This window comes from Staurois parvus, unplaced genomic scaffold (genome assembly GCF_062004578.1).
Source record: "Staurois parvus isolate SC_StPar_1 unplaced genomic scaffold, SC_StPar_1.0 ptg000443l, whole genome shotgun sequence".
In the NCBI taxonomy this organism is placed as follows: domain Eukaryota; kingdom Metazoa; phylum Chordata; class Amphibia; order Anura; family Ranidae; genus Staurois; species Staurois parvus.
The window spans coordinates 1,332-145,510 of NW_028318239.1; the positions used below are offsets into that span (position 1 = coordinate 1,332).

Sequence of the window (144,179 nt, forward strand, 5' to 3'; positions counted from 1 at the left end):
GAATGAAAACAAGAATGAAAAGAAGAATGAGAAGAATGAAAAGAAGAAGAAGAATGAAAAGAAGAGTGAGAAGAAGAATGAAAAGAAGAATGAGAAGGAGAATTAGAAGAATGAAAAGAAGAATGAGAAGAATGAAAAGAAGAATGAAAAGAAGAAGAAGAAGAATGAAAAGAAGAAGAAGAATGAAAAGAAGAATGAAAAGAAGAAGAATCTTTTCATTCTTCTCATTCTTCTTTTCATTCTTCTTTTCATTCTTCTTCTTCTTCTTTTCAGTCTTCTTCTTTTTATTCTTCTTTTCATTCTTCTTCTTCTTCTTTTCATTCTTCTTCTTCTTTTCATTCTTCTTTTCATGCTTCTTCTTCTTCTTTTCATTCTTCTTCTTCTTCTTTTCATTCTTCTTTTCATTCTTCTTCTTCTTCTTTTCATTCTTCTTTTCATTCTTCTCATTCTTCTTTTCATTCTTCTTTTCATTCTTCTTCTCATTCTTCTTTTCATTCTTCTTCTTTTCATTCTTCTTTTCATTCTTCTCATTCTTCTTTTCTTCTTCATGAAAAGAAGAATGAGAAGAAGAATGAAAAGAAGAAGAAGAATGAAAAGAAGAATGAGAAGAAGAATGAAAAGAAGAATGAGAAGAATGAAAAGAAGAATGAAAAGAAGAATGAGAAGAAGAATGAAAAGAAGAATGAGAAGAAGAATGAGAAGAATGAAAAGAAGAATGAGAAGAATGAAAAGAAGAATGAAAAGAAGAAGAAGAATGAAAAGAAGAAGAAGAATGAAAAGAAGAATGAAAAGAAGAAGAAGAAGAATCTTTTCATTCTTCTCATTCTTCTTTTCATTCTTCTTTTCATTTTTCTTCTTCTTCTTTTCATTCTTCTTCTTCTTTTCATTCTTCTTCTTTTCATTCTTCTTCTTCTTTTCATTCTTCTTTTCATTCTTCTTCTTCTTTTCATTCTTCTTCTTCTTTTCATTCTTCTTTTCATTCTTCCTCTTTTTCTTTTCATTCTTCTTCTTCTTTTCATTCTTCTTCTTCTTTTCATTCTTCTTTTCATTCTTCTTCTTCTTTTCATTCTTCTTTTCCTTCTTCTTTTCATTCTTCTCATTCTTCTTTTCATTCTTCTTTTCATTCTTCTTCTCATTCTTCTTTTCATTCTTCTTTTCATTCCTCTTCTTTTTCTTTTCATTCTTCTTCCTCTTCTTTTCATTCTTCTTCTTCTTTTCATTCTTCTTTTCATTCTTCTTCTTTTCATTCTTCTTTTCCTTCTTCTTTTCATTCTTCTCATTCTTCTTTTCATTCTTCTTCTCATTCTTCTTTTCATTCTTCTTCTTCTTCTTTTCATTCTTCTTTTCATTCTTCTCATTCTTCTTTTCTTCTTCATGAAAAGAAGAATGAGAAGAAGAATGAAAAGAAGAATGAGAAGAATGAAAAGAAGAATGAAAAGAAGAATGAAAAGAAGAATGAAAAGAAGAAGAAGAAGAATGAAAAGAAGAAGAAGAAGAAGAAGAAGAATGAAAAGAAGAATGAAAAGAAGAAGAATGAAAAGAAGAATGAGAAGAAGAATGAAAAGAAGAATGAAAAGAAGAAGAAGAATGAAAAGAATGAGAAGAAGAATGAAAAGAAGAATGAGAAGAAGAATAAGAAGAATGAAAAGAAGAATGAGAAGAATGAAAAGAAGAAGAAGAAGAATGAAAAGAAGAAGAAGAAGAATCTTTTCATTCTTCTCATTCTTCTTTTCATTCTTCTTCTTCTTCTTTTCATTCTTCTTCTTCTTTTCATTCTTCTTTTCATTCTTCTTCTTCTTCTTTTCATTCTTCTTTTTCTTCTGAGGATGAGGATGAAGAAGAAGAAGAAGAAGTAGGATGAAAATAAGAAGAATTCCAAGCCGGCAAAAAGTGTATCTGCAGAGCTCCTCTATTTCTGACAGATACATTTTTTGCCGGCTTGGAATTCTTCTTATTTTCATCCTACTTCTTCTTCTTCTTCATCCTCATCCTCTTCTTCTTCTTCTGAGGATGAGGATGTGGATGAAGAAGAAGAAGAAGAAGAAGAAGAAGAAGAAGTAGGATGAAAATAAGAAGAATTCCAAGCCGGCAAAAAGTGTATCTGCAGTGCTCCGCTAAGTGTATCTGCAGAGCTCCGCTATTTCTGACAGTTCTCTGACATTCACTCCATACAGCGGTTGAAACATTGTATCTATTTGTTTCCATAAATGGAAACAAATAGATACAATGTTTCAACCGCTGTATGGATTGAATGTCAGAGAACTGTCAGAAATAGCGGAGCTCTGCAGATACACTTAGCGGAGCTCTGCAGATACACTTTTTGCCTGCTTGGAATTCTTCTTATTTTCATCCTACTTCTTCTTCTTCTTCTTCTTCATCCTCATCCTCATCCTCAGAAGAAGAAGAAGAGGATGAGGATGAAGAAGAGGAAGAAGAAGAAGTAGGATGAAAATAAGAAGAATTCCAAGCCGGCAAAAAGTGTATCTGTCAGAAATAGAGGAGCTCTGCAGATACACTTTTTGCCGGCTTGGAATTCTTCTTATTTTCATCCTACTTCTTCTTCTTCATCCTCATCCTCATCCTCTTCTTCTTCTTCTGAGGATGAGGATGAGGATGAAGAAGAAGAAGAAGAAGTAGGATGAAAATAAGAAGAATTCCAAGCCGGCAAAAAGTGTATCTGCAGAGCTCCGGTAAGTGTATCTGCAGAGCTCCGCTATTTCTGACAGTTCTCTGACGTTCACTCCATACAGCGGTTGAAACATTGTATCTATTTGTTTCCATTTATGGAAACAAATCTGCAGTTCTCCGCTAAGTGTATCTGTACAGTGTTCTGCACTAATATAAAGGCTCTCTGAAGCCTAGAAACCCTTTTTATAAGTTAAATTCGCAGCGAATAAATTCGCATCGAATCAAATTTCTTCCTCAAATTCGGCGAATCAGCCGAATCGAATTTTTGAATAATTCGCTCATCTCTAATTAACATATATTTTTACATACATTTTGTAAATGCATTCCAAAAATATAGATTTGTATTTTTAAAGACATACAGTATATTTGAAATATATTTTTAAAAATATTTTTCATATATTTAGTAAAGAAACGCATTTCAACATGCAGTATGTATGTGTATATATGTGTATATATATATTTAGTTGCTTATTTATTGAAATATATTTTGAAATATATTGAATATGGGCAAAATTGTAGAATTGCAAATATATGGCAATATATTTGGGAAGGATATTTTTAAAATATATTTCAAATACATTTTTCTTCCATGTGCGTCATAAATTATATTCCTTATAATGATCGATTATTTTCCCATTATCTCAAAAGTCACCTTCTCTCCAAACCTGGAAGAAATTATAATCACTATATATGTACGGTTCATTTTGTTCCGAATTGAATTTCAGGCAAAATCTTTGTTATTCAGAAATTCGGATGTATCTCAATGTTTGAATACAACAGTAACAAATTTCAATTAATCAAAAAAAAATGAACAAAATGTATTCATTTCGTTAAATGTTAAAAGCATCCAAATGAAACAAATTATTCAAATTCATTAAATAATAGCTGACAGTGATGGGCCGAACACCCCCCTGTTCGGTTCCCGGTCGAACATTCGAACCTACAGAATGTTTGACTGCGAACTTCGAACATGAACAATGTACGGAGCAGTATGGTACTGCATCTGAGTATGTGGAAAGATACGGCTCAGTTACTAAAATACCGCCTGAGTTCTATGAAGTCATGTGGTATTTTAGTAGTGAAACATTCGTTCATGTTCCAGCTATCAGTGGGGTTCCCCGCTGACAGCTGAATGTAAAAAGAATTGTCGGCATTGCCCGTCAATTAAACATTAAAAAAAAAAAAAGATGACGTGGGGTCTCCCCTCCCATCCATATCAAGCCCTTCGGGTCTGGTATGGATTTTGAGGGGGACGCCCACGTCATTTTTTTTTTCTTCAAATTTTGGTGTGGCGGTCCCCCCCAAAATCCGTACCAGACCCTTATCTGAGCATGCAGCCTGACAGGTCAGGAAGGGGGGGGGCGAGCGAGCATCCCCTCCCGATCCATACCAGGCCACATGTCCTCAACATGGGGGGGTACTTTGGGGCAGGGGGGTCTCTGCTCCAAAGCACCTTGTCCCCATGTTGATGGGGACAAGGGCCTCTTACCCACAACCGTGGCCTGTGGGTGTTGGGGGTCTGTGAGCGGGGGGATTATCGGAATCTGGAAGCCCCCTTTAACAAGGGGGCCCCCAGATCCCGGCCCCCCTCCCTCTACGTGAATGAGTATGTGGTGCATGGTACCGCTACTCATTCACAAAAAAAACTGTAGTGTATAAATGACAGGAGACAGTCTATGACAAGTCCCTTATTAAAAACAAAAATAAAAAATGTCCCCTGAAGCAGATCCAACATCAATCATGATGCCCTCCGCCGCCGCTACCAGAAAACAGAAGAAAAAAACTTGCTCTGCTCGTGACGCTGTCTCCCGCCGTCTGACAGCTGTGCAGCGATGACAGTTCTTAAATACTGCCATGATGTCACATGGGGGGTGGGGTTAACATAAGGGGGGATATGATCTCCATGTATAATACATAAGGGGGGATATGATCTCCATGTATAATACATAAGGGGGATATGATCTCCATGTATAATACATAAGGGGGGATATGATCACCATGTATAATACATAAGGAGGATATAATCTCCATGTATAATTCATAAGGGGGGATATGATCTCCATGTATAATACATAAGGGGGATATGATCTCCATGTATAATACATAAGGAGGATATAATCTCCATGTATAATACATAAGGGGGGATATGATCACCATGTATAATACATAAGGAGGATATAATCTCCATGTATAATGCATAAGGGGGGATATGATCTCCATGTATAAAACATGAGGGGGGATATGATCTCCATGTATAATACATAAAGGGGGATATGATCTCCATGTATAATACATAAGGGGGGATATGATCACCATGTATAATACATAAGGAGGATATAATCTCCATGTATAATGCATAAGGGGGGATATGATCTCCATGTATAATACATAAGGCGGGATATGATCTCCATGTATAATACATAAGGGGGGATATGGTCTCCATGTATAATACATAAGGAGGGGATATGATCTCCATGTATAATACATAAGGGGGGATATGATCTCCATGTATAATACATAAGGGGGGATATGATCTCCATGTATAAATACATAAGGGGGGATATCATCTCCATGTATAATACATAAGGGGGATATGATCTCCATGTATAATACATAAGGGGGATATGATCTCCATGTATGATACATAAGGGGGGATATGATCTCCATGTATAATACATAAGGGGGGGATATGATCACCATGTATAATACATAAGGGGGATATGATCTCCATGTATAATACATAAGGAGGATATAATCTCCATGTATAATACATAGGGGGGATATGATCACCATGTATAATACATAAGGGGGGATATGATCTCCATGTATAAATACATAAGGGGGGATATGATCTCCATGTATAATACATGAGGGGGGATATGATCTCCATGTATAATACATAAAGGGGGATATGATCTCCATGTATAATACATAAGGGGGGATATGATCACCATGTATAATACATAAGGAGGATATAATCTCCATGTATAATGCATAAGGGGGGATATGATCTCCATGTATAATACATAAGGCGGGATATGATCTCCATGTATAATACATAAGGGGGGATATGGTCTCCATGTATAATACATAAGGAGGGGATATGATCTCCATGTATAATACATAAGGGGGGATATGATCTCCATGTATAATACATAAGGGGGGATATGATCTCCATGTATAAATACATAAGGGGGGATATGATCTCCATGTATAATACATAAGGGGGATATGATCTCCATGTATAATACATAAGGGGGATATGATCTCCATGTATAATACATAAGGGGGGATATGATCTCCATGTATAATACATAAGGGGGGGATATGATCACCATGTATAATACATAAGGGGGGATATGATCTCCATGTATAATACATAAAGGGGGATATGATCTCCATGTATAATACATAAGGGGGGATATGATCACCATGTATAATACATAAGGAGGATATAATCTCCATGTATAATGCATAAGGGGGGATATGATCTCCATGTATAATACATAAGGGGGATATGATCTCCATGTATAATACATAAGGGGGATATGATCTCCATGTATAATACATAAGGGGGGATATGATCTCCATGTATAATACATAAGGGGGGATATGATCTCCATGTATAATACATTAGGGGGATATGATCTTCATGTATAATACATAAGGGGGGGAAATGATCTCCACGTATAATACATAAGGGGGGATATGATCTCCATGTATAATACATAAGGGGGATATGTTCTCCATGTATAATACATAAGGGGGGATATGATCTCCATGTATAATACATAAGGGGGATATGATCTCCATGTATAATACATAAGGGGGGATATGATCTTCATGTATAATACATAAGGGGGGATATGATCTCCATGTATAATACATAAGGGGGGATATGATCTTCATGTATAATACATAAGGGGGATATGATCTTCATGTATAATACATAAGGGGGATATGATCCCCATGTATAATACATAAGGGGGGGATATGATCTCCATGTATAAATACATAAGGGGGGATATGATCAAAATGTATAATACATAAGGGGGATATGATCAATATGTATAATACATAAGGGGGATATGATCTCCATGTATAATACATAAGGGGGATATGATCTCCATGTATAATACATAAGGGGGGATATGATCTCTATGTATAAATACATAAGGGGGGATATGATCAATATGTATAATACATAAGGGGGGTATGATTTCCATGTATAATACATAAGGGGGGATATAAATACATCAGTGATTCATATAGTGAACTCGGTGTAGAGTTATTCACCCTGAGGTGATCACAGAGGACAAGGGGGCACTCTTTACATCTGGAGGAAAAGAGATTTAATCACCAAACACGGAAAGGTTTCTTCACAGTAAGAGCTGTGAGAATGTGGAATAGACTCCCTCAAGAGTGGGTTCTGGCCAGCTCAGTGGATTGCTGTAGGAAAGTCCTGGATTCTTTCTTGGATACACAGAATAAAACTGGATATAACATTTATAGGTAAAGTTGATCCAGGGAATATCCGATTGCCTCTCGGGGGATCAGGAAGGAGCAAATTGGATCATGCTTTGCTGGGTTTTTTTTGCCTTCCTCTGGATCAACTGTGGGTGTAGGATTATAACTTTTTTTTTTTATTGGTTAAACTGGATGGACTTTTGTCTTCTTTCATCCAGACTAACTATGTAACTATGTATCTGCGGTCATCCTTGACCCCCCCCCTTTGTTTATTTACTGTCAGTGGGAACTGGACGTGCCAGATTCTGGGAGGCAAGCAACGTGAGTAGAGCTCCTTATATTTCTCCAATTTTTATGTCAGTGATGGCACCGTTCATCGTGATTGATGCTGGATTTACTTTAGGGACTTTTTTTTTAAATAAACGACTTGTCAAAAACTATCTCTGTGTTTATATTTATTTCTAAAAATTGTTTAGTATATGAGTAGGAGTACAATGTACCCCATACACATTCACATGGGGGGGCTGGGATCTGGAGGCCCCCTTGTTGTTAAAGAAGCCTTCCAGATTCCTGACCATCACAGCCACCACACAGGGCGGTGGGTAAGAGACCCTTGTCTTCATCAACATGGGGACAAGGTGCTTGGGGGGGCCCCCCCACCTCAAAGTACCCCACATGTTGAGGGCATGTGACCTGGTATGGTTCAGGAAGTGGGGGCACTTGCTCCTCTACCCCTTTTCCTGACCTGCCAGGGTACATGCTTGGATAAGGGTCTGGTATGGATTTCGGAAGTGACCCCACGCTGGTTTTATTTTTACATTTTAGCGTGGGGTTCCCCTTAAAATCCATACTAGGCTATGCTTGGATAATGGTCTGATATGGATTTCGGAGGGGACCCCACATTGGTTTTATTTTTTAATTGTGGCATGGGGTTCCCCTTTAATCCATACTAGGCCATGCTTGGATAATGGTCTGGTATGGATTTTGGAGGGGACCCCACGCTGTTTTTATTTTTTAATTTTAGCGTGGGGTTACCCTTAAAATCCATACTAGGCCATGCTTGGATAATGGTCTGATATGGATTTCGGAAGGGACCCCACACTGGTTTTATTTTTACATTTTTAATTAATTAACAAATATGTGCGCCTCATATAGGGGGTCTCATTGATTTTGAATCATCTTTTCAGTTTTTGTCTTCTTTTTCTTCCCATGAATCCAAACTATCCACAGAGCGCAAAGATGTTCACCTTGGAGAAATCCCTGTTACTCCTTTTCTTTCTTGGGATCGTCTCCATATCTCTCTGTAAGCAAGAGTAAGTATGAAGAAGATTCTTTAAAGTAAACATTTTGACTTATAAAGCTTAATTCAAAGCGTAAACCAACCTACCAAATAATATTTACGTCTGCTTATTCAGTCCTGGGATTGCACAGCTCTCCCATATGGAAGAAAAATATATTTGAAATATATTTTAAAAATATTCTTCCCAAATATATTGACATATATTTGAAATGCTACAATTTTGGCCATATTCAATATATTTAAAAATAAATTTCAATAAATATTTATACATATATACTGCATGTTGAAATGCGGTTTTATTTGCAGGAGCAATTAGGTTTTTTTTTGCCTTCCTCTGGATTAACCGTGGGTATAGGATTTTATTTATTTTTTTTAACTGGATGGAGTTTTGTCTTTTTCAGCCAGACTAACTATGTAACACACAGGAGGGCGCAAATACCTAGCGCATTACCACCATGTTTTGTTAGGGTTTTGGGGTTGTATTTGATATGTGCAAAGAAAGATCACACAACTACTTATAAGTAAAACATTTTTACAAGTAATGACAGATACAGATAAAGAAAAAGAAAATATAACAAGAATACTTAACTAAAGATGTTGTTTCCCCCACGGGTCCCTCCATAATATATCGTGGTCAATGGTCAGAATAGACACATGCGCTAGGTCGAGACCAATATTTGCAGTCTAGCTGTATGTTATATACTGGACTTGTGTCCAATCAACAACCCACCCCCCCAGGCAAGCAAAAAGGAGAGCTTTGACCTGGCTTGTCCACATAGTCTCATTTGTTTGTTATTTAACCCCTTCACGCCTAAAGTTAAAACAAATCTAAATGCCTAAGCACAATTTTGCAACTTTGATATGTGTTAGTAAAACCGTACATATCATCACAACTACTTTATACATCCAGTTGGATTATACCGTGTTTTTTTTCAGGAAAAATTGGGCTTTCATTTGGTGCTAAATGGTAATGGATAGCTCTTGATTTTTTTTTATTATCAAAGGAAATCTGGCCCAAAATAGTAAAAATTTATTTAGCTGTGTTTCTTGTTACTACCATAAGCTACCACCAAAAAACAACCCAATATAAATTTTCCAGCTCTTGACGATCGCAGCAATACCATATATGTGTATGTTATTTGTTGTCTGTACCCATAGTACAGCCCAGAAGAAAGAATGCACGTTTTGTTTTGTTTTGTTTTTTTCTTACCTAAAAACACACTGATACCAGTTTAATAGTAATAATAAAATAAAATCCTGCCCTTTTACCTTCACCTTTGACCCTGACCTTGACCCAAACACTTACCCTGGTACTGAACTAGATAAAACCTTGATCTAGGTATTTTTTCTTTATCTTTTCTTTTATGTTTAAATATATATTTATCTATTTTTTTTCCTGTTTTTACAAACATTTTTTTTTCCTCTATGCCAGGAGTAGAGAGATACAATGCATCTCTCTCCTCCATTCATAGAGGAAAAAAAAAACAAGGGGGGCGTGCTATACAGTGACTGATCACTGCGATAGCCAAACAGAGGCTGTGTGTTTCTTGTTACTACCATAACCTACCAGCAAAGAACAACCCAAAATAAATTCTCCAACTCTTGATAACTGCAGCGATACCATATATGTGTATGTTATTTGTTTGTACCCGTAGTACAGCGCAGAAACAATAGTGCGCATTTTGTTTTTTTTTTACCTAAAACACACTGACACTAACTGACACTGATACAATTTTTTTTTTAAATCCAGACCTTTGACCCTGACCTTGACCCAAACACTTACCCTGGCCCAAACCTTGATCTAGGTATTTTTCTTTATTTTTTATTTTATTTCTTAATATTTATTTATCTTTTTTTTTTTTTTTTTTTTTACAAACATTTTTTCCCCTCTATGCCTGGAGTTAGAAAGATACAATATCTCTCTCCTCCAATCATAGAGAAAAAAAAAAAACAAGGGAGCCGGGTTGTACAATGACTGATCACTGTGATAGCCAATCAGAGACTATCACAGCGATCATGTGACCTGGAATTGGGAGTCCCAGTCCCCGATCATTAGAATGGGACCCGGGGCTCTCAGTGACACCGCAGTCTTTGTGCCCTCCTGATCCCAGTACTGTGCCCTCCTGATCGCAGTACTGTTCCCTCCTGATCCCAATATTGTGCTCTCTTGATCCCAGTATTGTGCCCTTTTGGACTCCCCCTGTACTGTGCTCTCCTAATCCCAGTATTGTTCCCTCCTGACTCCCCCTGTACTGTGCCCTCCTGATCCCAGTATTGTGCCCCTGACACCCCCTGTACTGTGCTCTCCTGATCCCAGTATTGTGCCCTCCTGATCCCAGTATTGTGCACTCCTGACTCCCCCTGTACTTTGCCCTCCTCACCCCAGTATTGTTCCCTCCTGATCCCTGTATTTTGCTCTCCTGACCCCAGTATTGTGCCCTCCTGACTCCCCCCAGTATTGTGCCCTCCTGACTCCCGTACTGTGCCCTCCTGATCCCAGTATTGTGCCCTCCTGATCCCAGTATTGTGCCCTCCTGACCCCCCTGTACTGTGTTCTTCTGATCCCAGTATTGTGCCCTCCTGTCTCCCCCTGTACTGTGCCCTCCTGACCCCCCTGTATTGTGCCCTCCTGATCCCAGTATTGTGCCCTCCTGTCTACCCCTGGACTGTGCCCTCCTGATCCCAGTATTGTGCCCCCCCCCCCCCCCGACTCCCCCTGTACTGTGCTTTCCTGATCCCAGTATTGTGCTCTCCTGATCCCAGTACTGTGCCCTCCTGACTTCCCCTGTACTGTGCCCTCCTGATCCCAGTACTGTTCCCTCCTGATCCCAATATTGTGCTCTCCTGATCCCAGTATTGTGCCCTCCTAACCCCCCTCCCATATTGTGCCCTCCTGACTCCCCCTGTACTGTGCCCTCCTGATCCCAGTATTGCGCCTTCCTGATCCTAGTATTGTGCCCTCCTGACCCCCCTGTATTGTTTCCTCCTGATCCCAGTATTGTGCCCTCCTCATCCCAGTATTGTGCCCTCCTGAGTCCCCCCCCGTATTGTTCCCTCCTGATCCCAGTATTGTGTCCTACTGACCCCCCCTGTATTGTTCCCTCCTGATCCCAGCATTGTGCCCTCCTGACTCCCCCCCCCGTATTGTTCACTCCTGATCCCAGTATTGTTCCCTCCTGATCCCAGAATTGTGTCCTACTGACCCCTCCCCTGTATTGTTCCCTCCTGATCCCAGCATTGTGCCCTCCTGACCCCCCCTGTATTGTGCCCTTCTGCCTCCCCCCGTGTTAATTACTGTTTGGTTTATAGCATGTTTTCTTATTGTTTAAAATCAATTTTATTGAAAGTACTCAAGTACTAATCAACTATTTATACTTTAATTCTTCAATGTATGTGCGTAAATCGGGACAGGCTGGTAGGGGCCCCAATGCATTACTTTGACCAGGGGCCCATGATGCTATTAAGACAGCCCTGGTATTAGAACATCAAAACATTACAATACGGAAAGGACCACCAGACCAAAAACAAATCAAAGAGTCAAGACAATTGTATGTAAATTGTAAGTGAAACCGTCTGTCCTAGGATGGGTCAGGCGTACTGAAAAATCTTTCTATGCCGAAGTTTCCCAATTAAACGCTGGGATAATATATATGTATATAGCAGGGGAATATGTTGAAAAATAAATGCCATTTCCACTCCCTGAAATTTGTTCTTTTATTATATAAACTCAAAAGCCCCAGTTTGACTTCAATGCCCCTTTGTACATCTGTGATTCTTTCCAAGTAGTAGTTCTGGAAAAAAATGTGGAGGTTTTTCAAATGATTTGACTGAATGATGGCAAGATCAAATGTCCTAGTGAATGATTTTCCACAAGAACGAAATTCTACTGTTGTATGGCCAGCTTTAGTTGTGTCCACTTACTGATTCATGTTTGTGGCATCCCCCCCGTGTAGTATTCCTTTAAGATGTTAATGTGTTCATAGAGTAGTAGTCAATGTGCTCTAAATACACAGATTTTTGTGTAATAATCAATGTTGTTTTATGTAACAATAACTATTTCTTCTCCCAGGAGAGATTCCGATGAAGGTGAAGGGGATGTTATAGAGGAGGAAGTAAAAAGAGGATTCATGGATAAGATGAAGGGTGCTGTCAAGAATATGGCTGTGAATGTGATAGATAAATTACAATGTAAAATTACTGGAATATGTTAAAACGTGAACTGGAAGTCAACTGATGTGGAATATCATTTAGCTAAATGCTGAAAGTCTTATAATAAATAAAAATAATAAATACATTTTTTTCGTCCACTTTATTATTTTGTATGATCAACCTACTTTAGTTGGGGAAAATATAGTTCTCGGAGAACTTTGCATGGAATGTAACCCAGAGGAGATCTGAAATCAATTCCTGATCATATCTCAGGGGTCCCACCGATGTGCTGGGGTATTGTCCCAACCCCAGAAGCAAGAGAAGTGTTTTTTTTTAAGTTATCCCTTTGGTTTTTATTACTGTTTGCATTTTTATGTCTCACTTTAACTTCTGGTTTTGTAACTTTTTGTAAGTGCTCATATTGGGGTATTACATATAAAATTAATAAAATGGTTTTGCGTGCTCTAAAGCGTCCATTCTCAGCCAGGGTTCTGGGGAACCCTGAGATTTTTCTGGAGGTTGTTAGGGGTGCCTTGAAAAAAAGACAATTTCTCCCTGTCAAATAGGTAACCAACGAAGCCAATGATCTTTTAGCTATTTATAAGAGGAGAATTGTATTACAAATTTAAGGAGCATTCTTCCCAGTGTTCATCCCAGGGGCAGACTGACCATTTAGGCACTCGGGCACTGGGTCAATAGGTGGCCCAATGAGATGCTTCTGATAACTTTCATAGGCTTTTTTGGGTGTGGTTTGAGTGTGGGCGAGAACACAGGGGCCCCATGATTTCCTATTGCCCGGGGGCCCCATGAGTTGTCAGTCCACCCCTGTTCATCCCATTAATGTACCATGAGCTGTAAATACGATAATTCTTAGCAGGGGTTCCCTGGGGCTGGTATGGTATTTCAAGGGTTCCTCCATATTAAAAAAGACTGAAAATGGCTGCTCTAATGAATCTGAAGAGACTGGTGTGTTATTGTTGAGTGTACAGTTGTATTGTACCATCAGTGCCTCTCAGCTCAGTTACACATGGTTGTTGTTGTGCGGGATTGCATTGGGTGGCTGTGCTCTTTTGTTCTCTATATTGCAGCAGTTGGGTGACAGAGAACAAGATGGTCAATCTGATTGCATGCAGATTAGCATCAGCGTACAGAAGTTGTTGTAGGCAGTGACAGATCTCATTGCCAGACAGTTTATTAAAACTGATGCAGCTGTGCATAGAAAACAATCAGCTTCCAGATTTGTCAAAGTTTAAAGACCTGGAAGCTGTTTGTTTTTACGAAGTTAGAAGCTGATTGGCTACCATGCATGGCTGCACCAGATTTTGGACTCTCCAGTTTTAGTAAATCAACCCCAGTGTGTGTCTGTGTGTGATTCTAGCTCATAGAATAGCATTGGAAATCTCAGAGGAATGAGGAAATGACCTAAGCTACCAAACACAATTCATTTCCAGGAATTGAGAAATCACTTAAGCTACTAAACAATCATCTGAGGAACGGGAAATCACCCAGGCTAGAGGCTGCCACACAACCAACAGAGTACATCAGATTGGATGCAACATTTACATTTGCCTCCATGTGTCCAACCAGCTAGATTTTGGGTGAGTTTCCTCTTTTGGTGGTTGGTGGTAAGAGACTGTGATTGGGTGTTTGTCCCAACTATAGAAGTAATATTGCTTTGCTTAGATAATCTGTAACTTCTAGTAAGATCAGTGTGTGTGGTCTGTGAATCCTGTGTGCCAGTCTACTTGAGAGCTGAGTGTACTGACCAGAGGTGTCAGGAGTAAGGTTTCCCACAAGCCTGTAATATATGGATGAAGGATGCTTAATGTGATACTAAAGCTTTTTTTTCCTTTTTCTATAAAATAACAAACATGTCATACTTACCTGCTCTGTGAAGTAGTTTTGCACACAGCTACCCTGGTCCTTTTCTTTTCAAGTCCCCTGCCAGCGCTCTTGGCTGCTCTCCCTGGAGCAGTGCCCCCAGGGAAAGCGGCTTGCCCTGGGGGCACCACTGTGTGCTCGCTGTTGAGCCGCTGCTCTATGAGTCCATAAGACACACAGAGTCACGGTTCAGCCCTACCGGCTTGCTCTCTCCACTATGGCTCACTGGCTGGCTGCAATGGGCTCTTGCTGCTGTCTCAGCCAATGAGAAGGGATAGTCCCCAGACAGCTGAGGCTATTGTGAACATCTTTGGTTCAGAGGGGGCTTAGGTAAGGATTGGTGGGGCCGCAGCACACAGAAGGTTTTTTACCTTCATGTATAGAATGTACTTTAACCGCTTGCCCACCGCCCTATAGTAGAACTACTGCTACAGGGCGGCAGGGCTGTGCAAAATTACGTATATATACATGATTTCCATTTTGCGGGTAGGAAGCATGCACGTGCCACCCTACCTGCACCAGTATTGGCGGCTATGGATGTCAATCTTTGGGTCCCATCCGGAGATTCCCCGTCGGCACCGAGCGATCGCCGTGTAAAGCTGACAGGGGAGATACCTGTGTGTAAACAACTCAGGTCTCTCTCCTGCCAGCAAGGACATGCTGCTTTGTATTTCTCTGCACAGCATGTCTCCCTAGTAAAGCACACACAGTAGATAATGTAAAACAGCATACAGCACAGTTAACCCTTTGATCACCCAGTGTCATTAATACAGTGTCAGTGCTTTTTATTAGCCCTGATCACTGTATTGGTGTGACTGGGGATGTCAGTGGCAGTTAGTTCCCACCCAGTGACAGAATCAGGGGCGGACTGACCATTTGGAAACTCGGGCACCGCCCGAGGCCCCAGGTCGGTAGGGGGCCCCATGCGATGCCCCTGGTACCTTTTTCATAAGCTTTTTTGAGTTTGGGCAAGGACACAGGGGCCCAATGATCCCCTATTGCCCGGGGGCCCCATGAGTTGTCAGAATGCCCACCGCAGTCCTGCTATAAGTCGCTGATTGCCGCCATTACTAGTACTAAAAAAAATTACTAGTACTAAAAAAAATAGAAATCCCAGTATCTATACTGCCATTTGTAGACGCTATAACTTTCATGTAAACCAATTAATTTATACGTTTGTTGATTTTTTTTTAGCAAAGACACAAAGCAGAATACATTTTGGCCTAAATTTATGAAGAAATTAGATTTTTTTTACTGGATATGTTTTATAGAAAAAAGTCAAAAATATTGTTTTTGTCAAAATTGTCAGTCTTCTTTTGTTTATAGCGCAAAAAATAAAAAAACGCAGAGGTGATCAAATACCACCGAAAGAAAGCTCTATTTGTGGGAAAGAAAGGACATACCGGTACATTTCATATATGTACAGCGTTGCATGGCTGCGCAATTGTCAGTTAAAGTATCGCAGCGCCATACCGCTAAAAATGGTCTGGTCAGAAAGCGGGGTATATCCTCTGGAGGGAAAGGGATTAAATATTAGCATGTGCACATTGTGTTGTTTACAGTTGCTACCATTGTCCACACTGGGGGAATCTTGAAGTTCTTGTGATAACCTCTGAAGATGAGTGATGGGCAGCAATACCTAGTGCACTGTGCATCAGCCATGTACAGTTGCAAGAAAAAGTATGTGAACCCCTTGGGATTACGTGGAGTTTTGCATGAATTGGGCATAAAATGTGCTCTGAACGGCATCTAAGTCACAACAATAGAAGGACACAGTCTGCTGAACATAATACTACACAAACATTAGATGTTGCCATGGTTTAATTGCACATAACATGTAAACATTCACAGTGCAGGGAGGTAAAAGTATGTGAACCTTTGAACTTAATAACTGGTTGACCCTCCTTTGGCAGCAATAACCTCAACCAAACGTTTCCTGTAGTTGCAGATCAGACCTGCACAACGATCTGGAGTAATTTTGGACCACTCCTCTTCACAAAACTGTTTCAGTGTAGCAATATTCTTGGGATGTCTGGTGTGAATCGCTCTCTTAAGGTCATGCCACAGCATTTCAATCGGGTTGAGGTCAGGACTCTGACTGGGCCACACCAGAAGGCCTATTCTGTGCTGTTCCAGCCATTGTTTTGTTGAATTACTTGTATGCTTTGGGTCATTGTCCTGTTGCATCACCCATCCTCTGCGGAGCTTCAGTTGGCAGACAGATGGTCGTACGTTTTCCTGCATGGCTGTTCACATCTGCACGTTGCGTTAATGTGTTTTTTCTTGCCTGAAAAAGTCATACCAGATCCTTAAATGAGCATGCAGCTTGGCTAGCCAGGAAAGTGAGGGGGTGAGCGTCCAGGCCACATGTCCTCAACATGGGAGGGGGTGCCTTGCTAGATGGGACCCACCTTGGCAAAGCACCCATGTTGTCCTCATGGTGATAAGGGCCTCTTCCCCACAAACCGGGCCAGTGCTTGGGGGGTGTCTGGGGGCAGTGTATTGGAATCTGAAAGTAGACCTGCAGATCCTGCGGATACAACCCCCCCGACCCCAACATGTAGTACCCCTACCAGGGGCAGACTGACCAGTTAGAAACTCGGACACTGCCCGAGGGCCTGGGGTCAGTAGGGGGCCCCATGGGATGCCCCTGGTACCTTTTTCGTAGGCTTTTTTGAGTTTGGGCAAAGACACAGGGGCCCCATGATCCCCTATTGCCCGGGGGCCCCATGAGTTGTCAGTCTGCCCCTGATCCCTACTCATTCACAAAAAAAAAGTAAATTAGAAAATAAAGAAACCAAAACGTTTAACAAGCCCTGCTGAAAATTTATCCCCTTTTCCTGACTAGACCATTTTTTTTGTGATACGGCACTGTGTCACTTTAACTGACAATTGCGCGGTCATGCAACACTTCACTCAAAATAAACTTTATGTCCTTTTCTCCCACAAAGTTTTCTTTTGGTGGCATTTATTCACTTCTGCGGCTCTTACTTTTTGCGTTATAAACAAAAGACAATTATGAAAAAAAAAATATTTTCTACTAATAAACATATGCAAATAAACGTTTAACCACTAGCCTACAGGACACTTATACCCCCTTCCTGCCAAGCCAATTTCCAGCTTTCAGCACTGTCACACTTTGATGACAATTGCGCGGTCATGCAACACTGTACTCATATGATATTTTTATCATTTTTTTGAGACAGATAGAGCTTTCTTTTGGTGGTATTTAATCACCTCTGGGATTTTAATTTTTTCTTAAATAAACCAAAAACCACTGAAAATTTTGAAAAAAAAATGTTTCTTAGTTTTTGTTATACAATTTTGTAAATAAGTGATTTTTCTCCTTCACTGATGTGCGCTAATGAGGCTGCAGTGATGGGCACTGATGAGGAGGCACTGGTAGGTTGCACTGATGGGCATTGACAGGCATCACTGATGGGCACTGAAAGGCAGCACTGATGGGCAGCACTGACTGGCACTGATAGGCAGCAATGACTGGCACTGATAGGCAGCAATGACTGGCAGCACTGATTGGCATTGATAGGTGACATGGAAAGGCAGCTCAGATGGGCACTGATATGTGGCATTGATGTGCACTGGTATGCACTGATTTGTGGCATTGATGTGGCACTGATGGGCACTGGCACGTTGCACTGATGAGCACTGACTGTTGGCACTGATAGACACTGACAGGTGGCACTTCTGGGGCCACACTGGATATCAGGGCACACTGATCATCAGTGCCCTGATGATCAGTGTACATGTCCCCTCCGCGGAAAGCTGAGTACCGGCTCTCCTCTCGAGCTGTCAGCGTGACAGCTCGAGGAGAGAAATGTCGATAACCGGCATTTCCGTGTTTACATGTGATTAGACACAGCTGATCACATGACCGAGCCGACGTCTTCGGTTCTTTCCGTGATCCGCTGTGTCCAAGGGACACAGCACACCGGCGATCACCGCGCTGCGCACTCCCTGAGCCGCGCATGCACGGTGAGAATAGAAGGACGTCATATGACGTCCTATCAGAACGAGAGAACCACCTTGCACCCGTCATTGTACTATATGGCGGGCGGAAGGTGGTTAAAGAAAAAAAAAATCGAATTTACCTAGTTACATAGTTAGTCTGGCTGAAAAAAGACAAAAGTCCATCCAGTTCAACCATAGGAAAAAAAAAAGTTATAATCCTATACCCACAGTTGATCCAGAGGAAGGCAAAATAACCCAGCAAAGCATGATCGAATTTGCTCCTGCTGGGAAAAAATTCCTTCCTGATCCCCCGAGAGGCAATCAGATATTCCCTGGATCAACTTTACCTATAAATGTTATATCCAGTTATATTCTGTGTATCCAAGAAAGAATCCAGGCCTTTCCTACAGCAATCCACTGAGCTGGCCAGAACCAACTATTGAGGGAGTCTATCCCACATTTCTTCATAAATTTAGGCCAAAACGTATTCTGCTACATATTTCTGGTAAAAAAAAGAATCCCAATAATTGTATATTGATTATTTGCACAAATGTTATAGTGTCTACTAACTATGGGACATATACTTCAATTTATTTATTTATTTTTATATTAGTAATAGCGGCGATCAGCGACTTATAGAGGGACTGTGATACACACTGATCACTTATTAATGACACTGATTAGGAAGGAGTTAACATCTAGGGCAGGGGTCCTCAAACTTTTTAAACAGGGGGCTAGTTCACAAACCTTCACACTGTTGGGTGGCCGGACTACAGTTTGAAAAAAATATGAACAAATTCCTAAGTGCAGATATCTTATTTGTAGTGCAAAAACACAATATTCAAAATGCACTGTACTCCGTACCGCACTGGACACCAAATGCACTGTACTCCGTACCGCACTGGACACCAAATGCACTGTACTCCGTACCGCACTGGACACCAAATGCACTGCACACTGTACCAAACTGGACACCAAATGCACTGTACTCCGTACCGCACTGGACACCAAATGCACTGTACTCCGTACCGCACTGGACACCAAATGCACTGCACACTGTACCAAACTGGACACCAAATGCACTGTACCTCACTGGACACCAAATGCACTGTACCTCACTGGACACCAAATGCACTGTACCTCACTGGACACCAAATGCACTGTACTCTGTAACGCACTGGACACCAAATGCACTGTACTCTGTAACGCACTGGACACCAAATGCACTATACTCTGTACCGCACTGGACACCAAATGCACTGCACACTGTACCACACTGGACACTAAATGCACTGCACACTGTACCACACTGGACACCAAATGCACTGTACCTTACTGGACACCAAATGCACTGTACACTACCGCACTGGACACCAAATGCCCTGCACACTGTAACGCACTGGACACAAAATGCACTGTACTCTGTACCACACTGGACACCAAATGCACTGTACACTGTAACGCACTGGACACCAAATGCACTATACTCTGTACCGCACTGGACACCAAATGCACTGCACACTGTATCACACTGGACACCAAATGCACTGCACACTGTACCACACTGGACACCAAATGCACTGTACCTCACTGGACACCAAATGCACTGTACACTACCGCACTGGACACCAAATGCACTGCACACTGTAGCGCACTGGACACAAAATGCACTGTACTCTGTACCACACTGGACACCAAATGCACTGTACACTGTAACACACTGGACACCGCAATGTACTGTACACTGTAACACACTGGACACCAAATGCACTGTACTCTGTAATGCACTGGACAGCACAATGCACTGTATTCTGTAACGCACTGGACACCGCAATGTACGGTACACTAACACACTGTAACGCACTGGACACAGCAATGCACTGTACTCTATAATGCACTGGACACCACAATGCACTGTACTCTGTAATGCACTGGACACCACAATGCACTGTACTCTGTAATGCACTGAGCACCAAATGCACTGAATAAAAGTGGCCACTGCCCCAGTCTATAACTGGCTTTTGCAGCAAGGACAAATGAGCAGGCGACGCATGTGAAAAGATAAAGGGAGAGAAAAAGGTTCCTGGTCAACTTGCCAACAACCTATTCTAACAGTATGCGTTAAAAATGGGTTTAGTTAGCACACATTTGCAAATACATACGTAAACCACAGAGCCACGTCACGGCACCCTAATATTCTGTGGTCCTAACTCTACAAATTCTGAGAGACCCCTTACTAGATGGCACATGTATTTAATGGATAGATCAAGGGCAGGTGGACCTGAGGGAGCCCACCCCTCTTAAAGGCATAGGAGCGCACTGGACACCGCAATACACTGTAACGCACTGAACATTGCAATGCACTGTACACTGTAACACATGGACACCACAATGCACTGTACACTAACGCACTGAACATCACAATGCACTGTACTCTGTAACACACTGAACACCGCAATGCACTGTACTCTGTAATGCACTGGACACCGCAATGCACTGTACTCTGTAATGCACTGGACACCGCAATGCACTGTACTCTGTAACGCACTGTACACCTTAAGGTACTGGACACCGCAATGCACCGTACTCTGTAATGCACTAGACCAGGGGTGGGCAAATTTTTTGACTTGAGGGCCGCAATGGGTTCATATATTGGACCCGGGGGCCGGACCAAGAGTAGATGAATGATGTGTATGTGTCATCCATAGTAAGTATAGTAATATTCCCCCATAGTAAGCATAGTAATTAATCCCCCATATAGTAATTCATCCCCCCTATAGTAATTCATCCCCTCTATAGTAATTCATCCCCCATAGTAATTAATCCCCCATATAGTAATTCATCCCCCATAGTAATTCATCCCCCCTATTAATTCATCCCCCATATTAAGTCCCCAAGTCCCCCCTGTGTCAATTCACTTACCTTTGTTCCGCGCGTTCCTCTCGCCGTGTTCCCACGGCGTTCCGGTGTAGCATGAAAATCTGTCTCCTATGAGGATCTGTCCCCCTCGACGTATCTGCGCATGTGCCAGTTTCAGGCATTAGCAGCTGATCGGCGATCTCCGGCACATGCGCAGATACGTCGAGGGGGACAGATCCTCATAGGAGACAGATTTTCATGCTACACCGGTCTTCAGGGCGGACTGTGAGAGGAGCCTAGCGGGAGCCTAGCTCCGCGGGTCGGATTAAAAGGTCCCGCGGGCCGTAGTTTGCCCATTGCTGCACTAGACACTGCAATGCATTGTACTCTGTAACGCACTGGACACCGCAATGCACTGTACACCTTAAGGTACTGGATACCGCAATGCACTGTACTCTGTAATGCACTAGACACCGCAATGCATTGTACCTGGTGCCTGTTGTGCTCTCCTTCTTTTCTGTTGTTCCTGTGGCTGCAGCAGGTGATATCAGGGACTTCCACTCTGCTGCTCGCTGGGTCCTCGCGGCTGAGGACCCAGTGAGCAGCCTATTTGCCGGTTGTTTTTTTTTCCTGATTTTTTTCCGGCTGGTCTGGATAGATGGATTTGGTGGGCCGTAGTTTGAGGGCCCCTAATCTGGGGCAATCAAAGGGTTAAATGTGTGCCGAGCTATGTGCTTGGTGTGAACTAGATGGCGCTGTTACTACAGTAGCTAAAGGATCGTGTTCCCAGCTTTGCAGACACACCATCCTTCAGTCCCCACCTGTCTGAACAGAGCTTTGCCTTGTTCTGACTCCTGCATGATGATTGGCGAACATCTGTTCATTAGTACTCGCTGATCAGTTTATGTTGTGAGTGTTCACAGAAAAAGCGAGCGTGCGCCCTATGGTGGAAGTGCAAAATCACACAAATATATATATTTTAAATTTTACAGAGGAGGGCCTCCCAGTATCAGTAAAAGTGCTATAGGGCGGTTCTCAAGTGGTTAAAAATCCACTAAAATGTCCCTTTTTGTAAATCCATCGTTGATGACAATGCCTGCCAAACAAAAACCCTGATGCACAGGACCAATCCCGACGGTTCCCGATGACAGCGCTCTGGGGAGGGGTGGAGATGGTGGCGCCCCCGGCCATATTTTGTCAGTAACGTCACCCCTTTATTTACTTGTCATGGATTACTGGTGCTGTTGGTGGTTCCCAGGGATGAGGGGGGTGCAAGTACCTGCTGGTTCCCTATGAAGGAGTCATACAGTACATAGTGCGTGCAGGAAGATGTCATACGGTACATAGTGCGTGCGGGAAGATGTCATACGGTACATAGTGCGTGCGGGAAGATGTCATACGGTACATAGTACGTGCGGGAAGATGTCATACGGTACATAGTGCGTGCGGGAAGATGCCATACGGTACGTAGTGAGAGGGGGAAGATGCCATACAGTACGCAGTGAGAGGGGGAAGATGTCATACAGTACGTAGTGAGAGGGGGAAGATGTCATACAGTACGTAGTGAGAGGGGGAAGATGTCATACAGTACATAGTGAGAGCGGGAAGATGTCATACAGTACACAGTGAATGCGGGAAAATGTCATACAGTACATGAGTACGGGAAGATGTCATACGGTACATAGTGAGCGCGGGAAGATGTCATACGGTACATAGTGAGCGCGGGAAGATGTCATACGGTACATGGTGAGCGCGGGAAGATGTCATACGGTACATGGTGAGCGCGGGAAGATGTCATGCGGTACATGGTGAGCGCGGGAAGATGTCATACGGTACATGGTGAGCGCGGGAAGATGTCATACGGTACATGGTGAGCGCGGGAAGATGTCATACGGTACATGGTGAGCGCGGGAAGATGTCATACGGTACATGGTGAGCGCGGGAAGATGTCATACGGTACATGGTGAGCGCGGGAAGATGCCATACGGTAAATAGTGAGCGCGGGAAGATGCCATACGGTACATAGTGAGCGCGGGAAGATGTCATACGGTACATAGTGAGCGCGGGAAGAAGCCATACGGTACATAATGAGCGCAGAAAGATGTCATACGGTAGTGAGCGCGGGAAGATGTCATACGGTAGTGAGCGCGGGAAGATGTCATACGGTACATAGTGAGCGTGGGAAGATGTCATACGGTACATAGTGAGCGCGGGAAGATGTCATACGGTACATAGTGAGTGCGGGAAGATGTCATACGGTACATAGTGAGCGCGGGAAGATGTCATACGGTACATAGTGAGCGCGGGAAGATGTCATACGGTACATAGTGAGAGCGGGAAGATGTCATACGGTACATAGTGAGCGTGGGAAGATGTCATACGGTACATAGTGAGCGCGGGAAGATGTCATACGGTACATAGTGAGCGCGGGAAGATGTCATACGGTACATAGTGAGCGCGGGAAGATGTCAGTGTTAATGGTGGGAAGTTCGGGTTTTGGTGGGAAGGTGTGAACAGCGGTCAGCTCATCCATGTTGGGCGATGTAGAAGAATTGCGGCTTCTTATGGCCTTCTCCTCCAGTGACCGCGCTCATCTCTATCCATTGTCCAGGGTGGGAGTTGGTATGACTGCTGCGATGACAGCAGAGGAACCTTCATCAGCCTGATGGCCCCACATATCATGGGGGGTTCTGCCAAGTCTTGTCGAGGAAAATGGGCCTGAGCTGAAAAAGCAGAAAGTATAAAATAGAAGAGAATGGTACGAAGGTTGATGGCTGTATTGGTTCCGACACGACCACAAACGTGTCCAATGTCTGCACGACGCATGCACAGAATACTGCAACCTACAATGCATGTGTGACATTTCCATGCCACGCATGCGCAGCGGGCCCTCTAGTAGGCATGCATGACACGTGCAATGGAGCCCTCCAATCCTGTCCCCCTACCAGGCATGGATCCCATTCCCACCTCACAGTGGGAAGCCAAGCACACAGACCCGAGATCTCTCTGCAATGCATGCGCTGTTGGGCCGCCATTTCTGACTGACCCATGTACAGCAGGTCCCTTGAAGCCTCTCTACTAGCACACATGAAATTGTCCTCCGCCATGCATGCTTCCCCCGTGTGCAACAAGAAATTCCCCTGCCATGCATGACAAGTATAAAGTCCTAGCATGTGTCAGCCTTCCATGCATGCGTCACACTCCACTACAATCTAGAAGGCCTTAAACTATTCTGGAAATGGTGTCCTGCCTTCCAGGGCCAGACGCATGCACCGGAAATTCGGTCCGCCTACTGCGAATGCGTCGGATCGGACACCCCCCCACGCATGCGCAGTAAGCGGACCGACTTAACTGATCCTAGCGAACTCCATTTCGTGACGTTACTGTGCATGTGTCCGTCCCTGGTAAGTGCTGTGGTGTTCGACCTGTAGAGAGCAGGGCAGGATAGACCGATTGCAGAGAAACTGAAGATGTTACCCCACCGTCTGTCCTGACCATTCCTGAGAATGGGGGAGGGGCATCATCCAGCGCTGGATTTTCCTTGTAATCACACATATCACCCCCGCTCCGCCCTCTTGTGGTGGTTGGGATGCCCACACACTGATTGTGGACATTCGGATCAATGTGATCCAGCAGCCCTGGTTGTACCATCAGATCAGTTGGAAATTTGTGTCCGACTGCAATGTGTGGATGTACTCCCGTGTTGTCTGTATTGCATGCAGATTAGTAGCAGTGTGTGGAAGTTCTAGGCCATGACAGATCTCATTGCCAGAACGTGAGGTTGAATTACTAAATCTGGAGAGTGCAGAATCTGGGTCAGCTGTACATGGTAGTCAGTCAGCTTCTAACTAACTTTTTCAATTAGGTTTGACAAAAAAAAAAAAAAATAGAAGCTGAATGGCTACCATGTACAGTTGAACCAGATTCTGCACTCTCCAGGTTTACCCACATGGAAGAAAAATATATTTTAAAACTATTCTTCCCAAATAATCAATATATTTCTAAACATATTTAAAAAAAAAAATAAATAAATAAAAATAAATATATATATATATATATATATATATATACATACACGCATAAAGACGCATTTCAACATGCAATGTATATGTGTGTATTACAAAATATATGAAAAATGTTTTTAACCACAAGCCTACCAGGCACTTATACCCCCTTCCTGCCCAGGGCAATTTCCAGCTTTCAGCGCTGTTGCACTTTGAATAACAATTGCGCGGTCATGCAACACTGTACCCATATAAAATTTTTTACTTTTTTTGAGACAGATAGAGCTTTATTTTGGTGGTATTTAATCACCTCTGGGTTTTTTATTTATTCTTAAACCAAAAACCACTGAAAATTAAAAAAAAAAAAGTTTTTGTTATAAAATTTTGTAAATAAGTGATTTTTCTCCTTCACTGATGTGCGCTAATGAGGCTGCAGTGATGGGCACTGATAGGTGGCACTGATGAGGAGGCACTGGTAGGTGGCACTGATGGGCATTGACAGGCATCACTGATGGGCACTGAAAGGCGGCACTGACTGGCACTGATGCGCACTGATTGGCAGCATTGATAGGTGCCACTGACTGGCAGCTCAGATGGGCACTGGCACGTGGCACTGATGCGCACTGAGAGCTGGCACTGATGAGCACTGAGAGCTGGCACTGCTGGGGCTACACTGATCATCAGGGTACACTGACCATCAGTGCTCTGATGATCAGTGTACAAGTCCCCTCCGCGAAATGCCGATTACCGGCTCTCAGCGTGACAGCTCGAGAGGAGAGAAATGGCGATAACCGGCATTTCCCTGTTTACATGTGATCAGCTGTGATTGGACACAGCTGATCACATGACCGAGCCGACATCTTCGGCGTTTTCCGTGGATCGGTGATCCGCTGTGTCCGAGGGACACAGCGCACCGCCGATTGCCGCGCTGCACGCTCCGGGAGCCGCACATGCTCGGTTAGAATGGGAGAACGTTATATAACATCCTCCCAGAGCGAGAGAACCACCTTGCGTCCATTATTTTACTATATGGCGGGCGGCAGGTGGTTAAAATACTTTTCAAATATACTGTATGTCTTTAAAAATACAAATCTACATTTTTGAAATGCATTTACAAATATGTGTACAAATATATGTTAAAATTACTTTTTTATTTGTTAAAAAAAAAATCTGAAGAATTTATTTAACCAGTTGCCACCTGGCCTATAGCCAGATGGCGGCCGGGCGAACAGCATGTCCCTCCGTGTGGATGCACTATGGTGTCCTTCCAGGCATGCTCATTGCGGACATGGCCGATGACAGATCTGTGTACCGGCCCTGTTGCCAGTACCATGTGAACTGCTGTGACCAATCACAGCAGGTCACATGACAGTTGTATACAATGGATGGCTTCCTTTCATGCCATCCATTGGATACTAGTGTGCCTAGCTGTGAATGGTCACAGCGATCACATGCACAAGCTGGGCCAATCACAGCCCAGCTGTGTCATGTTATTAGCTGTGGCCAAATCACAGCTAAGCACAAAAAAAAATCCCTGAATGAATCGATGTCATTCAGGTAAATGCTTGCTTATAGCAAATAAATTCTTTGCTATAAGCAAATTGTGTAAAAAAAAATACTGATCACTTCCCCAAAGTAGTACAATGTTACTATGGTAACATTATACTACTTTGGTCATAGTGAAATATGAAAAAAAAAAAAAACTTAAAAAAGGGGAAAAAATGTAATAAAAAATTAAAAAAAAAATTATTTGTTTTTTTTTCCATACTGTCACCAGTCAGTGTCCCTGATCACCGCCATGCCAGTTATATGATGATGCTGTACTGCACTGGTGACAGGATGTAAAAAAAAAAAAAAAAAAAAAAAAATTTTTTGATTTCTTAATTTCCGAAAAAATTATGACAAAGAAAAATTACAACTTCAAAAAACTCGCCGTGCCTGTTATGAAGTACGTCAGACTGTCTACTCTGCAAAAAGGGGTCATTTGGGGATATCTGTACTGTTCTGACATTTTTACGTCCTCAAGAAATTAGATTGGCCGTCAGTACTTCAGGACTGATCCATATTCAGATCTATACCATATTTTATGTACTCTATAACTTTCCTACAGACTAAATAATAAATACTAATTTGGGTTATTTTCACCAAAGACATGTAGCAGAATACATTTTGGCCTAAATGTATGAAGAACAATTATTTATTTGCAAACTTTTATAACAGAAACAAAGAAAAACGTGTGTTTTTTTCAAAATGTTTGGTCTTTTTTTGTTAATTTAGCAAAAAATAAAAACCCCAGCGGTGATTAAATACCACCAAAAGAAAGCTCCAGTTGTGTGAAGAAAACGATAACATTTTAGTTTGGGTACAGTGTTGTATGACCGCGCAATTGTCAAAGTGTGAGAGCGCTGAAACCTAAAAATTGGCCTGGGCAGGAAGGGGGTAAAAGTGTCCGGTATAGAAGCGGTTAAAGAAAAAATATTTTTAAAAATACTTTTCATATATTTTGTAATATATAAAAAACACATTTCAACATGCAGTATATATATATATATATATATATATACACACAGTGAGGAACAGAAGTATGTAAACACCATGCGATTTTGCACTTAGAAATCATGGAGGGGTCTGAAATTCACATTGTAGGTGCATTCCCACTCAGAGACAGAATTAAAAAAAAAATTCAGGAAATCACATTGTATGTTTTTTAAAGAATTTATTTGCCTTGCACTGCTGAACATAAGTATTTGAACACCTAAGAAACAGCAAGAATTCTGGCTCTCAAAGACCTGTTACTGTGCCTTTAAAAAGTCCACCTCTACTCCACTCAATCTAACTTAGTAGCACCTGTCTGAGCTCTTTAAAGACACCTGTCCACCCCACAGTCAGATGCCAACTACTACCATAGGCAAGACCGAAGAGCTGTCAAAAGACACCAGAGACAAAATTGTGGACCTCCACAAAGCTGAAAAGGGCAATTGCCAAGCAGCTTGGTGAAAATAGATCGACTGTTGGAGCAATTGTTAGAAAATGGAAGAGGCTAAAGACGACTGTCAGTCTCCCTTGGACTGGGGCTCCATGCAAGATCTCACCTTGTGGGGTATCACTGATGATAAGAAAGGTGAGGAATCAGCCCAGAACGACAAGGGAGGAGCTGGTCAATGACATGAAGAGAGCTGGGACAAGGTCACTGTCGGTAGAACACTACGTTGTCATGGTTTCAAATCATGCATTGCACGGAAGGTTCCCCTGCTCAAGTCATCACATGTCCAGGCCCGTCTGAAGTTTGCCAATGACCATCTGGATGATCCAGAGGAGGCATGGGAGAAAGTCATGTGGTCAGATGAGACCAAAGTAGAACTTTTTGGTCTAAACTTCACTGGTCGTGTTTGGAGGAAAAAGAAGGATGAGTTGCATCCCAAGAACACCATCCCTACTGTGAAGCATGGGGGTGGTAACATCATGCTTTGGGGGGTGCTTTTCTGCAAAGGGGACAGGACGACTGCACTGTATTAAGGAGAGGATGAATGGGGCCATTTATTGTGAGATTTTGAGCAACAACCTCCTTCCTTCACTCAGAGCATTGAATATGGGTCATGGCTGGGTCTTCCAACATGACAACGACCCGAAGCACACAGCCAGGATAACCAAGGAGTGGCTCCGTAAGAAGCATATCAAGGTTCTGGAGTGGCCTAGCCAGTCTCCAGACCTAAATCCAATAGAACATCTTTGGAGGGAGCTGAAACTCCGTGTTGCTCAGCGACAGACCCGAAACCTGACAGATCTAGAGGAGATCTGTGTGGAGGAGTGGGCCAAAATCCCTGTTGCAGTGTGTGCAAACCTGGTCAAGAACTACAGGAAACGTTTGACCTCTGTAATTGCAAACAAAGGCTTCTGTACCAAATATTAACACTGATTTTCTCAGGTGTTCAAATACTTATGTTCAGCAGTGCAAGACAAATACATTCTTTAAAAATCATACAATGATTTCCTGAATTTTTTTTTTAATTCTGTCTCTCAGAGTGGGAATGCACTTACAATGTGAATTTCAGACCCCTCCATGATTTCTAAGTGGGAGAACTTGCAAAATCGCAGGGTGTTCAAATACTTCTGTTCCTCAATATATATATATATATATATATATATATATATATATATATATATATTTATTGAATACGGCCAAAATTGTAGCATTTCAAATATATGGCAATATATTTTAGAAGAATATTTTTAAAATATATTTTTCTTCCATGTGGGTAGTAGATCAACTCCAGTGTGTGTGTGTGATGCTAGTTCACAGAATAGCTGGGGGGCATCGCAGAGGAATGATAAAATTACCTAAGCTACCAAACACCCATCCGAGGAAGGAGGAAATCGCCCAGGCTAGAGGCTACAACATAACCAACAGAGTACATCAAATTGGATGCAATATTTACATTTGCCTCCATGTGTCCAACCAGCTAGATTTTGGGTGAGATTCCTCTTTTGGTGGTAAGAGACTGTGATTGGGTGTCTGTCCCAACTATAGAAGTAATACTGCTTTGCTTAGATAATCTGTAACTTAGATCAGTGTGTGTGGTCTATGAATCCTGTGTGCCAGTCTACTTGAGAGCCGAGTGTACTGACCAGAGGTGTCAGGAGTAAGGTTTCCCACAAGCCTGTACACAGAAGGTTTTTTACCTTCATGCTTAGAATGTATGACCGAAAAAAAAAACCTTGAGCTTTTAGAACCACTTTAAATATTAGCATGTGCACGTTGTATTTTTTACAGTTGCTACCATTGTCTACACAGGGGGAACCTTGAAGTTCTTGTGAAAACCTTTGAAGATGAGTGATGGGCAGCAATACCTAGTGCACTGTCCGGCTCCATCGGCCCTGTATTCCCTCAGTAGCAGATCCTGGACATGCTTTGATAGACATTCAATGATAGAATAGGTGGTTGAGAATTTAAAATTTTAACCTGTGGTCACACCCCTCCAGCACATCCTATGTAAGCTATTTCAGTGACCAGACCTGGGTCGGAAGCTCTACTCCAACTTTACTAGAATGAGAGATATTGGAATAAGTTGATTAGAGTGGGTGTTCTAATGTGAATTAAATGTCATTTACACCTCCTTTCGACCTTCCAAAATGTGTATAGTCTTTTAGAGTCTATAGTGGGATATTGTTTGAGAACTTGTTGAAGCTGTCTCTTCTCCACCTTGTGCATGCTGTTGGGTTTCTGCTGTGAACGGTTTAGAAAGCAGTTGTCTTCCTAGCACACAACAGTGCCTACCTGGTAATCGGAACTGAACATAAACTGTAACCTTTCATAGAGAAGATAGGTTTGGGTGAACTGGCCAACCTGTGCTCTGCCAAGACTAGTTCCACAAAACCACTAAACTCTTCCTTTTGGGTGCTTGGTATGCCCCTGGTGTAGAAAGACTATTTTTAATGACTGCAGGTTCCCTGCTCCTTATCAATGATCTTTGACCACCAATATGAGGAGGATCCAATAGAGATCTCACCTATATCAGCACAGGCAATTCTGGGGTAAGTCTGATATCAGGGTCTAATTATAAAGTGTTGTAGTTCTTTATTAGGGTACGGGTACCTGGTACGGAAGTGTAGTCCTTTGTTATAAGTCCTTATGCACACGGGACGTTTTGATAACGATGGTAACGCTCGTTGTGTAAAGTCACAATAAAAACGTGAGTTTTTTAGCTTTTTTGCATTAGTGTAAAAAAAAAGGTCAAAAAACGCTGGTTTGCGGTGTTTTACCGCGTTTTTCAGCATTAGATCATTTTTACAACTAAAAAGCTCCTCTAGAAACCCACTAGTCCTGGTTTTTTTTTTCCAGCCAAAAAACGTTGATTCTAGTCTATGTGTGCATGGACACATAAGATAACATGCTGGGGGGTTTACTAGCTGTAGAAAAAAAAAACTTCAAAAGCCAAAAACAGCCGCTGTAAAAACGTCCCATGTGCAGGAGGACTAAGGATGGTAACATCTCGGGGTCAGGGATTCTTGTCCTATACATGGGAAAATAAGGTTTCCATTGGATCCAGTTCATACAGGTGAGTGGCAACCTGTGCTTCAGTGAAAAGCAAACATCCTACAAAGGTTGATCAAGGAGGTTTGTTTTGCACCCTGCACAGAACTTTTTGTGAAGGTCCCCATACATTAAAGTGTCACTAAATCCACAGCTTAAACAACTATTAATAAATTCTGTAATACATGCTGTTCATACTCACTCAGTATGGGATTTGTTGTCTGTATTCTGCAAAAAAAACCTACTTGATCCTGCTGTTCTCTATGTCCACCGTCTGTTCATGTCCCCAATGCAGCTGGGGATTTTGCAGAGCAGTGTTGGCAGCTACTGTACATGCTCATTTTGTAGCGTGTTTCTGTGCTAAGCATTTCCTTATGACATCTGAGCAGCCCATCTGGCTATAGAGTCACACATGTGGGCAAATACACAGTGACAAATGACAGCTCACTCCCTCCTTCCTCCTCCATGTCCACTAACCAGCTAAACTCAATTATTGATTGACGGAGGCTTCACCTTCCTTGTATTCTAAGATACCCATGTTATTGCCAAAAAATAATAAATATTTGATTTCAAATGTATAGTTGTATGAAAATTTGAATCAGTTTGTAATTTTTATCCTGCATCCCAAAGGCTGTTTTTTTATTTTGAACATGTGACTAGAAGCTCCCCCTGCTTAAGTTTTCCTGCAGACAGGCTTGGAAAGATCTAGGTCATGTGAGAAAAAAGGTACTTTTTTTAAAATAAATTACAGTGCCATCATCTACATACAGAAAGAGAACAGATAATGTAAATTAAACAGTGTGTGTTTGCTAGTAAATCAAAGAAAATAAGTGAGCGCTTTAAAGGACGAGCAGCTGAAACACATAGGACAACCAAAAGATTCCTCACATAAATATAAAAGTAAAGTGCAGCGCTAAAGAAAACAAAAAACAAAAATAAAATAAAAGCACATAAAGTCAATAAAAATAAGTCCGCAAAAATATGAGGGAGGGGGGAAAGGGAAGGCCCTAGGCCAAAAAAAAGTCTCAAAAAAAGAAGGACGACTTCAAATGCCCATATACACTGATCAAAGATGTATATACTGCGGTAGAGATGGAGTTTGAAGATGTAGTCAGGGAACAGAGGTAGATGCAATCCCCGGATCAGTGAAGATCCCCAGATCAAGGAAGCAATCGTTCCACAAGACAGCAAGGAAGCAGTCACAGCTCCACCAAAGAGAAACACCACTCCTTCACTTCATATCAGCGGCATCTAGGAGGAGATACTCCTCATAAAAAGAAAAGCCCATGGTGAGGTACATTTAAAAAGCATTTATTAAATAAAACAGGATGCATCCAGAGAATATGTGAAAATGCACACCGCTAGTGAATAAACATGAAAGAACCGGTTCTTTCCTCTGAGGATGTGCTTGGCACGTAACGCGTAAGGAGGAACCTGCGCACGCCTTGACGCCACGCCGTCGGAGCACTGGGGAGCTCCGGCGGCCACTACATCTGACAGGACGGTTAGTCCTGTTCCGCCTCCATTGCTAGTTTTCATGTTTATTCACTAGCGGTGTGCATTTTCACATATTCTCTGGATGCATCCTGTTTTATTTAATAAATGCTTTTTAAATGTACCTCACCATGGGCTTTTCTTTTTATGAGGAGTATCTCCTCCTAGATGCCGCTGATATGAAGTGAAGGAGTGGTGTTTCTCTTTGGTGGAGCTGTGACTGCTTCCTTGCTGTCTTGTGGAACGATTGCTTCCTTGATCTGGGGATCTTCACTGATCCGGGGATTGCATCTACCTCTGTTCCCTGACTACATCTTCAAACTCCATCTCTACCGCAGTATATACATCTTTGATCAGTGTATATGGGCATTTGAAGTCGTCCTTCTTTTTTTGAGACTTTTTTTGGCCTAGGGCCTTCCCTTTCCCCCCTCCCTCATATTTTTGCGGACTTATTTTTATTGACTTTATGTGCTTTTATTTTATTTTTGTTTTTTGTTTTCTTTAGCGCTGCACTTTACTTTTATAGTGTGTGTTTGCTATCACTTTAACTTCCTTGAATTCCATAATTACTTTGTCCTGTAAGTAGGCACCATGGGATATGTAGTCCTTAGAAACTGAAAGTAAACAGCGGAGTAGAAGATGCATTTCATGCAGGGAATCCAGAAAGTTGTTGAAATAGATGGCCAGCAAACAGGTAGAACACATGTGAAAGGAGATTTACCAAGTAAGCTTATGATGGATTGTAAATAATAACCATTTGTATTGCGATTACAATGACAATGTTGAAAAGCGTGTGCTGTGACCTTAGTTCTCCTTTAAATTATTCATTACTGTCACCAAATGGAAGAGTGGGTTTAATAATAAAATCGGCATTGCCTCCACCTGAAAAATAATCAGTAATCAACTGAAAACAATTGGAATCAGAGAAACTAGTGCAACTGGCATATAACATTAACCATATATATATAGATGCATATCAGTAGGGAAATACTACAAACTTTATTAAAGAGAAGAATAATAATACCTGTTTGCACATTAGATGTATGTACTATCAGCTAAGGGGCCAACAAGAGTCCTGGTGATACTGTGCACAAAAACTGGGGTGTATATACAGTAATTATTAATAAGGATACCCCCCAGATGTATGTTGCAGCAAAGATCAGTTGCATGGGCCTTTGAGGATGATCAAAATGTAGCGTTCATCTTGGTGGAGACCTGAAGATGAAATCTCTGGTGATGGCGATATCCTTCAGCCTTTGTCCAACTAGCCTGGAACATAGTTTCTTGCAATCAGAAACCCGTGCTGTGGCACTCAGAGTCAGTCTATTTACGATGGGTTGCCAATCCCCCATTACTTTTTTTACTGACAAACCAAAAAATTACTGACAGAGAATATTAGGCTCCTGCAGACACTTTCTCCAATTTTCTGCCCATACTTCCATAGGGATGTCAGATAGAAAGCTGGAGAGAGTGTCCATGGAATATGAGTGCGCTGATCAAGGGGTGAGGGTTGGGGTGTTACACCCTAAATACAAGTGCAGCATGTAACCTACACACATACATTACTACATGCCGCATACATACACTCACCAACCACTTTATTAGGTACACCTGTTCACTTGCTTAGTAACACAAATTGCTAATCAGCCAATCACATGGCAGCCGCTCAATGCATTGTGAAGACCACTTGCTGGAGTTCAAAGCGAGCATCAGAATGGGGAAGAAAGGGAATTTAAGTGATTTTGAACGTGGCATGGTTGTTGGTGCCAAAAACGGGCTGGTCTGAGTATTTCAAAAACTGCTGACCTACAGGGATTTTCACTCACAACCATCTTTAGGGATTACAGATAAATATCCATTAAATGGCAGTTGTGTAAATGAAAATGCCTTGTTGATATCAGAGGAGAATGAGCAGACTGGCACCAAGTCTATAGATGTCCACAATTGAAGCAATCCAGGTGACAAGCAGCAATCTCATTCGCAATGTTCATTGATAGTAACCAGTACTGGGACAAGGCCATCCAGCATCCAGGGCAAAAGATGCCAAACTGGTTCTTGCCTTTGCGTCCTGAGCTAAAACTAGCTATGTAATCACAGAGCAGAAAGGAGAGGATTAATTAGACTGACAGGAGCTACATTTAAACTATAATGCAATAAGGAGGTTCACCTACTAATATACTGAAAGGTGACTACTACACACATACAGTAGCACAGACCTAGCTATCTGGCACTGTGCATGTGAGATAATAACAATAGGACAAAGATAAGTCTGTCGCAAGGATTTAGATACACACCCAAGAAGGTATAAGCATCTGCTGGTAAACTAATAGAACATAGGAACACCTGCCTAATAGTCTCTGCTTCTGGTCTGGGTAAAAATTCGGCAGCAGTAGCAGCTCAATGTGACTCATTTCTCGGTCTCTCTCCATTTCCTCCTTCTGGGGTTTCTAAAGTCAGCCTCTAAAGACAGGAAGTGATGTACATAAATGTATCTTCAGGTTAGGGTGTCTCTAAGCGAGACTTTCTAGATGAGATAGCCAGATTGATAAAGAAAGGTGCATTTATTACACTGCAGTGGAGATAATATAGCATAAAAAAGTTTACCACATGTGATATGAACTAAGGTTATACAAAATATATATCTGTCTCTTAAGCTTTAAACTATTACATATATAGATATAGTCCGGGCGTGATCATACAGAAATTCAGGCGTGGTTATACGGTTTTGATCCAATCAGATCTTCATATGCTTAACAGCAAACTCAGAGTTAAGTGCAGGTTAATAGCACATGATCAGTCCAAAATAGACAGTTGCTGGTTCAAACTGGTTTGACCATTAGATGCTTTTCTTATCCTTAAAGGAGGAAGTTGGCATTTTCCAGCTGGCTAGGTTTGCATCTCAGACATACACGTCAAATTACATTTCCTGAGAAGAAAAAAATAGAACTGTAATAAAAACTTATACATATTAGAACATTAATTATCAGATCCCTATATTTCTACTCAAATAATCTCTGTAAACATTAACTGCTTTAAGACTGCCCTACGCAGATATATTGTGGCAGGGCGGCTTTTCTGCACTGGATCCCGTACCTAGTACATGATATCCACTTCCGAACAGGGGGTGTGTGCGAGCGCCCCCCAGCTGTGCTGTCATTCGGCACAGCACAAGCCGATCAGTGGGTCCAGGACAATGATTGATAACTGGGACCTGCTGATTGGCTCATTGAATCACAGAACAGTGCCCGGAGTTGGTAAACAACACTGTACACAGAGTATATATATATTTAGCAGATGCTATAACTTTCATGCAAACCAATTAATATTACTCTTATTGGGATTTTTCTTTTGGTATGGGTAAAAAATACAGCAGCCCCTCAGTGACCCAGTTCTCTGTGTCTCTCTCTCTCCACTTCCTCCTTCTGGGGTTTCTAGAGTCAGCCTCCAGAGACAGGAAGTGATGTATATGAGTTATCACTGTGAACATTAACCACTTGCCGACCAGCCACTGTAGATATACGGTGGCAGGGCGGCACTCACAGGCAAAACCACGTTTTAAAACGCGGTTCTGCAAAACAGGTAGGGGGCGCACGCGAGGCGCGTGCACGCCCTACCTGTCCCGCGGGTGTCATCAGCGGGTCCCAGCCGCCGGGTCACGGCCAGTGATTACCAGCTTTTTGGCCGTGATGAGCTGTGATTACTGACAGATAACACGGCTGCATTGTTTACACACAGCCTTGTTATCTGTCAGTTGCTCAGCTCGTGACAAGCTGCAGAGGGTTTCTCTGCCTCGATCAGCTCCCCCCTCCCTCCCCCCCCTCCAGCACACACCCCCTCCCCCTAGTAAAACACTCCCCTCACACAGTGAACACTAAAAATGTTAACCCCTTCCTCCCCATTGCCATTAGTACAGTTTCAGTGGTTTTTTTTTTCACTGATCACTGTATTGGTGTCACTGGGGATGTCAGTGACCCCAAGTCAGTTCCCCCCCAGTGTCAAAATGTCCGCCACAGTCCCGCAGTCCCGCCATAAGTCGCTCGTCGCCGTCATATGTCGCTGATCGCCACCATTATTAGTATAAATAAAATAAAAAATCCCAGTATCTTTCCCGCCATTTGTAAACGCTATAACTTTCATGTAAACCAATTAATTTACACGTATTGGGATTTTTTTTTAGCAGAGACATGTCGCAGAATGCATTTTGGATGAAATTTGTGCCAAAATTTGATTTTTTAATTTTTTTTACTGGACATGTTTTATAGCAAAAAGTCCAAAATATTGTTGTTTTGTCTCAAAATTGTCAGCCTTTTTTTTTATAGCGCAAAAAATTAAAAACGCACAGGCGATCAAATACCACCGAAAGAAAGCTCAATTTGTGGAAAAAAAAGGATGTAAATTTAATTTGGGTGCAGTGTTGCATGACCGCGCAATCGTCAGTTAAAGTAACGCAGCGCCATAACACAAACCTCTTCTGTAACCGCTTCCTTACCACCCTACAGCAGAAATACTGCTACAGGGCGGCATGGGTACGCAAAATCACATATATATATATACGTAATTCGCGCTCCCGTGGTTTTCACACCCCTCCCAGATAGCGTCATATTGCCCGACAGTACACCAGTCATCACATTTAACCCCTTGATTGCCAGGAGCACGCCCATGTACAATAAACCTCCATTGCTAGTATAGTGTCTGAATGGGTCAATATCTTTGATCAGGTCAGCACTATACCAGCATTCACATTAGTATAGCGTCCGCAAAACCGCAGCGTTAGCGGGATCAGCCCCTGCACCTGCCAACACCTGCGTTAAGCCCCTACGCTTACCCCCCCCTTCTCCCCCAGCAAGTGCAGTGTCAGTAGATCACTGTCACTTGATTCATTGCACACAAAACCGCAGTGTTCCCAGAATCAGGCCTGATCTCTGTTAGCACTTGTCGGTAAATTGATGACTCTCATATGCAGCAGAGTGCCAGTACTAGTGCCGCTCTACCTTTTGGTGAACTGGTGAGTACCAGCGGTCTAGTACATCTTGGTCTTTCACATACCTCCTTGATTTTTGGAGCTGTTTTTCACGGAATATCTGTATGCGTTGATTGTGGATCAAAGCAGTCTATATGCACAACAATTTTATCGCCGCCAACCCAAATTCAAACCTTGCCAGACCATTCGCATGGAAACTCATTACGGTTTTCAAATTTAAATTTTTTTTGGGCCTAACCCTCAACATGGGCATTACTAAAAGAAATGAATTGCGGTTGTATTGGTCCGCAGACCCCATTCATCATATGCCGTGTTCTCTGCTGCCATGGCCAGGCATAGATATGAGAGTATAATGTGTTTTATGCATTTCAGCGACAATACACTCTGTCATCCTCGGGGTAACCCTGAATTTGACCGGCTCCACAAAATTCAGCCCCTCGCAAATCACCTTACCCTAAAGTTTGCAGATGCCTATACTCCCCAGCAAAACATCTGCGTTGATGAGTCCCTTATTATTTTTTCTGGCCGCCTTGCATTCAAACAATTTCTCCCCTGCAAGCGTGCCAGATATGGGGTCAAGAAGTAGAAGACCTGTGAGAGGACAACAGGCTATACTTATAAGTTTTGGATTTACGAGGGAAAAGATAGTCACATGGAGCCCCCCGGATGCCCAGACTACATGGGGAGCAGTTTGGGACTTGGTGTCATCATTTCTCCATACGGGGTACCACTTATACGTGGACAATTTTTATTCAAGCGTGCCACTATTTAGACATTTATTCAATCTTGGAACTGGCACTTGTGGCAAAGTGTGACCTAATGTGTGCCCACCATTAGAAGTGGGTGGATGCAGGGCGGTATATTCTAATGGTGGGCATACCACACACTTTTTCTGGCAGATATTTCTTCTCATTTTTTCATTCAGTCCACAGGCTGCATACAAAAAAAAAAAAAAGAACATAGCATATATACCCAACAAGGACCAGCGACGTACTGGTACATCACTGGATTTGAATGGTTATACCAGGATGATGCCTACAGCTGCAGGCATCATCCTGGTATCGTTTTTTTCAGCCGGTGATCGACTTTCATGTAAAAGCAATCCTAGTGGCTAATTAGCTGCAAGATTGCTTTTACAAGCAGTGGAAGATTATGTCCCCCCTCCCCCGCTGCCTTCCACGGCCTTCTCGGGCAGTTTCGTGCCATCGGGGGAACCTGAGAATGCAGCCAGTGTTTCTGCCAGCTGACCATAGAGCTGATTGGACACCAGAATGATGCCAATCATCTCTATAGTCTAAGAATTCGGAAGCTACAAGCATTTCATCACTTCAGTTTCGCAGGATATAAACAGCGCCATTTGTAAATTGGGAAAGCATCTGATCACACCGATTTTGGTTTGATTAGATAATGTAAGAGCAGAGGAGATATCTAGAGTCTGATAGACTCCAGATTTCTCAAAAAAGAATATGTGACAATGCCCATTGAAGTTATAGGGGTTATTTACATTCCCTGTTATAGCATTAAAAGTGATTAAAAAAAAAAAATGAATGGTACAATGTAAAAATAATTTAAAAAAAATCAAAATAACTATAAAAAAAAAAAAAAATTGCCCCTCCCATGTGTGCACACCTGTGTGCACAAGCCTTGACTCTGTGCCGTTATGTAAACAGAGGTTGAACCATGCATGTGAGGTATTGCCGTGAACGTCAGATCAAGGGCAGTAATTCTAACAGTAGACCTCCTCTGTAAATCTAAAATGGTGGCTTTTAAAGGCTATTAAAGCGCTGCCTATGGATATTAAAAATGTTTGCAGTTTGTCGCCATTGAACGTGGCATGCGCAGTTTTAAAGCATGTCATGTTTGGTATCTATTTACTCGGCATACCATTATCTTTCATGTTTTAACAAATAATTGGCCAATATATTGTGTTTTTGTGCATTAAAAGTAAAAAAAGTGTATTTTTTTTTAAAAATTGCATTTGAAAAATCGCTGCGCGAGTACTATGTGCCATAAAAAATTGTAGTACCCACCATTTTATTCACTAGGGTGCCTGCTTTAAAAAAATATATAATGTTTGGGGGTTTAAATTAATTTCCTAGCAAAAAATACTGATTGTTTTCATGTGAACAAAAAGGCTTGGTCTTCAGGTGTTTAGAAGAGTGAATGAAGTGTGGCATAAACTTCTAATGCTGGGCATAAAACGCCCCCACCCCCCAAAATGACCCCTTTTTGGAAAGTAGTCACCCCAAACTATTTGCTAAGAGGAATGTTGAATCAATAGAAGAATTTATTTTTTTACCACAAGTTTTTGGAAAATGACAAAAATAATTTTTTTTTTTTTTTTTTACACAAAATTGTCACTTAAATTATTTACTGCTCACACATGCCATGGTTATATGTGGAATTACTCCCCAAAATACATTTTGCTACTTCTTCTAAGTATGGGGGTACCACATGTGAGAGACGTTTTGGCAGTCTAGCCAAGTACAGGACCCCAAAATCCAATAAGCACCTTCAGGCTTTTAAAGGGCTTTATTTCCTCATTACACTTCCAGACTACCTATCACAGTTTCGGAGGCCCTGAAATGCCAGGATAGCACCTAACCCCCCCAAATTACCCCTTTTTGGAAAGTAGACACCCCAAGGAATTTGATAAGAGGCATGGTACGTATTTTGCAGATCTCATTTGTTGCCACAAGTTTTTGGAAAATGAAGAAAAAAAACAAAAACATTTTTTTTATATTTCAAAACCTTGTGAGAAAAAATGAGATCTGCAAAATACTCACCATGCCTCTTTTTAAATTCCTTGGGGTGTTTACTTTCCAGAAAGGGGTCATTTGGGGGGGTTTGGGGCTATCCTGGCATGTCAGGGCCTTCGAAACTGTGATAGGTAGTGAGGAAGTGTCCACCGAAAGAAAGCTCTATTTGTGTGAAAAAAAGGACGTAAATTTCGTTTAGGTGCAGCATTGCATGACCGCACAATTATCAGTTGAATTAGTGCAGCGCCAAGTAGCAAAAAGAGGCCTGGTCATTAAGGGGGGTAAATCCTCTGGAGCTCAAGTGGTTAAGCAGCAGAGCCACTTACAGACAGTAGAGGGCAGAAGATCCCTACATAACCACTTACTGGGCACCCTACAGCAGTTTTACAGCTACAGGGCGGCCGGTGTGTGCAAAATCATATATATTTTTTTTTTTTTTAATTGTTTTTATAGTTGATTACATAGAAACCAATCACCAAATCTGCTGCTATAGTTCTATTATTATAGTTTGTACCTCCCAGAACTCATGCAGCTCGCCGAAGAAAAGCAGTGTCTTTTTTTGCCCTCTCACATGCCTGCATGTGCCGCCTCATCTGCCGACAGAAGAGTTCTGTCCACCACTGCAGCTAGAGAAGGTCGCTTACCACACTCCCAGAAAGCAATGTGGGATGTGATGATGTCATCGGTTGCCAGGAGGCGGGCGGATTGCCCGCGGAGCTTCTCAAGTGCTGGTGACATCTGCATGCGTTTTTTACTCAGAAGGCCGGCACCGCTGTAAAGAAGGAAGGAAACATTGCTGGTGGTGAGAAAAATCTATTTTACATAGACTGGGGGATATTTTGCCAATTTTCCTGCGGCACCCCTTGGGAAATCCTTGCGGCACCCTGGTTGAGAAATGCTTCCCTAGACTGCGCTCTCGATTTGGACTACAAAAACACCTTCCTTTCTCCTCATCTCATTATATAAGCTGTGCCATTCAAAGAAGATAGCTTGGAAAGCCAATAACATTGTTTGAGATGATATGGGTTTTAACCATTCTGTATCTAAAACTATTAAAAAAAATGTATTTTTATATTAAGATCCTTCTCCTTATACAGCGATTTAGTAAAATATTGCAGCACTGTTATGTTGATATATTTGGGAAAGTACCTAATCCTGGTTTTACCTTTTTGAACATCTTTTTTCTATTTTAGATTTCATGATGTCAGCCCCTGCATATGAAGATGTACCTCCTTGCTATGAGACTCTAATGAGCAGCACTCCATCCTCTGTCCCAGTGTCCAATGTGCCTGTGGCGTCTTTCTTTCAGAATGTCAGTCCTCCGTCCAACGTCTACTATGTCCCTCCTACAACCCAGACATGGAGTGGACCCACTGTGGCACCACAATGGCATCTGTCCGCCATCGTACCACAAAATATGGACCCATCTTTACCATTTTTCCAAACATTTCTGAAGGGTAAACCAAAGGCTCTGGGAGTAAGTATTAAAGGTGACCGTACAGCAGACAGATAAGTCATACAACAAGGCCAGAAACGTGAGAACCACATCTAAAAAAAAAAAAAAAAAAAAAGTGTATCTGTCCTTTTACAACGGATAATATGATGTATAGGGGAGAGTAGAGATGAAGAACAGGTAGATACAGGACCCACAGCAAACCTGTTTCTCAGTAATAAATGTATTAAAAGAAGTTTGGATTTTTTCTTTCCCCCAAATTATACTTACCTAGGTGGGTGCAACATTGGCCTGATGCTGCATCTATCCCCCGGCAGCTCTAAGGGTGAGAACTCAACGATCACATGACCGCTAATCGCTGAGTTCTCATTGCTGCTCTGAGCAGAGAGCAGCGACTCAGTCACTGCTCTGCTCTGCCCCCCAGAGCTCACTGGAGCACTGGACTGTGGAGAGAGAGGGATCGACTGGCTCAAGGTCTCAGCGGCTCTCAGAGAGGCTGAGCCAGGTTCCGCTCCAGACTCTGTGGTGAATCCAACTCTGGACAGACTAAATATATAGACTCTTGTAGAGAATTTGCAATGGGAGGAGTTTTTATACAAGAGTCTGTCTATGTATTTAGTATTTAAATCTGTTTGTCCTGAGTTGTTTTTTAGCTATGATTAAGGCTTCTTACTGAAACGTGTAGGCTGCTGTATTTGCACACTGTACCCTTTAATCAATAAAGTACATATATCCAAAGGATGAGTCGCTTAAAGCTGAAAATGCTTTAAAAAAAAAAAAAAACAATCCTGCCCGAAGTATACTGACCAGGACCATTGTCCATGACCTTTGACCCTGAACTTGATCCTAACACTAACCCTGGCACTGACGTAGGTCTATCCTGGATCAGCCAATTTTTTCTTATTTGATTTTTTTACATGCACATTTCTTTACATAGCTTCCACTCTACAAAGGATGGAGAGATACAATGTACCTCTCTCTCCTTTCAGTTTACACACGGGTGGGCTGGGCTGCACAGTGACAGATCACTGTGATAGCCAATCAAAGGCTATCACAGTGATCAGGTGACCCGGAACAGGGAGTCCCGGGTCCCGATCATTTGTATGGGACCCGGGGCTCCTGCTGAGAACCTATTTTCTGTGCTGGGAGCATGCTGTGCAGCGCAATCCCAGCAAAAAGACAGATACACATACACTATATGGCCAAAAGTATTGGGCTTGCCCTCCAAATCATTGCATTCAGGTCTTCCAATCACCTCCATGGCCACAGGGGTATAAAATCATCACCTAGGCATGCAGACTGCTTCTACAAACATTTGTGAAAGAATGGGTCGCTCTCAGGAGCTCAGTGAATCCAAGTGTGGTACCGTGATAGGTTGCTACCTGTGCAATAAGTCCATCCGTGACATTTCCTTGCTACTAAATATTTCACAGTCAACTGTTGGTGGCTGAGTTGCTGTTGTTCCCAGTTGCTTCCACTTTATTATAATCCCACCAAGTGGTAGGCCACGTACAATGACAGAGTGGGGTCAGCGCATGCTGAAGCACACAGTGCACAGAAGTCGCCAACTGTCTGCAGAGCTAAAGACCTGCAAACTTCATGTGACCTTCAGATTAGCACAACAAAAGTGCATAGAGAGCTTCATGGAATGGGTTTCCATGGCCGAGCAGCTGCATTCAAGCCTTACATCGCCAGGTGCAATGCAAAGTGTCGGATGACGTGGTGTAAAGCATGCTGCCACTGGACTCTAGAGCAGTGGATATGTGTTCCCTGGAGGGACAAATCACGCTTCTCTGGCAATCTGATGGATATGTCTGGGTTTGGTGGTTGCCAGAAGAACCGTACTTGCCTGACTGCATTGTGCCAAGTGTAAAGTTTGGTGGAGGGGGGATTATGGTTTGGGGTTGTTTTTCAGGGGTTGGGCTTGGCCCCCTAGTTCCAGTGAAGGGAACTCTTAAGGCATCAGCATACCGAGACATTTTGGACAATTTCATACTCCCAACTTTGTGGGAAGAGTTTGGGGATGGCCCTTTCCTGTTCCAACATGACTGCACACCAGTGCACAAAGCAAGGTCCATAAAGATGAGGGAGTTTGGGGTGGAGGAACTTGACTGGCCAGCACAGAGTCCTGACCTCAACCCCATAGAACACCTTTGGGATGAATTAGAGAAGAGACTGCGAGCCAGGCCTTCTCGTCCGAGATCAGTGCCTGACCTCACAAATGTGCTTCTGGAGGAACGGTCAAACCTTCCCATAGACACCATCCTAAACCTTGTGGACAGCCTTCCCAGAAGAGTTGAAGCTGTTAGAGCTGCAAAGGGCGGGGCCAAGTCAATATTGAACCCTATGGACTAAGGCTGGGGGCCATTAAAGTTCATGTGCGTGTAAAGGCAGGCCTCCCAATACTTTTGGCAATATAGTGTAATGCGGCCCATATATATGCGTACTGTTGGCGGGAAGTGGTAACTGACCAGACTAAGCACAAGAGCACAGTGTGGTCAGTTCTCTAGCTATGCTGGGAACTCAGCTTGCTCTCCTCGACTGATCAGTCTTGTCCTGACAACCCCCCCTGTATAGCCATTCATTGGGAAGATCAGTGTGCTGCTTTTTCTCCTCCATCAACTATCTAAGTTCCCTATGCAGCTGAGCATGTGATCACTTATAAAAAAAAAAAAAAGGGGGAAAAATGTATTTATAATTTTTTTAATATACAGTATCTATAAACAAATGTTTTGTCTTTCATTTCCATTTTAAACTGAATGTGTTGTTGGAAGGTGACGTTTTACATATTTTAAAGTGGTCACAATGAATATTTTCTTTCCCAAGTCTCAATGTGTGCCTTGCAAGAACAGTACAGGAGGAATTCCAGAAAATCACATGTGAAACCAATGACCACAGGTGGCAGCATATCAATTAACAGTTTTAAAGGGTGGTAACTCCCATTTTGTGCAAAAAAAATAGCAAATAAAAAAATATTATAATGTATACATTTGTTGAAAAAGCCAGTTTGTAATTTGATATTAAAAATAATTTTTCCTTTTCAACCTGCAGCTCTGTAAAATGCAATTCAATATGGCAACTTGGAGGCATTCTGTATACAAATGTAATTTCCTGCTTGTGTGATTGGCTCACTGATTTTCCCAGAAGTCTGCACTAAGATACAGGTCGGCTTTTGTGCATCCCTTGCAACAAAAATGTCATTTTTTGGTGAGATACTCCCAAAGGGAAATCTCATCTAAAGGGATGCCGACCCTGCCACTTTCCTCAGTAGAGCCCTGCAGGTGCAGCAGCTGATAATTATGAAGTCACTCCCTTTCACGTTCATTTTGTACATACAGACGCAAACAGCTATTTCTTCAGAATTACAAAAGGTAGGAATCTGCAACAAGGTTTGAACATAAGGTGTAAGGCGCCGCTTAAAACTGAACCCAGGGCTGATAAAATGTGTTCGATTATGTCGCCTCAACCAGTGCCTTTCCAGCCAGCTCCCCCCTGCTGACACTTTTTACCCCACCCACTGTGACAAAGCCCTGTGGATGGGGTGAAACGCGTCAGTGATTGTGGCTGGAGAGGCACTGGCTACGGCCACATAATTAACATATTTTACAAGCACTGGGTTCAGTTTAGAGTGGGGTCTTTCGATTAGTTCGAGCTAGACCCTCCCCAATTCTTCTATATTCCCTCAGTCAGTGTTAGCAACTTTCCTAAGCCCTGTCTCTGCAAAGTGTCTCTTTACACTTAAAAAGACTGGAATTAGCTGAAGTAAAATTGTGTTTGATTCAACTACTGTATCTTAATGAAGAGTTAAGCTGCCTGTGGATAATGCCAAGTCAGAAGGTGACCATACTGTCCGGACAGACTAGGTCTAAAGAGGTATGTCAATGAATAAAAGCATCACTTCAAAACAGAGCAATTAGTTCTGATAAAAAGAGACTCAAAAATGTGTCAAGGTTACTTGAAGGATGTGCTGTTTGACTGCACAATGCCATAATACACCATACATTTGCTAGGGATTGGTTTATAAGCAGAGTGAAAAGGCATAGGCTCACACTGGGTGGATAGAAAACAAAGGATTTCACAGCAACACTTACCAGCCAGTCTGCAAAACAACCAATTTGGCCCTGGCACTGGGTAGCTATAAGACTGTACAGTGGTTCTACCAAATGTCACATGAATGACAAATGGTTCTCTGACGTTTGGTATGAAAAAAAATGAGAAAAAGTTCTTTGGGGAACTTGAACTTTACTGGAAAGAATCCCCATCAGGGTTGATTAATCAGCTGGGCAAATCTATTAATTTATCTCTAGCAGACCATTAGATATCAATGGCACTTAGCAGAGTATTGTACAAATGCAGCTGCAAACTAATTAAACCTCGTTCTTTTCTCCTTCAGATTGTGGTCCTTGTGGCAGCCATCCTGGAGATTGGCCTCGGCATTGTGTTGGCCATCACCCACTTAGCTATCACGCTTATAAGTGGAACTCCTTTTTGGGGACCTGTGTTTGTAAGTAACAATTTGTTGTTGGTGTTGTATTCCACTTCCACCAAAACAGCAACGGCCTACAATACCACCTATTGTCCAGTCACAGCTAAGCATCCACCAGTGTAGCAGGGGAGGGTTTGAATCAATTGAGATGATTTTGCTTGTGTCCCCATTGGAGAGTTCTCCCTCCCTGTCCTGGTGACCACTGTCATTTCATCTTTACAGGAACTGGGGTTTAATCTTTCTCAATAGGATCAAAGACAAATAGAATAACCTGAGAAAAACCTTTTCCTATGCTATCCAAAAAGACATTTGGCTGGAGTTCCACTTAAGATGGTCATAAGCGAAAATTTGCCATTTATGCACAACTGTTCCAGCAGATTAAGCCCTTGTTGTGTCATGAGTCCTGATAAAAGCTACCAATCCATGTTGGAAGGCTTTGCTTTTATGTCTCTTACAGTTTGATATCTGTATTGACAAAACCTTGAACAATTGGTGGGTTGGTTGCCGGTGCACAATAGAAGGGTCTGGTGCACAGCTGTCAAACTATGGCCCTCCAGCTGTTGAGAAACTACAAGTCCCATCATGCCTATGCCTTTGGGAGGCATGCTTTTAATGGTCAGCCTTGCAATGCCTCAAGGGCCAGTTTGACACCACTGGTCTAGTGCAACCTCTCAACATCATAACCCTTGAGGAACCCTATAAATAATGTTCAGATCTTATGGAACCCCTGCTAAAACCAATGGGGCTCAGTGGAAAAAATATGTCTTACATTGGTGACCAATGCCATGCCACTGGTCTAGTGCAACCTCTCAACATCATAACCCTTGATGAACCCTATAAATAATGTTCAGATCTTATGGAACCCCTGCTAAAACCAATGGGGCTCAGTGGAAAAAATATGTCTTACATTGGTGACCAATGCCATGCCACTGGTCTAGTGCAACCTCTCAACATCATAACCCTTGATGAACCCTATAAATAATGTTCAGATCTTATGGAACCCCTGCTAAAACCAATGGGGCTCAGTGGAACAAATACATCTTACATTGGTGACCAATGCCGAGCCAATCTGTGGTTTCCAAAGCACGCAAAATCCTTTCTTGTATTAAAAAAAAAAATGGAGGTATAGACTCCAGAGAGAGAGAGAGATATTTTACCCCTTGTGATGTGGGGGATGCTTAGCTCAGTGGTAGAAGGGTTTTTTAGCGCGTTCACACCAGACAGGAACTGAACTTAAGGGCCTGTTAGCCCATTTTTATTAAACAGTAACTGAAAAGTCCTTTGAACACAAGGTTTTCCACGAAGGGGGTTTCAACTTCACTCAAAATAATACACAGTGAAAATGCAGAGCCACCTGGCTCTCTGGTTAGCAGTACCTCTGCTTGGCTTGGTCTCCCAGACCACTGGCTATTCAGGCTCTCTCAGCTTAGGTAACAGCTTCTTGCTGTTCAGGCCCCACATGGCCTCTTGACAGAGTTTTCCCTGTACCTCAGCTTTCTTCCTCCAGAGACTCATGAATTCCCTCCAGCCACTTGGACTCACTGGCCTCTGCAGCTTCCTCAGCCTCCCAGACCCTCTCTGTCTCCCAGACTCTCGTAACTGGCCAGACTTTCCCAGTCCTTGCACCCAGAATCCCCCTCATCAGGGTTATAGTCTCCACCAAGTGCTTCCAGCTCTCCTGACAGGGCTCTGTCTTCAGGCTTGCAGCAATAGCAACTGCTATTCCATCTCCACCACTTATGAGCTATGCTAAGATCTGCCTTATAACAAGTGTGTGCACCTGGACACACACACATACCCCCTGCAGAACTTCTGAAAAATCTGGACACAAGACTAAAGACTCCAGCCCATCCAATACTCTTTGGAGCCTTCAAGCTTACAGCTCCGATCCAGACTTACCAAATCCAGGGAAAGCTTAAAACATAGCTTTCTCTGCTCGCAAAACATTTGCTGGAGCCTCTCAAACTGACTGTTTGAGAGTCCTATGTCCTTTTCAAACCCATTTCCACAGTGAGAGAGACTTGCACTGTCACACCCGGTACAAATCATTAGTAAGACCTCATCTGGAATATGCAGTTCAATGTTGGGCACCAATTCACAAAAAAAAAATTGGGAAACTGGAGAAAGTGCAGAGAAGGGCAACCAAATTGATCAGAGGCATGGAGGAGCTCAACTATGCGGAAAGATTAGAGGAACTGAATTTATTTTATTTATTACAGATACTTATATAGCGCCATCAATTTACGCAGCGCTTTACATATACTGTATATTGTACATTCACATCAGTCCCTAACCCTCAAGGGGCGTACAATCTAAGGTTCCTAATTCACATTCATACATACACATACTAGGGCCAATTTAGACAGGATCCAATTAACCTACCAGCATGTCTTTGGAGTGTGGGAGGAAACTGGAGTTCTGGAAAGAATCCCATACAGAGGACAGGGAGAACATGCAAACTGTAGGCAGATGGTGCTGTGGGTGGGATTCGAACCAATGACCCTAGTACTGCCAACCATACTAACCATTTAGCCACTGTGTTTTCTTTTGAGAAGAGGAGATAAAGGGGGGCGGGGTGGATATGATCACCATGTATAAATACATCAGTGGTCCATATGGGGAACTTGCTGTAGAGATATTCACCTTGAGGTCATCACAGAGAGCAAGGGGGCACTCTTTACGTCTGGAGGAAAAAGAGATTTATTCCCCAAATACGGAGAGACTTCTTCACAATAAGAGCTGTGAAAATGTGGAATAGACTCCCTCAAGAGTTGGTTCTGGCCAGCTCAGTAGATTGCTTTAAAAAAAAGGCCTGGATTCTTTCCTAGATACACAGAATATAACTGGATAGTAACATTTAGAGGGAAAGTTGATCCAGGGAATATCCAAAAGCCACTTGGGAAATCAGGAGGGAATTTTTTTTCCCCTGCTGGAGCAAATTGTACCATGCTTTATTGAGGTTTTTCTGTCTTCTGGATCAACTGTGGTATAGGATGGTGTACATGGAAGTTTTCTATTTGTGTGTGTGTGTTTTTTTTTTTTCTGGTTGAACTGGATGGACTAGTATCTTTTTTTCTTGTTCAAACAATTTTATTAACAATAAATCAGAATGGAACAAACAAAGACATTGCTAATGCACGCTGGACATTGAAGTGGCAATAAGACATAAAAAAGAAAAAATGGATGAGGGTCACAGTACAAATGTCTATACATTACTAGCGGAAACAGGTAGGTAAAAGTTGACAACAAAAGACATTATTGTTCCAGGCAATCAAAGTAATGTCTCCCAAATGCATTACAGAAATAGGGGGAAGTTTGAAGGGGGGTCAGACAGGGGTGGAAGGGGGGGAAGGGGAAGAGGAACAGCAACATTGACTCCATGAGCGTTCAACAAGTTTACGTACTGCGTACAAAGGGCTATTGACAATATCCTTAGCGCATAGTACCCAAATCAGGGTAAAAGGAGTGATTCGTCAAAGTTAGGCAGGAGGAAGCGCTCTACCCAGGGGCTCCATATGCACAAGAATTTAGGAATCGTGTCAAGAATTGTGGCTTCCACCTTTGCATGTATCATGGCTTGTGTTATTCTGGTTTTGACAGCTGCGACACTTAGGGTGGGGGATTTCCAGGATTTCGCTATAACCTGCTTAGCCGCCGTCGTAACTTGCATGATGAGCTTAAATTACGAATTGGAGATGCCAGGGGGGCATTGATTGAGTAGGGCTGTTGTTGGGTCAGGTTGTAGGGTGATAGTGCTAAGTGTAGATATCATGGTGAAAATTTCATCCCAAAAGATTTGGGCTATTGGGCATTCCCACCACATATGGTAATGTGTTCCTGGGTCTGTACAGCCTCTAAACCAGTTGGGCGAGTAATTAGGGGTAAATTTTGCGATTCTCGCCGGGACCAAGTACCAGCGGGTTAAGACTTTATAATTCGTTTCCAAAGCTACAATGTTCTGTGAGGATGATTTCGTGTTGGCCCAAATGCGGTCCCATTCAGACGGGTCGAATTCCTTACTCAAATCCACTTCCCACTTATGGGTTCATAGAGGGGGGGACGTGGTAATCGAAGTAGTGAAGAGTGAATATAAGCAGGAGATAAGCCCACGTCTATGAGGGTCTTTGCAGCACGCTCGTTGAAAGAGAGACATGTTGTCTGGCCGATTGGATATTGTGGTGTAGGGGGCGTAAAAGTGTTGTAGCTGCAAGTATCGGAATATCTCGGAGGTTGGAAGCCTATGCGTTTCCCGCAGCGAGGCAAAGGATTTAAACTTATTCCTCTGTAGAAAATTATGTGTACGGAGTAAATTAGCAGAGGACCAGGCTTTGAATAAACGGGGTGTCTGCCAGGCCGGGGGAAAAACTGGGTTTCGCAGGAATGAGAGCATAGGATTATGTAGTGATTGGAGGAGATAATGGGTTTTCAGTTTGTTCCATCAGGATAGAAAGTGAGAAGTGATGGGGTTGGTTATAGAGCGGCGGTCTATTGGCCTCAACCAGATTAAGTTAGCTGTAGATAAGGGGTCACATTCTATCGATTCAAGCGCAACCTATTGAGGGATTTCAAAAGTTGCATGATATTTAGGTAACTGGGCTAAATGCTCTGCTTGAAAATGTTTGCTGATATCGGGTAGGCCTAGACCTCCACTGAGCTTAGGACGATAGAGGGTGGAGCGAGGTATACGAGGACGAGTATTGCCCCAAACATAGGAAAAGATGTGACGCTGCAGTGTGTGGAGGTAATGAGAGGGGACTGGGACTGGGAGGACTCTAAACAGATATAGAATTTTTGGGAGGATTGACATCTTGATAACTGCTATTCTGCCTAGCCATGCGAGGGGAAGGGAAGACCATTTGGTCAGAAGGGCAGAAAGGTGGTTTAGCATCGGAAGATAATTAGCTGCGTAAAGGTCTGATAGCTTAGGAGTCAGTTTGATTCCCAAGAAAGGGATATGACACTGTGACCATGGGAATGGCAAAATCTGCTTCAAGTGCGTCAACGCTATATGGGGGAGAGAAATGTTGAGAGCTGTTGATTTATTGGGGTTTATTATTAGACCCGAGAGCGCGCCAAACGTCTCGAGAAGCCGGAGTAAGGAAGGAGAGGAAGTCAATGGAGATGTGAGAGAGCAAGACGTCATCCGCAAAGAGACATAATGTATGATGCGTGCCCCCTATTTCGAGTCCCCTAACATCCGGGTTAGCTCTGATTAAGAGGGCCAGGGGCTCTATAGCCAGGGCAAAGAGCAGGGGGGACAGAGAACAGCCCTGTCTCGTGCCTCTGGAAATCGGGAACTGAGCTGACCTGTGCCCCAGATACCTAATTCTGGACGAAGGCTCTCGATACAGCGAGAAGATCCAGGTTAAGAAGTGTGGGCCAAAACCCCAATGATGCAAAATATAGTTGAGGTATGGCCATGAGACTGTATCGAATGCTTTCCGGATATCTAGGGAGAGGAAACAGGCAGGAATATTACGAGACCTGGCTAAGTTTGCTAAGAGAGATGCACGCCTGATGTTATCTCTCACTTGTCTAGTTGGGATAAAGCCCACTTGGTCGTTATGACTTAGAGAGCCAATACATAAGTTAAGACGTGAAGAGAGGATTTTTGCTAACAGTTTGATATCAATGTTAAGGAGAGAGATTGGCCTATAATTGGACCACTGCGTGTCATCAGAATTCGGCTTTGGGATCATTGAAATGTTCGCTTGCACTGTTTCATGGTTGAAGGTTTGGCCAGATAGTAAAGTTTTAAAAGCATTAGTAAGCATGGGTTTGAGGAGATGAGCAAATTTCCTATAATAAGTGGCTGAGAAGCCATCCGGTCCTGGGCGTTTCTGTAACTTTAGATTTTTAATAGCGTCTAAGGTTTCGGCAGGGGAGATGGGTCGCTCAAGCGCCGCTAACTGGCACTCTGAGAGTTTCGGGAAGGAAATGGAAGTTAGAAGGGTATCAGCTTTTGCGGGGTCAAAAGGTGTGGAAGAAGAGTAAAGCTGTGACAAGTGTTTATGGAAAGTCTGTAGAATGTGTTCTGGGTTACTAGTGAGGCTGCCAGAGGAGGTGCGAATCCGGATAGGTTTAGTGAGCTGGTCGAGCCTACGAAGTGAGAGGGCCAGGAATGTATTGGGTTTATTCGCCCTAGTATAATATTTATGTCTAGATCTACGAAGTGAGAGTTCCGCTTGATCTGTGAGAAAGAGATCTAGAGCCAATCTAGATCGCTCCAAGGCTTCACGATTGGTAGGCGTAGGAGCCGCCTGAAAAGTTTGATGGGAACGATCATAGGTTTTCTCCAGTAAAAGACGTTGTTGCCTTTTGGTTTTATTTAAGAAGGATGCTTTGCTAATGCAGAACCCTCGCAATACCGGTTTATGCGCTTCCCATAACAGGAGAGGGGATATATCAGGTGACTGGTTAAGAGTGAAATAGTATTTTAGGGCTGCTTCGATTTCTAAACAGTGAGCTGGGTTTGCAAGCAGGTTATCGTTAATGATCCAAGAGGATTCAGTGGGGGATGGGGCTAACGAGGCCATAGCCGTGAATACGGCGCAATGGTCAGACCAAGGGATTGGAATTATTTCAGAGGCCAGAAGCCGAGGGGAAGAGGCGGTAGTAATGAAAATATGGTCTATCCTGGAGAATGACTGGTGGGGATGAAAATAGGTGTGTTGGCGTTTAGTCAGGTTGAGTTCCCACCATGTGTCTATCAAAGAATAATGTTGTAGTATGGCTTGGAAGGTTTGTTTAGAGGCAGGGACGGGGGATGGTTGAGGAGATTTGTCGAGAAAGGGATATATTACACTGTTAGAGTCTCCTCTAACAATTAAAGTTCCGCGCTTATGGTGGTCTATAACCGAGAGTATGTGGGAGAGGAATGGTAAGGGGTCTTGGTTTGGGGCATAGTATGCAACAATGGCAACATCTACATCTAGGAGTTGCCCTACTAACAGGAGGTAATGACCCTCCGGGTCTTTGACTTTGGTGCATAGCGTGAAAGGTGTTGTGCGGTGGAAGGCAATCAGTACCCCCCTGCGTTTGGTGGCGGCAGAGGCTGTATAGACCTGAGGATATCGAGGACCAAAAAACTTAGGAGTGAAGTTGGGAGTGAAGTGTGTTTCATGTAGACAGACCACGTGAGCTTTAAGTGTAGCAAAGGTTCGGAAAGCCTTATTCCGTTTCTGTGGAATATTGAGACCCTGTACATTCAGGGTGAGGATATTTAACGAGCCCATGGATAAAGTGCATAGTGGTTTGAATAGCATGGCACTCCCACTCGGGATGTAGCCTGACGATTACTGCAGGGGATGAGAGCAATACGGAGTGTGTTGCGCAAAGTCATGGAGTCATGTTGGAAGGAAGGAGGAGGGGTACGGTATGAGAAAGGTAACAGGTGAAAAGGGGTGTAGAAGGCCATTAGTGGCCTAAAAGGTGGGTTCCCAAGGACACCCTGAATCAGGGTGGGCCAGGGAGAAATAGTAGCCCAAGTGTTATTAAATAACCAATAACACAGGGGCTAGGGTGGAGTGTGCAGGTACGCGGACCGCGAGGATGACAGCAATGTGATTAATAAATGGTGGCGAGGTCCCGGTAGAAAAAAAACAGGTACATAAAAAGAACATTCAAGAGAATCAGGGATCCTAGACTCAGACGGCACTAGTAGTGCTGGTGAGACAACATCGGTTTAAGGGTGTGGCATCCCATGTCGCCAAAGCCCAGGCTCCTAAATATAAACTACAATGTAGCCCAGGAGGGGGGTGTAGAACAATCCCCAGGTAGTGGGGCAACCAAAATTTAACAGGTAGAGGGAGAAAGGATAACAACGGTATTAACCGCCATGATAATCAAACGAGTACACCATACGGTGTGTGTGGCAAAAAAAAAAAGGGAAAAAGGAAGAATAAACGTGGGACATTGTTCAGTCCATGGTATCTTGTGAAGATAGGCCCGGAGACGAAAAACGCCCCCGCTTGTGGAAATTGAGTTGACAGTCAGTTGCACGTGCTGGGAAGGACTTCTGCGGCGAGCAGGATGTGGACCTCCGCTTGGCGCTTTCCGAAGGCGTCGCTGGGGGGATGTAGTTGCAGGATCCGTACGGTGTCTAAAAGGTCCTCTGGAGTCTTGCAGGTGTAATCTCGGGACTGGTGTCGGAATCGCATTGCAAAAGGGAAGCTCCACCTATATTGTATAGCGTGTTGTTGAAGTACTTGTAGGTGGGGTTTCATAGCCCTGCGCTTGGAGATAGTTGTAGGGCATAGATCTTGGAATAATTGGTAGGTATGACCTTGGAACTGTAGAGATTCTGCGTTACAGGCAGCTTGTAGGAGTTGCTCCTTGGTACGGAAAAAGTGGAGCTTGGCTATAATATCGCGTGGCGGACCATCCGCGCGTCGTGTTGCTAACGCTCTGTGAACTCTATCCAATTCTAATCTGTCGATTGGGATAGCTAGGGCAAGCTCTTGGAACAGAGCTGTTATCGTTGATTGGACATCATCGATCGTTTCTGGAAGGCCACGGATACGTAGGTTTGAGCGCCGTGCTCGGTTTTCAAAGTCCTCCAGTCGTGTTAATAATGTTGCGTTTTTGTCATGCAGGAAATCAAGGTCGTCCGTATGCGTCTGAAGCGAGGCGTCAAGACCATCTACCCTCTGTTCTAGGTCCGCAGTGCGTTGTCCTAGTTCACGGATTTCCCTAGATAGCGTGGCAGTGATGCGGTCTGAGGTTTGCTTCAAAGCTTTGTGTAGCGTTTTTTCAAAGCGTGATAATAGGTCAGGAGGTGTAAGGTCGGGCGTCAGGGCTTGTGCAGGGACATTGGTTTCAGTGTCAGACTCACCCTCAGACGTGCAGGGATGGCTGGGCTGCGGAACCTGCAGGGCTGCATATGCCCCTGCTGCTTGCTTGCTTCCACGTGTTGGGGCGGTGGCCATCTTTGAGGAGGCCTTTGCCAGGGCCTCTTTAATAGTTTTGGTCGATGGGGGGACCTGGTGCCGGGGTGCCCCTTTGGCCATTGTGCTGCTTGTCAGGGAGGGGGGGCTGTTATACTGATCTCAGCCCCCCCTGCTCTCTTTCTCCTCAGCCTCGGTGAGCAGGCCTGTGCACAGCTCACAGCGGGGGGACAGAGTCCCCTGTCGGATTTCTCCGACTTGTTGCGGAGAATCCGCCGCAGACCAGGGCGGATCAGACCCAGGGATGATTGCCTTGGGGATTGGATCTCCTTAGAGTGTATTGCGGGCCGGGACCCGCTGCTTTGAGGTGCCGTCACCCGACGGGGAAACGGAGCCTCATCGGAACATGTCCGTCCCTCCGGCCGCGCATGCGCACTCCTAGTATCTTTTTTTCAACTAGATTAACTATGACACTATAGCTAAAAAAAATTATTGGTGTCATACCAATTGGTGTGGTACTGGCTCCAGAACTAAGCAGACACCATCAGATGGAAAGTCAATCAGCTCAAGGAACCACAAGCAATCCCTGCAGGAACCCTAGGATTCCAAGGAACTCTGGTTGACATTGGCTGGTCTATGTGGAGTGTTAGTTTCCATTTAAAGGGATTTAAATTCATTTACAGGATTACAGTAAACCTACAATTTCACTAATCAAGGGCAAAGTGACAGATCCTTTTTAAAGCTGACCTCTTCCACTACTGATACTTACCTTTCCTGCTTGATCCCTAGATAGGTAGTACTGTGTAAGCTCATTGTCAGCCTGTTTTGGAGCTTGCATCTGGTTCAAGACCTTTTCCATGTTCCCATGTAACAACTGGAGTTTGGAAGGTGAGGTGCAAGGAACTACATCACAGGAGGAATAGGAGAGGGGCACATGCTAACCCATACCCCTGGGGAATGGGGACTACATGGAAGACAAACGCCGAAAAAGGCCTGAATAGGCAAAGTGTCATGGTTTCTTTAAGGTTGGGGTCTGCATTACCAGGGTTAGTTCAATATTGAAGTTTTTTTTTTTTAGTTTTGGATAGAGTGGAGAGGTATTAGAACACCTGTCAGGTTTTTACTGCTGTATGTTTCCCCATTAAGGAAACTCGCTCACCCTCTCCTGAGAAGATACAATTAAGGGGGGATATAATCAACATGTATAAATACATAGGTGGTCCATATAGTGAACTTGCTGTAGACTTATTTAACTTTAGGTCATCACAGAGGACAAGGGGGCATTCTTTATGTGTAGAGGAAAAGAGAATTAACCTCCACATATGAAAAGGCTTTTTCACAGTAAGAGCTGTGAATATGTGGAATAGACTCCCTCAAGAACTGGTTCTGACCAACTCAGTAGATTACCTTATAAAAAAAAAAAATTGCCTAAATGCACAAAATACTTTAACTGGATAATACCATTTATAATTTATTCAGGGATTACTTGATTGTCATCGGGGGAATCAGGAAGGAAATACATTTTTCCCCCACTAGAGCAAATTGAACCATGGGGGCGGGGTGCCTTCCTCTGAATGACTTGTGGCTATAGGGTTTTGTATATTGAAGTTTACCATTTATTTTTCTATTGCCATTATTTTATTGGTTGAACTGGATGGACTTGTGTCTTTTTCAGCCTAACTCTGTAGGTTTCTATTCATCCCATTTACCGTTATCACCAAGAGTGAAAGTAAAAGTATCCAAATATATGCAAAACATTGAGGTTGTCAAGCATATCTCCACATTCAACTAGAAATAAACAACAGAAAAACAAAATGAAAAGTATGTGTATCATTTATTAATCATACATTAATTTCCCTAAAAACAGTGTATAGGGGTAACTATGATCCTTACTGACTCACATATATAGAAATATTATTTAATATTTAATTATAAAATGGCTTTGTATACTCCATTTTGTCTCATCAGAGATGCTTCTGTCTATAAACTTCGTTTCAAGTTGTTTACTGCAAATGACACAAACACATATCTAGAGTGTAATTGTGCCAGCATGCTTGTGAAACATTTTATAGGGAGTGACCACCATTTTCATCTGTTGCTGTTTGATAAGAAAGCCTATATAAGCGGAGAACATCTCTATGACAGGCGGAACGCAGTGAGGCGAAAGACACTATATTTCCCATATACGTATATGCAATAGAAAATATAATTCAGAACCTTTTCTCATCTACAGGTAATTATTCAAGTTCCCTTTAAAACAGAGGAACCTGAGCAGGAGGTATAGTCCTCTCTATACAACAGGAAGTCCACACGCTATATAATGCTAAATAGGATAAAAATGACCTTCATGGTCAACCATATTACAAATGTGCATGTCTGACTTAGATGTAAAGCTGGTAAACAGGAGATAGTGACCAGCACTGGGACAAGGTCATTTAGTGCCCAGGGTGAACATACCAAGCGGCCCCAAATTTAAAAAAAAAAAAAAAGCAGTAATCCGCATGCTTACCCCCTCCCAGTACAAATCCCCAAGTATCCATGGGGATTGCAGGAGCACTGCTGTGATAGAGGGAGGAGCTAGAGGGAAGAGAGAGCATAGCCTGCACCTCCTCCCAGCTCTCTCCCGATTTAGCTGGTCTCTTCCAGCACTCAGTTTACAGAAGTAGTGTCAGGAATGGACTTGCCAATAATGGTGGGACTCACCTGCCTTGTGGGCTGCAGTACCAGGGCTGGCCAGCGGGTGCTCTCAGCAATCAGAGACTCACCCCTGCAGTCAGCCAAACACCTGAAGCTGATTGCAGGGGTTGCATTTAAGGAATGGCCAGACTCACAGTCAAGGCCTTGGTGTGTGCTTCCATGGGCCCCTGTATCTTGTATTCCTGTTCCTGTCTGACTTGTTGCCGACCCTGCCTGATCCTGACCTCTGCTGACTTTTCCTGCTTGATCCCTGGCTTGTGACCCTGACCATTCTCTGCCTGACCCACTGCACTGCCCGTGAGTTACTGAACCCAGCTTGTGACCCCGACCACTCTCCCGCCTGTTCCTGGTACTCCGTTTGCCCGTTTGCTACTGACCCGGCCTACCTGACGACTCTTGCGTTGTATGTATTGTTATCTGTGGGTGGGTTGGTTTGGTTTGTTTGCACTGTGTTTATGTTTAGTTTTGCACTGCGTTTTGTATTGTTAGTCTTAATAAATTATATTGTTTATACCATATCTGAAGCCTGCGTTTCCCTGTGTCAGTCCACACACCTCTAGTCATACCTGGAGCCCTGACATTACACCAAGGCCCATCCTGACCAGAAGTGGCTGCACAGGGAAGCCATCTTGGCTTATTGTTGCTGGGAAGGATGGATCTTGATGAGGTGGTGTATTTATCTCTGCTAGTGTTTGATGACAAAGACTATGCTTATCAGACTCTGAAGGAGTATACCCGGGATCAACTACTAGAGTGTATAAGGATCGCTCATTGCCTAGTAGATCAGGGCACAGAGTTTTCTGAGGTGCAGCCATTGATCCAGGTTTGTGCTGAGTTGGCTCGGTCCTGTACCCCTGAAAACAGGAATGACTTTTTTCCCCCATTTAGTGTGGATCAAGTGGAATCACTGGTATGGTTATTGGAGGATGATCCAGATTACTTCCATGAGCATTATGCAGCTTGTCCATCACATGTGCTTATGGATTGCATAAACGCAGTGCAGTCTTTGGTCAGACAGGCTATGTGTAAGCTGAGTTTTGTTCAACCAGTACTGCAGACATGGACAGATTTGTTGCACCCAGCCTCAGTCAGCTTGCAACATCATTCCTCTGCTCAAGGCACTCTTCCTGCATCCCCGACAGCACCCCCAGTATACTCTGCTAACTACCACATATCAGTCCCCTGCTCCCACTCGCTGCACCTATCCTTTCTTTAACCCTGTAAAGAAGTCCTCTGTAGCAACTGCTCCCTCCTCTGTTCCATCCTCCAGCTCTTCTTTCTCTTCAGCTGCTCCATTCATTTACAGACCTGCGTTTACTTACAGTGCTCCAGTAACTAAAACGAGAAAAAAGCGAAAATTATTTCCAACCAGTACCATCCTGCCAGTTGACTCAGAGCCCACTATCGTGCCTGGTGACTCGGTGCCCACTGCCTTGCCAGATGACGCGGTGCCCGCTGTCAAGCCAGATGACCTGATGCCTGGTGACCCGATGCCCGCTGTCGTGCCTGATGACTCGGTGCCAACTGTCTTGCCAGATGACTCGGTGCCTGCTGTCGAGCCAGATGACCTGATGCCTGGTGACCCGATGCCCGCTGTTGAGCCAGACGATCCAATGCCTGATGACCCAGTGCCCGCTGTCGTGCCTGGTGACCCGATGCCCGCTGTCGTGCCTGATGACCCGATGCCCGCTGTCGTGCCTGGTGACCCGATGCCCGCTGTCGAGCAAGACGATCCAATGTCTGATGACCCAGTGCCCGCTGTCGTACCTGGTGACCCGATGCCCGCTGTCGAGCCAGATGACCCGGTGCCTGCTGTCGAACCAGATGATCCGGTACCTGATGACCCGGTGCCCGCTGTCGTGCCGGTTGACTCGGAGCTCGCTGTCGTGCCTGGTGACTCGGGGCCCACTGTCGTGCCTGGTGACTCGGGGCCCGCTGTCTTGCCAGATGACTCGGGGCCCGCGGTCTTGCCAGACGACTCGGGGCCCACCTCCCCGCCTGGGGGCCCGGTGCCCGCCGCTCCGCCTGGGGGCCCGGTGCCCACCGCTCCGCCTGGTGGCCCGGTGCCCGCCGCCCCACCTGGTGGCCCGGTGCCCGTCTCTCCGCCTGGGGCCCGTGCCCGCCGCTCCGCCTGGTGGCCCGGTGCCTGCCGCTCCGCCTGGTGATCCGGTGCCCAGCCGATGTGCCTCTGTCTGGTGCCCAGCCAGATGTGCCTCTGTCTGGTGCCCAGCCCGATGTGCCTCTGTCTGGTGCCCAGCCCGATTTGCCAGTCTTTGATATCCCGTCAGTTACCGGACCCAGGCGGTGGAACATTTTGCCCAGCTAGGACTGTTTGGAGCGTCCTGAGGCCGCTCCTTGAGGGGGGGTACTGTCAGGAATGGACTTGCCAATAATGGTGGGACTCACCTGCCTTGTGGGCTGCAGTACCAGGGCTGGCCAGCGGGTGCTCTCAGCAATCAGAGACTCACCCCTGCAGTCAGCCAAACACCTGAAGTTGATTGCAGGGGTTGCATTTAAGGAATGGCCAGACTCACAGTCAAGGCCTTGGTGTGTGCTTCCATGGGCCCCTGTATCTTGTATCCTGTATTCCTGTTCCTGTTCGACTTGTTGCCGACCCTGCCTGATCCTGACCTCTGCTGACTTCTCCTGCTTGATCCCTGGCTTGTGACCCTGACCATTCTCTGCCTGACCCTCTGCACCGCACTGCCCGTGAGTTACTGAACCCAGCTTGTGACCCCGACCACTCTCCCGCCTGTTCCTGGTACTCCGTTTGCCACTGACCCGGCCTACCTGACGACTCTTGCATTGTATGTATTGTTATCTGTGGGTGGGTTGGTTTGGTTTGGTTGCACTGTGTTCATGTTTAGTTTTGCACTGCGTTTTGTATTGTTAGTCTTAATAAATTATATTGTTTATACCATATCTGAAGCCTGCGTTTCCCTGTGTCAGTCCACACACCTCTGGTCATACCTGGAGCCCTGACAAGTAGTGATGCCGCGATCATTACACCATCATAAACAAATGTATACCTTGAGTGAAAAATTATTTTACAAAATACAAAGACTGCCTCTGATGGACTGTAATATGGCGGCCACCATGCATATATTTTGGGGGTTGAGCTCCCTTTGGCGTATGGTTTTACCAGTGTATATAGTCTATGTGTAAGGGACCTCTAGCACTCCACTGGTCCGGTTTCCCCAGAGCGCGGAGTCTAAGTCCCGGAGCACTTGTTCACCAGGGCCCCTGATGGTGGGGATGGACTTGGAGCGCACCGAGACCAGGTCGCGACTACTGGGTACATTCACCAGTGGTAGAGGCGTCCGCCCGAGGCTCCCGCAGGGTAAGAGCCTGATATGAGGAGGTCGGGAGATCCCGACGGGATGGATGAGCAAATGCAGGGTCAAACAAGCCAAGTCGGGAGCCGTGGGGTCGGTGCGGTACAAAGCAGCAGGCAGAGAATAGTCGGGTCACACGCCAGGTCAGCAACAGTAGATCAGATCCAACAGGGGGCATCCAGGAGAGAGGTCAGGCAAGCCAAGGGTCAGAGCAGGAGAGTACAGCACAGTCAGGGACAATCCGGGTCAGCAACAATCAGAATTCAGGTATACACAGGATCAGGAACATAAAAAGACCAAACGGCAACCAGTGACAGCTCAGGGGGATTTAAATACCACGCCCTGCGCTGTCATTGGTGCCAGGCGCGCACCCGTGGATCCTAGTGCGCATGCGCGAGTTCCGTTGCCGCAGCCGGCCCGGACCTAGCGCCCGCATCCCTGTGCAAGGCAGCGCACTGCGCCTGCACCGGGACCAGCGCCGCGGCGATCCCTGACACTATGAGTGTATATAGTCTTCTATGTCACACTGCACCGCTATCTCCGTTGCTCCAGTGACAGCGTCCATTAGGGCGAAACACGGCGGGTGGAGACTTAGCATCATTATGCCCGCCGGGGCACAGGATGCTTTGCTTTTGATGGCTTCTTGTTTTTTAATGTTTGTGAGTATATTTTTTTATTTTATCAATAAATGTTTTTTGCATACTGTACCATGAGCGATTCCTCTTTTTGTGGATTTGATGATTGTCATATACGATCCTGGTTGAATCACAAGTGAGATATCGAGCATTCACAACAGAGGTGTATGGCCACGGGATTCATGGATAATGATCCATCCATCTGGGATTGATTCTTGCTAAAGCGTTGATTGGAAGGTCTGTGCTTCTGTTTATATATGTTAGTGGCAAGCATGGTGAAGACCTGAAGCATACGTCACTTTATTTTTTGTCATTTGCTGCACAGATGAAGCACTGATTTACTTTACACATTTTTTGGTGACTGGAGTTTAATATCATTCTGTTGTTTACACATGCATTTGCACTTCTTGTAAAATAATTTTACACTCACGATATACATTTTTTATGATGATGTTTCATGTCCTTTTGGCACTTTATTGAATTATTTTTGTCATATTTTTATGGTATTTATTAATTTATTATCAGGTATATGAGTTATATTTGATTTTTTTAACAGCACAACACATTAGATTTATTCAATTTGTATTGTGGTGGGAACACTGTACATAGTGAGTGCAGCTGTTAGATTTTCTCACTTGTATATTCAGTTTAATCAGCACACAGAGGGCAGGATATTAGGTTTAGAATTCATTGTGATACACAATTGTCCTGTCCAGTGCTTCTTTTTTTACCACCCAGTATTATGCATATACGTAGGGGCGATGTATTTCTTATGCCAGTTCTAGTTATACACACCTGAGGACAATTCACTAAACTTTCCTGGGTACTTGGCACTTACACTTAGCAGGGGATCCTAGAATTTAGTTGCAAAAATTCATGCACAGAATATCTGGCTTTACAAAGGAGCTGGATTTAAAACGCGTTGCCCAGCATCCTCCCACACCACTCTACAACCCTGGAGAACTTCTATCTTGACAACAGCAGACGGAGAACCAGCAGCTTCAGTGATACCCCTTCCAGAGCTCTCCTTTCCATCCGTCAGCTTTTTGACAGCTCCCTCCACTGGTTCATGTGGCTCTGCCGCAGGCCAATGGATGCTCTGTTCACATATCTTGTAGCCTTCATTCTGGGACCCCAAGCTGAACAAAATGTCACTGTATTTTTTCTAAGAGATTAATTCCTGTACCATCAGCTCTACCTAGTGGCCAAAAGCAACATAGTTTTCCCTTTGAGGTATTTCAGAAAACTAAACTATACATTTTGGCCAGCAGAGGGAGCTGACAGTACAGAGATTTCTCTATAATAATATGGTGACATCTTGTTCAGTTTTCACAAATGCTTCTGACAGAATAATGTGCAGTTAAGTTGGGTTTTTTTTAGTTATCTAAGTCCTTTTTGTTATTATTTATTTTATTTTACTTTATCGCAGTACATCATTGCCGGATCTCTGACAGTTGCAGCTCAGAAAAAACCCAATATCTGCTTGGTGAGTTTTTATTTTTTACATAGCCAGAAAGTTACATTGTTTTTAGGTGTGTATAAATGTTCTCCAAATATTGCGAAAATGATTATGTAGGTGAGCTAGGCTGATTCACCATAAGTGAAAAAAGCCTAAAAAAAATGCAGCCACCATGTCTAATGTTTGCAAAGTGTTAAAGCGGCATTAAACTCAAAACTGAAAATGTAATATATTGCAGCTTACCAAACATTTTAAATAGGGCTGTTTATGGTATTGTTGTATCATTGGTTTATTCTTCCTGCTTTCACTTTTGCAGATCAAAGGCTCTCTGTCCCTGAACATCATTAGCTCCATTTTCAGCATGGTAGCTGTGATCTTAAACATCATCGATTTCTTAACCAATCAGTGCTACAGCAGTTACAGTTACAATTACTATGGTGGGGTTTATTATGACTATGACGCTCAGAGGAGATGCCAACAGCAACTTGTAAGAGTTATTCTTGTGATTATAATATATTTATAAATTTATATGAAGCGTTTTATATATTGTAATTCCTTTACTATAATCACTAAAAATATGTATACCGATTCAAATAATAGTATATATTATACTCCTAAAATGGGCAAGGATACATACATATAATATAAAGTATAAAATAGCAGTCCGATGCTCAGTTTCTTTTCAGTAATGCAGGCCATAGACAGGGCAAAAACCAGCCATTTTTTTTTTAAACTAAAAATCAGTCATTCAATCGGCCGACGTTACCACCAACGGTGAAAAAAAAAAAAAAAAACGGCCAATTTTTGTCCCGTCTACGGCCGGCAAATATAATAGCGGAGTTTCTTCTTCTTCCTCTTCCTCATCTATGGCCTACGTTGGCTACGTATGGCTATGTTCATACCTATGCAGTTTTGCGTTTGATTGGCTTCTGCAGTGTGTTTTGTGTTTTTGATGCATTTTGCATTTTTTTCCCAACTTGGGCAGATTAAAATGCAAAATACACCAAAAACGCACTACATGCTTTTCTACAGATTTCCATTGAAGTCTTTAGAACCAAAAATGCAATGTTTTGCATTTAAACAAGTCCCTAACCCTTTCCAAAAAATACATCGGGTGAAAATGCAGAGATGTGAACCTGTCCCATAGGAAATCATGTTAACTAGACTGCTGTGCATTTCTGCAAAATGCATAGGTATGAACCTAGGCTTACACCATGTAGATCCTGACCCTCAGGGGTTGATTTACTAAAACTGGATAGTGCAAAATCTGGTGCAGCTCTACAAAGAAACCAATTAGCTTCTAGATTTTTCTTTTGTCAAAGCTTAATTGAACAAGCTGAAGTCAGAAGGTGATTGGCTGCCATGTACAGCTGCAGAACACTTTGCACTCTCCAGTTTTAGTAAATCAACCCCTCAGGGTCAATATCCACTATATTGCCAAAAGCATTGGGCCGCCTGCCTTTACATGCACATGAACTTTAATGGCATCCCAGTATTAGTCCGTAGGGTTCAATATTGAGTTGGCCCCGCCCTTTGCAGCTATAACAGCTTCAACTCTTCTGGGAAAGCTGTCCACAAGGTTTAGGATGGTGTCTATGGGAATGTTTGACCATTCTTCCAGAAGCCCATTTGTGAGGTCAGGCACTGATGTCGGATGAGAAGGCCTGGCTTGCAGTCTCCACTCTAATTCAACCCAAAAGGTGTTCTATGGGGTTGAGGTCAGGACTCTGTGCAGGCCAGTCAAGTTCCTCCATCCCAAACTGGCTACTCCATGTCTTTATGGACCTTGCTTTGTGCACTGGTGTGCAGTCATGTTGGAACAGGAAGGGGCCATTCCCAAACTCTTCCCACAAAGTTGGGAGCATGAAATAGTTCCAGTGAAGGGATATCTTAAGGCGTCAGCAAACCAAGACATTTTGGACTAAGGGGCCAAGCCCAACCCCTGAAAAACAACCCCACACCATAATACCAAACTCTACACTTGGCACTATGCAGTCAGGCAAGTACCGTTCTCCTGGTAACTGCCAAACCCAGGCATGTCCATCATTGACAGAGAAGTGTGATTGGTAACTCCAGAGGACACGTCTCCACTGCTCTAGTGTCCAGTGGCGGCGTGCTTGAACTTGGTGATGTAAGGCTTGGCTGTAGATGCTCGGCCATGGAAACCCATTTCATGAAGCTCTCTACTGTATACACTGTTGTTCTGCTAATCTGAAGGCCACATGAAGTTTGGAGGTCTTTAGCTCTTGACTCTGCAGACAGTTGGCGACTTCTGCGTTTTGTGCGCTTCAGCATGCGCTGACCCCACTCATTTTACGTGGCCTACCACTTGGTGGCTGAGTTGCTGTTGTTCCCAGTTGCTTCCACTTTGTTATAATACCACTAACAGTTGAGCGTGGAATATTTAGTAGCCAGGAAATGTCACGGATGGATTTATTGCACAGGTGGCAACCTATCACGGGACCATGCTTGGAGTCACTGAGCTCCTGAGAGCGACCCATTCTTGCAGAAATGTTTGTAGAAGCAGTCTGCATGCCTAGGCGCTTGATTTTATACACTTGCTGCCATGGAGGTGATTGGAACACCCGAATCCAATGATTTGGAGGGCTGGCCGAATACTTTTGGCAATATAGTGTATCATTTTCTCATCCTCTTTCAATAGCCTCCTAATCATAATATATGAAAATAATATGACTAAAATTCTGTGCTGTTGCACATATAATGACTGCAGTGAGTATACACAAAGAATTCCTAGTGCAATAAGTGTACTACGCAGATGCATATCACTCCTATCAACAAACACAAATAAATATATTAAACTAGTTTCCGCATCAATCAAAATAAACAATTGTCATTATTGGTAAGTAGAAAAAAGTGAATAACAATAAATCAAATAAAAGATTAAACGACAGTATTTGAGCAGAGCAACAGTCCTTTCATGATAGTGATTATCCACACTGTCTAGATCTGTGCTCCAAAATCTCCTCCCGATAGACCCAATTAATGCCACCTCCAACACCTCTGTGCTCACAGAACTCACACCTCAGTTTAAACGCATGTATGCCTATTGGTTTACAGCAGTGGTCTCCAAACTTCTGCCCGAGGACCAGGTGTGGCCCTTTGCTTGCTTTTGCCTGGCCCTTGAGGCACTATTCCAACCACTGACTCCAATGATGGGGCACTATTCCTATCACTGACACCAACAATAGAGCATCATCCCTCCCACTGATACCGGTGATGCGGCACTATTCCTCTCACTGACACCAACAATTGGGCATCATCCTTCCCTCTGACACCAATGATGGGACACTATTCCTCCCACTGACACCAACAATAGGGCACAATTCCTCCCACTGACGCCAATGATGGGGCACTGTTCCTTCCACTGACACCAATGATGGGGCACAATTACTCCTCTTACTGACCACATACACTGTCTAATTTTGTAAATCCTTCTGACCATCAAGTTTGAGACATTGTTATCTCCCTCTAATATTAGGGCATTTTCTACTCCCACTGGCCACAATCCGGCCCTCCTAAAGTTTGAAAAAGACAGTAAACTGGCCCTTTCTTTATGAATTTTGGAGACCCCTGATGTACAGCATCAGATCTCCTCCTTCTAGTAGCTCTTTCAATTCTAGTTACCCACATACACTTTCATTGCTCCAGTGGCTGATGGGCCACAGTCCCTTTAAGGCTCACTTTCCAGTAACCAGTCTCTAGGAATCTAACCCAAACAAGGGGAAGAGAAACAGCTTCCAATGGTGTAGTATAAAAGTACTGTTGCATTTTACTAAAAAGGTATTGCACCTACATATTAAAATATCAAATAAATGCCTGTAAAACAAATAAATACAGGCCGGTTTGCGGTTCCATGTGCATGACTTCCAGTCTGCCGTCACCGTGTCACAGTGTCATGGTCACATGACTTCATTAGAGGGCATCAGTTTCCCCTGATGAAGTCATGTAACTGTGACACAATGTTGTAAGTATCCTTTTGTGAATACAGAATTGTAATAATACAGGCCACCCTGTGCTCTTTAAATCACATCTATTGATGCATCTATCCATCGCTCATCACCATACAGCATAGAAAAGAAAGAGAGGAAGCCTCCTATAGGGCAGTATGTTTAATTCAATTAAAAATTTCCAACCACAATAGGAAGCACATTCACATATATTATCTGAGTCACAGACTCATTACCAGCATTTTTAGCAGAAGACTCCTGGCATCAGGCTACAGACATCTCTTGGGTCCACTCTAAGCATTACGCCACTATGCAACGTGGCTTCATCAGGGAAAGAAAACAGTAGTCATATTCAATGTCTGTGCACCCAATACGCAACAAAAAGATTCCATAGATCCCTTCTGGATAAACTCCAACCTCACCTAATATTATGCAGAGATTTCAAAGACGTTATTGATCCTACATTTGACTCCTTTAATACACACAGTAAAAGAACTACTGCTCTCCCTTCCCTTCACTCAGCAGATCTTTAGTCCCTTTCTGTATCATGTAGGCACTGTCAAGGATCACATACATTATATTCCCATACTCAAAAAGCATTCTCTGAAACTGATCTTCTTCCAGTCAACAAATATCTTTCTACAATCTATCAATGATGCCCACATCATATACATCACATGGGCTGACCATATCCTGGTTTCTATCAAACATTTAGTATCTTTAGCAAATAAATCCCAGTCTATTTTGAGGTTAAACATGTCCCTGCTTACTCATCCTTCATACTGGGAGAAGATCAAGTCTGAACCGAATTCTTTCAAATTAAAAAGTGATTCTAAAGGCTTATCCCCCTCCCCAAAAAAAAACAACACAATAATCATGCCTATACTTACCTGCTGTGTGCAGTGGCTTTGCATAGAGCAGCCCGGATCCTCCTCCTTCCCGGTTCCCCCGCAGGCTCTCCTGGCCACTCCTTCCTGTCCAGTGCCCCTATAGCAAGCAGCTAGCTATGGGGGCACCCGCTGCTCTATGTGTCCATTCACGCGGAGGCCCCACCCACTCTCCCTTTTCATTGGCTCACTGGTTGTGACTTGACAGCAGTGGGAGCCAGTGGCTCCTGCTTCTGTCTCAGTCAATGAAAAGAGGGAGCCCCAGGATAGACGAGGCTCCAGTGCACATCGCTGGATCAATAGGGGGCTTAGGTGAGTATTAGGGGGGATGCTGAACACAGGTTTTTTACCTTCATGCATTCTAAACCTTGAGCCTTTAGAACCAACCACTTTAACGTTGGTGCTGTATCAGATGCTGAAAAATTGTGGAATACGCATAAAGCTTTTATTAGAGGGCTGCTTATCAAAAATTGGTGCCCAGGAGAATAAATTCAGGTGAAATATTATTTCCCAACTCCTGAACGATATCAGGATGACTAAATGCCAACCCTAAACCGCAGGATGAGGCAACATTCTGAAAACCCAGATTGCAGTTGAGCTCCCAACGCCATAGAAACTTTGGCTTTTACATGAAGAGACTCCAAACCATCTGATATGTCCAAGGCAACAAACCAGGCACTATCTTAGCCAAACAGTATAAACATAAATTGACACAATCTAGAATTTCGTACCTGCTAGTCTCCCAGAGGATAAAATTGTCAACCCCCAGGATATTGCTAATTGGTTCAGAGACTTCTATTCCATCCTTTATAATCTAAACAATTCTGCTTCTGAACCACACCCCACCACAGATTTCATCCAACAATTTCCAGCATTCATAAGTCTTACAACTGTGGCATCTGATCAATGCAGAGACCTCTAAGACATTTACTGACTCCAAAATTATCCAATCAATTTCATGTTTAGCAATTAACATAATATAATTCCGCAGATTTGCTGTCACCCCACCTCCAGAACACCTTTACCCACTTTGCATCCACTGCTGAGATTCCTAAGGAATCCATAGAGGCACTTATAGTTTCTATTTCCAAGCTTAATGAATCAACTGATAGGCCCATCTCCCTCCTAATCACAGACATAAAAATCTATGCCAAAATTCTAACAACCTGCTGGTCAAAAAACATACTCCTCCTAGTTAACAAAGGCCAAGTAGGTTTTGTAGCTGGTAGACACGCCTCAGATAGAACGAGGAGATATGTGGATTTTATACAGTCTGGTTGCATAGCTTGTCTAATGTCCGACTTGTGATTCCAAAATAGTTCCTTAACCTATAGCAAGGGCATTTTTCAACTTTAGTCAATGCTGCATGGTTTGTTTTTATATACAGATGCTCCATTGGCAGTTTTTCGGTAAAGGTGAACTAATCCTTTAAGCAGAGGCCACACCATTTCTCCAGCTTGAGCATAGTTTGAGTCTTCTCTGAGATGAGCACGATTGGGTTTGTTAAGCTTGTAAGCAGGTTGCCTACTGTATGTGTAATTAGCATCCAGCTGCCCAGGTCAGGGGGAAGGGCTAATGTTGTTGCCGCCTTTTCCCTAGTAGGTTCGCAAGCTTTCACTGGGGTCCAGCTCTTAGAGCACCGCAAAGTTTGAACTTTCTTCTAAGAGACTTCACCTGTGCAAGTAACCTGGGGCAGCCACAGTTAGGTTCAATTAGGAACGGAATGTTATTACATGCTATAGATGTTGTCAGGCATACTACTAAATAACTTGAGACCACAGGGGTATGTGTAACATTGCTACAGCAAAGGTTCAAGAGGAACAGCAACCAGTCGTTGGCGTGGTACCTGGACGGTGACAGGTTCTATGCTAGTGAGGGGGTCGGTGCTTGGACGCCCTTCCTGCCTATCTCCATCGGTCACCGGGAGTGGCCTAGAATTACGGAAATCTAGGCCTGGTCACTTGGTACAGAAAGTGAAGAGTTAAGTGAGAGCACGTATGAGGTCTGCGCTATGTAATCGGCGGGACACCATTCTGTTACTGGTAGTGAGGTAACAGAAGTACGCTAACTAGTGAAGTGGGCAGAGACTCACACCTATCTCTCTGAATGCAACACATATAACAGGGCAAGTGTAGGACATGGGATGAACAAATTTAAGGAGGAACTCTGAATCTCAGGTACTGGTAGGGGCATATCTACCGCGAGCCAAACAAGGCATTTGCCTTTGATGAAATCTTTCAGAGAGGCAGCGCCGCCCACAGGCAGCACATGGGTGCGAGCAACAGGCAGCAGGGCCGCCACCTGGGGTGACAGCCAATACACAAATAGGGGGCCAGGGTGTCCCAATTGGCCGTGGGACCCAACCAGAGCCATGTTTAACATGGGGCAGCTGCTGTCAGAGCAGACTGGCTGCAGAGCAGGGTGGAGTGATGGGAGAATCCCCGTTGTGTGCAGGGAGTGGTCGGGGCCCACTGTAAGGCAGGCTCCGGTCAGGATCTGCAGTGTGTGTCAGGCTGTGCGGAGATTTGTGAGGCCAGGGGTTTCCAGAAGAGGGCTTGTGGAGGAGGAGGAAGAGTGGACAATGTCAGGGTGGAGAAGCCCCCCCCCACTGCTGCCACCGGAGATCCTGGTGGAGATGGGACACAGGCTCAGCTACCGTTCCTGGCACCAGTTCCGGCACCATCTGGAGAAGTCACTGCTGGACAGGTGAGAGCTTGGAATACTGGTGCTTCCTAAGGTGTGTGAGAGCACACAATAAGTGACACTCTCCACTCCTGACACGCTGCCCCCCACCTGGACAAATTTAGATGGGGGGGGTGCCCACTGGGTACTGGACACATGTCACTCATCACCTCCTCACAAGCTGGCCATACATGGGCTGAATTTCAGTTGATTCCTGCTGTATCTACCACAATTTGAGCCATAGATGGCCCTGTCAGCACCATCCAGCTCAGCAAGCTTCAACTGGAAAAACAAAGGAGCTGGGTGGAAAACTGTTGACTAAGCAGTGACTGCATCCTAATCAATCTCATATATATATATATATATACAGTATATATATATATATATATATATATATATATATACACACATACATACATACATACAGTCAAACATCACTAACCTGATCAATCGCTGTTTTTGGTAGAAATTATATTTCTACATGGCAAATAGTTTAATAGCAGGTTTAGTACAGTAATAGAAATCCAACAGTCCCAACAGTCATGACATGAATGCTGCTGATTCTGTGTAATTGAATCACTAATTGAAAGGGGCATGTTCAAAATAATAGCATAGGAAATGCCCTTGAAATGGGTGTTCCAACAAGACAACAACCCCAAACACACCAGTAAATGTGCAACATCTTGGTTCCAGACCAACAAGATTGATGTTATGGAGTGGCCAGCCCAATCCCCGGATCTTAATCCAATAGAAGACTTGTGGGGTGACATCAAAAATGCAGTTTCTGAGGCAAAACCAAGAAATAGAGAAGAACTGTGGAATGTAGTCCAATCATCCTGGGCTGGAATACCTGTTCACAGGTGCCAGAAGTTGGTTGACTCCATGCAACACAGATGTACAGCAGTTCTCAGAAACAGTGCTTATACAACTAAATATTAATTAAATGATTCAAAGGAAAGTAAAATCTTCAAACATTTTTCAGTTTATATAGTGAATGTTTGAGTTTGCAAAGAAGAATACAAACACTGCTATTTTTTTGAACAGTCTAATATTCACTTTTCTTCAATTTTTTTATAGGAACAACACAAATTTGATATATTTTTCTTCATGTTTTGATTTGGAATAGAATGTGTAGTGTTCCCAATGCATTTGTGTGTATGGAAATAAAAGCTATTAGAAGGATTTTGAGCTTTATTCACTTTTTTTCAACACACTGCTATTATTTTGAACACAACTGTATATACACAGTGAGGAACAGAAGTATTTGAACACCCTGCGATTTTGCAAGTTCTCCCACTTAGAAATCATGGAGGGGTCTGAAATTCACATTGTAGGTGCATTCCCACTCTGAGAGACAGAATTAAAAAAAAAAAAAAATAAAAATTCAGGAAATCACATTGTATGATTTTTAAAGAGTTTATTTGTCTTGCACTGCTGAACATAAGTATTTGAACACCTGAGAAAAATCAGTGTTAATATTTGGTACGGAAGCCTTTGTTTGCAATTACAGAGGTCAAACGTTTCCTGTAGTTCTTGACCAGGGTTGCACACACTGCAACAGGGATTTTGGCCCACTCCTCCAAACAGATCTTTAGATCTGTCAGGTTTCGGGGCTGTCGCTGAGCAACACGGAGTTTCAGCTCCCTCCAAAGATGTTCTATTGGATTTAGGTCTGGAGACTGGCTAGGCCACTCCAGAACCTTGATATGCTTCTTACGGAGCCACTCCTTGGTTATCCTGGCTGTGTGCTTCGGGTCGTTGTCATGTTGGAAGACCCAGCCATGACCCATCTTCAATGCTCTGACTGAGGGAAGGAGGTTGTTGCTCAAAATCTCACAATAAATGCCCCCATTCATCCTCTCCTTAATACAGTGCAGTCGCCCTGTCCCCTTTGCAGAAAGGCACCCCCAAAGCATGATGTTACCACCCCCATGCTTCACAGTAGGGATGGTGTTCTTGGGATGCAACTTATCCTTCTTTTTCCTCCAAACACGACGAGTGAAGTTTAGACCAAAAAGTTCTACTTTGGTCTCATCTGACCACATGACTTTCTCCCATGCCTCCTCTGGATCATCCAGATGGTCATTGGCAAACTTCAGACGGGCCTGGACATGTGATGACTTGAGCAGGGGAACCTTCCGTGCAATGCATGATTTGAAACCATGACAGCGTAGTGTTCTACCGACAGTGACCTTTGAAAGTGTGATCCCAGCTCTCTTCATGTCATTGACCAGCCCCTCCCTTGTAGTTCTGGGCTGATTCCTCACCTTTCTTATCATCAGTGATACCCCACGCGGTGAGATCTTGCATGGAGCCCCAGTCTGAGGGAGACTGACAGTCGTCTTTAGCCTCTTCCATTTTCTAACAATTGCTCCAACAGTTGATCTATTTTCACCAAGCTGCTTGGCAATTGCACCGTAGCCCTTTCCAGCCTTGTGGAGGTCCACAATTTTGTCTCTGGTGTCTTTTGACAGCTCTTTGGTCTTGCCCATGGTAGTAGTTGGCATCTGACTGACTGTGGGGTGGACAGGTGTCTTTAAAGAGCTCGGACAGGTGCTACTAAGTTAGATTAATGAGTGGAGTAGAGGTGGACTTTTTAAAGAGCCAGAATTCTTGCTGTTTCTCAGGTGTTCAAATACTTATGTTCAGCAGTACAAGACAAATAAATTCTTTAAAAATCATACAATGTGATTTCCTGATTTTTTTTTTTAAATTCTGTCTCTGAGTGGGAGTGCACTTACAATGTGAATTTCAGACCCCTCCATGATTTCTAAGTGGGAGAACTTAATATGGGGAGCCAGGAATGACCAGCCATACCATCTGTTTCTTCAAAATCAGGAAAATAAAATAGCTTACTTCAGCAAGGTAAATACAAACAATTCATTTTCTGGTATATTGCAAACAAGACTATGGCTCACTCTCGTATACCAATCCCACACCTGGGTCAAAGTTCCCATCTACAGGAATAGCCACAGGAGTTCAGCAAATAGAGACTAAGTTACCAGGAGGAAAGGTAAGATTTTAAGAGTCTATTAGACCACTGATGTCTCATTAAAGAGAACACACAATCTTCAGGCCTAAAATGATTTTTAAACAAAAAACACAAAAACAGCTGTGGTAGTGAAATGGCTAGGGCGACCACAATAAAAACAACAGGGAAAGATACCTGACATCCAGGACACATCCCCAGCATCACGTACAATCCACATACGTAACAAACTAAAAATTCCCTAAAAAAATAACCATTGACTTAGTAACTGTTTGTTTTGATTTTTTTTCCAGAATGGTAGTTATGCTGTTCTTTCTCTACTACTTCTGATAAATTTGCTGCTCTTCTGTGTCACCGTTTCCACCTCTATTTTTGAATGTCGGTCTCTCTCAAAAGTACAAACTGTCACCCAGGTAAGAGACGTATGGGATTACTGTAGAAAAAAAAAAAAAAAAGTTTCAAGTCAAGGGACCAGTAAAGTCTATCATCCACCAGCTTTGGAAAACCCCTTCACTTTGAGATCCTTGTCCCAGCTCTCCTCTGTGGCCTTAATTAGGATTGTGTTTAGATCATCATCCTTCTTGAGGCAGAGGTGGTGGTGGTGTGGCAAAAAGGACCACCCATCATAGTAATGCTGCCAGTAATGGAGCCATACCGTAACCACAAGCCAAACGCTATTCAGCTATCAAGAAAGGAGGTGTCAGTATTACCTTCTGAACCCCTGTCAGTTGTACCTGCACCACTCTAAAAATGACCCACCACACATCTCTTTTTAAAAAGTGACACAGGTGTAAACAAGCTCCAAGGGTGGATTTCTTCTCACTTTAGAGAGATTTTCTCCTACTTCCTATTGCATCTCCAGGACAAGTTCTGAAGTACAATCTCCCGAACAGGACACAAAATAAGTAAATAATAATCTGAGGAGGATTTTAATTAGTGGTGCACCGAAATGAAAATTCTGGTGCCGAAATCGATATCGAAAATTTTAAATGCACGGGGCCGAAAATCGAACCAAAACGTATGTGGGGGTGGGGAGGCTCCAATTTTTTTCATATTTAATGTGTATGTATATATATATATATATATATATATATATATATAATATTTTTTTTTAATTTCTTTAACTCATGATTTTGTTGCTATTACATAGGGGACCAATAGTCCCCCATTTGATAGCATGTAAGTGAAAGGTCCTCTTTGTAGGGGGGAGGGGGCAGTGTGTGCAACGAGGGGGCAGGAGAGGAGCAGAGTATACAGAAAGGCTCCCTTACTGGCTGTCACTATGTCAGTGATGGTTTTTAAATGTAATTACCAGCTTTTTTTTCTACACAATAGCTCAGAGAACAAGCTGTCACTTTCCCCGGAGCTAAAGGAAACTGAGGGACGGGATCACTGGGTGATGTCACTGGGTGACCCCGCCCCGTTGTTTCTTTTAGCCCTCCGAGAATGACAGCTCCATCTCTTTATTATAGTAAAGGGAAAAAAAGCTGGTAATTACATTTAAAAAAAAACGGCACCAGTCACTGTATACACGGTTCCTCTCCTGCCTTTCTCCGCCCCCAACCTCACATCTGCAGTACACATAGTCCCTTGTATCGACTAAATTTTTCCTATCGGCAAAATGCTGATAGGGCCATTTTCGTTTAATATGTTTTGGTGGCCAAAATTTCGATGCATCCCTAATTTTAATCTTTTCCGACTCTATCAAAAACTGTAAAAAGTTTGGGCTATACTTACACTTTATTGGTGCAGTTATTATTTAAAGTGTAAACGGAGGCTGTCTTCTTTTATATCTGGATAGAGTGGTGAGGGGTTAGAACCAATGTCAGGTTTTTATTACTGCCTTAGTCCTCGTTAATGAGATTCACTCTTTTATTGTTCCAATCACCAATGTCTCCAGGAATAGGGTTGGGCTGTATGTTTGAGTCGGATGTAAGTTTGACTCGAACATGGGCCATTCCTGTGTTCAGTGAACACAAACGGTAGGGACGTTCAGCGGGCTATTCGCCCACAATGCACTGTGCCCTGACAGTGCATTGTGATTGGCCAAAGCAATGCACCTGACCACAAGCCAATCACAGCGCATGATGACGTCACAAGGGGGTGGGGGTGACCCTGCCCCCTTGTGACGTCATTGTGGTATTTAAGAACTTTCATCTTGGTGCAGCTGTCAGACGGCAGGAGCCAGCATCGAGAGCAGATAATTTTTTGTTCTTTTTTTTGGGTCGGCAGTGGCAGCGGGCATTGTGATTGATGTTGGATCTACTTTGAGAGGACATTTTTTTTGTTTTTAATAAAAGGACTTGTCAAAGACTGTGTACTATCATTTACACTACACTTTTTCTTTTTTGTGAATGGTAGCGGTACTGTATAGCGCGTACTCATTCACATGGGGGGGCAAGGATCTGGGGGCCCTCTTGTTAAAGGAGGCTTCCGGGTTCTGATAAGCTCCCTCCCGCAGACTCCCACAACCACTAGCCGCAGTTTTGGGGAAGAGGCCCTTGTCCCCAGATGAAAGAATGTTTTTACTACTAAAACACTGCATGACTTCATAATATACCTCGTGGTATTTTAGTAGCTTAGTTAATTGTCCCTGTTCGGAGTTCGCGGTCGAACTTTTGGTAGGTTTGAAGGTTTGACTGCAAACCGAAAAGGGGGGTGTTCAGCCCATCACTATCCAGGAATGTAAGTGAGGGTAAATCCCAAATTTTGAGTTGCTACCAGAACAGGAATAGAAGGGAAATCTTCTCTTGGTGATACTTGCTCCCATGACAGCTGTCTAAGAGGGGATTTTCCTTAAATTGAAACAACATTCTTCCACTTCCTACTGTGTCTACAGGAAATAAAGACACAGATGGTTAAAAAAAAATGGCAATGGCCTTAACCCTTACTCTACTTACTCTATCCAAAATGATTTTTTTTTACATAAAATACTGTATACTTTAAACATACACACCATTAAACAAGAAAAGGGTCCTCTGAATGATGCAATGTAACAACACATGTAACACCTCAATGCACGTTGATGTACTTCACGATGCATGTACTACATGTGTTTCACAAGGATGGCAACATCTTATATATAAAACAAAAAGGAAGACAAACCAAATAAAAAACAAAAAAGCCAACTAAGTCACCATTGTGCTTACATGGTGCTTGAACCTTTTTGATACACCTTGTCCATTTACACTTCCACCTTTTCTGCTTCCAAAAAAAAAAAAAAAAAAAAATCTCCCTCCTTATTCCAAAATTTCAGGGTAAAATCTGGAAATCTAGGAAACAACCAAAATTACAAAATTAGAATTATTTAGATCCAGAAAAATATGGGCCCTTTATGTGTAGATTTGCCTGCTTTCCAATCTCAAAATATATTTAACAAATGTACTCCCTGTTTTGCTCCTATGTATCCCATCCAGAACCCGGAAAAGGGAGGATGCCATGTTATTGTGATTGCATGTAGCAGGGGTCTCCGAACTTTCTAAACAAAAGAGCTAATTTACTGTCCTTCAAACTTTGGGGAGCCAGTGGGAGAAGAAAATGTCCTGGCATCAGTGGGAGTAAACTGTGCCCCATTGTTGGTATTAGAGGGAGTAATAGTGCTCCATCATTTGTGTCAGTGGTAAGAAAGGCATCCTATTGTTGGTGTTAGTGGGAGGAATAGTGCCGGATCGGTGGTGTCAATGGGAGGAATAATATCCCATTGTTGGTGTCAATGGGAAGAATAATGCCCCATCATTGGTGTCAGTGGGAGGAATAGTGCCCCACCATTGGTGTCAATGGGAGGTATAGTGCCCCACCATTGGTGTCAATGGGAGGTATAGTGCCCCACCATTGGTGTCAATGGGAGGTATAGTGCCCCATCATTGGTAACAATATGAAGAATAGTGCCCCATCATTGGTATCAATAGGAGGAATAGTGTCCTTTTGTCGGTGTCAGTGGCAGGAACTATACCCCACTGTTGCTGACAGTGGGAGGAATAATGTCCCAAGGGCCACATAAAAGCAAGAAAAGGGCAACATCGGGCCACCGTTTTTAGACCTCTGGTATATAGCATAGGTGATTAGAGACTTTCTGAACATATTTCTGGGATATGGTCTGAAATTTTTACTTTAAATTGACATTTTGTCTTACTACCATAAAAGCCACCACAACTATGAAGGGCGGGATACATAACTCCCTCTTTGTTGCAATTAACAAAATGTCTAGCAGCTTTCCATTCAATAAATCAATCCATGTGTATAACATGTTTGCAAGTTGGACAGGCCAAGCACTTACAGGTGCCCTTAGTTTGGCAGCATAATTGGTGATGTCTACAAAAGTAACTCCAAACTTATTGATCCCCTATCGAGCTTGGTTATATATTCGTATGTAATAGATAAGGGAAAGATGTCACAAGTTCACATATGGAATAATGGGATCAAAAGACTGGAGCACCACAATGAAATGTTGAAATTGAAAAAAAGAGGTTTTATTCTAAGTATGGAGTAAACTTAATAGCCAACACATTTTTGAGGCCACATTTTGCTCCCTTCATCAGATCTTAACCACTTCAAGTCCGGATATTTTCACCCCCTTATTTATTTTTTAAAATTTTTTATATTATTTGTTTGTTTTTTACATACTGTCACCCTAGCAGTACAGTGTCACCATAGTAAAACTGTACTACTTGTGGGGGGTGATGAAGATAATTTTTTTTTTTTTTTTATACTGATTGCTTTTGCCCATAAAGGCTGTAAAAGCAATCATTTCTCCTGCATTCTTGCAGCCATTGAGAAATACTGTGAGAGCTGTGATTGGTCACAGCTTGTCACATGGTACAAGGCTGTTGTGAATAGCCTTGTACCATGTGACTTCTGTAATCATTCACAGATTTCACTAGAAGTAAGCAATGATGTCAGGAAGTGACATCGTGTTTACTACTGTTCATGTGATCACTGATTAGCCAATCAGGGATCACATGATCGTGACCTCACACAGAGGTCCCGTACAGTGATCGGTGTTCCGCTGTGTCCTAAGGACACAGTGGGCACCGTATCGCGGTGCCGCACGCTCCCAGGGAGCACACACAGGCTGTAAATGGGGGCTCCGTTTATGAACAGCAACCCGCTCCTGAACTGCTCTCATCCGGCCGTTTATGTACATGGGCCAGATGGGAAGTGGTTAAAAGAACAGCGGTCGATAAAATGTGGGAAATTATATATTAAAGAGTCTAGGTCCGCTTCAGCAACTGGTACATATTGCAGTCCTTGATCTATGTTTAGATCCCAAGGTTTCTGTGTGAGGTCTTCAGTGTACAATAGCAGCCCACACATCTCTCAGATGCCCCACTAAGATAGTATCAGTATAGTTTTGAAAAAAACCAATCACATGTACCAAGTAACATCTACCAAAGGTTCAAGCACCAAAAAAATCTACCTCAAACAAGTTTAGATACTGTATAACTAGATTTTCTGGAACCAATGGGATCTTTTTTATGTTAGAGGATTTTTCTAAAACCCTAGTAATAAAAGGAATCAAATCTTCCTCTTATTTATTATTCTTTAATTGTAGATTATATTCTAAGTCTAAGAGCTTTCCTTCGATGATTCACATTTTTGGTCTTCATGCCCTCTGGCCTTAAACCTTGGTCAGAATATTTTTCTTCTTCCTCAAAAATAATATCCTTTTATTTTAATGTTCTTTTCTACTTTGAAGGTGTACGTGTTACAGAGTGATGTCGTCCTTGCCATGAATCCTGGTGCAGTTCCCATTCCTGTAACTACCACTCAACTACAACCACCACCGCCGCCACCAGTATATCCAGTCAAAAGTTAAAGCTTAACCATTTCATTAATTAAGAGCACCTGTCACCTACATATTTTATAGGATCAGCTTTCTATTGGCTTGTTTCTTAATTATGAATCAGTAGCTTAACAATATAAGTACATTTATGTTGTTTTTCTAAAAGTGATTACTTGTACCAAAAAGGTTTCCTTATGTGTTGGACTTATCCAGAGGTGGGACTTGACTTGACAAAATAGGTTGTCTGTTGCACCTCTATCAGTACAATTTGTCTGCTCTACATCTATGGTTAGTCCTTCATTTCATTGTGCAAGCTTTTTTTGTTGTATTGAATTTTTCCCCTTTGTCTCATATATGACTATTGTTTACTCAAAGCTATAGGTAGCACTTCTTGTAAGGCATAGCTAGGCCAATTTGGGGGCACATCCATATATATATATATATTTTAATACCTATTTTTTGTATCACATCTTTGCTATCTTTATACAATAAATTCTTCTGACAATCATTTTAGTGTGCTGAATTATTTATGGTGTCATGGTTTTATTGATAGTTCTAGGACACCCTTTAAAATGGACCTTATTTGACTTATTCTTTGGGCAGACCAGTAGCGGGGGGGGGGGGGTGTCGATGACCAGGACGTAGGCAGGGACATCGCTGTGCCCCTGTACAGGCTGCCCATCTGCAGTACATTGTGGGTGGGCTGTCCAGAAGTAGTGCATACTATACAGAGGCCTTGATTCTGATTTGTGAATAGGATTTGCCTTCACCTTTCAGCAATCAATGGCTAGAGCCTCAGTGTTGGATAGAGAGCCTCACATTGGACTGGTGAGTGGAATGTGTGTGGTTGGAAAGGGGATTGGGGGGAGCAAGACTTATTCCGGATCAGAGCAGCCAGTGCAGTTCAACAAGCACCATAAGCAGCATGTGATTTCATTCGTTATCCGGTGCTCCAGGGCCAGTTTGGGAGAACCGTCAGCACTTGCATTTGCAAGAGGAGAGCCCACATGGAAGAAAAATATATTTTAAAAATATTCTTCCCAAATATATTGACATATATTTGAAATGCTACAATTTTGGCAATATTACATTTTTTAAAAAAAAAATGACACACACAAAACACACAGTATGTTGAAATGCATTTTTATTACAAAATATATGAAAATATTTTTAAAAATATACATTTCAAATATACTGTATGTCTTTAAAAATACAAATACACATTTTTGGAATGCAGTTACAAATAAAGTAATTTTAACAAATTTTTACATATATGTGTTAAAAATAAATCTAACATAAAAAAGTCATTTTAACATATATTTTGTAATAAAAATGCATTTCAACATGCAATGTATATATATATATTTATTGAAATATATTTTGAAATATATTGAATATGGTCAAAATTGTAGCATTTCAAATGTCAATATATTTGGGAAGAATATATTTAAAATAATTTCATATATTTTTCTTCCATATGGAAAGGTCAGCTGCAAAATACTGCAAATATATGCTCTTGATACAGGTATTCTGTAATTTTGGCCAATTTTACACTTATATATTAAAAATGTGGTTTTCCTTTAAGGATCCCACATAGTTAATTTTAATTTTTGAAGAAAGTTTTCCAGAGCAGGTACAATAGTATTCTTTATAATAAACATGGAAATATAACGTGCTCTTTGCACATACTGAACTCTCATACGTCAGTGTTTATTAGAACAAAATCGTCCAAGGTCTAGTAGAACAGGTTACATCACGTGTCAAACACAAGGCCCGCTTTCCGAATCCAGCCCACCAGGTCATTTCATGTGGCCCTCACATCTCTCCTACAACTGCAACACCCTCTCTTCTCCACCTCTTCTGGTCTCAGTATTCGGCAGACTCCAGCCCTCGTCTGGACCTCCTCCAGGTCTTGCACTTTCTGCTTCCTACTCTACCCCAGCTTCTTCCCAGCAGCAGCACAAGGTGAGCTGGGTGTACTATGGTGTAAGGAGACCTTTGACGTTGGATGATGGGGGGGACTCTTGACATCTGATGTACGTGGATTGGGGTGATCTGGACATCTGATAATTAATATGAGAATCCTACGATTCTATGCCAGATGAAAAGGAGAGTCGCATGCCACTGGTATCACCCACAGGAATCGTTATTGGAGTCTGCTCAGACAGAACACCATGGCAGAGCCACATTCTGACTATGAAGTCTCCAAAAAAGTTTCTTGTGTTTGAAAAGAAGGGTCACACGCTGCTGGTATCAGACTTGCATCATCTGTTACAGGAGTGTGAGTGGGCTCAGAACCGGTCTCCACCTGCCCTTCACAGATTGCAGTGATATTAAAGGCTTTTTTATTCTAAATAGCGAACATGTTACAATGGTTTTGCACAGAACAGTACCAATCCTCTTCTCTGGTCCCCTGCCGGAGCTCCTGGCCCCTCCTCCCTGCTGATTGCTATGGGGGCACCCATGTGTGCTCACTCCCGAGCCCCACTCTGTGTGTCCATTGACACACAAAGACGGGTCCTACCCAGCTCCCTTCCTGGCTGTGATTGACAGCAGTGTCTGAACTAATTAGAAGTGAGAGAGTTGGGAGAGATGTGGGAGAGCCACTGCTCCTGTGCATGCTGGATCAAGATAGAGTTCAGGTAAGTATTGTAGGGGTGGGGGGAGTACACAAAAGGTTTTTTACCTTCATGAATAGAATGCATGAAGGCAAAAATCCTGATATCTTTACGACCACTTCAAGTTATTACTAAACCCAGTAATAATCGAATGCAGAGACAATTATTTATGTGTAGACACATACAGAAGGCAAAAATGCAGGCAGGGCACAGGACAAAGCACTCGGGACAAAATGTATGTGAAATGGTTTGATACAGTAATGTTTTACTATGTGATTTTAGTGTATTTAGTGAATGTCACTTTTTTCATTTTCAAATTTCCCGCCGTTCCCCATACGTCTCAACCCTCGCAGGGGATGTAACCCAGAAGACAGATGCCGGCATCGGCCGGAGGACATTGCCGGGGACACTGCAGGAGGGACATTGCGGGAGAGCAGGTCAAGGTAAGTAAAGAACAGATCCCGGAGCAGAGCCACATGGTAAGCCTGAGTGTAGCTCGGGGTTACCGCATTTGGTACTGAAACTTTACCCCGAGCTACACTCGGGAATACCCCCAGGGAGGTTAACCTGTGTTCTGCAACTTTATCCTCAATCCGAATCTCTTTCCAACTCCGGCCTTCAGGCCCCTTTCTTCCAGACAGATGACTTGACTACACTACACATTTTATTTTGTGTTTTCCTCACTTTATTATCAACCACTTAACAACTGTTGTGTTACACTCTCTTCCTGTCCAGGCGTTTTTATGTCATTTTAAGACAGATATAGCTATCTTTTCGTGGTACTTAATCACCTCTATTTTTTTTTTACTGTATTAAATAATTATTATTTCTTCATAAATGTAGGCCAAAATGTATTCTGCTACAATTCTGTAGTAAAAATAACCCAAATCAGAGTACATTATTTACTCTGAATGCTATAGAGTCCACAAACTATGACTGAGATATATATATATATATATATATATATATATATATCTCATAGCCTTCACGTGAGTGCGACGTCTCTCATCTGTGAAGTCTCCACAGGCTGACTCCCCATGCGATCACGGGGTGACACTGCAGCCTTTCCTGACCCACTGGCACCCCCTACAGACAACACAGGATCCCTGCTAGACTTCATGCAGTATACTGGCAGTTGCGCCCTCCTTTCTGGGCCGACTACTTCACATAAGCGGCCATAGTTCACAATTCTGCATTCCTCATCTGCACTCACACTCTCCTGAGTTGTTGCTTGACTGGGTTATACTTACAGCTGCTGGGCTGTGTCCAAACATTCTCACTATGTGGTGCAATCCCCCGTTTCCCCTCCAGAGCCTGTGAGCTTCTCCCCACATCACCTTCTGTCTTTAAATGGGCACTCTTGCCAACTTGGACAGCTCCACTGCTGACCTGAGAAACCCTCCGCTCCAACTCCATGGGCTCTTGGGAGGTTTCCCTGGGCAACTCTTCAGCACTTGTCTCTGTTACTAGGGAACATGGTATATGGATAGCTTTGGTAACCCCTAGTCCCCTGCTGGATTTCACCAGGCACATACAGAGTTCCCATGTCCTTTTTTAGTCATTAGTTCTGCTGTCAGTTGGGCTTCACCCTGTGCCTCTCCACTACTCCGGGTAGCACACTGCAGTGAGAACATGTCTATCTGTATTGCGGATCGCCATGCTGGACAACCTTCCGTTTTATTGGGATCAGTCCCAGAAACTGAAACAATCTTACCAGTTCCTGTAGCAGGTATCATAGCCTTCACTTGAGTGCGACGCCTTTCATCTGTGAAGTCTCCACCACAGGCTGACTCCCCCATGCGATCACAGGGTTGCACTGCAGCCTTTCCTGACCCACCGACACCCACTGCAGACAACACAGGATCCCTGCTACTAGGGGTAACAGCAGACTTGTACTCCACAGACAATCGGCTAGACTTCATGCAGGATACTGGCAGTTGTGCCCTCCTTTCTGGGCCGACCACTTCACATAAGCGGCCATAATTCACAATTCTGCATTCCTCATGTGCATTCACGCTCTCCTGAGCTGTTGCTTGACTGATGTTTTGGCCTCCCGGTGATACTTCTCCTTGTGCTATGGGTGACGAACTCCCCTTGCTGTAGTGTTTCTGTTTTTCCCATACACACCGGAATATTTCTCCAAGCAGGATCTCGGATTTGTACTGGTCGTAATTATCCCGGCTTGGACCCATCTGTTGGCAGGAAACCTGGAACCGATTCAGCAGCAAGGGTTGCAGAAACTTTGGCCACCAGTCTCTAGGCCATGCTCTCCATTTAGCAACTCTTTCAAACCCTGTTAGGAAGTCTTCAACCTCCTCAGTAGGCAGCATTGGCTGTATGAAGTTGAATGCCACTATCTTAACTTCCCGCTCTGCAGCCAGGGACAAGGGACACTGGACAACAGCCCGTGTTCACAGCAACACATTTTTTTACTTCTTTTGCAGGCACACCACCTGCACGCAATGCTTAACTCCTGGCTGCACTTCCACACACAGCCACTAACAGTACCTTGTCAAACTCACTGCTGAAGCAAAGACCCGTATTTCTACCGTCTGCATGCCCGCATTCCTCCACCACTTGTGATATGGGGGATTCTTAGCTCAATGGTAGATGTGTTTTTTAGTGCGTTCACACCAGACAAGAACTAAACTTAAGGGCCTGTTAACCCACTTTTATTAAATAGTAACTGAAAAGTCCTTTCAACACCAGGGTTGTAGTCTCCACCAGGTGCTTCCAGCTCTCCTGACAGGGCTCTGTCTTCAGGCTTGCAGCAATAGCAACTGCTATTCCACCTCCACCACTTGTGAGCTATGCTCAGATCTGCCTAACGAGTGTGTGCACCTGGACGAACACACCCTGCAGATACCCACAGTGAACCAATGGTGGTGGCAGCATCATGCTTTGGGGCTGTTTTTCTTCAGCTGGGACTGGGGCCTTAGTCAAGGTAGAGGGAATTATGAACAGTTCCAAATACCAGTCAATATTTCCACCTTCCGGCTTCTGCTAGAAAGCTGAACATGAAGAGAAACTTCATCTTTCATCATGACAATGACCCAAAGCATACATCCAAATCAACAGAGGAATGGCTGCACCAGAAAAAGATGAAAGTTTTGGAATGGTCCAGCCAGAGCCCAGACCTGAATCCGATCGAAAATCTGTGGGGTGATCTGAAGAGGGCTGTGCACAGGAGATGTCCTCGCAATCTGACAGATTTGGAGTGTTTTTGCAAGGAGGGGTGGGCAAATATTGCCAAGTCAAGATGTGCCATGCTGATATACTCATACCCAAAAAGACTTGAGTGCTGTAATAAAATCAAAAGGTGCTTCAACAAAGTATTAGTTTACGGGTGTGCACACTTATGCAACCATATTGTTTTTTTTATGTTTACTTCCCTCCACCTAAAAGATTTCAGTATGTTGTTCAACTGAGTTGTACAGTTTATAGGTCACATTAAAGGTGGAAAAAGTTCTGAAATTATTTATCTTTGTCTCATTTTTTACATCACAAAAACCTGACATTTTAATAGGGGTGTGAAGACTATTATATATATTATAAAATTATATATATATATACAGTTGCAAGAAAAAGTATGTGAACCCCTTGGGATTACATGGAGTTTTGCATGAATTAGGCATAAAATGTGCTCTGAACGTCATTTAAGTCACAACAATAGAAGAACACAGTCTGCTGAACATAATACTACACAAACATTAGATGTTGCCATGGTTTAATTGCACATAACATGTAAACATTCACAGTGCAGGGAGGAAAAAGTATGTGAGGCCCTAGCTTAATGACTTCTCCCAGAGCTAATTGGAGGCTGGAGTGAGCCAACCTTGACTCCAATCAGTGTGATGATATTGGATGTATTGCTGACAGCTGACCTGCCCTTAAAAAACACACACCTGTTTTGGGTTTACTGGTTTCAAGAAGCACTATCTGATGTGAACCATGCCTCGCAGAAAAGAGCTCTCAGAAGACCTACGATCAAGAATTGTTGACTTGCATGAAGCTGGAAAGGGTTACAAAAGTATCTCCGAAAGCCTTGATGTTCATGTGTCCACGGTAAGACAGACTGTCTACAAATGGAGAAAGTTTAGCACTGTTGCTACTCTCCCTAGGCGTGGTCGTCCTGTAAAAATGACTGCAAGAGCACAGCGCAGAATGCTGCATGAGGTAAAGAAGAATCCCAGAGTGTCAGCTAAAGACCTACAGAAATCTCTGGCACATGCTAACATTTTTGTTGACACATCTACAATAAGGAAAACATTAAACAAGAATGGAGTACATGGGAAGACACCACGGAGGAAGCCATTGCTGTCCAAAAAGAATATTGCAGCACATTTGAAGTTTGCAAAAGAGCACCTGGATGTTCCACAGCACTACTGGCAAAATATACTGTGGACAGATGAAACCAAGATTGAGTTGTTTGGGAAGAACACACAACACTATGTGTGGAGAAAAAAAGGCACAGCACACCAACATCAAAACCTCATCCCCACTGTAAAACATGGCGGAGGGAGCATCATGGTTTGGGGCTGCTTTGCTGCCTCAGGGCTTGGACAGATTGTTGTCATTGATGGGAAAATGAATTCCAGAGTTTATCAAGACATTTTGCAGGAAAACGTACGACCATCTGTCCGCCAACTGAAGCTCCACAGAGGATGGGTGATGCAACAGGACAATGACCCAAAGCATACAAGTAATTCAACAAAACAATGGCTGCAACAGCACAGAATATGCCTTCTGGAGTGGCCCAGTCAGAGTCCTGACCTCAACCCGATTGAAATGCTGTGGCATGACCTTAAGAGAGCAATTCACACCAGACATCCCAAGAATATTGCTACACTGAAACAGTTTTGTGAAGAGGAGTGGTCCAAAATTACTCCAGATTTTTGTGCAGGTCTGATCTGCAACTACAGGAAACGTTTGGTTGAGGTTATTGCTGCCAAAGGAGGGTCAACCAGTTATTAAGTCAAAAGGTTCACATACTTTTTCCTCCCTACACTGTGAATGTTTACATGTTATGTGCAATTAAACCATGGCAACATCTAATGTTTGTATAGTATTATGTTCAGCAGACTGTGTTCTTCTATTGTTGTGACTTAGATGACGTTCAGAGCACATTTTATGCCCAATTCATGCAAAACTCCATGTAATCCCAAGGGGTTCACATACTTTTTCTTGCAACTGTATATATATATATATATATTTTTTTTTTTTACCCTGATGTTGATTGCCTCCCTATCTCATTTTATGAAGGCCCTAAAATGCCAGGGCAGTACAAATACCTCCCAAAATTATCCCTTTTTGGAAATAAACAGTCCAAGGTAATCAGTAAGAGGCATGGTGAGGTTTTTGATTTTGTAATTTTTTGCTACAATTTTTTGTAAAATGTAGACAGTAAATAAAATGTGTTTTTTTCCACAAAGTTGTCAATTTTATCAGTTATTTCTCATACACAAATGGACATGCTTACTGTAAAATTACAATTAGCACATTCTGCCACTCCTGAGTATGGGCATACCACATGTGTGAGATTTGTTACTGCTGAAATGCATAGAGGGGCCCAAAATCTAAAAAACACCTTCAGACTTTTAAGGGGAATACATTTATCTGGTTTTCTGGCATATCACATATCTTGAGGCCCTGACTTGTTGGGACAGGAGAAACCCAAACGTAGACCTTCTAAAGTATTTTATTAGAGATATGCTTTATCTTTTGAAGATCACATTTTTTTGCAGCAAGTTTTTGGAAAATGAAGAACAGAAATGAAAATGCATTTTTTTTAAACATACAGCTGTCAATTAATAAGATATTTCTCACACACAGCATAGGAATTCTGCTATTCCTTCTGAGTATGGGGATACCACATATATGAGATTTTTTTTTATCTGTCTAGCTGCATAATGGGGCCCTTTAAGCTTTTAACGGGCATTATTATGCATCTAATTCCCTGACTACCTATCATGTATTTGAAGGCCCTGGAGTGCCAGGACAGTAGAAACTCTCATAACAGTACCACATTTTGAAATGTAAACTCTTCTGAAGATTTCACTTTTCTGCAATAATCTTTTGGAAAATAGGGAAAGAAAATTAAATTGTATTTTTTTTTTTACACAAAGTTGTAAATTAATAAGATATTTCAACACACAGCATGAGCATACTTAGAATTTCATCCCAATGTAAAGGACACAAGGTATAGTTGGTATCTGGGACTTTAAAGGCTAAAGTTCACCTTCTGAACATCTAACATGTTACAAATGTATTTGGAGTTCAACATGTAACATGTTCAGCAACCTCCTTCCATACTCCCGACAACTCCCTTCCCTCCCACATGGAAGAAAAATATATTTTAAATATACCGTATTTTCCGGCGTATAAGACGACCCCCTACTTTTCCTGCTAAAATGTAGCGTTTGGGCTATACTCACCGTATAAGACTACCCCTCTTCCAATGCAAAACAGTGGGAGGAATAGTGCCCCATCATCAGTGTCAGTGGGAGGAATAGTGCCCCATCATTGGTGTCAGTGGAAGGAATAGTGCCCCATCATTGGTGTCAGTGGGAGGAATAGCACCCCATCATTGGTGTCAGTGGGAGGAATAGCACCCCATCATTGGTGTCAGTGAGAGGAATCATGCCCCATCATTGGTCTCAGTGGGAGGAATAGTGCCTCATCATTGGTATTAGTGGAAGGAATAGTGCCCCATCATTGGTATTAGTGGGAGGAATAGTGCCCCATCATTGGTGTCAGTGCGACGAATCGTGCCCCATCATTGGTGTCAGTGGGAGGAATAGCACCCCATCATTGGTGTCAGTGGGAGGAATAGCACCCCATCATTGGTGTCAGTGGGAGGAATAGCACCCCATCATTGGTGTCAGTGGGAGGAATAGCACCCCATCATTGGTATCAGTGGCAGGAATAGTGCCCTACCATTAGTATCAGTGGGAGGAATAGTGCCCCATCTTTGGTATCAGTGGCAGGAATAGTGCCCCATCATTAGTATCAGTGGGGGGAATAGTGCCCCATCATTGGTCTCAGTGGGAGGAATAGTGCCCCAACATTGGTGTCAGTGGGAGGAATAGTGTCCCATCATTGGTGTCAGTGGGGGGTGGAATAGTGCCCCATCATTGGTGTCAGTGGGGGGTGGAATAGTGCCCAATCATTGGTGTCAGTGGGGGGGGAGGAATAGTGCCCCATCGTTGGTGTCAGTGGGGGGGAGGAATAGTGCCCCATCGTTGGTGTCAGTGGGAGGAATAATGCCCCATCATTAGTATCAGTGACACCAATGATGGGGCACTATTCCTCCCACTGACACCAATTACACTTGCTGACTGATGTTCTAGTATAGTTCTGCTGCAGCCAGCATATATGGTTGCAGCAGCACCTCTACACTGCACACTTACCGGCCGCTCCTTCACTCGATTTTCCAGGGGCCGCTCAGCTCCGCCCCCTCACCAGTGATTGGCCGCCTGTGTGCCTTTCCTGAGCTACAGTCCTGGCGGCCAATCACCGGTGAGGAGGCGGAGCCAAGCAGCCACGCGAACATCCAGTGGCTGAACTGAAGGAGCAGCCACGCTTCCTGGACCGGATCGTCGTGGGACCGGATCCAGGTAAGAAACAGCAGCCCCTGCCCACCCCTGTACTTAGTGTCCCTTCCCATGGAAGGGGGGGGTGGCGGCGGCACCGCCCCCCTAAAAAGTGTCAGTATGCCGTATACTGGCGTATAAGACGACCCCTGACTTTTGAGAGGATTTTCAAGGGGTAAAAAGTCATCTTATACGCCGGAAAATACGGTATTTTAAAAATATTCTTCCCAAATATATTGACATATATTTGAAATACTACAATTTTGGCCATATTCAATGTATTTGAATATAAATATATATATATATATATTGCAATGCTTTTTTTTTATATTTCTTAAAATTATATTCTGCATATTTTATAATTTAACAGATAAAGTCATTTTAAAAAACATACAGCATATTTGAAAATGTATTTTTAAAAATATTTTTCATATATTTTGTAATAAAAAACGCATTTCAACATACAGTGTATATATGTAGTATTTCAAATATATGTCAATATATTTCGGAAGAATATTTGTAAAATATATTTAAAATATATTATTCTTCCATGTGGGCTGTGACAGCAGGTGGGGGTTCTCCCCTCTGCACCCACTATTACATTTTAAAATCAGTACGAGAATCTGTGAATGAGAAAACTACCATTCTGCCTCCAAGACAGAAGGACTTGTAGTTTGAGTGGATTGTGAGAATGCTGATCAGCACCCTTGTGGCTTATTCACACCCCTTCCAGCTACAGAGGTACGGGCTGACAGCTGGAGGAAGAGTGTATAGGAGCCTGAAAATGCTGATTGTGGATGAAATACTTTGCAGGCTCCTGTAAATAAATGCACAATTTTAAGCTGCAAAAATATGTACATTTATTATTTTTTTTTGTAAAAGGTGAATTCATCCTTTAAGGGAACAGACGATAACAAGAAAAGGTGTACATAGTAAAATAGAAAATGTATTGCTACAGTCATAAAATCATGGGTGAAAAAAGTTTCTTGGCTGATCCAATACAGAAGCTCCCTCATCTCTCATTAGCAAAACCATCAAAGTAGACAACCAGGACTGATGCCTTATGCACCTAAAGAAAACACAGACTCAAATAATGGTCATTCTAGTGTCAACTCAAAGACTGTTTGGATCTGTTTAATCAAAAGTGGAAAGAGTACCAGTTGGATTGACCCCTTTTAAAGTTAAAGTGACTGAAAAAGCAGATTTTTTTTAAAATAAATAACATGCCATACTTACCTGCTCTGTGCAGTGGTTTTGCACAGGGCAGTACCGATCCTACTCTTCTTGGGTCCCCCCCGAGCAGCTTGCTATAGGAGCTCCCGAGCTGCTGCTCTGTCAAATACTAATCAACCAAATAAAGATAAAAACCTGCCTGTAGATCCAGGGGTACAAAACAGCAGGGATACATAAAGGATCCCGGGATGTAAACATGTGAGTGTTACAGCAATCCTGTAGTATTAGAAGGGATCCAGGGATTCCCGCCAGCTGATCCATTCCCGGAAAATCAACCAACATTACATCAAATCAATACTTGCCTCTGCATGAGTAGTCATAGAATATAGCTTAGTGTAGCATTACCTCTAACATTCCTTATTCCTATAAGCCAAGAAAGCCTAGCCTACTGGTATGTTGATACCCCAAGGAATGCCGTGTTCATTGGCCAGGAGGCTGATCAAAGGGTGAACAAATAGGTAGCATGAGTCAGCAGAGGATGAGTGGGACTGGTGTCTCACAGTGTCAAGGTTTTTCTGATATCAAATTATAAATGATATAATATTATTCAAGATCAAGTGGTTGCAGAAAAAATAAGAAGAGAAATAGAACCGCTCTTTGTGGTAATTGAAACCCATGAGGAATCGGAAGCCATGGTATGGGAGGCTCACAAGGCCTACATTTTATGGATCTCACTATCTATTGGGGCTCCAAAAAAGAAAGGTCAAATAAAATAACAACATTATTAAAATAATTATTTCATTTAAAACAGCTTCATAAAAAGAGGAGAGAAGTAGAGGTACAACACATAATAATGCTAAAAAGAGCTAAACAGTTTAATGGAGCCAAGGTGGGCCTTTAGTAGAGTGGCTTAAGAAAGATACCAGGGAGGAAATAAACCAGAGAAATATCTGGCCAGAGTATTAAAGAAAAAGAAAGCAGCAAATTTTATAGTAAAAATTAAAAACAATTCAGGTGCGTTGGTATACTCAACCCCAGAAATTGCAAAAGTATTTCACAAATACTATAGTACATTACATTCTGTAAAACCATCTAGGCAGCAAGAAGTAGATGTAAAAAGAAAACAAAGGATGCAAGAATATTTAAAAGAGGCCAGGTTACCAAAGATAGCGGAAGAACAATTGCGAGCTTTAGAAGGACCTATAACACAAGAAGAGATTAACTCAGCATTAAAAGATACAGCAATGGGGGAGAGCCCAGGGCCGGATGGGTACTGTGTCAGATATTATCAGACATTTAAAGAACAATTAGTGCCACAATTATGCTCATATATGAACACCTTGTGCGTGGGGGCTGAAATGAGGAGAGAGTGACTGCTTTTGCAAATTACAGTTATACCTAAAGAAGGGAAAGATGAACAGGTATCTCAATGTTCAAGTTATAGACCCATGCAGATACGAAGCTTTATGCTAAGATCTTAGCCACTAGGATGAAAGGCCTGATGCCAAGGTGGATACACATGGATCAGGTCGGGTTCATCCAGGGAGAGAGAGGAGAGATAACGGCATAAGAGCATTGCTTCTTCTTCACAAAGTGAATAGAGAAAAATACCCAAATACCCAATATATTCCTGTCAATCAATAGCAAAAATACATTTGCCAGGGTAGACTAGGGATTTATGATAGCTACACTAGAAGCAATAGGAATTGGCCATTGGATAAAAACATTATATAATCATCCAACAGTGGCAGTAAAGGTTAATGGGACTTTATCACAACCCACTGAAATGTTCAATGGAACAAGGCAGGGGTGTTCCCTCTCACCCATACTGTTTGTACTGTCATTGGAACCACTATTAGCAACAGTAAGAAATAATGTAGATATAAAGGGAGTGAAGATTGAAGATTGAAGAGGAAGATCCTGGGACCAGGTTTTGGGAATGGCCAGGAGACTGATTGCACAGGTGTGTGCGGGCCTTTTCATAGAGTCAGGACCAGGGTTCTGGGCTCCACCCCGGCAGATAGGAGTCAGGAGGGCTCCACCAAGGAGAGGTGGAAGCCAAAAGCGGCAAGGAGCTGCTAGAGACTAGCTATGTGCTAGTGGCCAGCTGTGTGCAAGAGCCATGTTTTGAAAGAATCTGCAGGAGACAGACGTAAGCCTGAAGAGGAAGGTCAGTGGAAGAGTGTTTATATCTGAGAGAGCTAGGAGGCTGAATTTTGTGTATGTGGATAATCGATACCCCTGTGTGGGAAATTTCTGATGTTTTGAACTTTCATTTAAATAAAAGTGGGCTAAAAAGGCCTTAAAAAGCAAGCGAGTTGCTGTGTGCGTTACAAAAGCTCTACCACTTTGAAGCAAGTTCCCACAATATATGTACACACACACACACATTGCAGGTTGAAATGTGTTTTCTATATATTACAAAATATATGAAAAATATTTTTAAAAATATGTATTTTTTTAAATATATTCTTTATATTTTTTTAACATATCAAAAAGTCATTTTAACATATATTTTTACATACATTTGTAAATGCATTCCAAAAATGTAGATTAAATGTATTTTTCAAAATATTTTTCATATATTTTGTAATAAAAACGCATTTTTTAAAATATATTGAATACGGCCAAAATTGTAGTATGTTAAATGTCAATATTAGAGATGAGCGAATCGAAGTAGGCGAAGTGGAATTCGTTTCGAATATTAGGAAAATTTCGAAAATTTCGAAAATTAGCAGACTTCGGATGCGCGAATCGAAATTTTTCCTAAAATGGCGGCGACATGTGCGTCGACGGAGCGGGGATGTCTGGGAAGGCGCGCAGACAAGGCGCGCTGACCCATAATGCATTCATTCATGACATGTGATCGCATTAGCCAATCAGCAGCCAGCCAGCCAGCACTGTGTAATGGTCGAGCTATAAATGGCGGCCATTTTAGAATTCTCCATTTGCCTCCAGTCATTCAACAGAGGCAGACCTGGCTGTATTCAGGGAGAGAGTTAGGGACACAGAAACGTTACTTAGGGACACAGAAACGTTACTTAGGGCCACAGAAACGTTACTTAGGGCCACATAAACGTTACTTAGGGCCACAGAAACTTTACTTAGGGACACAGAAACGTTACTTAGGGACACAGAAACGTTACTTAGGGCCACAGAATCGTTACTTAGGGCCACAGAAACGTTACTTAGGGCCACAGAAACGTTACTTAGGGCCACAGAATCGTTACTTAGGGCCACAGAAACTTTACTTAGGGCCACAGAATTGTTACTTAGGGACAGACACAGAATTGTTACTGAGGGACACAGAATTGTTACTGAGGGCCACAGAACCGTTACTTAGGGCCACAGAAACGTTACTTAGGGCCACAGAAACGTTACTTAGGGCTACAGAAACGTTACTTAGGGCCGCAGAATCGTTACTTAGGGCCACAGAAACGTTACTTAGGGCCACAGAAACGTTACTTAGTGCCGCAGAATTGTTACTTAGGGACAGACACAGAATTGTTACTGAGGGACACAGATTTGTTACTGAGGGCCACAGAACCGTTACTTAGGGCCACAGAAACGTTACTTAGGGACACAGAATTGTTACTCAGGGACAGACACAGAATTGTTACTGAGGGACACAGAATTGTTACTGAGGGCCACAGAACTGTTACTTAGGGCCACAGAAACGTTACTTAGGGCCACAGAATCGTTACTTAGGGCCACAGAAACTTTACTTAGGGCCACAGAATTGTTACTTAGGGACAGACACAGAATTGTTACTGAGGGACACAGATTTGTTACTGAGGGCCACAGAACCGTTACTGAGGGCCACAGAACCGTTACTTAGGGCCACAGAAACGTTACTTAGGGACACAGAATTGTTACTCAGGGACAGACACAGAATTGTTACTGAGGGCCACAGAACTGTTACTGAGGGCCACAGAACTGTTACTTAGGGCCACAGAAACGTTACTTAGGGCTACAGAAACGTTACTTAGGGTCACAGAAACGTTACTTAGGGCCACAGAATCGTTACTTAGGGCCACAGAAACGTTACTTAGGGCCACAGAATTGTTACTTAGGGACAGACACAGAATTGTTACTGAGGGACACAGATTTGTTACTGAGGGCCACAGAACCGTTACTTAGGGCCACAGAAACGTTACTTAGGGACACAGAATTGTTACTCAGGGACAGACACAGAATTGTTACTTAGGGACACAGAATTGTTACTCATGGACAGACACAGAATTGTTACTGAGGGATACAGAATTGTTACTGAGGGACACAGAACAGTTACTTAGGGCCACAGAAACGTTACTTAGGGCCACAGAAACGTTACTTAGGGCCACAGAAACGTTACTTAGGGCTACAGAAACGTTACTTAGGGCCACAGAAACGTTACTTAGGGCAACAGAAACGTTACTTAGGGCCACAGAAACGTTACTTAGTGCCACAGAATTGTTACTTAGGGACAGACACAGAATTGTTACTGAGGGACACAGATTTGTTACTGAGGGCCACAGAAACGTTACTTAGGGCCACAGAAACGTTACTTAGGGCCACAGAATTGTTACTTAGGGACAGACACAGAATTGTTACTGAGGGACACAGATTTGTTACTGAGGGCCACAGAACCGTTACTTAGGGCCACAGAAACATTACTTAGGGACACAGAATTGTTACTCAGGGACAAACACAGAATTGTTACTTAGGGACACAGAATTGTTACTCAGGGACAGACACAGAATTGTTACTGAGGGATACAGAATTGTTACTGAGGGACACAGAACCGTTACTTAGGGCCACAGAAACGTTACCTAGGGCCACAGAAACATTACTTAGGGCTACATAAACGTTACTTAGGGCCACAAAATCGTTACTTAGGGCCACAGAAACGTTACTTAGGGCCACAGAAACGTTACTTAGTGCCACAGAATTGTTACTTAGGGACAGACACAGAATTGTTACTGAGGGACACAGATTTGTTACTGAGGGCCACAGAACCGTTACTTAGGGCCACAGAAACGTTACTTAGGGACACAGAATTGTTACTCAGGGACAGACACAGAATTGTTACTCAGGGACAGACACAGAATTGTTACTGAGGGAAACAGAATTGTTACTGAGGGACACAGAATTGTTACTCAGGGACAGAATTGTTACTCAGGGACACAGAATTGTTACTGAGGGACACAGAATTGTTACTCAGGGACAGACACAGAATTGTTACTCAGGGACAGACACAGAATTGTTACTCAGGGACACAGAATTGTTACTGAGGGACACAGAATTGTTACTGAGGGAAACAGAATTGTTACTCAGCGACAGACACAGAATTGTTACTCAGGGACAGACACAGAATTGTTACTGAGGGATACAGAATTGTTACTGAGGGACACAGAACCGTTACTTAGGGCCACAGAAACGTTACTTAGGGCCACAGAAACGTTACTTAGGGCTACAGAAACGTTACTTAGGGCCACAGAATCGTTACTTAGGGCCACAGAAACGTTACTTAGGGCCACAGAAACGTTACTTAGTGCCACAGAATTGTTACTTGGGGACAGACACAGAATTGTTACTGAGGGACACAGATTTGTTACTGAGGGCCACAGAACCGTTACTTAGGGCCACAGAAACGTTACTTAGGGACTCAGAATTGTTACTCAGGGACAGACACAGAATTGTTACTCAGGGACAGACACAGAATTGTTACTGAGGGACACACAATTGTTACTGAGGGACACAGAATTGTTACTGAGGGACACAGATTTGTTACTCAGGGACACAGAATTGTTACTGAGGGACACAGAATTGTTACTGAGGGACACAGAATTGTTACTCAGGGACAGACACAGAATTGTTACTCAGGGACAGACACAGAATTGTTACTGAGGGACACAGAATTGTTACTGAGGGACACAGAATTGTTACTGAGGGACACAGAATTGTTACTCAGCGACAGACACAGAATTGTTACTCAGGGACACAGAATTGTTACTCAGGGACACAGAATTGTTACTGAGGGACACAGAATTGTTACTGAGGGACAGACACAGAATTGTTACTCAGGGACACAGAATTGTTACTGAGGGACACAGAATTGTTACTCAGGGACAGACACAGAATTGTTACTCAGGGACAGACACAGAATTGTTACTCAGGGACAGACACATAATTGTTACTGAGGGACACAGAATTGTTACTGAGGGACACAGAATTGTTACTGAGGGACACAGAATTGTTACTCAGCGACAGACACAGAATTGTTACTCAGGGACAGACACAGAATTGTTACTGAGGGACACAGAATTGTTACTGAGGGACACAGAATTGTTACTGAGGGACACAGAATTGTTACTCAGGGACACAGAATTGTTACTCAGGGACACACACAGAATTGTTACTCAGGGACACAGAATCGTTTAATTAAAGAGTATGTCAGACAACATGCAGAGGAGTGGCAGAGGAGGCAATGTTTTAGGAGCGAGCAGACGTGGCAGCAGAGGAAGGGGTCGAGGCAGCACTAGTCGCAGCCAGAGGCCAGTGCTCCCGGTGTCATCCAGCGGTCGTGTCTCCACCGACAACCCTGCCGTCATCGATTGGTTGGCTCGGTCGTCTTCCTCTTCCCAGGTCACCTCTGACACCTACAGCCAACGGTCGGTGGGTACGTCAGAGACAACCGTTAGTTGGCATGGCCCGGGAGCAAGCCCACTGAAATCACGTGTCCTCTACCTGCCCCTGTCCTTTGGTGTTCCCTCACCAAGCGAAGTATCGCATGCTGTGGGCTCAGCCCCACTGTACAGTGAGGAAGAGCTAACAGAGGGCGGTCAGGAACGGGGGGAGACATCCGCCTCTTCAGCAGCCAGGCGAAGAAGTAGTGGCGAGGAGAGTGGCTCGGTAGCCGGTCTAGAGACAGGTCTGTCTCCTGACCCACACGCAGCCGAGGGGGCTAGTAGTGAGGCGGAGACCCTAATTGATGATGATGAGGCTGATCGCACTTGGCAGCCTCGTTGTCATCAGGCAATTGCTTCCGCATCATCAGGAGAAGAGGGTGCCAGCTTGGCAGCGAGCAAAACAGTCGGTGGGTTGCCCAGGAGGCAGCAGGGTCGCAGCAGTGTCAGTGGAGGCAAACGGCCACGGAGTAGAGCACCAGCTCCACTGCAGCCTACCACCACGGCCAGTAGTGGTGCCGGTGTGCACGGAGGAAGCAGCAGTCAGCCAGTGAGGAGTATCGGGGGCAAAGTTTCCTACTCGGCGGTGTGGCAATTTTTTGTCAAGCCGCCCGAGGAAGTAAACGTAGCCGTATGTCGACTATGTGGCCAGAAAGTCAAGCGTGGCCAGGGGGCCCATGTTGGGACTACAGCGTTGCGTCAGCATATGCAGCGTCGCCATTTGGTGGCCTGGGAAAACCGTGATAAAGATACGGCGGTTCTGCCCGCCCCAGCCCCCGCTCCATCACCCGCTCCGTTACTTGCTCCGTCACCCGACGTCAATCGCCCTCTATCAGCCAGTCAAGGCTCCAACACCTCTGCTGAGGGGAGTTGTCGCTCGTTGGCATCATCCGCTCGTTCAGATGCTCCTTCTCCTGCTACTCCTCTTCACGGATTCCGTCAGCAGTCTTTCTTGGAATCCGTTTCCAAGAGACAACAGTTTGCGAGCACGCACCCGACGGTGCAAAAGCTGAACGTCCTCCTGTCCAAGTTGCTGGTGCTGCAGTCCCTCCCTTTCCAAGTGGTGGACTCAGCACCTTTCCGAGAAATGATGGCTTGTGCCGCGCCGCGGTGGAGAGTGCCAAGCCGTCATTTCTTCGCCAAAAAGGCAGTGCCAGCCCTGCATTCACATGTAGAAGAGATGGTGGGCCAGTCTTTGAGCATGTCGGTCTCTGCCAAAGTGCACGGCAGCGCCGACGTGTGGAGCTGTAACTACGGTCAGGGACAGTACATATCATTTACGGCCCACTGGGTGAACGTGGTGCCGTCACAGCCGCACCAGCAACTTGGACAGGTCACGCCGCTTTTGCCTCCACGTTTGCACGTCCTTGGTCCGGCAAAGATGTCCGCCTCTACCACCTCTTCTTCCGCCGTGTCCTCAGCCGCCACCCCCGTGCCAAGTCCCATTACCCGACCGGCATATGTGGAGGGCACATGTGCACATGTGCAGGGCGCAACGGTGTCACGCTGTGCTGCACCTGGTATGCCTTGGCGAACGTAGTCACACAGGGGAGGAACTTCTCAGTGTAATGAACAGAGAAATCGACAGATGGCTGTCTCCGCGCAAACTGAAAATCGGAACCATGTTGACCGACAACGGAAAGAACATGGTGTCTGCTCTGCGTCAAGGAAGGTTGTGCCATGCGCCATGCATGGCTCACGTGTTCAATCTGGTTGTCAAGCGGTTCCTAAAATCCGCCATCCCACTGCAAGACATCCTTAAAATGTCACGTAAACTTTGCATGCATTTCAGCCATTCCTACACCGCAAAGCACACCCTCCTTGAGCTGCAGCGGCAGAACGGAATTCCACAGCATCGCCTGATCTGCGACGTTGCAACAAGGTGGAATTCAACCCTACACATGTTAGACCGCCTTTACGAACAGCGAAAGGCCATCACAGATTTCCTGATGTTACAAGCGGATAAAGGTACTCCCTGTGTAACTTAGATGTCAGCCATTGGCAGCTCATGCGTGACACCTGCACTTGCTCAGGCCCTTTGAGGAGGCCACGCTATTCGTGAGTCGGCAGGACTATGGGATGAACGACGTCATTCCTCTGTTGCACGTCCTGGAACAAATGCTGTTAACAATGGCTGGTCAGGGTGCGGTAGACGTGGCGCACAGATCTCAACGCCACATGACCCCTGTGGGGGCAGGACAGGAAGAAGAGGGGGAGGTAGAGGAGGACATATGTGCTCAGGAATTATTGAGTGAAATGGGTGGTTTTTCCACTCAGCGGACAGGAGTGGAGGAGCAGGAGCATCTGGTAGAGGAGGAGGAGGAGACAGAGGACCCAGACGCACCGTGGCAGTATGCTGTGGAGATGGAGGCAGGGAGTCCCTCGCATTCCTTGGCACAAATGGCCCATAGCATGCTCGCTTGCTTGCGTAGCGACAGCCGAATAATAACCATCAGACAGAGGGATGACTTTTGGCTGTCCACCTTGTTGGACCCTCGCTACCGTTCAAAAATGGTGGCCTTTTTCACACCTGCTGAGAGGGAGGCCAAAATAACGTACTATAAAAACCACCTATGTAGTCAGCTGGTCTCTGCCTTTCTGCGCCAACGTCCATCCTCAGACACTGTGGGCCCTGTGCGCTCGCGTTCCGCTGCCATGGCAGCAGGGGAGGGGTGGGGTGGTAGGAGCAGTGGCAGCTCCACCAGCAGCGGCTGCCTCAGTCTGCAGTCGATGATGAGTAGCTTTCTTCACCAGCGCAGTGAGGAAACTACTAACCAGCCGCAGCAGCAGCAGCATCAGGTGGACCTGGAGCAGGACCTCAAACAACAGGTTTAGGCCTACTTGGACAGCACCCTGCCAACCGAGGTAGACAATCCCCTTGACTACTGGGCAACGAAACTTGACCTTTGGCCCCAACTAGCTGAATTTGCCCTTGAAAGGCTGTCATGCCCGGCCAGTAGCGTGGCATCGGAGCGCGTGTTTAGTGCGGCAGGAGGTATTGTAACTCCGCGGAGGACACGACTGTCCACCCAAAGTGTGGAGAGACTCACGTTTGTGAAAATGAATCAGGCGTGGATTAGTCTGGATTTCAAACCACCAGTTCCTGACACAACTGACTAAATCCACCATGAATCATGCCCCAAACATGTGCCACTTTCAGGTCTCCTCACACTGCTGGTGTGTTCCATTTTTTGTCATAGGGTGCTGGCAGATTACGGGCCTCCCATTGCTGCTGCCAGGCCCGTAATCTGCCATGGGCCCCTGTACCGCCTCCTCATGCTGCTGCCAGGTCCAGAGTCTCTCATGGGTCCCTGTACGGCCTCCCATTGCTGCTGTCTCCATCGCCACACTCTGCCATGTGCCACTTTCAGGTCTCCTCACACACTGCTGGTGTGTTCCATTTTTTGTCATAGGGTGCTGGCAGATTACGGGCCTCCCATAGCTGCTGCCAGGCCCCTAATCTGCCATGGGCCCCTGTACCGCCTCCTCATGCTGCTGCCAGGTCCACAGTGTCTCATGCCATGTGCCACTTTCAGGTCTCCTCACACTGCTGTTGTGTTCCATTTTTTGTCATAGGGTGCTGGCAGATTACGGGCCTCCCATTGCTGCTGCCAGGCCCGTAATCTGCCATGGGCCCCTGTACCACCTCCTCATGCTGCTGCCAGGTCCAGAGTCTCTCATGGGTCCCTGTACGGCCTCCCATTGCTGCTGTCTCCATCGCCACACTCTGCCATGTGCCACTTTCAGGTCTCCTCACACACTGCTGGTGTGTTCCATTTTTTGTCATAGGGTGCTGGCAGATTACGGGCCTCCCATAGCTGCTGCCAGGCCCCTAATCTGCCATGGGCCCCTGTACCACCTCCTCATGCTGCTGCCAGGTCCACAGTGTCTCATGCCATGTGCCACTTTCAGGTCTCCTCACACTGCTGGTGTGTTCCATTTTTTGTCATAGGGTGCTGGCAGATTACGGGCCTCCCATTGCTGCTGCCAGGCCCCTAATCTGCCATGGGCCCCTGTACTGCCTCCTCATGCTGCTGCCAGGTCCAGAGTCTCTCATGGGTCCCTGTACGGCCTCCCATTGCTGCTGTCTCCATCGCCACACTCTGCCATGTGCCACTTTCAGGTCTCCTCACACACTGCTGGTGTGTTCCATTTTTTGTCATAGGGTGCTGGCAGATTACGGGCCTCCCATAGCTGCTGCCAGGCCCCTAATCTGCCATGGGCCCCTGTACCGCCTCCTCATGCTGCTGCCAGGTCCACAGTGTCTCATGCCATGTGCCACTTTCAGGTCTCCTCACACTGCTGGTGTGTTCCATTTTTTGTCATAGGGTGCTGGCAGATTACGGGCCTCCCATTGCTGCTGCCAGGCCCGTAATCTGCCATGGGCCCCTGTACCGCCTCCTCATGCTGCTGCCAGGTCCAGAGTCTCTCATGGGTCCCTGTACGGCCTCCCATTGCTGCTGTCTCCATCGCCACACTCTGCCATGTGCCACTTTCAGGTCTCCTCACACACTGCTGGTGTGTTCCATTTTTTGTCATAGGGTGCTGGCAGATTACGGGCCTCCCATAGCTGCTGCCAGGCCCCTAATCTGCCATGGGCCCCTGTACCGCCTCCTCATGCTGCTGCCAGGTCCACAGTGTCTCATGCCATGTGCCACTTTCAGGTCTCCTCACACTGCTGTTGTGTTCCATTTTTTGTCATAGGGTGCTGGCAGATTACGGGCCTCCCATTGCTGCTGCCAGGCCCGTAATCTGCCATGGGCCCCTGTACCACCTCCTCATGCTGCTGCCAGGTCCAGAGTCTCTCATGGGTCCCTGTACGGCCTCCCATTGCTGCTGTCTCCATCGCCACACTCTGCCATGTGCCACTTTCAGGTCTCCTCACACACTGCTGGTGTGTTCCATTTTTTGTCATAGGGTGCTGGCAGATTACGGGCCTCCCATAGCTGCTGCCAGGCCCCTAATATGCCATGGGCCCCTGTACCACCTCCTCATGCTGCTGCCAGGTCCACAGTGTCTCATGCCATGTGCCACTTTCAGGTCTCCTCACACTGCTGGTGTGTTCCATTTTTTGTCATAGGGTGCTGGCAGATTACGGGCCTCCCATTGCTGCTGCCAGGCCCCTAATCTGCCATGGGCCCCTGTACCGCCTCCTCATGCTGCTGCCAGGTCCAGAGTCTCTCATGGGTCCCTGTACGGCCTCCCATTGCTGCTGTCTCCATCGCCACACTCTGCCATGTGCCACTTTCAGGTCTCCTCACACACTGCTGGTGTGTTCCATTTTTTGTCATAGGGTGCTGGCAGATTACGGGCCTCCCATAGCTGCTGCCAGGCCCCTAATCTGCCATGGGCCCCTGTACCGCCTCCTCATGCTGCTGCCAGGTCCACAGTGTCTCATGCCATGTGCCACTTTCAGGTCTCCTCACACTGCTGGTGTGTTCCATTTTTTGTCATAGGGTGCTGGCAGATTACGGGCCTCCCATTGCTGCTGCCAGGCCCCTAATCTGCCATGGGCCCCTGTACCACCTCCGCATGCTGCTGCCAGGTCCAGAGTCTCTCATGGGTCCCTGTACGGCCTCCCATTGCTGCTGTCTCCATCACCACACTCTGCCATGTGCCACTTTCAGGTCTCCTCACACTGCTGGTGTGTTACATTTTTTGTCATAGGGTGCTGGCAGATTACGGGCCTCCCATTGCTGCTGTCAGGCCCGTAATCTGCCATGGGCCCCTGTACCGCCTCTTCATGCTGCTGCCAGGTCCAGAGTGTGTCATGGGTCCCTGTACGGCCTCCCATTGCTGCTGCCAGGAGGCAGCAGGGTCGCAGCAGTGTCAGTGGAGGCAAACGGCCACGGAGTAGAGCACCAGCTCCACTGCAGCCTACCACCATGGCCAGTAGTGGTGCCGGTGTGCACGGAGGAAGTAGCAGTCAGCCAGTGAGGAGTAGCGGGGGCAAAGTTTCCTACTCGGCGGTGTGGAAATTTTTCGTCAAGCCGCCCGAGGAAGTAAACGTAGCCGTATGTCGACTATGTGGCCAGAAAGTCAAGCGTGGCCAGGGGGCCCATGTTGGGACTACAGCGTTGCGTCAGCATATGCAGCGTCGCCATTCGGTGGCCTGGGAAAACCGTGATAAAGATACGGCGGTTCTGCCTGCCCCAGCCCAGGGTTCCATTTTTTCATAGGGTGCTGGCAGATTACGGGCCTCCCATTGCTGCTGCCAGGCCTTAATCTGCCATGGGCCCCTGTACCGCCTCCTCATGCTGCTGCCAGGTCCACAGTATCTCATGGGTCCCTGAACCGCCTCCCATTGCTGCTGTCTCCATCGCCACACTCTGCCATGTGCCACTTTCAGGTCTCCTCACACTGCTGGTGTGTTCCATTTTTTGTCATAGGGTGCTGGCAGATTACGGGCCTCCCATTGCTGCTGCCAGGCCCGTAATCTGCCATGGGCCCCAGTACCGCCTCCTCATGCTGCTGCCAGGTCCACAGTCTCTCATGGGTCCCTGTACGGCCTCCCATTGCTGCTGTCTCCATCGCCACACTCTGCCATGTGCCACTTTCAGGTCTTCTCACACTGCTGGTGTGTTCCATTTTTTGTCATAGGGTGCTGGCAGATTACGGGCCTCCCATAGCTGCTGCCAGGCCCCTAATCTGCCATGGGCCCCTGTACCGCCTCCTCATGCTGCTGCCAGGTCCAGAGTCTCTCATGGGTCCCTGTACGGCCTCCCATTGCTGCTGTCTCCATCGCCACACTCTGCCATGTGCCACTTTCAGGTCTCCTCACACACTGCTGGTGTGTTCCATTTTTTGTCATAGGGTGCTGGCAGATTACGAACCTCCCATTGCTGCTGCCAGGCCCCTAATCTGCCATGGGCCCCAGTACCGCCTCCTCATGCTGCTGCCAGGTCCAGAGTCTCTCATGGGTCCCTGTACGGCCTCCCATTGCTGCTGTCTCCATCGCCACACTCTGCCATGTGCCACTTTCAGGTCTCCTCACACTGCTGGTGTGTTCCATTTTTTGTCATAGGGTGCTGGCAGATTACGGGCCTCCCATAGCTGCTGCCAGGCCCCTAATCTGCCATGGGCCCCCGTACCGACTCCTCATGCTGCTGCCAGGCCCGTAATCTGTCATGGGCCCCTGTTGTCGCTTGTTGGCATATTCCGCTCGTTCAGATGCTCCTTCTCCTGCTACTCCTCTTCACGGATTCCGTCAGCAGTTTTTCTTGGAATCTGTTTCCAAGAGACAACAGTTTGCGAGCACGCACCCGACGGTGCAGAAGCTGAACGTCCTCCTGTCCAAGTTGCTGCTGCCAGGCTCGTAATCTGTCATGCGCCCCTGTACCGCCTCCTCATGCTGCTGCCAGGTCCAGAGTGTGTCATGGGCCCCCGTACCGACTCCTCATGCTGCTGCCAGGCCCGTAATTTGTCATGGGCCCCTGTACCGCCTCCTCATGCTGCTGCCAGGTCCAGAGTGTGTCATGGGTCCCTGTACGGCCTCCCATTGCTGCTGCCAGGCCCGTAATCTGCCATGGGCATGGACTCCAAGGGCATTTAAATTAAAGGTACAGTGTTCTGCACTAATATAAAGGCTCTCTGAAGCCTAGAAACACCCTTTTATAAGTTAAATTTGCAGCGAATATATTCGACTCGAATCGAAATTTTTTCACGAATTCGCCGAATCAGTCGAATCGAATTTTTGAATAATTCGCTCATCTCTAGTCAATATATTTGGGAAGAATATTTTTAAAATATATTTAAAATATATTTTTCTTCTATGTGCATACAGAAGGAATTCCCATTTACAATGAGGAATACAGAATTAAAATACCTAGGAATAAAATTAACACTGTCCCTGAAAGATATATATCAGGTAAATTACATCCCACTATTAAATGAGATCAAAAGGGAAATTAAAAAGATATCAGAAAGACCACTTTCATGGGTAGTACGTATAAATATTATTAGGATGGGGATACTACCAAAGATCCTTTACAAATTTCAAATGTTACCAACTCAGTTACCATGGGCATATTTTAGAACATTAACCACTTGCCGCCCGCCTACTGTTTTTAAACGGCAGGACGGTGTTACTCTAGGGGCGGGTTACCGTTCATAAACGGCACCCGCATTTTCTAGTTGTGAGCGCTCCCTCAGAGCGCGCAGCACTGCGATCCCTCGGAGCGCGCAGCACCGCGGCCCGGTGCCCGCTGTGTCCTCCGGACACAGTGGAACACCAATCGTCGGACGGGACCTCTGTGTGAGGTCCCGATCATGTGATCACTGATTGGCTAGTCAGTGATCATATGCAGAGTAGTAAGCAAGATGTCACTTGTGACATCATTGCTTACTACGTGTGAAATCTGTGAATGATCACAGAGGTCACATGGTACAACGCTATTCACAACAGCCTTGTACCATGTGACAAGCTGTGACCAATCACAGCTCACTCAGTAGTTCTCAATGGCTGTAAGAATGCAGCCAGAGAGAAGGAGACATTATTGCTTTTACATCCTATATGGGTGTAAAAGCAATCAGTGTAAAAAAAAAAAAAAATCTTCAACACACCCCACAAGTAGTACAGTGTCACCATGGTGAGGGTGACAGTATGTAAAAAAACAAATAATAATATAAAAAAATAAAAAAAATGTTTTAAAAATTATAATTTTTGGTTATAAACTAATTTGTGTTATTTTTTTTTTTTTACTAAATAGATAATGGAATAAATTTTGGCCAAGATTTATGATGAAATACTATTTAATTGCAAAATTTTATAAGAAAAACACTTTTTTCAACATTTTTTGACTTATTCATTTAGATAGCAAAAAAAATTAAAATCCCAGGGGTGAATAAATACCACAAAAATAAAGCTTTATCTGTCTCAAAAAAAATGCAAAAAAATTCATATAGGTACAGTGTTGCATGACCGTGCAATTGTCATTCAAAGTGTGATAATGCTCAAAGCTGAAAATTGGCCTGGGCAGGAAGGGGGTGAAAGTGTCCGGACAGGAAGTGGCTAAAAGGCAATGATCCGTAGGTACTGTATATTTGGCAGAATGAAAAACCAACGATACAGTTTGCGATATTGAGAAAACGCAGGGGGGCTTAGCCTTCCCAGACAGGAATTACAATGCTGTATTGCTCACACGGATAGTAAAATGGACACATAATATAGGAAAAAAAGGATTGGTTAAAATTGAGCACTGTAGTTATTTGCATCCTGCAACAATACCGCAGGTTAGGTAAGGATACAAGTGCGTTAACACAGGACAAATTTAGGGTTTGGGATATGATTTATAGACAAGCACAATGGGAATATAATTCACCCATATAATTAGTACCACTTACGGATACAGATTACTTTCTACCAGGAAAGGAAACACTGTTTGGAGTATGAATAAGGGATAAAAATATGCCATTGAAAGATAATATGGAAAATGGTCATTTATGCACATTGCAGGAAGTAAAGCACAAGAGGGAATTTATTTTGATAGATGAATGGCGGTATTTTCAGTTAAGTCGTTTTGTAGCAACTTTGCCACAGCCAATGAGAACAGGGCACAATCTGCTACCAACTGAACATCTGTGTAGGTCACGGGTAGCACCAAAACATTTCACAGATTTATGGGATACTGACTACAATGGCAGAACCAAAAATCCTGCCATACTGTATATGGAAAGGATTGGAAACAAGAGGAGGAGAAAATCTTAAGATTGGCTTGTGGCACCACTGTAGATATAAAAATGTTAGAAATTAATTTTAAATGTTTGGCAAGATGGCATATAACACCATAAATTACTAACCGCTCTGTATCCACCACCCCCCTCTGCCAATCCCTCCACTGGCTTCCGATTGCCCAATGCATAAAATTAAAATTACTAACATTGACGTACAAAGCTGTTCATAATACTGCCCCAAACTACATCACCGACCTGATATCGATTTACCACCCAAAACGTACTCTCTGCTCCTCACAAGACCTCCTACTCTCTAGTTCCCTGGTCTCCTCCTCCCATGCCCTTCTCCAGGAATTATCCAGGGCTTCCCCCATCCTCTGGAACTTACTGCCCGAATCCATCAGACCAGGGGCGGACTGACAACTCATGGGGCCCCCGGGCAATAGGGGTTCATGGGGCCCCTGTGTCCTTGCCCAAACTCAAAAAAGCCTATGAAAAAGGTACCAGGGGCATCTCATGGGGCCCCCACTGACCCCGGGCCCTCGGGCAGTGCCCGAGTTTCCAGATGGTCAGTCCGTCCTTGCATCAGACTGTCACCTACCCTCCTCACCTTTAGGCTCACCCTGAAAACCCATCTCTTCAGGGAAGCCTACCACGCCCTCACCTAATTGCCGATCTCCTCCACTCTTCCTACCACTCCATCCCCCACAGCTATTTCCTCCTGTACCACTATCCCCTCCCTCCTAGATTGTAAGGTCCAAGGAGCAGGGCCCTCGAACCCCTCGTGTATTGTATTGTATTGTTACTGTACTGTCTCGTTTACTGTCTTCCATTATAATGTACAGCGCTGAGCAAACTGTTGGCACTATATAAATATTGTATAAAAATAATAATAATACATTTTAGCCAGATAAATTAACGTTCTGTTGGAGTGGCTGTAAGGAAAAGGGAACAATGGCGCATTTATAGTGGGAGTGCCCAAAAATGCAGGTATTCAACAGATACCGGAGATTTCAGGAGTAAATACACCTAGTGACCCGTAGTCATATTTATTTTATAATACAACACTGACAATAAAACAATATAAGAATACAGTGATACCTCATTTGATAAATGCAGCAAAATGGTTGATTCCAACATTTTGGAAGGTACCGGAGAGCCCAATAGTAATAGACTGGGTTAAGGGTGGAATATATTTATAATTTGGAAGAACTGTATTATAGCGAAGAAGATAGACTTGGCATATTCAAGAAAATGTGGAGAAGGTGGGCAGTGTTTAAGAGAACTAGGAAGTATGCTGATTCGGTGGGAGTGTAAAGGGTTGAAAAGATGGAATTGGGATTAGATAGGAGGGAGATGGCTAATTAAAAGAAAGGAAGAAAAAGGAGGTACAAGTTTAAATAATGTGTTATTATAAAACGGAATGAGGGATGGCGGGGGGTGAGGGGAAGGGGTTTTTTTTAAATTTTAGAAGGATTGATGGAAATGTATATTTAGTATGTGGGTCTACCACAGGATTCACTGCCCGGTTGCCAACATCCCGAAGGTATAGAACAAAAAGTTTTTTTCCCCTTTAAATGTGTTGGGACTTTTCAGGCAACATACACAAATCTATATAAACAAATTAATTTTATTACAAAACGTTAATACATTATTAGATCAACATGTTGTACAAACAGCTAAAATCAACTTACAAAGGTGGTGACATGGAAACATGCTGACTTGCTGTGAAGATATACTCTCTCTCTTCAAATTGATCAAGGGAGGAGAGAAAGAGGAGTAGACTTCAGATGAAACCCAACCGTTTCAGAGCTCAAGTATTTCTTCAGGGGTAAGCTGAAGAAAAGGAATGGGCAAAAAGCATTCATCCAATTCCTTTTAATACATTTACTTGCCACAATTGCAAGAGACAGAAAATTCTCCTATTAATGTGTTCACCACCAGCAACTCAAGGCATCGCAGGCTGGATGTAAGCAAAGCGTGGGGAGAACAGGGGAAAAATCCCAGAATTCTCACACTGGGGTCATCCAAGAAAACAACAGAAGCAAGTCAGAGACTATGTTGCCAAGTGAACATCTAAATTACCAACATGTCCAACAGAGAAGGACCACCGTCGTATCACAGCCTGGGTGCCAAAGGATATTATCTCATTTGGGAAATGTATATTTATATTTTGGTATGTTGAAAATTTGATAGAAAATAACAAAAAATTATAAATGATATGAAATATCAATGAACTCAAATTCAATTCACATGAACTCAAAGTCACAGGAGTTACAAGTCAAAACTAAAGATCCTGGAGTTGTTTTCCTAGCACAAAGTGAAGCTCATTTGCGACCAAGGACATTCAATACCTGGACAATGTATAGATGGGGTACTCAGACATTAAACAGTTTATAACTGGGAATACACAGAGTCTGTTTATCCAGCTAGCAGAAACAACTTTTAGCAGAGTGTCAGCTCCTTGCATTGTCCAGGCACGGGGAAATGCTGATAAACCCAGAAGGGTATTCAAAGAATCATTAATAAAGTACAACCTTATGGAATCTTTCTACAAGTGACTTAAAAATAGAGAGAGGTCAAATGGAAGTGAATTGAATTTGATTCACCATTTTACAAGACAAAACAGTTTATACAGTTAGGACACTACTGGAAAATAATAACTATAAAATGTTAAAATACTTTTCAATGTATGCATATATTATATAGGGAATTCTACTATCTGAAGAACTCGATGATGACAAGAAGCCTAGTACCATGTAAACGTATTATCATAATACTTAAAATAAGAAACAAGCGTGTTTTCAGAATATAGATTCAGAAGTGAGATGGCTACTACAAATATATTTATCCAGCTATCCTTTGATTAATACTTACCACCTAAAAGACTGATATCTAGATAAGTCACACACCAGTAACAAATATCACATGGTTAAAATGATAGAACATTAAAAATTATAATCTATACTGGGGACACATCCTATTATAAGGATAATACGGTGTATCTAGATCAGAATTAACCCAGGGATAAAAATATTATGTCCCATATACAGTTGAATTGAATAAATCCAATTTTATATCTAGAAGACCTAAAATAGGGTTTCCTAGTCTTAGAGCGTCATCTGGAGGACAGATATAGTTAATTCCTAAACAAACATAGGATTAATCTATAGAAGTAACTTCCAATCAAATATGGGTAAATATTCTGAACTACACCCTATAGGCTAGTCCTAAAATAAGGGAATTTTGGAAATAAAAAGGGAAATTCAGAGAGGAAGGAGATCATCATCATCATCATCACTTGGAGCAACCTCCATGATTGATAATCACTTTCTCTAGATAATATCTTGATCACTGATTCTTCCAACAAGATGCACTTTCAAACATTGCTCTATCATGATCTAAGGCTTTGTCGATAGACCTCCTTTAAAACCCTGAGCTTTCTCTATGGGTCTCAATATAATCAGCCTTGCGAATCCCAGGGTGTGGTTTCATAATCTAACACAACAATCCTTGGTTGGTAAGACATAGTGTAATCTCCATACCTCAAATTTTTTCCTCACTTTTGAATTCCATTGACTGTGGTGTCATAGTTTTGTATGATAGAACTTTGGCATTAGAACCAATATAAAGGTATATTCACCACCAGAGGAATCAGGCAATTAAGTCAAGCTGTTGTCAGCGGAAATATTAGCAGAGACTAGAGCCTCATATTCTGCTGTAGAAGAGTCTGACGGGAGGGTCTGATTGGGTGGACCTTGTTGTCTGCCATTATAATCCATTGCTTCTAATCTGACAGAGTGGTGATGGTACCTTCTGAATGAAAAACAAATAATCAAACTCATCCTAAATTCCTAGGCTTAAATCTTTAATTGAACTTATTATTGTTATGTGGTATTAACTTAACTATGTATATGTCTTGTGATAAATCAGACTTATATATATGTGATTGCTAGTGACTTGACAGTGAATACATTGTTATGTATTTTATTGTTACATACTTTTATTTTTTTTTAAATTTAAATATTTATTGATTTTCAAGTAAACCACTCTGCATTTTCTGATTCCTTTCTGGAGATCCACATCCTCCAAAGAGAAGAGAAAAGTATAACCATGTTGTTTTATATTCTCCCCCATACATTCTATATTTAACTTTGACTTTTTGAATTTTTAAATTCCTCCCATTTGTTCCATCTTATATAATAACTCTCCATCTTATCCTCATTCATATGGTAAAGTTCCTCCATCTTACATATTTGATCCACCCTATCAACCCAGTCCTCTATTTTTGGCACCTCCTGTTTCCGCCAGAACTTGGGTATCAAGCCCTTTGCTGCATTCAAATAATACAATACACCAGATTTTTTATACTTTTTGACTGAAAGCCTAGTACTATGGAAAAGGCAAGTCTCTGGATCTAATATTATATCAACCTCTGTAATTTTCAGAATCAAGTTCACTATTTTCTCCCAGTACTCCTGTATTTTAGGACACTCCCACCATATGTGATACATAGTGCCTCTACCTCCACATTCTCGCCAACACAAAGGTGAATTATCTCCACTCAGTCTATGTGCCACACTCGGTGTAATATACCATCTTGCCAAACATTTTTTAATTCATTTCTACCTCACGCATATTTATATTTTCATTAATTAATCTATACATTTCCTTCTGTTTTTCCACATCTATTATTACACCAATATCCCTTTCCCATTTTTCTATATATGGTAGCCTTATATCTGTGTTTATTTCAGTGAGAATCTTATATATTTTAGAACTTCCATGTTTCCCATCCCCCCGTGTGTCTAATAACCGCTCAAAGGGATTCCAATCCTTTCTTGTTCTTAAGGGTTTTGGAAGCTTCCCTACGACGTGTTTCAATTGAAAATAACGCCACTCGTCCATTCTCATGAAAACGTCTCCCTTTTTCTTTTCCAAATCCTTGAATGAACCTATTTCCTCCCCCACTATTATATCCCTCAATTGTGCATCTTCCTTCTTAATCCAATTCCCTGTGATACCTTCTTTACCTGGAGGAAAAAACTCTGTGGATCCTAAGGGCATTACAAGTGAATTAAATTCCCATCCCTTCTGTCTGTGCAATACTTCTGTCTGTGCAATATATCCCAAACTCTTAAAACATTTAGTGTGAACCAGCTTGTGCTATCTGCTAATCCTCGATGTTGTGTGGGCACCCATATGATCCAAATTAAATTAGTTTTACTTAGTACATTTTCAATTTTCCCTTTTGCATTATGCGTCCAGTCAAAAATTCTCAACCTTATTACCGAGTTATAGTATCTTTTAAAATCTGGTACTCCCAGTCCACCTTTCTCTTTATTTCTACTTAAAATTTCATAACCTATTCTTGGTTTTTTATTCCTCCAAATATATCTTATTTTTTAAATTATTTTAAAATATGCTTCTGGAAGTTTAATTGGTATCATTTGAAATTTATATAAGATTTTTGGAACAATCACCATTTTTATCAGTTTTATACGACCTATCCATGACGGGGTTCCTAATTTCCTTATTTCATCCTTAATCTCATTTAACAATGGAATAGAGTTTGATTTATATATGTTCTTTGAGGAGGCAGTTCATTTTATTCCTAGATATTTTAATTCTTTTTCTCTCCAGATGAAGGGAAATTCCTTTTGTATCTTATTTTCCTCTCTATTTGGAAGGTTTATATTTAAATCTCTGTTTTTGTTGGATTAGTTTTTAAGTTTGATATCTCCCCATACTCTTTCAGTGATTTCATTAAGTTTGGTAATGTTATCCTAGGGTTCCCCACATAAAACAGCATATCATCCGCATAAGCTGCCACCTTATGCTCTACTATTATATGTTTTTTCATTAGAATCTCTACTGTCTACAATAAGGAATAATGCGGATATAAGGGGAATACAGATAGGAGATACATACTTTTATTTATAACTGTATTGCGCTAAAAATCTCTACACAGAGTTCAACAGATTCAGAAAATTAATCAAATCATGTGGTTATAGCTATTTTGTTAATGCTGATTAGCATGCCGGAAGGCTGGAGGCACTGTCATATATCGATTAATTATATATTTGATATTGAAGACATGATTACTCATGTAAACTTTCTGAGAACAGGAACACGATCATGCAGATGGGTCAGTTCAGGCAGAAGGCAGCAGACAGAAATATGGTCAGTAAACACACGGAGCTCAGTACAGGCGGCAGGCACAGGCAACATTGCGCTTGTGTGGTTCAGTCAGGGACACTGTTGATGGCTACACTGGCTCTGGTGACACTGGTACTAATGTGGGTAGCGCGCAGGAATATTGTTGCTTGCTGCACTGGTCTGGTGACATTGCCATTGGTGTGGCAGCGATCAAAAACACTGTTGATGGCTACGCTGGACACTGACCTGGCAACACTGGCAGTGGTCAGGAACATAGTTGCTTTCTTCCACTGGGCTGGTGACAATGGGGCTGGTATGGCTAATAATCAGGAACACTGTTGCTGGCATACACTGGTCTGGTGATAATGAGGTGGTATGGCTAATAATCAGGAACACTGTTGCTGGTTTACACTGGTCTGGTGAAAATGAGGTGGTATTGCTAATAATCAGGAACACTGTTGCTGGCATACACTGGTCTGGTGATAATATGGTGGTATGGCTAATAATCAGGAACACTTGCTGGCTTACACTGGTCTGGTGATAATGGGGTGGTATGGCTAATAATCAGGAACACTGTTGCTGGCATACACTTGTCTGGTGATAATGAGGCAGTATGGCTAATAATCAGGAACACTGTTTCTGGCTTACACTGGTCTTATGATACTGGGATTCCTGTGGCGGTGATCAGGAACACTGGTACTAGCTTACAATGTATCAGTGAAGCCTAAATCCACTTCATCAAGCCCAATGCTAAAACGTTTAAACACACCTAACCATGACAAAAACACAGAACCATGTATATTTCCATCTCACATAATCAAACACATAAGTAAATAGCAACTCCTTTAGTCACTCCATGAAACTTAATCACAATCTATTAAAGCAGCTCATATAGAGTGTCCATAAACATACAAAGGGGTAGATTTACTAAAACTGGTGCACTCAGATTCTGGTGCAGCTCTGCATGGTAGCCAATCAGCTTCTAACTTCAGCTTGCTCAATTAAGCTTTGACAAAAAAAAAAAAACTGGAAGCTGCTTGGTTTCTATGCAGAGCTGCACCAGATTTTGCAAGCTCCAGTTTTAGTAAATAACCCCCAAAGTGTCTATTTACACTTCACAGTGTTAATAGATATTGAAAAATTGATTATTCGCTTCATGCAAAGAGTCCACTGTGTTCCCTTCCACGGATGTATATTCTGCACTCATCAGATCACTATGTCTATCCTTTTTCAAGAGAAGGACATGAGCTGACACTGTTTCCAAGGACACAGCCTCCTCAGTCTTCATACAACCTTACTTACTTCAGTATCCCAAGCTGGTGAAGGGCTTCACCAAAGAAATAATACTTTGAACCAATAATTTATTAAAAACCAAGATAGAATACTCACAAAGGCCAGAAATATAAAGGTGGCATATAAAAAAAAAAATCAATAACGACACTGAGCTGGCAGCCCGGGCCACTGCATAACATTCAGGGAAGCAGCCAGCCACTCTGAGTTAGTGAATGAGGAAAGAAAAAACAGAGGGTGCACAGGCCTAGTGCATTACCATAAAAAATATTTAATAAAAAATAAAGTAGGTGTTGTACTCACAAACAACAATATAGTCAAGGCACATCATAAAGAACAGCTGGGTCAACACCGCGCTGAGTAACAGTCCGCAATAGGGAGTGTAGACATCCAATAGTCTGACGCGTTTCGAGGACTTGCCTCTTCCTCAGAGGGCTCCGAGGAAGAGGCAAGTCCTCGAAACGCGTCAGCCTATTGGATGTCTACACTCCCTATTGAGCTGTTCTTTATGATGTGCCTTGACTATATTGTCGTTTGTGAGTATAACACCTACTTTATTTTTTATTAAACATTTTTTATGGTAATGCACTAGGCCTGTACGCCCTCTGTTTTTTCTTTCCTCATTCAGTATATTTGGATTCCCCTGGTCTATTTGAGGGCAGCAAGGTGTGCATGTTCCAGGACATTCTTAATGTGGTTATAGCCTGCATCGAGTCCATCCCCAAGCGCAGGAGCATTTGTGTTTGCTGGTTCTTTGTACTCTGGTGCTGGGGACCAGGAGCCTGCCACTAACTCAGTTACTTCCACCCAGTACTGTTGTTCTGCCCCTATATGTTAGATTGCTATGACAATTTTCTCAAGAAATTGGCAGTTGATCCTTTATATTAGTACCATTTGGGAGTTTGTTTGCTTGCTTGTTTTAGGAAAAGGGAATTAGTTCATAGAATTGGATGGGTAGAAGTGTTTCTAGCTTACACTGGTCTGGTGACACTGGGATCATGTGGCGGTGATCAAGAACACTGGTCTGGTTATTGGTTGTACTGCTCATTAGACATTAGACAATGTCTCATTAGCTCATTGTCATTAGACAATGGGGCTTGTGTGCCAGTGATCAGGAACACTACTGATGGTTGCATTGGCTCTGGTGACATTGTGACTGGTGTGGCAGTGATCAGGAACACGGTTCCTGGTTGCATGAATGCATGCATGAGTGACCACCAAGTGTGCGAAGACGACCTTGCTCACGATTTGAGGAACCCAGTGAGATGTGGGAAAGGACATCTATGCCCAAAATGTCTATAATGTTGCTTGGAATTGCTGCATCAGTATTCAGGGACTGTAGAAGGCAGCCCGATTGGATGCACATACGCATCCAGTGTTCCAGATGCCAACAAGATAGAGTAGACTCCATGGTAAACTTCTGAGGTGAGAGGACGTTGGCCACCTTCTTTGTTACTCTGCTCTAAAAGACACAGCACCCCCTCACTGTGGGCCCCGGGGGCTTGTTTTGAGGATTACTCCTGTCAGTATTACAAAAACTGTTAGAGAGCACTCCATCAAGGTTTTGAGCCCCAGCGTTGGCCACTGACAGGTTTGCCACTGGTCAACTAGAGGATAAAAAAAAGGAACTGTGAATTTTAGCCCTCCGAGTTTACATATTCCTTATTTAGGGCTTCCCAATGAGTCAGAGCCTAGGAGGTGCAAACTTTGCCCCTTGACCCAGGTTTCGGGTACCCTGTGAAATTAGGTTTGATAATATCTAGATTGGGAATTATTTATATTGCAACAGTTTTTGCTCTTATGTCACTGTTATTTACTCTGCCGGGAATGCCACCCAAATAAATATCTTTTCCTCCAGCCTTGGTGTGTCAGAGGGTACAGATTCATATGAATGATTATTATCACTAAGTAGCAGGTAACCCAATCATCCAGCATCTCCTTCAGGGGTAGTGCTAGCAAGGATTTCAAAACATTTTTTCACACAGCTGTTAGATTATTTGCGGTACGCTGAAAGTTTGTTTGTTGGCCGAAATTGTCGCCCACATTAACCAATCAAAAAAAATAGTTAGTCGAGCAATACGTAGTGTTGACGTCTTCCATGCAAGTGGAAGTGATGCAGTGTGCGTGTGACCTTGTAGCCACCCCCTTCTGCCCAGAACGAGCGTTCAATGCCCTGCCGCCCAGATTGAGCGATTGGACATAAATCCTTGGAATTAATTTGATTCAATTGGATTTATGGATCTTTGGACATAATTGGAATACATTAGATTTATGGATCCTTGGACATAAACATCTGGGTCATCTTCTGTTTCCGTTCATGCGTGATAGTGCTTGATAGATTTTTTTCGGACGACCGAACACAGTTCTTTTCTGCTCCCCATGGCTCAGTATCTAGCCTGCTCAGTGCATCCACATGAGAGCTAACAAACTCATTGGCTATTTATACACAGACACTAATTGCAATTTAAAAAGCCACAGATGTGGGAAATTAAATTTTAATTGCCATTTTAACCTATGTGTGTCACCTTGTATGTCTGTACCAAAGCCAAACATTCCAGAGTATGTAAACTTTTGATCAGGACCATTTGGGTGATTTCTGTTCTCATTATGATTTAGGTATGTGATAATAAATGGCTTCATATGATCCCTATCCTTAAATACAAGACAACTTTTTGGCATGATCAGTCAAATTTTCAATATCAATGCCAGAATTTCACGAAAGAGTATTTATTTCCTCATATCACTCATCCCGTAGGCTACAAGTTTAATAGGGTTTGTAATTCAAAATAACTTAATATAAGGTATTTCACTTAGAACGCTCTGTAACACTGAACTAGCAAAAGCATGTCAGTTGAAAAGAATTAATAAAGCAACATGGGTTGGCATTGGTGAGGTCAAAATTGTGCATTGTAGCAACCTTGGTGAGTGCTTAGTTGCGTTGTGAGTGGAGCTTCTGACCATTGTCAGTGTAAAATATTTTGTCTCAACCCACTAACTTCAACTTGTACTGGACAGCTTGGTCTGTTGAAGGAAGTTGGAAACTAACAGAATTACTGGCTGCGCCACCAGGTGAAAAAGGAAAAAACAAATGCAACCACAGGGGCGGACTGACCATTTGGAAACTCGGGCACTGCCCGAGGGCCCAGGGTCAGTAGGGGGCCCCATGAGATGCTCCTGGTACCTTTTTCATAGGCTTTTTTGAGTTTGGGCAAGGACACAGGGGCCCCATGATCCCCTATTGCCGGGGGGACCCCATGAGTTGTCAGTCCACCACTGTGCAACCACCACATCTATGAATTGGTAAGCTGCAATATAATACACTTTTGTTTTTTTTTTATTTAATACTACTTTAACAGCTACTGGGTACCAATTTACTGAGCTCTGCAATAACAGCTACAAAGGCTATGTAATATTACTACTGGACATTCTGATAACAGCTGGACACTGTTGTGAAAACAATGTTAGGCACTATGAGAATACTGCTGGCACTGGATTAACTTTCACTAGGTGCAGAGCTACTGTGATAACACTTGTTGGCACTGCAATAACACTGCTGGGCACTGGAAGAGCAAGTGTGCACTGCGAAAACTGATGGGTACTGTTGTAACTTCTGGGGACTGTTGTAGCCAGTGGCGTCCCTAAGGTTGGTGTCACCCGGTGCGGTAATACTTGATAACACCCCTCTGACGATTCCCGCACGATGGATCGGATCTGCGGATTGAGCATAATGGATCGGAGTCCGATCCATTATGCTCCCCAATCTGCAGATCCGATCCATCCTGTGGGGATTGTCGGCTTCCAACCTATATGGTTTTAACTGATCTCTCCACGAGCACCATGAAAAGGAAAGTTTTAAAGCAAGTCAACGATCCCCGCAAGATGGATCGGATCTGCGGATTGAGGAGCCTACTGAAGCCTGACAGATGCAACTAGCTCCACAGTTCTAGCTTCCACCCCCAACAACATGAAACGTGCCATCATAAACAGTCAGGCCATTAGATACCACCGAATATGTTCTGACCCAAGAGACAGAGATAAACATCTCGGGACACTAGCAGACGCCTTCCATGAGAAAGGTTACAAGGACAAAACTATCAACACCAACATAAACACAGCCTTGAGAACACAAAGGGAAAACCTACTTTAGTACAAAGAAAAAAACAAACAACCGTGTACCTCTAGTAACCACATACAACCCAGCACTAGAAGGGATAAGAAAAATAATCAAAGATTTACAACCCATCATAACAGAGGATGGAACTCTGAAAGAAATATTCCAGCAACCTCCAATACTGGCCTTCAGACAACCCCCCAACCTCAGAAATAAACTAATCAGTAGGAAACTTCCTTCTGATCAAGATGTCACAAATAATGGAAGCACAACCTGCAATGGAAAACGCTGCAAACTGTGCAACCAAATCAATCCATCAAAAAGTGTCAGACACTCAAAAGGGATCTTCAATATCTCGGGATCATACAGCTGCACCTCCAGTAATGTTGTGTACCTTATCCAGTGCAGAAAATGCAGCAAAGGATCTTATGTTGGCGAAACAGGACAGAAGTTGCAAACAAGGATGAATTTGCACAGACATAACATCAAGGAACATAAAGAAGATGACCTCTGCACACCTGTGGGACACCATTTTGCACAACCAGACCACACAATGGGAGACCTCAATATTTTAGTTCTTAAAGGAAATTTCAAATCCATTCAGGAAAGAAAAACTTTTGAACTAAGAATGATAATTCTATTTGACACAAGAGATAACGGCCTGAATTTGGACATGGGATTCCTCAACCATTATCCAACAATTTTATCACCTCAAGCATGACTGCCTCTGTGAGTGTAGTATTACCCCCCTCCCCCCTCGCTTTTGCTGTCTCTTATCTCGAGCCTCTTTTTTTTTTTTACCATCCCTTCTAATATTCTGCTGAAACTTTGTGATTTGTATTTGTATAGTACTGCTTGGACCTTGAAGAATTGGACATACCCCGAAAGCTTGTCCTCAAATTTGTATGTTAGTGCAAATAAAAAAAGTATCACGGACAGTACTCAATTGTTTCTGTCGCAAATGCACTAATACGGCAACAATCACCTCAAGCAAAATGGAAGTTTCTAACAAGATGAAAGAGATAGAACATCTGCTGCTTGAGGAGGATTTCAACACCATGGGAGTACCAGAAATCTGTTTATACATCTCACATGACTGGGCTGTGAATACAACTCACATGACTGGGCTGTGAATACCAAACAGTACACACCGTTTCGGAAAGACAGGTTAGGTTAGAAAGAGGGACATGCCTGTAGGTCAAGAACAATCTGAATGTAAATATGAGAAATGCCATTACTAATGATTCCCCACTGTGCACTCTGCTATTGCTCAGGTGGTGAAAGGTAAGGCAGAGTTAGCTGTCCCTTTCACTTCATGGGTTTTTATTTTCAATCAAAGGATTACAGAAAAAAACAGGGAGGTCTCTGTATCCAGGTGCTGGGCTACAGCAATATGGAAATGGAGACATTGCCCTTTATTTTACTCTCCCTCTACTGAGATAGTGATGTTATGTTACACCAGCCTCCTCTGTCTTGCAGGGGGAGAGCTAAAGCCAAGCAAGCCCATAGACTTCATTGCAGAGCGCTGGGAATCCTGAGAGTTGTATTTTGAGACAGCAGCCATATAATGGCTACACTATAATAGTTACACTACATTTCCCAAATTACATTGTACAGCAGGAGGAGTGGAGAGAGGATTTTCATTGAACTGCCAGGGAAAATTCATCCACTTGGCACTTAGGAGTTAGAAAGAGAGCACCTCTGTCTGAATATTCACCTGCCAGCAGAAGACCATACCAGCAGAGATCCGAGCCTGAGAATGGGAGTGAGGACACTCAGGGGTAGCACAGCACTGCCCACATTATGGCACCTGCACCCCCACTGCAGGGACACTTCAGCATCCACTCACTCTCTGTTTCCCACTGCTGAGCACCGGAGGCTTTCAGGGAGACACTGAGGGGGGCCCCCCTTCTACAGCAAGAGATCACCGCAGCATCCTGGTGACTGGTGTGAGGGCTGTTCGCCCAATGTTGATATTGCTAGCAAGTACTAAACCTCACAGAGCAAGACACCAAGTACATTCAATCCATACCTCTCCCATACTGCACTCTATATCACATTTATTCCAAACTTCTACTGCACCTGATGCACATCTACCTTGCACCTGTGCCATGACTATACTATACCGCACCTACAGTATACTGCATGCAGGTTAACTGGGACTGTCGTTAAGTGCACCAAGGGTCTTAAAGGGCCCCATCGATAGCCAGTAGACTATCTCATATGACTGTCCCCCCTGTAATAATTATTCGGCAAGCCCCCTTCTTTTCCCTGCCCCCCCGCTACTATCCTTTTCTTTTGAACAATTCATACCCAGTCAGTCTAGGACTAGCATTGCCACCATAAATGCGCTCTTAAAGTATAATTCCATCACTCAGTAGAATAAACTTTAGTGCCTTGCTATTGAGATGGCCTTGCTACTGATATGGACGCTCAATCTCATCTTATGACTAGTCCTTACTGTTCATCACGTTGCATGCTAAATTGTGTTATTGCTATTGTTAATCCATTTTATGCCTGCTTACTAACCAACCATATTGGGTGACAATATATTAAGTTTGCCCTCACTACCTGGTTTGGTGCCTGTTTTCTTTGATATAGCAGGGTAGTAAGTATTACCTTCAGTGATTTCCTGTGATATTGTAAGTTTGTAAACTCTACCTGGTGTGTTAGAGGGGCCAGCGGCGGACTGACCATTTGGAAACTCAGGCACTGCCCGAGGGCCCAGGGTCAGTTGGGGGCCCCATCAGATGCCCCTGGTACCTTTTGCATAGGCTTTTTTGAGTTTGGGCAAGGACACAGGGGCCCCATGATTTTCTATTGCCCGGGGGCCCCATGAGTTGTCAGTCCGCCCCTGAGAGGGGCTGACTTTTTTTGGAAAAGGCCAAGGCAAAGAACAGAGTACCCTTTCTAATCCTATGGAGGTAGTGCTACATTTCTAAGAAATACGGTTTCCATTAAGTTATTAATTTGCCCTCATGTGCCTATTTCCCCTCAACAAACTTTAAAGCCATGAGGAAATCTCCTGAAATGCTGATAGTCTGCTCTCCTTCAAGTGGAGTTCCACTCACTCTGTAAAAAAGTAAAAGTCAGCAGCTACAAAAACTGTTGCTGCTGACTTTTAAAAAAACAGCCACTCACCTGTCCCATGATCCTGCGTTGCCCCCGCCACAGCTCTTTTCACTGGCCATCCTGTATTCCAGGCGCCGGCATCTTCAGTGTGGGCACCCGGCTGTGACAGCTTGCAGCTTCACAGCTAGGTGCACACTGCGCATGTGCGAGTAGCGCTGCACTTCCTGAATGGCCCCGCCGTCTTCTGGGACCTGTCACGTGTCCCACAAAACTACAGGGAGGGAGGGTAGGAGGACAACTTCCGCTTCCAATCGCCTAGGTGATCACAGTGGAAGTGGGAGCGGGTACCTGTCAAATTCGGATACCCGTCCCGCTCCCCAAAGGTGCCAATCCTTAACCACTTCCCGACCGGCCGTTGCATATAAACGGCCAGACGGTGACAGTACAGGGTCGGGTGGCCGTTTATGAATGGCCTCCCCGCACCCTGCTTGTGTGCGCTCCCTGGGAGCGCGCAGCGCCGCAATCCGGTGCCCGCTGTGTCCTCCGGACACAGTGAAACACCGATCGTCGGACAGGACCTCTGTGCGAGGTCCCGATCATGTGATCACTGATTGGCCAATCAGTGATCACATGCAAAGTAGTAAGCAAGATGTCACTTGTGCATTAACAATCTGTGTTACATTGGTCACTTTAAAATATTTATCTTATGATCCCTGGGTCCATTTCCAAAATCAAAAAGGACATCCTCTGGCATTGCTTACTGGTAGCCCAGGTGGCCATATCCCACCATTGGAAATCTACTTGACCACCTAAGCTTATTGAGTAGGCCCAGATCCTCAATTACATCATAACAATAGAATCACTGATAGCAGAGGATAGTTTAGACCCCAAGAAGGTATGTACTACGTGGGCCTGCTGGGGGGCCAATAACGATTCAGCTGCTTTTTGAGCTCTGGTAGCAGGACAGTGTTGTCCACCCTTCCTACGGTTTTACTGGGGCATGTTCTTTCATGGTAGCTTACAAGCACTTCTTGGGCTTTATCTACCCTCCTCTTTTATTTTCCCTGTCTTGCCCTACACTGTGGAATCATTTAAGTGGGTCACCTTTCACCCTGTTCTAGTTTATTTTGTACTGAGTTTTGGGGGTACTGTATACATTGTCTTTCCATTGCACAGCTCTGATCTCTTTTTCATATATGGTCGTTATTAATTGTGCGATATATTGTGGAAAGTAGGGATGCACCAATACTTTGTTTTTTTGTGGCGAGTACAAGTACTGATACTTTCGATCAAGTACTTGCTGATACCGAGTTCTGATACTTTGCAGTGCAATTTGATTTAATGGACGCAAATTGCACCGCAAAGAATAGCTCCTGTGTGAACACAGGAGCGGTACAGGAAACCTCCCTGCAGAAATCCAATGCTAAGTGTCACTGTTAAGAGAGCAGGGAAAGTGGTGGGCATTTTAAATCCCTGCTGCTTTGTCTCCTCTCCTTGCAGCGATGACAGTTTGGGCTAGACGCATCTGATATACAGCAGCAGGGCGGCCCCTCTGCACTGGATCTTGTATTGGATACATGATCCGACTCTACTGGGTAGGAGGCCCACATGCGCCCACTGCCCCAGCTGTGCTAGGATTAGTTACAGCACAAGCCGATCACTGGGTCCCAGCATATGAATAATGGCCATTACCCACCGGTTGGTGGAGCCGGTGACAGGACAGAACACAGAGTTCTGTTCTGACAGTGGCGATGTGCCATTTTTTGTTTCCCTGCAAAGCCAGAAATAAAAACTCATTAGTAAAATCACCATACAGTAACCCTTAACACATTGTTAGGCACACATTTAACACCTTGATTACTCCAAGATGTAAATCCCTTCTAAAACAGTACCATTAGTACAGTGTCAGTGTATATTATTAGCACTGATCAGTGTATTAGTATCAATGGGGATGTCAGTGGCAGTTAGTCAGCTCCCACAAAGTATCAATTAGTGTCATATTTCCCGTGGTACTATCACAGTCCCGTTGTAAGTTGCTGATCACCGCCATTACTACTATATTAAAAAAAAAAAAAATCCAGTATCTATACCATAGTTTGCAGATGCTATACCTTTCATGCAAACCAATCAATGTACATTTATTGTTTTTTTTTATGCCAAAAACATGTAGATATTACATGTTTGGCCACAATTTATGAAGAACTTTGATCTTGAATTTAATTTAAATTTTTTTATTGGATATGTTTTATAGCAGAAAGTAGAAAATGTTGTTTTTTTCAAAATTGTGGGTCTTTTGTCCTTTATAATCACAAAAAAAAAAAACCCAGTGGTGATCGAATATTACCAAAATAAGTCTATATTTGTGTGTAAAAATGTTAAATATCACTAAATTATGTTATTTACAGTATACTTTAGCTGCTTTGCATACCTTCATCACCATGGCTCAGCATACACCTTGAAACCATTGTCACAAAGATAGATACAAAGGTAATATGTGATAGGGTTATCTACAGGACTCGGTAAGAAAACTCTTCCAAGGTTTTTGGCAGAAGAGGCAATTAAAGAGGAGCTTCAGCCAGGTTTCCAAAAATTAAAAGTCAGCAGCTACAAAATCTGTAGCTGCTGACTTTTAATAAACAAACACTCACCTGCCCATGTCTCCAGCACCGTCTTCACCTGGGCCGGTTCTTTTCTGGTCTTCGGGTCTCCAGCACCCACATGTAAACTATAGGAAGCTGACTTTGACTCCTTGCTGCTTCATAGCCAGTTCCTCACGTGGGCCATGCTGCGCCCTGTGAATGATACCACAGGCTCTTGGGACCCGTGACATGTCACAGAAGGTTGGTGGAGAGGGGGTGCGAAATTCTACTTGGATCGCCTAGTCCATCTAAGCGGAAGTGGGTATTTGCCAAAACTAGGTACCTGTCCACCCACCCTAAAAAAAATTCCAAATATGGCAGAGGAAGTGAGGAAGAGGAAGAGCAGAACTCCCCATTTTGGGTGAAGTTTCTTTTTAAAGTTCTACCCCCTAGAGACTTTTTTACGGATTTTAATTCCACAATAAAAAAAGGGTTAGTGTCCATTTCCTTTATTTGAAACTGATGTTTCCTCTTTGCAACTCTGACCCACACTGCAAGGGTCAAATGCTCAGGAGACCCCACTGAAAGGGTATTTGGATTCCGATACCCAGAATTGGACTTTGTATTAGAAATACATATTTCATATACAACACAAGATTCTCAGAACATTATGGGTTTTCTAGAGTGAGTACATAGAACAAGCAGTCTCCTTTCAAACTGCTGTAGCCAAATTCCAGCTACAATATTTTGAATGTAGTGGACATTATTGCGGCATACTGTTTCAGTTCTCCCTTTAGTGCTACACTCAGACTTGTTTGCATCATATTCCTGAGCCCAGAAGCAAAGGACAGTGGGACTTGTAGTCTTGTGTTCGGACATATCCTGAGTCTTTTTTAAACTACGTCTCCCAGCAAGCTGCTAATCGAAAGGGGGATTTTGAGAAAGGCTATTTAAAGAGCTGTATTCAGCGGGCTCTCTCTCTCTTCTCCCTGGGATCCATCAGCGTACATCAGAGCTGCTGTCTTGCTGCTCAGACCGTGACCTACCACGAACCTATGAGCCACCACTGTCCCTGGAAGGGTGAACCTGCATTGCTATTCGGCATTAGGAGACTCTCTTCCACTTCTGCTGGCGATCAGTGGACAGTGCTGCGGGCACCAACCTGGACTGCCATGTTCACATCCGACCAACCTACAGTATCCATCCTTTCTTTGGCTAGAGTAGAGACCCTGCATCGCTTCTTGTGTGTGACAACTACCTTCAGGATCTGGTGACCGGCTCAAGCCCACTGCTTGAATTTTTTCCCCCCCACTGAGGATATTCGCTTCAACATTACTGAGCTCCAACATGCTGGCAAAGACTGTGTTCAAGCTTGACACTTGAGGGACTACTTTCATCCCTTTATCTACAGAGTGTGAGCTGGCCCAACTAGAGCTAAGCCCCTCACCATGGGATTCCCTGCAGTCAAGCCCTTATCTAGTTTTAACCCTCCCCTTCCACCAGTGAGTTTTCTGGCTACATTCAACTATTTGGTATCTACCATTCTCTGCATATTCAAAATGTTATTGTTCATTACGGTTTGCTTTTATTAACTTAAAGTAACTAATTGCCTGGTGTTCTGGCCAACCAGCCTGTCCCAGGTTTTGGCTGACTGACACCTTTGAATCCATTCTTTTGCTGTGGTCAATACAGAAGTTTGCTGCATTCAGCTTGCATTGTATCTGTGGTTCATTTAAAGGTTTATAAATCTTGTCAGAACCTAAGTGTCAGAAGGGCTGGGAAGTTCCCAGGGGCAGGGCAGCACAAGAGGACAAGCAATATCCAGGTGCCCTTACGGGGGTAGCGCTACACTGCCTCTCTCTGATAGAAACTTTGGATGTAGCTATCTAAACAGAGCAGGAGAGAAGGGAGAAGTTGCTTTTCTGACACGTTTAGCTTTTTGAAGTGCTTTCTCCTCTCCCCTGTAGCTGCGCTGGATGACACAGGGGACATCACATGACTGGACCAGAGTGACCTGAAAATAGAAAGTTTATACATCTTTCCTTATATAAGTTAGTCAGCATAGGTATCAGGAGGGGGAAGGGAGCATTTTTAAGATTAGTTGGGTAGTGTCTGGAATTCCACTTTAAGGATGACCTGGAACTGTCAGTGAAGTTCTAATGCTGAAAAGTTCTAAAGCTGCTGAATGTTTCTCAACAACCGAATGGTAATCTTAAAATTGTTGGGGGAAGGGGTTAAAATTTGCAATCAATTTTAAAGAGAGCATAAGATTAAAATTTAAATTTTTCATGAATCATCAGGGAATGTGTCAGCATTACCAAACCACATGATTGTTATTAGTAAAGAGGGTTTTTCCAAGTTATGAATAAAAAAATGCTGTTCTTCAGCTTGTTCATGTGACCCAAAGCCCAGGTCTATGTGCTACAAAGAGCAATGTGCCTGTTTAAAGGAAAAGTATCATGTAGATTTTTTTTTATTTTATTGTCAGAGCTAAAAAATCATTTTAAACACTTTTTTTTCTTTAAGAATCCAGTGTGTATGTATGACAGGACCTGTGTATGGCTGGGTATCAGCTGAAGATAAACAAGGCTAATTTGTCCTTCAGAGAGCTCTGTAGCTAATGTGGGTATGGTGTTGTTGAGACTGGCTGCTGCCTCTCTGAAAGTGACAGAGATGTTCCAGGAGATGATATAGAACAGGTTTAGAGGCGCACCCAATGTACAAGTACATAACAACTGAAGTTGGATTTTAAGAAGTCTATTGGAGAACAGGTAAAAAGCTGGTTCATTTTGGAGGAATTGCATTTCCCTTTATAAGGGCTGTGTAGACTGATGTGGTTGGTACAGGTCTGCAACCAGCGATGCATTGAGGGTGAAAGCTTTTTTGTTGCTGTCAGATTGTGGAGTCTCAGTTTGACAGGTTCATGATATGCCAGCACCATAAAGGCTCTCATCCACAGCTGATCTCCAGTTCCAGACCACATCAACTTACACAGCCCTAATAAAGGGGGGCCAATTCCCTTGAAATCCCGTTTGCAGCAATAAACACAATCAGAGAAGACTAAGCAAAAGTAACCCAGCACAGACAGCAATGATTTGGTAGTGTCAGCAAACTGTAATGAACCACATGGTGTCAATGGTGCCTATTTAGAGTGCAACACTGGTTGTGGGGAAAAGGCCTGGTGGAGCAGCCAACTCTCCTGTAACCACTGGAGCAAGGTAAAGAAACCCAGTGAGTGTTCTGTATGGAGAGAGAAGGAGCACCTGTTGGTACACTGTTGGGTGATGATGAGGAGAAATGGTGAAAATCTCCAGATCTCTGAACTGATGAGAGGAGATGTAAACACTCAGTGTAAAGATCTGCAGTGGAATTGCACAGATGTGAGGTCTGCCATTAGTGTAGGCTGAGCCAATGAGTCTCAGTGCAGCTATATGCAAGGTGGCAGAGTCTCACTGACCTCTCTGATGTCCTGGGGCCAAGAGAGCAAGCCCACTTTTTGCAGTCGAATATTTAAGCTTCCCATCATCCCTTGTTGATTCATTTCCCTGGGATTTGTAGTTCCAGATGGTCTCTGGGATGCAGTAAGTGTTTGCTGTAGGACTACAGGACCCAAGTTCCTCTACTGTTTAACAGATAGGAAGTGATATCACGGCTTGATTCACGGGCATTAGGAGGGAACTAAATAGTCTGTGGTTCTTTTTGGCAGTGTCTCCCTCTTCCATTTTTTGATAGCTAGCACCAGGTTACATAGGCAAAAAGCTAAAATCACTTATCAATCCTGCAATCAAGGATTGGTCACGCTCCTCATACAGTTTACAACTCACAGCAGAAATAAAGCTCTCAGCTGGTAAGATTTCTGTTTTCAATGCTGTCCAGGTTACCATCCACCCATCTTGATTGAAGTTGAAAACTCATTACTTTTTTAACATATTTATAAATGATATAGTGTTTTAGATTAAAATACAATTTCAGTGTTTGCAGATAACACCAAGCTATGCAGTGGAATATTGTCCTTAAAGGATGTCTTCAACTTACAAGCCGACCTCAATGCACGGTTTAATTGGCAAATGAGGTTTAATGATGATAAAGTTAAGATAAATTGACACATTTAGAGGTTAAACCATGCATGCACCATACATGCTAGTAGAAGAAAAGCTGGGAAAATCAGTGGTGGAGAAGAATCTGAGTGTTCTGGTAGATCATAGACTTAACAATAGAGTGCAATGCCAAACTGCAGTTTCCAAAGCAAGCAAAATCCTTTCTTGTATTAAAAGATATATGGCCTGCAGAGAGTGAGAGAGATCATTTTACCCCTGTACAAATCATTCGTAAGACCTCATCTGGAATATGCAGTTCAACTTTGGGTATCAGTTCACAAAAAAAAATATCGGAGAACTGGAGAAAGTGCAAAGAAATGCAACCAAACTGGTAAGAGGCATGGAGGAGCCAGCTATGAGGAAATTAGCCAAATTGAATTAATCCACTCATGAGAAGAGGATATTAATACATTTCCACCCGGCCTATTGCAAAATTACAGCCAGGCAAGACTTTCCTTGTAATATATTGTGTGCAGTTGTTTAGCCGTGCTGTGGGCATGATCTGTCGCTGGCTTTTTCCACTGGACAGATCACTCAACTGGCTGGCTGCTGGTACCATGTGATCGCTGTGACCAATCACAGCAGATCACATGACAGTTGTAAACGATAAATGGCTGCGATTCATGCCATACAATTGTGTTGCTAGCTGTGATTGGGCACATTGATCACATGGTACAGACAAGGCCAATCACAGCTCATCTGTGAAACATACTGAATGAATCTATTTCATTCAGTAAAAATGCTTGCTTATAGCAGTGAAATAGGCCATCAGTACATCAGGATTTATTGATTTTCAGATATAGCCAGATATAGACACCACAAAATGGGACAAGCCCTGTCACAAGTAGAAGAAACAGAAGGAAAATTGGAGAAACAAGCCCAAGTAATTAACAAACTAGAAGCGCAAGTGGAGGAAATGAGAAGAAAACAGAGAATGCTATCAAATAAAATAGAAGGAACAATCCAAGGATCAGAAGCTTACCAGAAGTATCTCAAGGAGAAGATTTACAGGACAATAATGGAGAGATAGAACAACTGAAAATAGATAGAGTGCACAGGATAAGTAGATCCCAAAGAGTTATATCATCAAGGAATGTGATAGTACGGTTTCATTATGATGAAGATAAAGAAATTATTTGGAAGAAGCTGCGTGGGATACCAGACATAAAATATGGAGAAATAAAGTTGCAAATTTTCGCAGACATAGCACAGGAGACACTTGCTAGAAGATCTTTGAAACCATTGTTAGATCAGATGAAGTACACAAATGTCAGCTATAATTAGGATTGGGATTGGGAGGGGGAGGGGTGGGAGGGGAGAGAAGGGTAAATAGGGAAGGTCTTCTTGTTCTAAATTGTGCTTTCTTGTACCCCCGTAAAGGGAATATAGAGTAGAACAGACACAATGGGAGGAATGAATATGGTCAACTGTAAAAGGATTGACCACACCAACAAAAAGGCATAAGGTATTAAGGGAAATATATCAACGCTCTATTGAAGTGGTGTTTCTTCAAGAGACACACATATACCAACATTCAAATGTTAAAACTATATTCTAAATATCTGCCAACTTGGTACTATGCGGACTCACTAATTAGACTTGCAAAGGGAGTGGCGATAAATTTTGAAAAAATATAAAATTTACTTTGGAGGAAAGTTTGGCAGATCCAGCAGGCCGTTATTTATTCTTGAGAGGAAACCTGCAAGGAAGGGAGCATACATTAGCTAATATTTATTGCCCTAAGAAAAATAGATATATTTGGAAGGAATATTTGGAAATCTTACAGATTTTAATAGGGGTAGTCTGATTGTGGCAGGAGATCTAAACTTTTCCATGGACCCAGATATAGATGCTTTATCATGTGCACGGAGAGAGGAGCTTAAAGAATGTAAAAAAAAAGTTGCATCAATGTTAGCTGATGGACACTTGGAGAGTTAAGCATCCAAGAAAAAGAGCCTATGCCTTCTTCTCTGCGGCACATAGGATGTATTCAAGACTGGATTATATGTTGATTGAACAGACTCTTGGAGTCTCTGGTGAAAATTAACATAGAAGTAATATCTATATCGGACCATGCCCCTGTTACAATGACACTACGGTTTGGAAGGGAACACAACAAAATAAATACGTGGCTAATAAATGAGACTATTTTACAAGACCCGGAAACGGAAATAAGTGTGAAGCAGGAAATTGAACAATATTCTAAGTTTAATGAGTCTGGGAAGGTTTCAATTGCCACTGTATGGGAAGCACATAAGGCCTATATTAGGGGTATACTGATTGCGATAGGGGCGGAGAAAAAAAAAAGAACAGGGTAAAAAAATTAGGGTATTAAACAGAAGAACTATATCAGTTGGAACAGTTACAAGAAAATAGATACAGATATACAACAGGAGATAATATAAAAAATAGAAGAGTTAAAGGATCTCATGGAACAAGAAACAAGGAAGAAGGAAAGATATCAGTGGGGGAATAAACCTGGGAAACATTCAATGAGGAAATTGAGGGAAAAGAAATCGAGGAATTTTACTGAAAAAATTAAAGATGAAAAAGGAGAAATTGTTTATTCGACCACTGATATTTCTAATACATTCCAGAGACACTATTGTGGTTTATAAGTAGCAGAATCTAAGAACCAGAAGGAATCAGAGGAGGAGAGAAAGGGAAAAGGCAAATATATTTGAACAAGGCAGGTCTACCTAGAATGGATGAAGTTAGACTAGCAGCTTTAATTTCAAAAGAAGAAGTTAGCTTAGCATTGAAGAGTACAGCTGCAGGTAAGAGTCCTGGACTTGATGGATTTATTGTTGGATATTATGAGTAGTTCAAAGAACACCTAGTTCCTAAACTGTGTACATACATGAATGCATTGGGTGAAGAGTCAGAGATGAGGGAGGAGTTATTACAGGCATATATGACAGTCAGTGGTGTATTTACAGTAAGTTTTTGTGCTGCCTTAGGCAACACAAAAATTGTGCGCCCCCCCTTCAATGAGAGAGCTAGAGAGTTTAATGAGTGTGTGTGTTTATATGATTCTCTCTCTCTCTCTCTCTCTCTCTCTCTCCCCTCTCTCTCCCTCTGTCCTCTCTTCCCTCTCTCTCTATCACGTACCTGATTGGAGACTGAAATGACGAGGTCGGCCTCAGTTGTGTCACTAGCCCTGACCCCACTGGAAGTGGAACAGAGGGTGTCTAGGGACTAGGGGGACAAGAGCGCCAGCAGATGTTGTTTGCAGCTCTTGCAGTTGGAGACTTTGGAAGACTGATGAACCTCTGATTCAGGATCAGTAGTGATATGCAGAGTTGGTATGGTAGATCGTTAGGTGTTCACCAGAGTAAGAGAGGAAGCTGGGATGGGAGACAGGAGCAATGTCATAGGAATAGCCGGGGTCATCAACGGGTGGACAGGCAGAGGCACCTTTTAAATAGTCCTTCTGGTGCCAATCTTCGCTGCGCATGTGCACATGCGCGTGCGCGCATTTCTGTGTGCATGCGCACGTCCATTCGCCAGCCGTCTCATGGGAATTCCCTTACACTCTCCCTCTGTCCTCTCTCTCTTCCTCTGCCCTCTCTCCCTCTCCCTTTCTTCCTCCGCCCTCTCTCTCTTCCTCTGACCTCTCTCTCTCTCGCTCTGCCCTCTCTCTTCCTCTGCCCTCTCTTTCTCTCTCTTCGTCTGCCCTCTCTCTTTCCCTCTCTTCCTCTCCCCTCCTTCTTTCCCTCTAGTCCTCTGCCCTCTCTCTCTCTCCCTCTGCCCTCTCTCTCTCTCTTCCTCTGCCCCCTCTCTCTCTTCCCCTGCCCCCCTCTCTCTTTCTCTGCCCCCCTATCTCTCTCTCTTCCTCTGACGCCCCCTCTCTCTTGCTCTCTCTTCCTCTGCCCACTTTCTTCCTCTGCCCCCCCTCTCTCTCTCTGCCCCCCCTCTCTCTCCCTCTGCCCTCTCTCTTTCTCCCTCTGCCCTCTCTCTTTCTTTCTCCCTTCTCTCTCGCCCCTCTCTCAATTTTTTCTTCCCTCTCTCTCTCCTCTCCCCCTTTCTCTCTCCCCCTCTCTCTCTCTAGCACATATTTTCCCCATTCCTCCTAGCAAATACCACCTCCCCCCTTCCCAAAATCCACATTACACTTCCTAGAAAAAGTGGAGAGGAAAGAGCTGGGAGGAGGTGAGCTGTGTTGTGTTCTCTGGGCACTCCCTCTTGTCATCCATCTAGCTAATAATACACAATCACTGATAGATTGTATGGGACTGTATACATATACACAGTATGATTCCCCCCCACCTCCTCCAAGGGCTGCTGATCTCTGGGCAGAAAGGAAATGTGGGCAGGGGATGGAAATCATACTGTGTGTGCAGGCTGCAGGGGTGGACTGACAACTTATGGGGCCCCCAGGCAATAAGAGATAATGGGGCCCCCTGTGTCTCTGCCTACGCTAAAGCCAAAGCTACCCCCACACAACTCCCCACCTACATATTGCAGTTCAGCTGCATAGAAAGGACAATAAAAATAATTAAAAAAATAACAATGGCTTGGGGTCCCCGTTCAATTCATGTCAAGCCTTTCGGGTCTGATATGGGTTTTGAGGGGAACCTCCACGCCAAAATTAAGAAAAATGGCGTGGGGTCCCCCCCAATATCCATACCAGACCCTTTTCAGAGCACACAGCCTGGCAGGTCAGGAAAGGGGGGGGGGTAGCGAGTGCCCCCCCACCTGAACCATACCATGCCACATGCCCTCAACATGGGGGGGTGCTTTGAAGAGGTTCCCCCCAAAGCACCTTGTTTCCATGGTGATGGGGACAAGGGCCTCTTCCCCACAACCCTGGCCTGTAGTTGTGGGGGTCTGCGGGCAGTGGTCTTAGGAGGCCCCCAGATCCCGCCCCCCCATGTGAATGAGTATGGGGTATATGGTACCGCTACCTATTCACAAAAAAAAGTGTAGTGTGAAAAAAGACAGGAGACAGTCTTTGACAAGTCCTTTATTAAAAGAAGAATAAAAGAATGTTCCCTGAATTAGATCCAAAGTCAATCACGATGCCTGCTGCTCCCGCCACCACCACCCGATAAAAAAAAAAAGATCCCACTCCCGTTGCTGGCTCCCGGCCGTCTGACTGCTCTGCTGGCTTGACCGTTCTTAAATATGTAAGGGGAGGGGCCACCCAGTGACATCACTTGTGTGGCCCCACCTCAAGGGGCGGGGCTCACATAAGTGATGTCCCTGGATGGCCCTGCCCCTTACATATTTAAGAATGGTCAAGCCAGCGGAGCAGTCAGACTGCTTTTTTTTTTTCGGGTAGCAGTGGCGACAGGCATTGTGATTGACATTGGATCTACTTCGGGGGACATTCTTTTATTTTTCTTCTTTTAATAAAGGGCTTTTCAAAGATTGTCACCTGTCTTTTTCCACACTACACTTTTTTTTGTGAATGGGTAGCGGTACTATGTACCCCATACTCATTCACATGGGGGGGCGGGATCTGGGGGCCCCCCTTGCTTATCCAGATTCCGATAATCACCCTGCCTGCACAGCTTCACAACCACCAGTCAGGGTTGTGTTGAAAAGGGATGCAGAAAAAAGGGGTTTGTGAAAAGGAATTCACAGAAAAGCGGCTACATTATGAACAGAATGTGATACTCAGAAAAATTTCCAAAAATTATACTTTATTACATATAAATAATTGACATATGGGCAATCGCCCTGGTTTACCATCACCTCAGTATGAGACAATACACACAGACCTAAAACCATATAAAATGACACCAAGACCGGTCTGGATAAATGTGCAACAAAGACAATGACCACTGTAGTCTAAAGTCCTTGCAGCACTGGCACATAGGTTAACACTTCCTATAGGAGGTGTATACAAAATTTATACCATAGGTATACAATGTCACATGCTATATATATAGAGACATATGTCATAACCATATAGGTTATATCCCATATAGGGGAATTTCCAAAAATTACACCAAGGGTATATAATATCACATGCATGCAATACGGTGAGCACAGTATGCGTCAAAAGAGAGGCATAACCATAAGCCTATATAAGGCAATAGGTGGATATCACATACAAAATGCAATACAATCCTATGCCGGCACATGTGGTTGGGGCCCATTTATCTGTAATAGAAGTGACTGGTTATTAGGACTCTTAAATGAAAAAAGCCCCAATTGTTGCCTGGATGGAGAAATAGATGCAAATTGCAGAACACTGCTTTAAATGGTTTCTTCACCACGACATGTGGACTGCAAACCACTTTTTGTTGGAAACAAGATAAGGCCCAATGGATCTTCCGCCTGTTGATATATACGTGGTATGCCTTGTTTCTTATGTGAAGCACCATAATGTCCCCATCCTGTAGTAAGACAAACAATATAAGGGTATTCACTGTAGGAGCTTTCACTCTATGGTAGACGTTGTTGTCATATAGATCGCATGGGACCTTTATTCAATGTCCTGTAACAGTCCACTCACCACCTGTGCAATGGGTAATAGGAAAGGAAGAGATGGCCTTCATAAGATGGCTACCTCCTTATTCATTGTGGGGAAAAGGCCCTTGTCCCAATCAATATGTCGCCCCAAAGCACTCCCATGTTGAGGGCATGTGGACTGGTATGGTTCAGGAGGAGGAGGGGCGCTTGCTTGTCTCCCCCCATTCCTGACCTTCCGGGCTGCATGCTCAGATAAGGGTCTGGTATGGATTTTGGGGGGACACCCACGCCATTTTGTTTTATATTTTCCTCTCAAAATCCAATCCAGACCCGAAGGGCTTGGTATGGATTGAGGGGTGGGGACCCCATGCCGTTTAAATATTTTTTTTAATTGCCAGCAATTCTTTCTTTTACATTCAGCTGAATTGAATTACATTTAGTTGGTTGTCATTGGCATATTGCGGAACTATGTCTGATCTGTTAAGGGGATTGTACGTATCATGTAAGTGTTGAGAGTAATTTGCTTGTTCCCTTGATTGTATTGGTTGGGCAATAAAAAATCATTTGTGCTGTGACCAAGTGTATCCTGTGAACAAAGGGATTGTTTAGTGTTAGTGTTTTTATTGGATAAAGTTAGTGTTACTTGTGAAGCAGATGTGGGTGCTGTCATAATATTAAGGACCTGTGTGGCCGTAGGGCCCATATAGATTGATATATTTGACAGAGTGGTTCCTGATGTCAGTGAATGCTGTGTATGAGAAGGAAGTGTACTTATCTCAGAGATACAATTTGGAAAAAGATTAGAGCGTTTTTAGTCGAATTAGATTGGTGAGTAAGATTACCCCCCATATATTGTCGTTTACGTGGTCCACTAGAAGGATTAGATAATGATACTGAAGTGTGTGATTTAAGTAATTGCAACTAAAAGGAAGAAAGAGAGGAGTCTGACTCTGTCTCGTCATCCTGAGGATGATTTCCATAAGATATTCAGGCAGTCTTATTTCTAGGAGTGCCTCTATAATTGGGAAGAGGTGTTTGCTATCTATAGGCATTAATTACTTCTCCCCAGGTTCCAGGCTAACTGTGAAACTAGAGGAATAGTATACCTTATGTTATGTACATGTGGAGCCTATTATGTGGGCAAGACCATACGTCAGTTCAATCAGAGAATACATGACCATATTTATTGTTCCTCGAATGCCAAGATGGTGACTCCTTTTAGCCGCCACCTTGGACTTTATCATAAATTTGATACTTCACAGGCCAAATTTACAGTCTTGGAGGTAGTTACTAAGGATCCACATGGTGGAAACGCAATTGGGATAAAAAATTACTATGTAAGGAAACTATGTGGATTGAACGACTCAATGCAATCCATCCCCTAGGCCTTAATGAGGTAATATCATATAAATATTTTTATAAGAAACTGATAATGGTGATATATGGTTGCTAAGTTTGGTTTTGGACCCATTTTTGATTGAACTGAATATACATGACATTTATAGTAACTATTAGGGATTTTTTTCCTAGTGACCTCCATTGCCATCTTGCAAGATACATGGGCTCTAGCTATGTAGGTAACCCTCCTAGAAACACATTATGAAATACTGCGTTTCCATTAATTTTTTATGTTTCTGTAATTTTCTCCAAGCCACTGTTTCAATACAGTGACTATTCTGTGGGAATTATTGCAATTCTGTGTGATGCTTCCCCTATTTATATAGTTCTCAGCCTTGCAATAGTCTATGTCCGCTTTATGTTTTGTTATTGTATTTATTTTGCCTAATAACTCTGTATGTTGTGTTGTTGTAGCGTATGCTGTTGGTTTGTATGCATATTTTTTTGTATGCACCTTGCTGCTGTTCCCCTCCTAGCCATTGGGGGCCAGACCTGTTATTGCTCCCCTGCTATTCCTGTGGGTTGGTGGGCCATTCGGTTGGGTCCGATGTGTGGCTGGGTGGCCACGGTGTCCCTTGTGACCCCTCCCCTAGGGGCCGGACTTCCATGGCTTGGTTGGGACTATTTTTCCCTCCCTATGCACCTGAGCAAGCCAAGCCCACTGCGCCAGCTGGCGCATGCATGGCAGCGGTACGCCGGTGTAACCACTGATGGCCGGACGCAGTGACATCATGCGTTATGAAGCAGACGTGCCACTCCTGGGGCGCTATATAGTCCTCGGTTCACAGCCTCCCAGTGCCATTCTTCCAGGGCTGTCAAGCCCTGCAGGTTACTATATACATGAGCCTCATGGCGCAATTTTACTTTGTGTCTTCTTGCGGTCATGGTCGTCTCCTCGTTGGACAATTGTGCCTACTCCATCAACTAAGCATCAATATAAATATTCTTCATCATTGGTAAGATACTCTTCTGAAATATCAGGATAAGTTTATAGCTTTAAATGAAGTATGAGATATTAAACAGTTTTCCTTTATATTTACATTTTCAGACCTGCCTTCCATTACAAGGCTGGGCTTACTTTCTGGTACTCTTTAAGTTTTTGATGGGCAGGCCCAGGTGTACTATCTTGTTGCACCATTGTGACTGGGAGTCATCTTCTCATAGTTTGGTATGTCATTGTAGCTTATGTTATTGGACAGTGGGCTACTCCGGGGAGGCATGTTTTCTACTCTCTCTCCCCCCCCCTTTTTCCGATAGGTGTCATGTGCTAATGATATATATTGTAATGTTATAGGGGGTGCTTCTATCCATCCAACAGTGATATTTTCCACCTTTTTCAGCTTTTACATATGTGAGGGCATCCCCCTTTTCCTTTTTACATCTTCCGCTTAGGAGGAGAGGACCATTTTCCTGAAAGAAAACATGACCTTTGACACAAATATTTCTGTTAAAGGTAATGCTCAGTTAATAAGTATTACTATTTTCTCTCTTTTCTTTACTGGTTGGTATAGTCCAGCAATGGGCAAACTACGGCCCGCGGGCCGTATACGGCCCGGCGTACCTTTTAATCTGGCCCGCGGAGCTAGGCTCCCGCTAGGCTCCTCTCACAGTCCGCCCTGTTTCCTATGAGGATCTGTCCCCCCTCGACGTATCTGCGCATGTGCCGGAGATCGCCGATCGGCTGCTAATGCCTGAAACTGGCACATGTGCAGATACGTCGAGGGGGACAGATCCTCATAGGAGACAGATTTTCATGCTACACCGAACAGCGCGGGAACAAGAGGAACAAGAGGAACGCGCGGAGCAAAGGTAAGTGAATTGACACAGGGGGGACTTGGGGACTTAATATGGGGGATGAATTAATATGGATAATGATGAACTATAGGGGGGATGAATTACTATATGGGGGATGAATTACTATATGGGGGATGAATTACTATATGGGGGATATATGGGGGATGAATTACTATATGGGGGATGAATTACTATATGGGGGATGAATTACTATATGGGGGATGAATTACTATGGGGGATGAATTACTATATGGGGGATTAATTACTATATGGGGGATTAATTACTATGGGGGATGAATTACTATATGGGGGATTAATTACTATGGGGAATGAATTACTATATGGGGGATGAATTACTATATGGGGGATGAATTACTATGGGGGATGAATTACTATATGGGGGATGAATTACTATGGGGGATGAATTACTATGGGGGATGAATTACTATATGGGGGATGAATTACTATATGGGGGATGAATTAATATGGGGGATGAATTACTATATGGGGGATGAATTACTATGGGGGATGAATTACTATATGGGGGATTAATTACTATGTGGGGGATGAATTACTATGGGGGATGAATTACTATATGGGGGGATGAATTACTATGGGGGATGAATTACTATGGGGGATGAATTACTATGGGGGATGAATTACTATATGGGGGATGAATTGCTATATGGGGGATGAATTACTATGGGGGACGAATTACTATATGGGGGACGAATTACTATATGGGGGATGAATTACTATGGGGGATGAATTACTATGGGGGATGAATTACTATATGGGGGATGAATTACTATGGGGGATGAATTACTATATGGGGGATTAATTACTATGCTTACTATGGGGGAATATTACTATACTTACTATGGATGACACATACACATCATTCATCTACTCTTGGTCCGGCCCCCGGGTCCAATATATGAACCCACTGCGGCCCTCAAGTCAAAAAGTTTGCCCACCCCTGGTATAGACCATTGGGGTTCTGGACTGTTGGCCATTGTTGCGCCCCCATATCTGGCCTTCCGTTTGACCCCTTGCCTTGTGAAAACACAGAGGAGGCCTACCCCTTATGTATTGCTGCTGCATGGTGCATATTGATATTATATATAAGGCATATTGTGTTATTGTATGACCTTTCCCTTTTCTTGTTTTTACATGTTGTAATTTGATATATTCAATATATGTATATCTCTTTTAGATTTTACTACTAAGTCCCTGAAGAAACGATCATTATCGCAAAACATGTTGGGCCATTTTCCTGCGGCTTAATGTCTCTCACTCCCCCATAGGATCCATTTGGTGGTTTTTGTATCCATCATTACTAGTGTGTTCCTTTACACATGGTGGGCTGTGGGACATTGTCTGCAGGAACAGTATAACTATGATCTTTTAAACTGCAAGATGTTTTTCCATGACTTATTGTCATAATAAAGTACAAATAATTTTACTAATATGTGTTTGAAATTTCTGTACCTGTAAAGTCCATTTGCAACTTCTCCCGTTTCCTTCCCTTCAATTTTTTACTGGTATAATTAGGATATGGCACTAAAATATCTTTTTTTTGGAAGTGATCTGACACCCGGATACACTCCATTTTTCTTCTCTTCTGTTGTCCTGGATAGGTTGGATAAATATTATAAAGATGATCATAGTACCAAAAGTCTTGTATAAATGTAATATGCTCACAATATAGCTACCAGGGTCTTTCTCCCGGAGTCGAATATATATATATATATATATATATATTGTGGCAGTGCAGTATCCTGCCACGGTGGAAAGCACGATGCTGACCCAGGATTCTCAACCATAGAGGTTGAGGGGCTCCAGGCAGATCTCCTAATGCAGAGGAAACTGGTTTATCAGTTTCCTCTTTGGTTGGTAAAGCCTGTTTTGGGACCTGTAGCCTGGAGATTTCTTAGAGATTTGGGAGGGATGAAATCTCCAATCCTGGGCCCATATTTTGGGAGCAGCCAGCGTGCTGATTGCACAGGTGTGTGCAGGTCTTTTAGGGGAAGCCAGGCCATGATTCTGGGCTCCACCCCAGCAGTTAGGAGTCAGGCGGACTCCACCCCGGCAGACAGGAAGTCTCTGCCGTGGAGTCAGGTGGGCTACACCTAGGAGAGGTGGAAGCCAAAAGCAGCAAGGGGCTGCTACAGAATAGCTGTGTGCTAAAGGTTCGCTGGGTGCCAAAAGAACCTTTTGGGAAGAGTCTGCAGGAGGCAGACTTAAAACTGGGTACAAGCCAGGAGGCTGAATATTGATTTGCTTGATGATGGATACCCCTGCGTGGGAAGCATTTTTGTTGTTTGAACTTTCTTAAATAAAAGTGGGCAAAAAAGCCCTGAAAAGAAAGCGAGTTGCTGTGTGTTTTGAAGAAGAGCTCTACCACTTGAAGCGAGTTCCCACATATGGTGGAGGATGCAGTGGGCATAATTGGAGATCCCTGCAAAAGAAGTAAGTTCATCAGTTATATGAACTGTGTTTCTGTGCATTGGACAGCACAATTTGTGTGTGCAGGTGAGGAGAACCTGCCTTAAAGAGACAGTGCTTCATTTCTTGGTTGCTGGACTGTGCAAAAGTGTTGTGAAGTGACTGTGAAGATGGGGTGGTCAAAGCAAAGAAAAGAAGCAAGATTTGCTGATATGAGAGACCGAGCCCTGTGGCTGGAGGGGTTGTTATCCCCAGAACGAGCCCCATACATGGATGAACAAAGTTTGCCAAAGTGGGAAGTGCATGTTGTTGCTGCTGGCAACACTGGTGAAAGGAGACCAGCTATGAATGTGCAGAGTCCTAAGCTGGAAAAAGGCTGCAATGTGGGGAGCCTGGACAAGACACGCTGGCAAGAGCGATGCTTGCGGTGCAGGGAGTGGGGGCACACTGTCTCTAAATGCCCTTTGTCTCAGCCTCCATTGCAAAGTTGCATATCAAAGCAAAGGACTGCATCTGTGTTAGGCAAGCTGGCTCTGAGTGCAAGGAAGGAGCGACAGCCTGACCACAAGTTTGAGAAGAATGTGGTTGCCCATAGCAACACATGTCACTTCAGGCCTGCGGACCCTGTAAGAGGAGTGTCGTCTGCAGAGGATTGTGACAATGCAGAAATGAGAGTTCAGCGCATCTGGAGGAACCCACAAAGTTCAGCTGGGAGAGTGCCATCTCCCATAGCAACAGGAGAAAGCCTGGCAACCAGGAGAAGGGGCTACAAGGGAGATGTTGTTCCGTATCCCAAGAAGGTTATTGGTGGAACCATACCCTGCCTGGAATGTGGTCAGTTTGGGCATGGTATCTTTTCCTGCCCCAGATTATGGAATACCACTGATGAGGGTGCTACTGAACAAAAGTCTTCATCTGCAAGCCCAGATTCCTTTTTAAAAATGTTGGCAGCCACCTCTGGCAACAGTGAAAAAGTACCTGTTGTGCCTGCAGGGGGTGCCAAGGAGTCAGAAGTGCCTGCCACGGTATCATCCTATAGCTGCATGGATGAACTGGGTGGCCAAAGCCAAGCAGAGGAGAGACTACGCACTCAAGTGAAGGCTATGACACCTGCTTCAGGAAATGGTAAGACTGTTTGTGGGACTGAGTCCAAGGAAGTGAGGGTGTGTCCTTCAGGGAGTTCCACAATACAGATGGACATGGACTGGCTGCTGTGTGCTACCCTGAGTAGTGGGGAGGCACAGGGAACAGCCCAACGATTAGCAGGACTAAATATGGAAAAGGACATGGGGACTCTGCAGGTGCCTGCTATAATCCAGCAGAAGGCTGGGGATGGTAACCTAGGGGTGACCAAAACTGCCATGGCACCGTGTTCCCTAGTGATAGGTGCTGCAGAGATGCCCAGGGAAACCTCCCAGGAGCCCGCAGTGACGGAGCAGAGGATTTCCCAGGTCAGCTATGGAGCTGCAGTCATGTCTATAGGTAATGAGAATGCTGATGGTCATGCCAACAAAAGTGTTACTGTTGGTAAATGTAAGGTTACGGTTGGTGATGGGCTAGCACAGCTCACTAAGGATAACAGTGTTGATGTGAATATGATTGAAGATATGTTGTTGCCCTTGGCAACAGTATCCAAGGCTGCAAAGGTGTCCATGGAAACTTCCTGGGAGCTCTGTGTGTTGGAGCCAGAGGTTGCCTGGGACAACTATGTTGCTGCTCTGGACAAGAGAGTACTTGACACAAATGATGATTTAAATGCTAAAACTGAAATTTTTGAAAATGCTCATGGTGATAATGGGTTAACTGAGTCTGTCAGTACTGACAATATGTATGGAAGTGTTCCTGAGGTGAATGAAGCGCCATCAGAGTACGGTGGTGAAGGTGTGGTATTGCAACCTGTTGAGGTTAAAAATTTAGTGCCACAGTTTTGGTTGAACAAAAGTGATATATGTGATGTGTCTGCTGAGCCACTCTGTCCTGTGTCTCCTCCGGCAGTTGATGGAGTACTGCGTAGTACCTCTGATTGGAGCGCAGAGAAAGTAGACTGGGACAGATGGGCTGAAAACCTGTTGGCTTTGTTGAAAGGGACCTCTGTTTCCAACAGTGGAGTGGACACGACTTCTGCTGTGCTAAATGGAGGGACTGCAGAGCGGCTTATAGACAAGGGCACACTTGCTGTTGCTGCAGATGATCTCCCTCCCAATATGGACGGGCCAAGTGAGATTGAGCACATAGCAGAGATCGTGCCCACAAACCACAAAGGATCCAGTGGTGTGGGAATGAATAGCGTGATCCCAAATGAGCCCGTGTTGGTGGAAGTGTCAGATGGCACACGTCAAGTGATTGGGGTCAGTAAACCAAATGTAGAATTATGTTATGATGGTCAGGTGTCAGGACAGTTGCTGGAAGAGGTTCATGTGCCAGTGGAGCTGGTGGATAGCGATGTTGCCATGGGAGACAACCACTCCCCGCTGTGCACTTGGTTTCCAGACACTGCCCTGCCAAACATTGAAATGAGTTCTGACAAAGGTGTGGATGTTTCTGACCATGAGGAAAAGTGCGATGCATTGGTAAATGGTAAATATGATGATTTGGAAAAGTGCGAGGCACTGGTAAATGTAGATCAGTTAGTTTCTGTGGGTGACCATAAGCCTAATGATGCACCTGAAGGTCATGAGGACATGCATGCGGATAACCCTGAAACATGTGATGTGGTGGGTAATGATGTGCTAGACACAGCTGAACTAAAAGCTGCAGCTGAATTAGGCCCCCTACAGGTTCAGGAGGGTACTCTGGGAAGAGAAACTTTAAATAGCTTATCTGCCCAGAGGGAAAACTTTAAGGAAGTGGATAATTTAAAGAGGTCCCCTGACATAAAAACATCTGAAGAGCAAGACAATCGGTCTGTCCTTCAGAAGGATAGTAGGACATTGCTGTCATCTGAGACTGTCAGTGACCAAAGGAAGCATGCAGTGTACGGGGGGAAACCAACCGAGCTAGGTTTTGTCAGTAAGAAGATGCCTGTACATAGAATGCAGCGAGGGTCTAAGGTAACCCCAATAAAAGAGCCCGCACTTTTTGTGTTTAAAAGTGTGACCCCTTCAAAGGTAAAGGGAAACCGGCGGTTGAGAGTGCAGCGTAGCTGTAATGTTATCCGACACCGAAAACTCAGGCGTCAACCTCATCCTCAGAAAGGTACGAAGTTTTGGAAGTTCCTTAATGGGAAGGTGATTTGGGTGGCCCCA

General features: G+C 43.7%; 1 protein-coding gene and 1 long non-coding RNA gene across 5 annotated transcripts; both read left to right on the forward strand.

Moving 5' to 3' along the window:
• Positions 1–7,373: 7,373 nt before the first annotated feature.
• Positions 7,374–12,749, forward strand: LOC149453971 (uncharacterized). Its single transcript, XR_016314407.1, has 3 exons — positions 7,374–7,476; positions 8,386–8,468; positions 12,525–12,749. It is a non-coding gene; the product is annotated as an uncharacterized LOC149453971 (long non-coding RNA).
• A 1,311-nt stretch (positions 12,750–14,060) lies between these two features.
• LOC149453972 (membrane-spanning 4-domains subfamily A member 8-like) lies at positions 14,061–80,348 on the forward strand. 4 transcript variants are annotated; one of them, XM_089687983.1, is made up of 7 exons: positions 14,061–14,202; positions 41,776–42,059; positions 46,429–46,539; positions 63,503–63,559; positions 63,849–64,019; positions 74,352–74,471; positions 79,754–80,348. In XM_089687983.1, exons 2-7 carry the CDS (start codon positions 41,781–41,783, stop codon positions 79,871–79,873), a joined length of 858 nt encoding a protein of 285 aa, XP_089544109.1. In that variant the 5' UTR covers positions 14,061–14,202; positions 41,776–41,780; the 3' UTR covers positions 79,874–80,348. The 4 variants fall into 4 exon arrangements, with proteins under 4 accessions (XP_089544109.1, XP_089544112.1, XP_089544111.1 ...); XM_089687985.1 differs by lacking the exon at positions 14,061–14,202 and adding an exon at positions 24,661–24,717; XM_089687984.1 differs by lacking the exon at positions 14,061–14,202 and adding an exon at positions 29,687–29,788.
• Positions 80,349–144,179: the final 63,831 nt, after the last annotated feature.

Excerpts from the sequence above, each read along its gene's own strand:
- LOC149453972 (XM_089687983.1), top strand. The coding sequence starts at position 41,781 with ATGATGTCAGCCCCTGCATATGAAGATGTACCTCCTTGCTATGAGACT. Across the intron at positions 42,060-46,428 it reads GTAAACCAAAGGCTCTGGGA|ATTGTGGTCCTTGTGGCAGC; the intron begins GTAAGTATTAAA and ends TTTCTCCTTCAG. Across the intron at positions 74,472-79,753 it reads AAGTACAAACTGTCACCCAG|GTGTACGTGTTACAGAGTGA; the intron begins GTAAGAGACGTA and ends TCTACTTTGAAG.